We start from the raw sequence: 122,989 nt of genomic DNA on the forward strand, positions 1-122,989 counted from the left end.
TACTTAGAGACTGCAGAGTATGGCAGAACTACACCCGAATTTTCTTACCGTAACGGTATTGCACATCGACACCTGCAGGCTAGCCTATAAAGCGACGTGCCTATAGGCATGTTTCCCGTTTGAAGAAAGAAGGTTTACATCCCTTCTTGCGTTTTAGTATAAAAGCCGTTCCTTCCCTTCAAAATTCGTTGTCGTGAATTCAAAATTCGTGCGCCTACAAGTGCATACCGGATTGATTGGACTCTTGAGTGAAAAGTGTGACATCTATACGCACGAGACCTACTCTAACCCTATTTATAACAAACATAAAAAGAAAATTAGGTTATTTTAGCGCGAAATTATGATAGATAGAATGATAGATAGATAGATAGAATCGATCGAGATGAACAGTGAAGTTAATGCAGTTTTGCAGTTATTCCTTTATATTCACAAATCTGATTTTACGGTGTGAATAATTTCTGATAGGTAGTTGTCTTAGGAATGACTTGCATGCAAAGTAAAAGTGGCAACAATTGCAACTTAAGATTGATGCAGCAAGCAGTTCTTATTATGTCACAATAAAAAAGACTATACAGATATAGAGATGTGGATCTTGTATGAATAAAGTGTTTTGTGTGGCCGATAAGTAACAGATAAAATTAATGCGAACTTAAGTGTTTAAAAGGAATAATTTGCATTAAACAAGCCTAAAATAACTTGCCGTTGGTGTATTTTCACTGGTGAATGTAGATGCTAAGCTACAGCTCAGTCTTGCCTGTTGGTACCTGCTGTGAAAACAGTAATGCTTTTCCAGTTCATTTGCTGTCATCTGTGACATTCTTATGCTGAAAATAAACATTACCTGCTATCTAGGTATCTAGAGGATGGGCATTGTAGAGTAATTAGGTTTTCTAGAGTTTCGAATCCTATTCTAGAACTATTTTTCAAAATGTTGAAAACATGAAATTATAGCGTGCCATTGTACTTATTTATTTTATTTTGTACTTATTTAATGAAGCCGTGCCATATTAGGCATAAGTTCGAAATTTTTGAGCATCTTGACTGCTTTCACGACTAGCCTACATCGCAAAATACGTCTTCGCAGTAATTATTGATACTTTGTGAATGAAAGAATTAGTCATAAGCAAGGCACATAATCACAAAGCTTGTGATAAGTGAAGTATCATACCCCATCGCGCTTGACTGCTCGTGGCACACTAGGGTAAATGACACTGCTATACTCTCAAGAGTAAAAAAGAGACCAACAACTCGACACAGTTCTCAAGTTCAATAGTAACCATGTCGAAAGCAGTTAGTGTAAAAGAAATATTTGTGGCTGTTTTTGTTTGTTTCAGTTGTTTGATGATTGCGGTCATGCTGGTTCCAACTATTCGGAATACATTGTCGATTTGGATTCGAAAGAATTGAAGTTCCAAAATACCCTTCCTATCAAAGGCCCATGGAGACGCAACCTATCCTACCATACCTAATGCATACCCCAGTCATAAAGCACTATGTTTTTAGGTTGTGGTATCATAATCATGAAAGAGGCCAGATTTGTGGTTAAATTTTGGCAATATCTTCTTAACCACTACATATTACAATCACTGCTAATACCTTTTTCCAATATGTTTACAACTGCTATTTGGTTTAGGGCCAGCTTCTTTGTGCACTTACTCCTTTTAACCTTTTATCTTTGACACTTGAAATCAGGTTTAACCCTTTGCGGTCCAATTTATTTTTACCGTTTCGGTCAGTCTAGGTCCAATTTTTTTTTATTGCATTTTTGGGTAGTTTTTCATGTGTAGAGTACGGATGTGAAATTTTTTTGGCGAAATTTTTTTCAGTTTTTTTTTTTTTAGCGTTTTTAAAAGTGCTATTTTTCGCAGTTTTTTGCATTTTTTTCAATTTTTTGCATCATGTATTTTCTAGACAAAAGGTATCACATATTTCAAACAGTACTGACGTTTATTGAAACACAAATGCAGTTTGTTTACAAGTAAAATTAACACACTCTTATCACACTGTTGAAATTTTTTGGTGAACTCCTGTATGACGCCTGGACTTTGGTCAGTCTTTGTAGGTGACTTGGGTGTGATATTTTTTGAAGCATTCTCCTGGATGAAGATCAGGTTTTCTTTGGCATGTTTCACAAAAGAATAAGGTGGTTTTCCTTTGTTCTTTGGTGTTGCAAACCATGCAATTCTTTGTGTGACCTCTTGCTCCTTTTTTGATGAAATGTGGTGATTTGTTGAGGCGCTCAGCAGAATCGCTTTCACTTGGCCTTCCTCGTTTCGGTTTCCTGTTGCGGACGTCTCCTATTAGTTGCACAATCACCTTGTTTCTGTATTGTAGGTGTCTTGAATCTCTAAGGTGTTGCATCTCCTTGTAAACCAAGAATGAGTTAACCATGCATACTTCAACCAACCAGAAAAATAGCTTTCTCCACCACCGCAGCGTTTTTCGTGTGAAGGAGTATGATGCGCAGTAATGATCAGAACGATCAACTGCGCCCATGTTAGCTGTGTAATCACGGATTACATCAGGTTTCTCTACATCTTCCTGCCTCCCATTTCGCCAACGACTGTGGGGTGCAGTGTCCACATTGTGCCAGGTGCTGAGCATCAGTATCAAGCGTCTATCTTGCCATCCAAGTGTTAGAATATTTTCTGGATGACGGTATGCTTTCAACTGTAAATTTTTCAATCGCAAACGCTTTACTTCAGTGGGTAGTCCAACCCTATTCTTCTGGATAGTTCCAGTAAGGTGGATTTTATTCTGAAGCAGTTCTTTTGCTAGAGTGTAGCTTGTATAAAACCGGTCTGTATATATATGATAACCACTTGCTCTGACTTTTGACAGCAGCTTGCCAACTAAATGCATCACGATCCTCGATGTAAACGGCAGATCTTGACGCGACAAATTTTCTTTAATTCAGGCAAAGTTAAATCTTGCCAACCATACCATACAGAACTCTTTACAAATCTTTTTTTCTGTAGTCGTATTGTTGCATATGCATTTGTTGCCACCAAAATTTCCATAAATATTTCATCCGACATAAATTTTTGAAAATATTCCAATTCTGTTTCTGGGATCTTTTCCAAGTTTGGTCCCACATCAGTAGCTGTAAATGGGTGATGAGGAAAATCACTGTCATTATCATGCCATACTCTCCATCCATTAGAGTCTACAACATCATTAGAGGTAGATCCATCACTGTCTGAGTGCTCATCAGGATCAGAGCTCCCATCATAACTCATTTTCATATCTGAATCAGAAAAATCACTCTCTTCATCAACCTCCATGTCTGAATTATTTTCATCTTCAGAATCAAGCATTTCAAGTACATCATTAGCACTAAACCTTCTAGCAGCCATTTTACTATAAACAATCCAATACTATTTACTACAACTCTCGTCTGTAAGGTAGTAATAAAATACAATAACAAGCAAAATTCATTATAGCTGAGTGCAAGAAATGCCCTTGCCTAGCCCAGTTTTACTAACTGGTTTCCAGTTCCAAATTCACTTCAACTTAACAAAAGTCAGGGTAAAACCCTAATAAATACCATCTACTGTGTTCCAAAATCGATAATAAATGTTGTAACATTCTTAGAATGTAGGTAGACCCGTAAAAACCGCTGTACACAAAATTCATCCTAGGGATGTAGGTGGACAGCATTACATAATTTTGTTTATCATCCCAGGGATGTAGGTGGACCGCAAAGGGCTAACTTTGTCTTATCTTCACTTTTGTTTTAGCAGCTAATGATGAGTTTATGAGTTATTGGTTCTTTGATTGGGTAGTAAAACAAATTATAATTGAAATGATATGACCATGAATTGAAAAGACTTTCTTCTGGAAAGTTCAAAGGTAGGTTTTTTTTCAGGCTTTAGTTGTTATTGACATTAATGAATATTCATCGTCGGTTCAAGTTGTGCAATGACTTACCATAGTCCAAGAATGAAGATTGGAATACCATTTTCCATTATTTTTAGAAAACAATGTACAAATCAAGCAAACAACAAGAGAAAACAACAAGAAACAAACCACAAGCAAATGCCCGAAAACCACAACCAAATGTCCGAAAACCACAGCCAAATGTCCGAAAACCACAAATGAATGTCCAAAAACCGCAACCGAATGCCCGAAAACCTCAGCCGAATGCCCGAAAACCACAACCAAAGGAACATGGCTTTGCTAAAGTCACATACATGAAAATTGGAGCTGTTTTTTTGTTTGTTGCTGCTGGTATCGCTGCAGTTTTAGCTTTTACACTTTCAGGTAATTTGAATGGTTGCAGTAGAACTGTGGTTAAAGGCCACCCTGATAGCACAACCACTTAAACTCGGTGTAGATCTTCTTTTACTCTAATTAAATGTTCTTAACTCTGATCCACACATTCCTAGCTTTTTTAATCTCCAAGCATACACCCCTCAACAAATGCTGCGCAAAAATAAATGTATAATTTATCTCATACATCTAAAACTAAAAACGATTTTCCAAGAGCGAAATCAACCTAAGGGTTAATAATATATTGTTTTGTCTGTGTGACTTGTGTTCTTGTTTTTGGAAGATAATCTGAGAAATTTGTAGCTTCAATTCAAAAAAAATAACCCCAACCCCTATTCTTGTATTAGTATAACGTAGGTATATTTTTTTTATGACAGGTGTGGTAGAGTAAGAGAGAAAAAGGCTCATATATTCTCGATTATATTGACTTTGTGAGGTGTGATCATAGCCTTCTTGCCTAAATATGCTCTGTATATATTTATACAATTGTGGTCTACATAAATAGCTTTTTTGATGACTACGTGTAACTAAAATATAGAAAAAATAGTTTATAATTAACAAGTGTAGTGTGTAGCATGTTTTTTCACCAACACAAGGGCTAACACGACCATTTAACAACAATCTTGTGCATGGTTTGATTACTCGAGTCCTATATACACCCTTTATAGTTTTCAATGAATTACTCGAGTCCTATATACACCCTTTATAGTTTTCAATGAATTACTCGAGTCCTATATACACCCTTTATAGTTTTCAATGAATTACTCGAGTCCTATATACACCCTTTATAGTTTTCAATGAATTACTCGAGTTCTATATACACCCTTTATAGTTTTCAATGAATTACTCGAGTCCTATATACACCCTTTATAGTTTTCAATGAAACTGTATTAAAAATAAAAGCTAAATTGTGTATAATTTGTTTTTTGATCTTCCTTGCTGATAAACTTACGTCTTTAATGAGGGGGCACAAAAAATTTGGGTAATTTTGTTTACACAAGCCATTTTTACTCGATTTACTCGAAATATTTTTGCAGCAAATTAAGGTCACATGCAAGCATTTTAAGAATTATGTAGGATTGTGTCTGACAAAATAATCCAGTTTGTTTTCGTTTCCAAAATTTATTCCAAAACGCATATTTTCAAAACATTAGTGGAGAGATAAAGCCACCCCATAGGTCAGGATGATTTTGGCCCAATACTTATATGCAGCAATACACGACCAGTCCATAATGTCTTTATGTGAATGTAGTGGTTGCAGAAGTCTTGATAAGCCCCAATGCTTATCATGCATGCTACAATGACCATGAAAATGTGGTAATGTATGTTTTTCCTATTTCATCTGTTGCAAAACTGCTGAATTTAAAAACACGCATACGACGAATACTGACAGGTGTAATACAATGTAAATCTAAATACATTAAAGTATTTGGCCATCATTATGTGTTTCACCGATGTTGTATTAATAGAGAAAAGTATAGAGAAAAATTACTTCACAGTTCTTTGGGGTTTTGAGCCGGCATAGCAAACTCATGTAAAAATAAATGACAAAGTGTTCACCAAGCTTTAATTTATGAAATACTGACTTTGTCAAGACTCATGCCGCGTGCAAATGAAAATTTTTTGCATGTTTATGGTTAATTAAAACATCTTGTTTATTTCGAGTAAATTGATACCCTATGGGCCATAGCCACCCGGGTGTACTGTATAAAAGGTACTTTATGGTATTAAAGGACTTGTACAGGATTGTTATTAAACCCTAACGATAATGTCACTTTAATCTTTATTATCTTTTGTCATAACAGCTTGCTTAGTTTTGGCCGATTCCACAATGATGGATGTTCTTTATCATAGCAAAAACCGTAACTATGGGTTTAAAATTCTGTTTTAGTTTAATGGATTTATCTATAATATGTAGAGTTGAAACAATTTTCATGTATCATGTACTTGCTTAAGACAATAGCAATGTTTCTTACCACAAAAAAATAAATTATTTTGGTGCTACAGTGTTGTTGCACTAAACAATAACTTTCATCGCACTTAACATTACTGAGTAATGGAATCAGCCACAATCACACGTCAGATGTCTTGAGAAAATTTAACTACTTCATTGCCACAGGTCATGGGCAATTGAAATTGTTTGTTGCACCATGTACATTTTGCACTCCCTATCTTATGTGCTAATGAAATACCCTTTAAACAGAGCCAACTGATCCATGCGTAGAAATCAGAAGAAGCAGCACAGATGGTTTGGTTCTTAACACCTGTCCAGGTAATTTTTGCAAAACTTTATGATCTTGATCTTGTACTTATGCTATTGTTATTTATGATGTAATATTATCAAAATAAATCATCTTGAATTTATGTTAAGGTAGAGTCCAAGACCATTAGACTGACCAATAGTCAATAGAGAAATAGTTGCTAGCTATATTGGATTCAGGGTAATGGGTATCTTCCTATCTGTCCAATTTATTGCTTGGTTGTGGATTTACTAATAAGAAACTGGATATTAGTAGCTTTTTTAATACTTGTATTTGTAGGCTTAAAATATTTTGTGAAAAATTGCAACAATGATACAATAAACACAGCTTGAAAGGCAATATGTAGGAATTTGTTTGGCTAATTATCACAACTGATGTCTATAGAGTAGCCAGTGGTGTTTCACAATATCGTGTTATAAAGTTTAATATAAAGAAAACAACAGTTTTTGACCAATCTTCCCTCTATACTGCGCGCACTGCTGAGTGCTGACACGGTCTCTGCGCACGGAAAATTTGTGCTGCGCACAAGAAAAAAATCCAACCTGAATTGAAAATAAAATATACGCATAATTATGGCCACAGTGCGCACGTTTGATGTTGCTCACAGTGGTCCAAGGGACCACTCATGGAGTTGGTGCGTTTGTTCAGACTGGTGAAAAATTAGAGGGAACATTGTTTATGACATACATTAATTATTTGCATTGCAGTAATCCAGTAGCAATGTATAAACATATACATTTGGCTAGCAAGATATTAAAAACTGTTATCTTAAATTTCCAAGTCAACCACCATATTTGCCAAAATATTAAACACATCTTGTATGATCCCAATGTATCCAGGTTGCCCAATATCGTAGAACCTAGGTTTTTACAGCTCTATCCTCTGGTCAGTAATATTATATACTACAACATTTAAAGTTAGCTTAATGATTTTATTTTTTTGCTAGCGGTTGAGTGTGATTTTGATGTCTCGCTATGCTCCTTCCCCTGTCCATTTGGTTATGACATGGACAGAAATAGATGCCCAGTTAGCTGTGAATGTGCAGTAGATACCCACGCATTTCAGGGAGATATTCATATAGAGGAGACTCAACTATCACGATTTATGAGGGTAGGCTGCAAGAATTTTACTTATGTTGTACATACATTATCATATGGTGACATATTTTTGACAAAGCTTTAAGTATTACATGATTTTGCGTTGAATAACGAGTGGAGATGAACAGTTAAAAATTGAAGAATTGGAGATAAACTTGTTAAAATAAACAAGTAAAAAAATCCTTATATTTATTGGAACCTGCCAAAAGACTAGTGATGAAATTTCATTGTTGAGTGGCGAAGGTAGAAATTCTTTCCTCTACCTATGACTAAGCATTGATAGTGTTTTAGTTTAATGCAATTGGGTTGTTTCTTATGTTCTGTAATCTCACAGATGGTTGTTTCTTTGGGTGGTGTGAGAAGGATTGTTTGTGGCAAATTTTGCCTTGTTATGTAATTCTCGTGTGCCTTTGGACCAAATTTAAAGCTGCTAAAGGCATTTATAGGTGTTGTTGGTGTTCGTTTGGGCTGGATTCAGTCAAGTGTTTGAAACGTCTTTAGAAGCGAAGGCTGATGTTTGAAATGCACGGAAAGTTATTTGTAGATGTTGCCGTGTATCAAGAGGTGCATAAATTTTAGTTATGTTAAAATCAGTCTGAGCCCTGCCCACTTAGTCAAACCAATACACCGTTTTCCACAGAAGCCGCAAAGTAACACAATGCAACAAAGCTCAACGCTCCGGTAGATTTGAATTGTTTTCAACTTGAAAGTGAAAGTTTTGCACGATTTTGTAAACAACTCGAATACTTGAAAGTGTCTTATAATGTTAATTTTTTTACAAAAACACTTTTTCGGAAGCTGAGATTAAAACTGCTAGAACTTAAATGTCATGCATTTCAATGTTCAGATAGTCAGGCCTATATCTAGGTAAAGTATTAGCCTTGCTACATTACTGATGTACTGCGCTCTGACATACATTAACTTAACGTGTGGCATTTTTAACCAGCAAGTTAATAAAATAGCAAAAGGATTTTCAAAGTTTTATAGATCATGACCCAATTTAATCACCTCGACCCATATCAATCACACATTTTGTTTAAATTAAAAGATGGAAACACTTTTGTTCTTTTTTGGGTTGGTATGCAAATTTGTTGCTTTATATTGGGACAAATGAGCTTGTTTATTGTCTGGAAGCAGTTTGATACATGGTTCAGTGCTTTATATTATCATTTTGAAAACAAAAAATACCCTTCTGTCGTCTGTTCTCATATGTAAGTATAATCAGCAGATTACAAGCATCTGTAGCTGCATAGCAACCGCGCTTATCATCGTTTGATTAATGACTGTAGCATATATATATCGTCAACTTATGGGCAATTCGTCATAAACTTTTGTGTGCAAATGCAGCAAATTGTAATGTATCGCAACCTGTGTCGACCAGGCTTAATATTGCTCAGTTCAATGATAAAACATGTGATAAAAAATTTTTTTTTCAGGTTTATGGTTATGATGAAGATGACGAATATGAAGAGTTTTCGCTTCAGGTTGGGTCAGCACTTGTTGTTTCCAAACATGACACTGTTAATACTCGTTGGAACGACGACATTGAGAATCAGAAAGTTGTAATTTATTTCACGATGAAAGACAAAATTAGTAAGTCCTCCATAATCTCGTACTGAATGGTCTTGTCAGACTTTAGATGTTCGAGCAATTTATCATTCTAGAATCAAACCAAGCTGCTGTCAAAGCAATCGAAAGGGCACATGAGCATTTCGAGGCGTTCTCCTGTTTTCAATTTAAGCCTCACTTACCTACATCAAACTCTCCCTACATTAAATATGTTCAAGATGGTGGCTGTTGGTATGTTCTAAATTTGAATAATATGTAGTGTATGTAATATAATATGTAAAGTAATATGTAATGTAATAATCTGTAATGTATTGTTTATCTCACAACAGTTCTAAAAATAGTATCTATTTGCTACTTTTAAAAGAAGTATATACTGTATGTTTGTTTTTAGGTTTTTTCACGTGGTTACAACTTTGTGTGTAGCTTTTTTCAACTTATTCTGTGTCGGATGACCTTATTCATGAACCCTTATCGAATTGCGTTGCTTAACCTAATAAAATTGATGGGTACACCAATAAGCTAAGACGATGTTTTTTGCCTTTTTACCCAATTTATTGAAGTAGTAGAGAACACTGAAAATAATGAAAACAAGTGAGGTGTAACACTTCAGAAAAATGAGAGCACTTGAGAGTTAACACACTACACAAAAACAAAATACAGCACAACACCTGATAAAAAGGAAAAAAAGCATCAACAAATAATAAATAGCGCTAAGATTGCTGCAAAGCGTTGCAAACAAACAACAACACACGAGCTATTCACGTGAAAACCTTCGTTGCCAACTCTCGTCTATTTATAGACTTGACATAAAAAAATAAACATCGTGCTGCACTAATGAGGTTTGCCTTCTTAAGCGAGTTTTTTTGCTGCATAAACAAGTTTACCCAGTGTCTACCTGGCATATCTACCTTTTGCGTAAAATGCTTCCATTCATGTTCTAATTAGCTGCAATACTTCAGCAATTTCATTTTCCTTCAGAAATTTATCAACAGCATTTTTCATGTCCTGATCGGTCCACTGTGTTAGTTTTTTTTTTTGTAGAACCCTCCGGTATATTTCAGTTTAAACATTCACCGCTAAATTCTGAAATTGTCTGTCTGTGTATCCCCAAATCTTGATTAAGCCGTAAGTTCGTGATGATACTCCAATAACTTTTCTCTTTTTGCGTTCACCACGATTATGATATCATCTTTCGCATTCCAATCGGGAGAGCTTTTATTGCTCACCACGATGAAAGTGAAAATGATAAGGCTGTGTAATTTTGAAGTTATAAGGCAATAAGCGCTTTAATGCCCGCAGCAGAGTTGTTGTGTCTTTTAGTGACAAGTGCAATGTAGCTTTTCATCCACGTCTCGAAAGAAGCGACCCACTTTTCATGTCTTAAATGGTTAAAGGCTTTGCCACCCTATTTCCTAGTTTAGTAAGTCCACTGTATTAGGTCTTTGCAGTGGACATGGGTGGAAATAAACTGCTTTATAAAAGATATTTAACATATAAAATAAATATTTATGTCTTAAAAGACACCAAAGAAAAAAAGGGAAAAAACTTCAGTCACGCAAAGAGTCGTGTCAAGACCATTCAGGTGACCTGCATTTTTTTAATGTGAAAACCGCAAATACATGGTAAATTCAAGCACACAGAATTGCTTCTGACTCTGCCGAAGATTTAAAAATGTTTTACTTGTGGTCAAAGACTAATACCCTCTGTTAGTAAATGACAGGCAGATAAGAAAAAAGCCTAAAAACTTTTTCGAATTTTCCAACGTGGAACATGCCACAACAAACTTCAGACAGCCAATGCAAAACATGTTATTGACCTAAAATCAATAACCTCACAAAATACATTCAGATTACGAGGTCATACCACATGCCGTGAGTTTATCTTTCGCATATGGTTAGATGAAAGATTGGTCAACAAAAGTACATTGAAGACGATAATATATTTTTTGTTTGTTTTTTATAATGACCGGTGGGCATTTTTTGGGGACAAATCTGTTTGCGCACTCTTTAGGACGTTTGACCATACAATAGAATACAATTGAATTTTGCTGAATACAGTCATATCTCATTTATTCATACCACGAAAAAAAGAAATCTTTGCTATTTGTCATAAAACTGTTGATAGCAACTTATATATTTTTAATCAGGAAATCTCACTAAAACAGATATGGCAAATTTATAATAAAATTCCAATTTGGATTACGGCAACTAATATTATTTAGATTTCATTTGTTTCATGTTTGTCGCTAATCACTGCTTGTTTTAGTTCTTGCATTCGTTGACCAATTTTAAAACTTTTTTTAATTGTATTCTTCATTTTTGGTGCAGTTGAAAGTTTAATACTCTTCATTTTTTGAATCTTAATCTTGTTTAGTCTAAAACTCATTCTGACTCGCATAATGTGATTTCACTGTTAGATTCTATTTATTTGAGTGTTCAGATATGTCGCTTACCAGACACATATTTCAACGAGAAAGAGCAACATAGATTAACGAGTTTTTCTTTCAAATTGAATAAATTTCAGGGCTGACCTTGGAAAACAGTCCTGGGCTGCTGAAACTGGCCAAGAACTAAGCGTTGGGTATAGTTGTGAGTTTTGGTATACTATTGCCCATGAACTATTACACACCTTTGGTTTCGAACATGAACATTGTCGGCCAGATCGTGATGAATATATCAAAGTCAACTTGGACAATATCCGGGAAGGTTTGATGTCTCTATTCCTCACTTTATCATAATTACTTTGGATTGGTTAAAAAAGCTTGGATGTAATGGTGACAACTATGCATAGAAAACAGTTAAATGTTCCTGAAATAAATTGTGGAAGAAAACTTTGTATGTGCTCTTTTAATTAGGATGTTTTGTTCAAGGTTAACATGGTTTATTGCTAACTGGTCACATGCAGGCAAAGTTTTAAAGCTGAGCTGTGGAGTGAATACCAAAAACCTACTGATTTTTTGTGCCTTGGCTTAAACTTCAAATCCTTTTCATGCAATAACCAATCCAATTTTTTATCAGTCTTCACCAGCATGCCAAATAAGTAGAATATGCGGTCAATCATCTGTTGCTGCATCGGTTAAACCAGTCGTTGACAAGCACTGGCCAACAATTAAGCAATTGCTAACATTTCACTTTGCACTAGTATGTGAGACTTTTTCCCTGGCTAAAAGGTCTTTTAACAACTTCTGTAAAGGCATTATTACCCTTCTGGGACCACAACTAAAATGTTGAAATTATATGAAACTGTAGCAGTACCAGCAGCTTAGTTTGAGCATCATTTAATGATCATATATGTATATTATATGATCATGCAATAGCAATCATTTAACAAAATTTCAATGTAATCCTTTTGCAGATATTTTCACATAATAAACTATTGATCATGTAAGTTGTTTTGTGCAAGTATTGCATTTTGTATGCAACCATATTTTGGATACAGAGCGGTTTTGTTAGTTAAAAAAATACTATGCATTGCTATGAGAAGTTATTCCGAATCGTGTTTTAGCGGTTGTGACCAATTAACTATTGTTGCAGTCAGAGTCAGGATATTTTTACAGTCGCCCACACCACTGACCCAAAATTCTCTTCACTTCACAGCCCTGTGTTAATGTATTGCTATGTAATGACTAATGACACTCTTGTACATGTTATCTGGAATGTCTATACCTGTTTTTGATTTAATTTTTCCACTGCAATGTTTTTCAAGGGTCTGAGTTGCAATACCAAAAGATTCCACTCAAACATGCACTCGATTTGGGTTCTCCATATGACTTTGAGTCTCTCATGCATTACGGAAAATATCTATTTTCAAAAAATTTCAAACCAACAATGGAACCGTTGCCTAGTAAAGCATCTTTTATTGTGTGATAGGCTTGTACTATATCATTGCTAGCATTGCATAAGAATACGACAATTTTTGACATGACATTACAACTTGTCATTAAACACTATGTGACTTTTGTAAAATAATTTCCTCCGAATACTTTTGCATATGATTTCTGTTTTACTGAAATTTGATTTTAGACCATGAATCCAAAAACTGGCCAGACTTTACGAGAAGTTTATCGAAAGAGGATATCAACGAATTGAATACACTTTACTGCAAAAACATGAAACTAGGAGACGGCAAAGTAACTAGTGATGGTTCAACTGGCACTGGTACCATTGAATTTATTGGTGGTGGTTGGCTTGGTGGTGGTTCAACTGGCGGCGGCAGTAGTGGTTCAACTGGTGGTGGTTCATCTGGCGGCAGTGGCGGTTCAACTGGCGGCAGTGCTGGTTCAACCGGTGATGGTTCTACTAGTGGTGGTTCAACAGGTGATGGTTCAACTGGCGGCAGTGGTGGTTCAACAGGTGATGGTTCAACTGGCGGCAGTGGTGGTTCAACCGGTGATGGTTCTACTAGTGGTGGTTCAACTGGTGGTGGTTCAACTGGCGGCAGTGGTGGTTCCACCGGTGATGGTTCTACTAGTGGTGGTTCAACTGGTGGTGGTTCAACTGGCGGCAGTGGTGGTTCAACAGGTGATGGTTCAACCGGTGATGGTTCAACTGGCGGCGGTGGTAGCACAACTGGTAATGGTTAAACAGGTTTTATTTTAAACCCATTATTTTCTCAATATCATGCCTTTCTTATACAGATAGATGTGAAAAAATTTGATTTGTTGATCCGTTAATATTTGTCTCACAGTTTTATTTGATTAGAAATTTTTGTCAATTTATTTGTCTTCTTAAAATAATACATTACCGTATTTTACGAACCATAAGGCGCAATTAAAATCCTTCTTTTTCCTCATAAATTGATCGTGCGCCTTATAAGCCGGTGCGCCTAATGTATGGATCAAATAGTGCTTTATTGCCTACACTCAAAACCAGTACCGATACTATTATTATATAAATAAACCACCGACTTACACAATTAACTACGGTAAAAGCATCTAGCAACTGTGATATTCACTAGGCTCATTTTTTCTTTTGCTCATTGTACTAGTGTGACTTGCTTACATTTATTACGTAACAAGGTGAGCGGTGCGGTGCGTAAGGCGCAATTTAAATGCTTTTTTTCCTCATAAATTGATCGTGCGCCTTATGTATGAACAAAAAACTAATCAAAGCAATTTATTGACAGTGTGCCTTATAATCGGGTGCGCTTAATGGTCTGTAAAATACGGTAATTAAGTTTTTCAAACTGTAAATCTTGTTCAAAATTTTGACAATGTTAATTAAGTCTTTACAATACAGTTGTTCATCAGCTACACTATGTGCGTTTTTTGGAAAAAATATTTTCATTTTCTTGTTGAACCACTCAAATTTTACATTGCAAGTAATTTTTAGAAAAACCTTATTGTTTCTTAGGGTCGATGCGTTGGAGTGATTTTGGACCATATGGACAGTGCACATGTACAAGTGTATTTGCCTTTGCTAAGCGTACTTGCATTGGTGGAGCTTATACTGTAAGTACCTTTTTCATTTTGTCTGGAAAGAAATGTTCATTAACAAAGGCCCAGCTAAAAGAAAGACAATATGTTGAAACTGAAAGTTCTGCAAAGTGCTGAGTATGTTGTGCTATAGTGACGATGTTCCAGCACTCAGAGCAATGCTGTTAAACTGTAACAAAATTAAGCTCAAAAGAGTTGTGCGTTAAAACGTTGAGCATACGTTACCAGATGATGGTAAAAGATACAATACAATGACATGGTAAACAACTAAACATATATCAGTGGAAATAGATAAAAATGTAATGTACAATGATTGTTTCAACAGGTTATTCTGTTTATTGATAAATTAATATTATTCTGTAGCTACTAGTATGGTGTATATGCAGGAATGCACAAAAAAGTTTCCTGAGGCTGAGATATTCAGAAAGAAGAAATGCATTGCCAGCGATCGTCCAACAACTTGCACTTCAGCTCAGTGGGGACCCTGGGGCAGTTATGGACGATGTTCCAAAACTTGTGGAACTTATGCTTTTAAAATAAGGTTAAACCTCGTATAAATACATCCCTAAATTAAGTTTTGTTGTATTCGAGAGTGTTTAATATCTATTGTATTTTTAAATTACATAGACTGAGTATTGTGCAATGGTAAATTAGTTTCTACTACGTCAAGTTTTGTCTGAGTGGGAAGCAGCAGGTGTTAAAATATGTTGACCAAAAATTGCAATTATTGACAGAAATGTGTTGCAAAAACGCACATTTCCTGATCATTCTGGTGAAGGTGATGACAGTTATGGCATCACAATGTGAAATTTATACACCTAACACTGGTGTTTGGATCAGTTATAAATAGATTTGATTTAAACGTACTAAAGTACATGCCATTAAAAATCTTGCACTTGCTAGCTCGATAAGTAAGTACTCAATAGTTAATGTACTCATGTGTAGAACGGAAACATCACTTCTAACTAACTACTGTATTCCTTTGAGCTAGCCTACCACTATCACCAGGACCATTTTAAATGTTAAAATGCAGCAAATACTTAAACGTTAGCAACGGTTAGCTACTTGAATCAAAAAATCCCATGTGGCCATCTGTCATCGTTCCAACTATTCGCTTTGCTGGAATTTTAAGTGTTTTGCTCAATCCTTCACAACTGGGAAGTGGCACATTCAGCGGCTTGTGAGTGTGGGTCAGAGGAACAAATCGCAAACCACGTTATATCTTTTGTCCTCCTTAAATTGTCTGGCTTACAAGAGCATGAAAATAACAAGTTAAATTTTAGACTGGTAATATGTGCATGCTTTTTTTTTAGGGAGAGAGTTTGTCCTGCAGGTAATGGTAATTGCCATGGAGTCAGTTCTAGTACTGTACCCTGCACTATCCCGAGATGTACTTCTGGTGGTGGTACAACTGGTGGTGGTTCAACTGGTGGTGGTTCAACTGGTGGTGGCACAACTGGTGGTGGTTCAACTGGCGGCGGCTCAACTGGCAGCGGCTCAACTGGTGGTGGTTCAACTGGCGGCGGTTCAACTGGTGGCGGTTCAACGGGCGAGGGTTCAACTGGCGGCGGTTCAACTGGTGGTGGTTCAACTGGTGGCGGTTCAACTGGTGGCGGTTCAACTGGTGGTGATACAACTGGCGGCGGCGGTTCAACTGTTCATACCAGTATGACTATGTTTGCTTAGTATTGTACAGTATATGTTAAAGCGTCCATTATAGCTATTTTAAAGTAAAAAGTGTGACGTAACTGAAGAGCTTGGGTGTCGAGTCTGGGGTAAGGGGGCACTCCCAAAATTTTCTTCAGATCCATTCGGGTTCAAGTTGGACTTTTTCTTTTAGTTAACTTTTCCTACGTTGAAAATGAAATATAAAACTAAAACAACTATATTGTGCCAGAATAGTTCACCCATATCATTTAGAAGTGTTGCAAGTCATTCACACCTCAAGGTTTTTGACCTGTCTTAAAATACTTTATCTGCGTTTAATTTTTTATAATGTTTTTCTAATTGAAAATTTTTTGTGGTCCTTGTATCGTGACAATACAATTTCATGCTTCAATGCGAACATATACCAGTTCTTTTGTGTTTAAAAACTTTGCTTATTACTCTAAAAAAATATTACAACGTTTGCTTGGTTTGTTCATTTAACAGTTAAACTTTACTTGGCGCCTATTTCATATTTCTATGAGTTGTTGGTTCCAGTAGGAGTTAGTAATTTGAGTTTTCAATAAATTTTGTTTGATTGTTTATTCTTGTCTAGCATTCATTGCTACCTTCAATTTGTCAGGTAAATTTTGGTTATAAACCATAAATGCGTTGTAGGTAAACCTGTCGTAGAATTTAAATTACGTTTGTGTATAAATTGACCGAATGTCGCACTAAGTTATGGTGGTTTTGTCATTTTTTTAAAGCGAAGTTATTGGTGTTAACATTTTTCATGTCGTGACTTGATGGAATTTCATCGTTTTAACAATTGATGTGACTTGAATCATTTCTTTAAAATTGATGAAAAAATGATAACCAATTATTTCCCATCTTTGTAGTCCTTGGTATGTTCGAAAACTGCTTCTTTCTTGTTTCATCATTGAAAGACTGAGAATTTTTTTTTGTTAGAGCTCGTTCAATGGGGACCATGGGGACCATGGGGAACCTGTCAGTGTACTTCTGAGCATATGACTGCTCTCCGTAAATGTATTAATGGAACTGTTGCAGTAAGTGACATTTTTCTGTATGAAACGAAATAATCTTCAGGTGGTAAACTTACAAAGGTTTGCGAAATGTTAAAGTATGTGCCGTTGCAAAGATATAATTAATCTGCTTACATTACTCATAATGAAGTTGCAAAATTATTATCAGAAAAAAATGTAAATTATAAAATGCTATTCAATAAAACGTTAAAAATCAGGTAAACTAGTACTTTTATGACAAAGTCAGCATATTTAAATATTTTATTTAGAAATGTTTCCTAGACAATTGGGTTTCTTTCTACGAAAAGAATCCAAGATTTTTAACTTTTTATTACAATTACTAAATCGCAAAGTATGTGCAGCAATGCGAATATTACTATCCCAACACATTCTCACCTAAAAGAAAGAAATGCACTGATAGTGACCGTCCAAGTGGTTGTCCAACGCCATCTCAGTGGGGACCCTGGTCAGAATTTGGACAATGCAGCAGAACTTGTGGAGTTCAAATATACAAAATCAGGTGGAGGTTTCAAGTGCAATTACACTTGATTTTGTCCTTTATACTGGAAAGTCCTGCTGTCACGTGCTTGTTATTTCAGGGAGAGAACATGTCAAGGAGGTCGTTTTAAGTGCATTGGTTCGGAGCTGGACGGCATCGACTGCAATGTTCCGTTCTGTGAAGCCGGTATTTGATCTTACAAACCGCTGAAGCCACTCAAGTAGAAATATTGACTTGACTGTTTCCGCTCAACTGCCATCAACCTATCTCTTATTTATTCAGATCACCCGCTATGGTCTCCTTGGTTCGACAAAGTAAAATGCTCGAGAAGCTGTGGAGGTGGAAAGAGAACCAGAAAGCGATTGTGTCAAAAAACGAACCGTTATTCAGGCAGATATTTGACGTGGGACGCTAAACATTGTCCAGGTGGAAATCTTCAAAGTTCATTTCACAAAATTGAAGACTGCAACACTCAGCCGTGTGCATCTGGTAGAGTTGGGCTGTACAGCGAGGAGCCAAGTAATTGTTTATCTTTAGTACAACACAGAGCAGGATACTTGACAGATGGCACTCGTTGGTAAAAGTCCAACTTTTGCTACTTTTCATTCATTTAATAAATTAAATATATTTCTAGTGATCAAGATGTTCAGGAGAACGCCGATAAAACCGCTCAATAATCCCTGCCCGGCTTCTAAAACACTCCGGTGGGTGTTTGGCGATTTTAACGGCGACCTTAACCAGGATGCAATGTGTGGCGAGGACAGTGGCATTTTGTAAGTTTTCTTCTGACAACTACCTTGTCCTTTACAAAGATTTGTCTGATGTGCACGGTCATGTGTTAACAGCCACATTTTGTACGGGGATACATCTGGACGTTTTGCTGCACTCGGATGGTCTGGTTACATGCAGGACTGCAGTAGAGGGGCAAAATATTCAGCGGATTTTAATGGTGATGGCTTGGATGATTTGCTGTGTCAGGACAAAGATAAAAGGTAATGTCATTGCTTCATTGAAAATTTTTGTTACAGAGAAAAGTTTTTGCACATGCTTCGTTCACTGACTTGTTTTTTTTCCGGTGTAGAGTTTATGGACGTTTACTACTAACTTGCTTAGAAAATATTGTCAGATTACTGCAATATTTCTTCTTTTTCTACTTTTTCTACAGGTTGTTGTCAGTGAAGTTGTCAAAAAATGCAGTCTTTGACGCAGACGCGGTTTTCGAATCTTATTTCTGCACCGGCGCCAGTGATGAGGTCATTCTTCTCGACGCAAACGCCGATGGTAAAGCTGACATACTTTGCAACCATGGACGTTCAAGAATTGAGATTTTGCACAGTAAATAACGATTACTGAAGTGTAATTTTTGAAAAATAAAATTTTGCTAAGATATGCTTGCGATCTGGCGTTGGTATAGAAGCCGTTTGGACGAGGTCCATTGGTCTAATGATGTTAGGTTGTGAACTTGACGTAAATCTTTGATTAAACTGTGAAATAAAACAGCTAGAATATAAATAAAAACAATTAAAGTTTTTATGGCATTTTTTGGTGTTTGACGCCACCTGAAATTAGTAAACTCGGACCAATGGTAAATTTGCACCAGGTTAAGAACTGTTGTTATCATGTGACCGTATAATATCCATCCATTTATCGTCGGTTCAAGGATCTCTCAAGTTAAATCGCATGTTCGTTGTAATTGAGGTAGTGGGTTCGATTCCCACTGGAGTCGAACATCTACTACGCATTTAATCGGTAAACTCACTTCTCAAACAAGACAAAATTACCCTCAGTGGTAAAGTTGCGCCAGGTGAAGAACTGTTGTTATAATATGACTCTAAATTATCCCTTCATTTACCACCGGTCCAAAAGTCTCTTACGCTGAAGTGCTTGAACGTGGAGTTGAGGTAGGGGGTCCGATTCTCACTGGAGTCGGTCAGGACGGATGAAGATTGATCAGACTTAAAATCTGCTGATGATGGCAAGTATTTCTAAAATAATTAATCAGTACGCTTGCTATTTCGAGCTTTTTCTGACCCAAGGCTTGCAAATACTTCAGCAATCATTGAGTAAGCGCTTGTTGAAGTTCAAAGCAAGAAGAATGTGATCACACGAGCGCCACAGAAGAGGTTAAACTACAACTTAGATAGACGTTAATTCTAATACTTAAGTATATAAAAAGGTCTTCATATATTATTTGCCGACTTTGTAGTTTTTTCAAGCAAAATAAATTTTACTCGCCACTCCGCGCTTCGTGGCTCGACCGGCCGCTTCGCGGCTTTATCTACTTGGACTGGGCCCGATAGTGGTGGAGATTGTCTAAGCATCCAGCTGGTTTGAACCAGCAACCTATTGTTTGCGGTTCGTTGGCATTTCCACCAAGCCAGGGCACATTCCCACCCACCCCGGTATTTTTTCTTATATGAATCGAGAATAAACTCAAATTATATTTTTTTAAACATTGTTAAAGCTCTTTGTTGAGGTTTAGTTTATCCGTCGAGAATCAATGAGATCCAGAAGATCGGTTGGAAAGCAAGTTTTGGTGACATCTGGCCTGCACCACTGTGATAAGTGAACAAATTGTAACTAGAAGAGTGACAGGGATTTGGAGTTACTTCGCGTAGTCCCAGCGCACCAGTTGACATCATATAAACACGACAATCGCCCTAGTTAAAACTTCATGCTGACCAGACTCTGCAGAGACAGTAGAGATGATCTCACAGACAAACCCGATATAGCTCTGGTTTCATCGTCTTATTGCAAGCGGTGGGTTTCGAACCTGTAACCAGTGGCGTAGGAGCATATGCTGCCGCCCCTGGCTTTCGATGAAAATGCCGCCCTATGTAGACTGCAGCAAATTTTGAAGTATAGTTTCATGTTCACGCAATCTTTTCAATAAAAATAATTACAGATAATGTGCCGCGTCTCAGAAGTTCTATATTGCTTGAGAAAGAAGCCTCACTGTCTCAGCGTTAAGGCCTAAAATAAAAGACAAAAAATGGAGAACAAATGTATTAGGCAAATAAAAGATCAATAGCCGCCTCAAAATTGAACTTTTCGAGCTTTCGCCGAAGCAAAATCAGCGATGATATCTTCAAAATCAAATTTTTGAACGTATAATGTCTTTCTATAGAAAGAATCGATAGAGCTGATAGCCGATCATCATTCATGGTAGAACGTAAATAGGACTTTATCATTTTGTACTTTGAGAAACTCCTCTCACAACTCGCAGTTGAAACACCAATGTTTGAACTTTTGAAAGCGTTGGTGAATCCATTGTGACTTTCGCTTTGCAGCAGTGCGTGAGGATTCAAAAATCCAAACATCATTCAAGTGGTGTATGCCTGTAAACCTAGTTTCAGCTTCAAGTTTAAATCTGTCCAATGCTTGAAACATGCATCGTCTTACTTCTCCAACAACACTAAGGCCAGCATCTTCTGCGTGTTCGCCAGGCACTCTCTTTTTTCTGCGAACTCTCCGATCTTCAACTGGAATCTCTAGCTCTGTGCATTTTTTTATCGCTGCATGCACAGAACCTTTAACCAGATTGTCTCGTTCTTCCACTAAAAAGTTGACAAACGTTTTCATCTTGTTAGAGCATTGCGCTAACAGCAATCCTTTTTGCTGCAAGTAAGTTTAAGTATGATGAGATTCTCGCAGGATTACTTTCCAAAAACATAAGAAGAAAAAGAAAGAAAAGTTCTGAATCGCTTCTAGAATACTATGAGCGTCACCTCGTGTATTAAGATTTTCGTTTGGATTACATAGTTCCTCTAGAGCAGGGGTGTTCAAATAATTTCTGCCATGATCCACCACAACCAAACCTGACAACGTGGTGATCCACTAAATACGAATAGTAAACATATTGGACATGCTTTAATTTTAATGGTGCTTTATTTATGTAAATGTACCCTACATTGTAGGGCCTACAACATATTTATAACTTTGTAAAAGTCCAAAGTGAAGTGTGCTACAGCTGCAAGATTGTTTCAAGACTACATTGGAAGATCCAGACAAAAAGTTGAAAAGATCCGGATCCGGATCGAGATCCGCCATTTGAACACCCCCGCTCCAAAACCTGCGTGAAGGGCCTTTACAGCAGCGTGATGTGCGCTCCATCGCGTATCAATCACTCGCTTCAGCGCGAGTGGCACATACTTTAGAAGGACATCCCATCTATGAGTAGAGGCAGCAAAAAACATACAATCTTTGTAAAACAGGGAAAATCTGTCGCTTAAATGCGGCGATCCGACGGCATGAACAGTAAACACCTGCAAGATTCAGTGTGTGATTTCCACACGGTACGAGTAGTGCTTTTGGATTTATGTTTTTGATTTTTTGCTGAACTCCAGTATGAATTCCCGACATAGTAGATGCGTTGTCGTAGCCTTGTCCCTTACACATCATCACATCTAAGTTGTTTAGTTCAAGTTCATCTAGAATAGATTGAGAAATTTCAGCTGCCGTTTTTCCGCTCAACGGAAAGAAATTCAAAAACGATTCCTTCAGTTGGGCAATACTGTTTTTGATTATTACATATCTGACTATAAGAGTCATTTGATCAGTATGTGATACGTCCGGAGTACTGTCGCACATAATCGCAAAATATTTAGCTTCGCGCACACCTCTTGATGTTTTTGACTTTTTTACTGAGAAGCAAAATAAGCTCATTTTGAATAGTGGGAGAAAGATAAGTAGTTGTCATCTTCGTAGAAATACGAATATCAGAAAGGTATTTGATGATTACGGGACTATATTTTGCCAGAAGCTTCACGGTCTCTAAAAAATTCCCTTGGTTGTTGGATTCAAAAGCTTCACGATGTCCTCGAAAAGGAAGGTTTTGCTTACTTAGAAATAATATGACATCAACAACGCTTTCTAAAATTGCTTTCCACTTTTTTCGCTCTTCATCCATATAAATGGTGATCTATAACTTCAGGCCAAGAGGCCACATCATTGGGCAAATTGTTGACTACTGCAACTGTTTCGTCGTTATTTTGACCTTCGACGATCGTCTTCATCTATAACCGGCAATGCATAATTGATTTCATTGGTATTACTTTTGATAGACCCTTGCGTTTCTGCTGATAAGCTGATATTTTCAGTATCTCTCTGGAGCTCAGCGTTATTGTCTGGGTTTTCATTTGAATCGTTCTCTGGTAATGTTAAAAAAACATTTGAACCAGAAGAGGTTACAAATTTTAGCATAGCTCCCTTGTGCTTTTTCAATTCTGCTTCTCTTGCTTTATCTTCTTTTTAAAAAAAAGCTCCACTCTCTTTGACACGTTTCATTTTCGAGTCTAAATTAACACTTGTATAAATTTAACCACAACCTGTCATTTAAACGTGTACAATCAATAACAACTTAAAAGTTTACAAATAAACGTTTAAATGCCCAGGACTGGTTCACCTTCCACAGTTTTCTTGGTATGCGGGACCAAATTGTAACAAATTAGCTTGTTTACCGCTCCATTTTTTTAAAATTCTCGTGCTGTGTGCACTGTGCAGCCTCATTTTGCCGCCCCTTGCAGCCTGCCGCCCCTGGCGCAGAGCCAGAACCGCCAGGTGGCTGCTACGCCACTGCCTGTAACCTGTAGGTTAGTAAACTTCTTCCTTTCCACAACAGCAATTTTGGTTGGTAACATATCTCGATACATGATCATTAGGGCAATTATTTTTTGACTTGTCAAAAAAAGTTAAAATTTGGTCAAATTTTTAGCGTTAGGTCAAAATATGTCAAAATTGTTTACAAAGTCAAAATTTTTTACAAACTGCATTGCCGTGGTTTCGTAGAGGTTGCACTGTCATTGAACTTTTCATTTTACATTTTACACCTTGTAGCCTACTTTAAACTGTTGTAAATGGCCCATCGTCTACGTATTGTGAATCATAAACCATTAAGTGAAATAATTAGGTTGATATGGTGTGATGCTCAACACATCTCAAAACGTGTAAAATTTTTGCAAGGTCCTAAGTCATTTTGCGTCAGATGTAGGTTAGGTGCAGCTCTTGTTTCGGTTTTACTTTAGATACTTCATGTGTATCTTTAGTTTAGAGTAACTATATTATTGTGTAGGGCTGTGGCATTGTTAAGCAATAGGAGAGCTTGTCGCAAGTTTTCTAGCAAGAAGCTGGCACCTTTTTGCTTTGAGTCAACCTTGGAGCAAATTTCGTGCGTTTATTTAATCAGCTGAGGAATTTGCGCGAGATTTCTCGAATCTTCACTGCGCGTGTTCGTTCCATAATTTCATTCTTGTACCTCGTGCAGTTGAGGTGGTTGGTTGGTGGTTATGAGTGGTTTAGAATTTACAATAATATGGATGCAATACAATGGATTTACAATAAAGCGGAGTTCAGTTTGGTGTGACTGGTTTGAAGTAACAACTTGTCTATGCTGATTTGAAACGTCACTGCTTGGCTTAAGGCCCGTATTTGTTGGCCGATTTGTCTGACTTGTTTAATGACGATAAATTTTTGGTCAGGACTGCAAGTTGTATTTTGTTTGATGCTGAAACACAGCTCGCGCTTGTTGTTGAGTTTGGTATTTGTTTGACCTTTGTTGCATACTTCGATGTTCTTGTTGTTAACCTTTGTTCCTGCTTTGTTGCAACTGCTCTCTGCGCGCGCTTTAGCGTCTTGGTCTCGTTGCTGCGTTTCTGCGCTTTGGCGTTTGTACAGTTTGTGTTAAAGAGTATTTTTGGAGCCTGTAAATTGGTGATTTTTTTGGATTTTTTATAGAGTTTTTTTTTGTTGGCGTTCATTGATTTATTTTTTCCTGGCCATGCAGTGACCTTCAGTTTAAATATGTTCAGTTTCTCATGATTCTGTTCAAAAGTTGAGCTCGAGATATCTGGCATCTGGTGTTTCAGGAGAATTTGTACCCCCAAAGCTGATCTGAAATCTTCAAATCTGAACATTTCTTGCTGTGAACTGAACATGTCAAAATTTGTACCAGAACTACAGTATACGTAGGCAGCATAGAAACTTAGAAATCTGCTTTGGCTTTGTTCAGTTCAGTAAAATTGTGTTGGGGGTGTATTTTAAGCTTTATTTAACATTACGGTCACGTTGCCAAAAGTTTCCCTTTTTGAGATGACGCAAGTGGTGACTTAGGAATTTTTCTATTTCATAAAAGTTCCAGGGCCTTAATAATTGCCAACAATGCAATTATGATGTCATTGGAGCCCAAGTTTGATAATGATTGTGTCCTCCCCATCGCCCTTTTGTGGGTCGTCACCATCCTACGATAATTTATAGTTCAGGTGAGTTCGTTTTATTGCTGAAAATAAAACTTAAATGTTTTCATACTCGTTTCCCAAGATATTTCTTCCATCAGCTGAAGGTTCTACTTTGAAGTTCCAAGTTTTCTAGTCACTTTCATCTACTTCCGTACAACCAGTAACTAATAGTGGTTACGCCAATAGTAAGTGGAAATGTAATGTCTTCCTTGGGCCCGTATTTAATTCTCACCGTATTAAATATCGCTTTACCCGAGAATCGTGTTGATATTTGTTTATTTTCATTCCTGGTTTTAATTTCTGGCAGGTCATTTCCCTGATAGTTTCTTCACGTTTCACCATTCCCAAACATTGTGAAATCTTACACAAGCTTCAAGACATACATATACAAGACGTACAAGACTTCAAAACAGTAATGAAATTATTATACACATAGCTACGATTAAAAGCTACTTCAAAGTTTTAGCAAGTGTATTCGATCGTCAACTAATAATAACAATATTGTTTCAGACTCTTTCAACATTCAATTCCACTTCAATAACTTCGATAGCGTTTGTTCAATATCAAGAAGCTGGCGGTGCGGCCTCGACCCAGCTATAGCTCGCCATCGGTAGGTCTCGTTTGAGCAACTAGTTTAATGAAATAAACTAATGAATTGCTGGTGTCAAGCTATTAATCATGGGTGATGGTTTGGCTGTGTAAGCATGGGTTGACCCTTCTGTTACTTTTAAGGTCTCATGGAAGTCCAACCACCAACCAACCAACCAACCAACCAAAGCAATATTTAGTGGCAGGGCTTCATAACGTTAGGAGCGCGTTGGTAACCAACGAGGGACGATGAGAAGAAGTAGCGATGAGACAAACACGAAAGAGAGAGAAACCTTCCGACGACAAGTTGCCGGCGCGCCAGTGCATCGTAGGTTACGGTTCAGGCGGCATTACCATCGCACATTGCGCCCCTGGTGTAGAAATGTTAAACCATGTAGTGCAGCAAAAAGGGACATTATGTTATCAGACTAATATAACTTCTATAAGAATTCATTAAATTCACCTCTATGAAAGACAGAGACATTTCGTATTTTTGTGTGTTTTTCTACTTCCTTCCTTCCTTTTTTTCTATTATTTTTGTCGTCGGTAGAGGGCGTCAATGCAAATGCGATGGTAATTTTCTTTCAGGTAAGGTATATCCCAAATGTACCTGAAGTAGTAAAGTTTGGAAGATCCGAGGTAAATTTTCAAATATCTTGTTTGCTTAGGCCCTTTATATGTTGCATAGTTTACAATGATATTATTTTTGTTACAATAATTTTGTTAATAATTGTGGGTGTTAACATAATAGCAATAATAATATGGAGAAGATTAACTATTGCTTATTTTGATACCTGTTACATTTACATTTTACCATAAATGCAAAGATAATTTTAAACATTTTTTCAATAAAACTGTTTTGCGATTTAACCAAAGGACAGTTATCTAAAACCAGTAAGAAATTTACTGGGATTACCTTATATAGGCCTACAATAAGATAGTGGAGGTGCTGGAGTCGATGGCATAATGACTTTCTCTATCTCTTAAAATTGATGGGATTGTTGTTGTGTATTGTTTTATCGCTTGTATTATTCTCTCATAGTTTGAATCATTGAGTTCTTCTGTCTTATATTGTTGTGTGTTGACTGTTTTATCGTCTGGAGGGTGCAGGACCCGATGCAGCACTGGGTTCGCCAAGCCCAAAGCGATCCAGTGTCCCCGGCCCAAATAAAGAACATTTTGCCCTCGCGCCCCTATACTAGCCTGCACTTTCATAACCCTATCCTAGGGGGACAAAGTGCCGTGTAGAATAGGGTAGGGACCTCCGACATTTGACGCCTCCCCTAGATGGCGGCACTCAATATAACAAGTAGGTCCGACGGGGCATTAAGCCACAGACACAAACAATTCGACGCTTATGGGGTTTGTTGTGGGTCCTCAGATAAAATAGTGCTCCTAGGGTGTAGCTCGCTTAGGTTATCCAGCACTATTTTATTTCAATCTTGCGAATAAACTTTTAGGGTTTTTTGTTTTCGGAACCACACAATTCTATTTAGTTATTCCCATTGTGTCCATCGACTCCAGTGCTGTTATATTTCTATTTTTTATATCTACTGTATCTTATCTTAGGCATAAGACTCTATACTTTTCTTTATTCTGGCACTCCAACCTAATGCAGCGGTTGGATCGGTGCCTTAGCGCGCAACACAACCTAAAACAAACACATTAAAGATGATTCACATACTGTATGGCCGGTTTGAGTTACCGATGTTGGTTTCAACTATTTTTTTTCAGGTTTTCAAGTAAAGTATTACAAAGTATCCTAGGTAGAATATCCTAGTAAAACAATCCTAGGTTGACCGCACTTCGGTCTGGTTGACTAAATTTTCAGTCAAATATAATTAAAACAACAACAATAGGCCACAACATCTAACGCGACCATATGCCTTCTCTTATTGCCTTGTATAAAACTCTCACAACAAACCACACCGCGCGATACCGGCTAGGTCCCTCCAACATTTCTTAGATGAGGTAGGGTCATGACTTGTTTTGTTTTTGCCTTTTCCTCCATAGAAAACTTTTAAAAAATTTCTTCTTGGGTCCCCAAATGCTTGTCTGCCCAACCCCTTTGTTTCATTTTGCGCGATTGCGGCGGTTATTTACAGGTTACAGGTAATTATATGAAATGAAACAACGATCAACGGTTGGGCGGATTCCCCTTGTCTTTAAGAGAAGGAGGACGCATCGTAACGTACCAAATCCTATACTAAAAAAGTATAAAGTACTAAACATAATATTCGGTATTTTCGGTAGTTAAAAGAACAATTCGGTCTTGGTGTTTTTACAACGGTCTTTATCCTGCTTCTCTACACCCATCGGTAGCGAAGTGGGGGATTCTCCCCGTTCCCAAAGAACCGTTCCGACGACTGCCACCTTGACGCGGTGGAACGGCTTCAAAAACTAAGAGCAGTCGACTTTTTGGCAACATCGCCAAACGCACTCAATTTTAAGCTTTTACCAGCATTAACCGTTTTTTTGCAAATTTTTAACGTTGGCGTTATGGTTTGGTGACACTTAATCACGCGACGCTTAATCACCGACACATAATCACTAGGACATTTAATCATGCGACTCTTAATCACGCGACACATAATCACTAGGACATTTAATCACGCGACACATAATCACTAGGACATTTAATCACGCGACATTTAATCACACATTTACAGTATCGGCTACCGTACACACTAGGTAACAATGTCATGCATGGGAAACGTAAGCAACTGCACGAAGATAACTAAAATCTCGCTTGACAGATAACGGTCAACTTTGTCAACACGATGACTTTCATCGTGTTTGTGATATTTCTGGCTAAATATCAAAGAGTTTCTAGCTGGTGGAAGTCAACTTTAAACCAATGTTTTCTGAATTTGACGGTTTAATTTAAATTATCATTAGAATTGTCGCGATACCCATCTATGCGTATATGTGGTGTACTTCGCTTTTGCAAAACTTTGTTTTAAGAAAGGTAATAGGTAAAAAGTTTTTTCTTCACGTCAGAACCGTTTTGATGGTACTTTGATCAAGAGCTTCGGTGACAATAGAATAATGTTACATATTACATAGGTTATACGTAGTAATGCAAAATGACATGTTATTTCCTGATTGGCTAATGTGTTTGTATAAAAACTAAGGTTTGATTAAAATCTCCCCTTCTTGTCTCTACACATAATATCAGTTTTACCTTCTGCACTGTTCATTACTGAATTGGAGTTAGAGTTTTGTTTAAATGTGAAAAGATGATGAAAATGTTTCTATTGTGATACAACTTACTTCGGACAATATAACAATTAGACTCTATGAAGCTGGTGTTGATTTAAAGAAACATTATAGAGAAAGCCGGCGCAACGGAGTCAAAGACCATTGTCGGGGAGTTCTAAAAGAAAGACAAATAGCCTTTGGTTTTAGGCCAACCTTAAAAGCAATCATCGTCATCCCCACAGAGAGATGCACATGAGCTTGAATTACTGAATTTTCTTCACGCCTTTCCGACATCCAAGTGACTATGTGTCGCGTGATTAAATGTCCTAGTGATTATGTGTCGGTGATTAAGTGTCGGTACACCGGCGTTATAGCAGGCATACATCAACTTTAATTCTATGGCTTCGTACTTTTAATCAAGATTTTGTTCTATAACTTTATTTTTTTCAGCCAAAAGAAGTCGTCTTTTGATCCTGTGCCTAAGACGTACGCTCAAGCTTCTCTGATGAAACGACGACAACATAACTTTCTTTAAAAGTGTTCAATATTATCTATGCAATGTTTATACCGTTGCTGTGTTTTTAGTTCTCACATCATGTTACTGCATTGCACGTCGCACTGCATATTACGTCACAAATTCTTGCATGTTCCATTCTAAATGGTCTTAAATTCTGACTGATGGTCCGCGGCTCTTAACGGTTACAGGTTCTGGCTATCTTGTGGACTACCCTCGTTAACAGCGGTTAAAAGATCATAGATCAATTCTTACAATAAAATATACAAAAAAGAGATGTTCCATACAAAATTCTAGAAATAATGAACCATACAGCTGCATGATACATAATAAAATTGAAATCGTCAACAAATCGCAATCGAATTCGTCACACGGCTGATTGGTGACTGGAAAAAGGTCATTTCCAAAAATGTCTGCACAAAACAATATAAACAATATAAATAATTGGTTGGAATTAAATCACTGGAAAACATAGGTTTTTAACATTATTATTACAAAGTCTCATGATAACCTAATTCTTTTAATAAAATATATGACATACACAATGTTAATGCAATATAAATGAAACAAACAACATGATACATAACAAAGTAACACTTGTCACGTGCTAAAAACCGCAATCGAAACCAATTGCTGATTGGAAACAGATTGTAAATCTTTCCTGTGATAAAAATGTAATATGATAAAATAATAACTTATATTAACTCGTAAAAATACTCGTACGGTTAAGTGTTTCAGAACTTGTGGCCGCAAACAGTATCATTGGTTTAATATAATAAAATATAATGTAGCAAAATTCTCATATAGAATTGTGTAACAATTTAAATAACAAATCGATTTGTTGCGGTGGCAACAAAGTTCGTAGCGAATCGTTCGATTTTCGACCATGATTATTTGCTGGTATGCTGATGAAACTATGACTTGTGATTTGGCATTTTTGCTGAAACAAACATCTCGTCAACTTAACTTGCCCGCTATCGTCTGCAAAATAATACCATTATTCGTGCACGTTTTAAACTTATTAAATATATAATAAAATTGTAGTAACCGCCCATGATTGGCCGATAACGAGCTTTCATCAGTGACACTGCGCGTCACTTTGTGAGTAATGGTGGGATTGAAAAACATATCTATCGAAAATATATAAACAATATTTAGCGATTTGGGAGTATAACAGCTTAGTGGTGGAAGCTTTATTAATAAAACATTGGAACCCGCGTCTTTATAAATGGCACGGCTTATTAATAAGTTACAATTAAGTTTGTCATACTGTTTTCTGTTGTCATCATATTTATTTTGCATCTATTGCGCTTATTTCTGTTTCATTGTATTCAGTTTGACATTTACTGTGTACATTTTGTATGTTTTGTGTGTGGGTTATATTAATTGATAATGTTATGACTTGTGTATTTCGCTCTAAAATCAGTAAAGTTTCCAACTTGGTTGCTTAAAAAGTGAGAAATTTATTGTGAAGAATAAAACCTTGACACATGTATTTCATGACCATGAGACATGTATTGAAATTAACGGCATTGACAGAAGCCGGTTGGTAGCTCAGGCCTTAAACACCTCCTCGTCGTTCAATAGGTCACGAGTTCGATTCCTTGACAGTCATTTTTCCTTTTAATAGTTAGAATAATTCCTTTGAAAGTTTTAATATCATTAACGTGTAGGCTACCCATCAAGAGGTCGCATATGCCAGTAGTGTCTAATTGCTTGTAAGCGTATTTTTATTCTTCAAGAATGTAGCTGTGGGCTCATTTTACCATGAATGCACCATTAAAAATGTAATAGACACAATGTGATGTACCAAAACCAATGCCCTGATCCAATGATATAGATTATAGATTACAGACGGTCAGCTCATGGGTGAATAAAACGCAATGCAGGGAGGAGAATTCTGGTCAACTGCCCCAAGTCACCTACGTTTTTGGAACTGATGCTCCTGCTAGGACGGGTTCAATTGGGTTATGCCATATGTTATGGGGTGGTGCAGTAGGGAGAATTTTTTGGATCGTCTATTCCGAAACACACATGTTCGCAATAAGGCAAAACAAAAAGAATGAATCTATAGCAGGGTCGTACAAATTCTGCCTTCTTGCATCAAGACATACGATGTGGCCGAGTGTGCTAGTACTACCTTTTAAAAATGACGACTCTATGGCGCAACGGTAGCGCGACTGACTACAAATCAGAAAGTGGCGTGTTCAAATCTTAAGCGGGCACTTGATATTTTATCTCAGTTTTTTGGTACTGACGAACGGTTCCTGGACGACTCAACCTACAAGTCGTTGTTTACATCAGTGCAAATGTTCTGGAATCGATTTTTTAAAGTCTTGAACTTAATTTATTTTCAATCTTGTCACCTGGTGAAAATATGAGTGTTGATTAAGGACGCTCGTCAGACGATTTGTAGCTCACGATAGGAATTGCAGGATTCGGTGCGAAGGATTCTGGGTTCAGATCCCCCTGCAGTGGAATGGTTGTATCCTTTTTTTTGAACTGATGAATGTACATTGGTCACATTTGTTAAATCACATCGTTTACATGAGTTAATTCGTAGCTCATGTGACTCGACACTGCACTCGGTGCCGGAGGTTCCAGGTTCGATTCCCGGCGTTAAGTTCTTAAACCACTCATGCGTGAATAAAACATAAGCAGCCTGGTCCACGGTCACAAGTGTAACGTAATTCCGACTGATAATAACCTTCGACACTGGAACTGAGTCAGCAAAGTAAAAATATGTATTTAACATGATCGTATAAACTTAGCTTTATGACATCACGACATAATGTGTGTAATGATTACATGTATACCTTTACATCATTTATCTTGGTACAATGTTTTGTGAACATTATGACTCCGTGGCTAAGCAGTAGCGCGTCCGACTCCAGATGAGAAGAGTTCGTGTTCAAATCACGTCGGAGTCACTTATCATTTTCTATGATATTGATGAATGGTTTCAGGTGAATTCGATTTCTGTACAGTCGAGGAAGATACTAGAAGATCTAAAACAATTAAACTCAGGATGACCCAACCAACATGTGTGGATTGAAACCTTGCACTCAATTATCCTTGGTTTCATCTTACGTTGGTTGAGTTCCAGAGTTGAATCGACCTTGAGCTGAAATGAATGTTATCCTGACGAACAAAGGGTTAAACGCAGAGCAGGAGCAAGGCATACTACACAGAACTGATCGCGCCTTCCGTCATTGACATCGATGCAAAGGTTCTTGCTTTGATTTCTCAAAAACTTCAATTAATTTTTTTTAACTGATGTGATGATGGTATGTGTGCTAACAAATGTAGATTAGGCCAGACGCGTTGTAGCTTGCGACGTTTATCACAGAAATCGGAGCAAAAATTACCGAGTTCAGGTCTCTTTGGAGCCATATGACCTTTGCCTTTCCCTTTTCAAAATTAAACAACTGATGCATTGTCGTTGGTTATATTTGTTACACCACATCCTATACTTGTGCAACTTCATAGCTCGTGTGCTTGGACACTGCACTCGGTGCTAGAGGTTCCGGGTTCGATCCCCAGCTATGGTAGAAAAGAATGCAATACAGGGAGGTGTAAAACCACTTAACAGGATGTAGAACCGAAGGTCCTGCAAGAATGGGGAGGGAATTCGATTCAGTTGGTGTACAGCGCTTTTTCCTTTTTGAGTGTTTTCGAAAAATATATATTTGAAATTCTAAGCAAAATAAATTCCTGTGTATATCTCTTTTGGATAAAATTTGCCTGCTAGCATGGAGGTAGCGGGTTCGATACCCAGCTAGTGCAGTATATTTATTTATGGCGCCAAATGTTTAGGCGTCCACTGGATGGCCACCATACGAAACATATCCCGTCCAGCCGCCCTTAATCTAAAAGGTGCCTAGACCCTTAATCTAAAAGGTGCCTAAAATTAGACAACGATCCTGCGGATCCACCGATCACCGTTTCTACTGATGACGCTACGACCTTAATTGCATACGTCGGCAAAAAATAGCACGCCTGTAGGCTACATGTTTCTGAACCTATCTTGGCTGCCAGCACTGCCTTTTCCCCTCAACCTAAAATGTGTCCGTGTACTGGCCAGATAAAAAAGGACTAGTTGTTGACTGCCTAGCCCTAAAGTCTCAAACTAACTGGACCAGAGAAAACTTAAAAGCGCTACATCGATCGCAACACCACTGTGCAATGTACATTAATATCTCTTAACAGTAGAGTAGTGGAGGAGCATCGAGAAACAGACCAATGTCTGAGCACGACAAGAAGAAATCCGCAAAAGGTGTGACGTTGTTTTGCAAATAATTTTGAAATAACTACTGTGATGAAACGGAACAGTGGCAATTAATAATGAACAAATAAAAACATGCCAGAAGCAAAACACAAAGTTTTCCACCGATGCACGAGCTTAAACAATTGACAACTCTCGAGGAGCTGAAAAGTGCCGTGGCAACAACAGCTACTAGAACAGCTTGTGCCAAACGTAGAGATATCTCTTTGGTGAGCGTTTTGGCGAGGTTATTGCCAGAGTACGTTTGAACGTTTATAAATCTTAGCAGACAGTTTTTCTCCCGAATCATAAGGCGACTTTATAGAAACAGGTCATCAATTGACTTTATTTTCTCTATCCGACTAACCCAGAAAAGTATCGAGAACAAGGACGGCCCATCGTGCTCATTAGACCCTTAACTGACGGCACGAAAGTTTGTGTACAACTAAGGATACATTTTAGAAAACTTTGCTTAAGTGTACTAGCGGCCTTACACTCATGAATGATTTTGCAAACAAATGCGGGAGGTTCTCAATGGTCATCAGCACCAACACTGATGCGCAGCATCTGCCACAAAACCGTAATGAAAGCAAACAACCTAGTAAATGAGAAACATATGCGTGACAGAAGAGAAAGCTGAAGGCTTCAAGGTCGAACACCAAAAAATGCCATAAAATCTTTGTTTGTTTTATTATACAGTGAATTTACTAAAAGACTGTTTCTCGAAAAACCCTCCATGGGGCTCACTGAAATTTTGCATGTCAATTTAGTATTCTTTGAACTGCCATTCCACAAAATGCCATCAAAAAACCAAAATAACAGAAGCCCAAAATAAACACTAGAATTTTTGGTTTAAAAAACCCAATTTTAGCTACTTTCATGCAAAGTTTTAGCCAAATTTTGTTCGCGAGCTGAGATATTGAAGCACGCCAACTGCTAGGGTAATTCCCAGGCTAGAAAACAACACCAACCATGCTGCCTTCTGATTGGTCTAAACATTTTTTTAAAGCCCTACGTAGGACGTCCAACAAATTGAAAGAGATCTTAGATTTAGGTGTTTGACACCTTAATAGGCGCTGTCTGCGACGCAGTTAAGGAGTCACGCGGCGCACCAAGATCAGGAACAGCAGTGTGACCGAGCGCATTGGATGCAGCTCTCTAAGGCACCTAAGGCAAGGGGGCCGACGTCCCGATGTCGGAATTTCAAATGACATCTCTCACAGTGAAGTCATCTCTAGATCCAGGCCCATTGGTCGACCTCTCCTGCGTTTCAACCACAAGGTGAAGCAGGATACGAAGCAGCTCCAAAAAAACAACATGTACGACATCCAGGTCAGCAAACGGCAAGCTTGAAAAAAATTTGAACAGCGTTTTGTAGCGTGGCTAAACCTCGTAAACATGGAAAATTTCTTGAAAACTTCAAAACACTATTAGTATTGAGTGATTTGGTGTCCACTAGAGGCCCACCATATAATTCACACGGCTTGAACGTGTCTTTAATTTTGTTAAATGGACCGCAAAAAAAGTAACTGACTATTTCACTTTCAGCCGAACTCGAAATAGGTCACGCAGTCAGTCTTCGAAGCTGCTTTGAAATTACTGGGTATTTGATTTAGTCTAAAAAACATATATTGTTAGGTTTAGTTATCAACAGTATATGATAAAACATTGAAGTTTAGTTAACGTGAGGTATGGAAAGGTAATTATGAATGTACGATGTTTTCGTTGAAATAGCAACAGCTCAAAAATTAACACCAAAAGTAGTTGAAATTTCATGAATACATTATGATTGGAGAACTTCACTAACCACATGAACAAAGCTGATCCACTACAGAAAACAAAGTTTAATTATGTGAACTGTAATACACAATTCTAAAGTTTGCTACAGCCCCTTAATTATGAGAATTAACTGCATAAGAATGAAAATTTTGTTCCGCTGGAAGACAGAACATTTCTAGAAAGTGTACGTCATTGGCGGCTTGTTGATCCGATAATCACCGCTTGAACCTACAAACATAATGGCTTGATTGAAGATATCGTTTACGCTATTTTGAATCTAAAGTTTCCAAGTTAAAAACGTATTATATTTTACAACAAAAACTTAAGCCTATAATAGTAGATTACAAAATTTGATCAAAAATGTTGTCATATTGTTTACAAAAATATAACAAGCCAAAACCAGTTTGAAAGCTAACTTGTACTTATATAACCTAGCAAGCTATGAACCAGTTTAAATAACAGATATAAACGTCAACCGAAAATGTATTCAATAAACCAAAACTTCAAACTGACAGTCTCATAATCTTCAGCCATTTAGTCATAGCACAATAAAGAACATGCTCTCGTACAATTAACGAAAAGGAAAAAGTGGTAAAACTCGAACTTTTACAAACATGCAAGATGCCAACAATACAATTGTGCTACATCATATTAAGTTCAGACAAGCTAACAAGTTTGGACAAAATATACCACTATCATAAGCACGTTTATCGCTATCAAGAAAATACTGAATGTTCAACTCACCAAATGTACCGGAACAAGCTTTCACTCAACTCTGGAAATGTTGAACTGACCAAGCCAACGCACAAGTTCTTACAGCTGCGACCTTCTCAGCCACCGTCAAAATAAAATGACCACGAGTTTCTTTATTTGTTTGTGACGTCACCTGGCATTCGGCGCGGCGCGCGTTGATTAAAGTCTGGCTTCCTTCCAAAATTATCCGCGTAAAAAGCTGAGAAGTAATTTTGAGCTTAAACCCGCAATCTATGATGTCTGTAGAAATGAAATAAAAATCAACCAAATTGACGCAATAAACTTCAAAATACAAACATGGACGTAATTATTTTGTCGTACCGAAGGGACATTCTGCTATCGGACTAAATAGCTTCTATAAACGTAAGTTTTGTATTTTTGTGTGTTTTTCTACTTCTTTTTTCTTTTCTTTCATATTGTTTGTCGTCGGTAGAGGGCGTCAAAGCAAATGCGATGGTAAATTTGTTTCAGGTACCACGGGTATATATCAGTTGTACCTGAGGTGACATTTGGAAGATCCGAGGCGAACTATCGATTAGTTTGAACAAGCTTGGCCCCTCTAACATTTGCTAGATGAGGTAGGGTCATGAGTTGTTGTTTTGTTTTTGCCTTTTCGTCCATAGAAAAGATGTAAGAAATTTCTTCTTGGGTCCCCAAATGCTTGTCTGCCCAACTTCGTTGTTTCATTTTGCGCGATTGCGGCGGTTAGTGACTGGTTACAGGTAATTACATGAAATGAAACGATGGTCAACGGTTGGGCGGACTCAGGGAAGGTTTAGCTGTAACCTACCAAATCTTTAAGGCAACTTTACTTTTGTTTCAAGCAATACACTCTTCACTTTCAGTGCGTAAACACACACACGTCAGTCGCGCATATATTGCAACATGCTTTCAGCTACTAGCCGTACAGTTCTCACGCATTGTTTGATCATAAAATACAAATATGGTAGCGGCAACCGTAGGCCTTTGTGATGAAGATTGCGTAGCTTTAAACGTAACTGAGTGTGAAATGCAAAAATTGTGTTTAATATGAATATGCGTTTATTTACACACCGGGTAAATTTTCCTACTTTGTAATGAGAGTGTGCGGCCCGCCGGCTGCAACATTTTTTCTAATGCGGCCCTCAGTACAAAAAGTTTGCCCACCCCTGGTTTAGACAAATGTATTGAACAGTTTTTGTTGTGTCTTAGCTGCTGTGTTTTGGCAGTGATTTGTAATTAGCTCATTTCCATTTTCAGAATAGGCTAGGTCCGTGTTAAGATTTTGCTCTTCTGTTAGACTTTTGCACATTCTTTCGTTTTAGTTAGATTAGCCTACTGCCATATTTGGCTCCAATGTTGCCACTTATTTTGTATTCTGTCCTATTTCTATGTGTGTCTACTTCCTTACCCTGTTTTTCAACTTAACTATTTAGTCAGCAATTTTATTCGAGAATAACCAGGGTCTTGTTTTTCTTAAAAAGCTGCTAAATTTTCATAGCTGTTTGTGATTTTTCGAAATAAATACAATAAATTTTAACGTTTTGTACAATAAAGCGTAATTTAAGCACTTGAATTCTTCATATGTCAAAATTTGTCAAAAAAAAGTTTTTTAATGTCAAAATTTTTAGTTTTTTAGGTCAAAAAATAATTGCCCTAATGATCATATACGTCCAAGAGCCGGAAGTTTTGGTTGCCGTGTAGCGGCCATTATATATTTCAAATTTTTTCGCTAGTTGGCGCTCTTAAGCCGCCGCAGTAATTTCTATGAAATTATGTTTCTCCTTATTTCACGATTATAATGTTACTGAGCTAATAGGCTCACAAGGCCTTTATTTCTATAATATATGACCGACAGCTTTTGGCTTCAGATCTGCTTCTCTGCATACGACGTCACAACCAAAAAGTTTTACTTCTACTTTTCATTTAAACACTTTTCTTTTTCAACAAAAACTCTGAAATTTCACTTCCACGCTAAATTCCTGAAATGCTTGCGCGAGGCTGCCATCTCCCGGTGAGAAATGGTGGCACCTAGAACCATTTAAGTTATGAAAAGACACGGTTCTTTGAAACACTCGGAGAAAAGTTTGCGACATGTATGTTGAAAAATGATATTCACAAGCTGCAAATGACAGAATGTTTCTGTTAGAAAATATCCAGTTGATCAAAGAACACAAAAATGCAAATGAACTATTAATTATTATCAATACAACGAATGTAGGCAGCCAGGTTACGTGCAACCAACTTCAACTGAATGGAATTCAGCTACAACGTCTACACAAATTTATTTGCAGATTTTTATTACAGTCCACAAACAAACATCTTTATAATAGATTCTTTGTAATTACATGGAACAAAACAACACAATACGGTAAAAATAAACGCAAACATCACCAGGTTTTCATGAAATGGAACGAGAAAGGCTGATAAGATGAATGATTAATGAGGAAATTCAAATCTCTGACATATTGTATCCTGCTGTCGGCTTGCCACAAAAGTCACTTTGAACTGGATACGATCGAAAGTGTAGCGATGAAGCTATGGTAAGGTTCGAAGTCTGCCATTCCTTATGCTGTTCTATGTGTGTCACATTATGTGCATTCACTGATCAATTATCGTCACAAACTAGATCTACGTTTCAAGTGAATGTAGAAAAAAAGTGACGTTTTCATTAATTTAAAAAGAAGCATCAACAGCGTGGTGCGGCCGAAACCACAGAGAGGCGTCGCAGTGGTGCTCTGGTGACAGTGCAGCCCTGATTATATAGTGATGTGTGATCGCTGTCAATATGACTTTCATTTCGACCAAATTCTTACTTCCCATTAAAACAAAATCAACAGAAACGAGAAAATAACTTATCCAGGAATTCGAGATTGTTTCGTAACAATTCTTGACGGAATTTATTTGATTTCACTTTTCGAGATTTTCTCTCCATCCAACATCTTCTGCGCCATCAGGGCAGCTACCGGATCTGACATCATGGTTGCTACGGCAACCACATCATCGCCAGCGGTGTAATACGCACAGAACTTGCCTTCTGACACCTCCCCAGTGATTACGATGTCGTCATATCCGACTCCGTAACCTGATGATTGACGACAATGAAATACGTGCGAGCACGGAGCGGAAATAGTGTTGAAGTATTTATGGTGTCATAGAATTTTCAGAACTAAGGTAAATTCGCAAATTATCAGATCACTAACTTACATGATCAACAAACTTTTATCAATAATAACTAGCTCTAGACAACACAGCAACCATTTACCTGTGTATCGGAGACTTTTCCCGTACTGCTGAGTCCAGAAAAATGGAACTGAATGAACCGCTTGAAGATCAGACTTATCCACCACCATGTTGGTGCCAGCGGTCCTGCCATGTTTGTGCGCCATCTGCCAGTGCTGTACATTTGATGGTTGCCAGTTGCGCAACCTGTTTAAGAGCAGATGAATTGCTTCATGTATCATCAAGGCATACATATTGTGTGCATGATATGGCAACACAGTGCACCTGGATAAAGTGATCACTCCTAGGGAAATACCTCCAAACTACCCAATTATCTTTTGTGCATTCAAATGCAAAAAGGAAACACAGAAACTGGGTTCAAAATTGTTTAGAATGCCATCACTGAATTAGTCTCATGTTTACCAGGTAAAAATCTGAGTCTGCTGTTCTCGTTTTACGAGTTTATCAAACACAGAACTCCTAACACTTGGGGAGGGAGGAATATGTGGTCACTTTAATAGGGGTGTTACTGTAGTTACAACACCGAAGTCTTTAAACCCATTCAATATGCATTAATGGCTTAAAACTTGTCCAAAATTTCTGTTGTATATTATGAAAAATGCCTTTTGCTTTGTTCTAAAAGCATTATAAGACACAATGCTTTATTATAAACGCTCACTTTTGTGGGTACATCGCAATGTCACCAGCAGCGTAGATATTTTCAAACACATCTTTCCCATCGCTGTCTTTCTTCATACAACGCATGTATCGGTCGACGTTTACGAAGCCGTGGCTTGTCAATGATATGCCACTGTCACCAAGGAACTCAGTCGAAGGGATGACACCAACGCCAGCTATCACAAGATCTGCCTGATAACATAATTCAAAAATAGTTTACAGAAGCAAACAGCAATTATAGAGTTTGTCGATTATGTAAAATGTTTGTTGTACTTGCCGAGTTAACGAAACAAACTTTGTGAATAGCTACGTTCAATAAACACACAGCAGCAAATATATAAATAGGACATGCAAATAAGTTAAGGAACTAAAGCAATAACTTGGTAAAATCTTACTTGCAGCACAGATCCATCTTTGAGGATTGCTCTCTGCACTTCGCTGCCATCACTCTTCAATTCTACCATCGAAGCATTCATGTAAAATGTGACACCTTTTGACTCGTGGAGTCTTTGCAAATACAAACCAACCTATAAAATGTTAACAAGTCGTCATGGTCGTGCATGTGTTACTGTGTATACGAATGCATAAATGGATATGTTTGACTGCATATATGTCCTGATATGCAGCACTACATTAATTTCAGTGTGCCGATGAAAACATTGCACTACAAAATGCGGAATATGTGCACTTGAAAAATAAAATAAATATGCATTTTATTTAGTGATAGTCATAACTGAATATATAACAGCAAAATGCTACAAATGTTGGAGTGCAAAATAACTGCAGATGCTTTGCCCCTTACTGAAATTATTTTTTATCAATGGTGATGGTAACTTACAATGAAAGTCAAATTTCTGCTATGACTTATTAACTTGACTGCCATTCCAAACATCATGGACATGATATTAGTAAAAATGGTCGTTTAAATGATAAGAGCCAATTTTGCAGCTAACACTTACGACTGATTTGAGACAAGCTAGCATGCAACTTGAGACAAAACAGTTGTTCTAGAATGCGCAAGATTGTTAGCAAGGACAGGATATTTTAGAAGCATTTCCAGTCGAGTTATTTCAGCTTACCTCTTTCCCGAGCACACGTTCAAACGGGACGCTGAAGAACTCACAGACACTGACTGACTTTGCTTTTGAGACAAGTGACGACGCCACTTCCATGCCGATAAAAGAAGCGCCACAGATAACGACATTTTTGTCTTTTGCTGCAGCAGCGATAGCATTCGCATCATCAGGAGTCCGAAGAACAAAGACATTCTTCAAGTCCCACCCAGGGATGGGAAGCGTTCTAGGCCTGCCACCTACAATTATAGCAAAGATTGAGAAATGGGATTTGCTTTGTTAAGCATCGTGTAACATCAAATGAAACTGAGACTTATATATAGAAAGCTTTTCAATTATTTATGTGCAAAACAAGCAACATGCATAAATTATTTGCTATTATCGGTGGGAGAACACGACTTACATATATATTTCGTAGGCATAAATAATTCTACACTGCCAAGTATATGTTTGAGAATGCATGGGAAAGTAAAGATAAAGGTTATATATCCATGGCTTACCCACAAAATCCCAGGTTAACAACAGACAATGAATAAATGTTTTGCGGAGTAAAGACGGATAAAGAACCACCAACATAGAAACATTCTCAATTTATACAAAGTTGTACAACCTGTGGCAATCAAAAGTTTGTCGAACGGCATGTTGTCACCATCTTCGAATGTCACAGTTTGATCGAGTGAGTTGATGTTTTTTGCTCGCTTCCCAGTCAAAACACGAATGTTGACAGTATCAAAAAACTCTTGTGGTCGAAGATAAATGCTCTCTGGTTTTATATCCATTGCTTTACTTAACTTTGTCCTGAAATGTACAATGTTTCTGTAGTACAAGTCAGTTTATCGCGAACAGTGTTAGCATTATGATCCCACAACATTTTTAGAATTTATCTAGGCTAATACAGAACAACATTAAATAGCACTACGTTTTACATGCTGTAGGCCTACAGGAATTTCGTATGGCTGTTGTTTTACTAACCTAGCATACAGTAATACATCATTGTTGGACTATACAAGGCAAGTGATTGCAGGCACTGTTAATAACGATATTATGTAGCCTGTAATGTTATCAAACTACAGGTAGACTACCATGTACAGGGCAGTAAAATTCAAATAATGTCACACATTTCGTACCTGTCATATGGGAGATGTGTTTCCATTGTAGCAATTGTTACTGTCCCTTGGAAGGATTTTTGGCGCAGGGTTTCTGCGCAGGTTATGGCTGCAGGGCCAGATCCAATAATCAAAACATGGGGCCCATCATCGTTTTGGGTCTGAACCATGGGCTTGTACCGTTTATGGCTGGCTAAGGCTGATTTGGCAGCACGGATGACAACCTTGTCACCATCTTGAATTAAAACTTCATGTTTTGGAACACAGTCCAAGCCGGGAAAGTCTTCGATGTCACCAGTTTTCACGTTGAAGCACGCACCGTGCCAAGGGCATCTGACATGACCGTTTCTCAGGGCTCCTTTAACTAAGGGTGCACCGTAATGCGTACATTTTGGTCCGATTGCACTGTATTCACCTTTGTCTCGTACCAGCAAAGCTTTACCGTCGCCCACTGTTATTTCTCGCATTTCGCCATCTTTCATATCGCTAACTTTGCAGGCGAACACTTCTAACATTTCTTCTTTGGTTGCATTTCCACCCATTTTTCTTCGAATGTTATACACGGCAGATCTTTTGGCAAAACTGAAGCCAGAACTAGAAACTGCTGGTTTGAAATGTGGCGACGAATTGAAATAACAGAGCGTTCTAGTTTGGTTTAAGCTTCTGCAAAACAATCGCGGGCTGGCAAACAATAATGACTTGCAAAACGACATGCACTTCTATACTGGTGGCAATAGCGACACTAGTTCCTTTCAAACTCTCGCCGAATTTTTTCTCAACGTTTTCACAAAGCTAACACTCTGCTATTTTTTACAAACTTTCGTCACGTGTATTTTTCTACGTGCTCAATGGCGCGTGACTCATCGACTGTATTACGTAACGATTGGCTTAACCCACCTTTGCACGAGTAAATACCGTACTTATGTATGAAATTTACAAACGTTTTCTATTTTAAAACAACGTAAGCAAAACAAAGTAATTCTGTCAATAAGAAAATATCATAGGTTCCACAAACTTAATATTGTCGTGCTCAAAAGCTGTTACGTAAATGAGTCGACATCTATCGAGAGTCGAGATGTGAGTCGAGATGTGAGATAATGAGTCGAGATTTAATTAAATTTGTCTTCATTTTTTAGCTGAACTATTCTGATATATGTCAAGCAATTACTTATAAACTGCAAAAAACGTGACGCACCAATGCGCACAGATACAAAACACACAATTGTTCATGCGACTTCTATTTCCGGTGATGATTTGTGGCAATTTCTTTTCTGCAGGCAATTAATGAACCTTGCATGGTTTTAGATGTCACTGTACACTACACAGTCTATTGTAATGATTAGGCTACAGAAAAATTTATATCTGCAAGCCGACTTAAATCCAAATATAACTTATGACACTTAAATGTGTCTCTATGCTTTAATCTAAATTCTGTGTCAAGAAATTTAAAAATGGAGGTTAATCCGTTTAATATGAATCCTCAAATTATCAACAGACAAAATAATGAGAAAACTTTATTGGCAGAAATGAACAAGGTAAAGTTAATCGAACTGATATCAAAATGTGAATGCCATGCCGCGTGGATAAAAACCGCAACGCTTATAAGGTAATCAACGAAAGAATTTAAACTGCACAATAAAACGAAAAGGTAAAGTAATATGGCCCGGCCGTCACAACGCCTCCCTACTCATTGTTATAACCATACTTGTGGGCTCCACCTGATCCATTCCAACGCCAGATTAGTTAATCGAAGCCCGTACGTGACAACATCCTTAACTAGCAAATAGTCTCATTGCTTCGAGTTTTCTTTAATATACTGCTAATGCTAAAACTAGCCTAAATCAAGATCTTATTGTTTGGAAGCGTATAAATTGTCAAAAAAATTTAACTTTTTTTGCTATTTCTTGGGTAGATACATGCAGCCCAGAAATGTACAAACTACACATACAGCAAATACAAAAATTAAGCTAAGGAGGCCTATAGATTATATTGTTAAGTTTCTCGTGGTCAACAACTGAGGCTCACTTGAATTAGTTTCATTGACCGGCGACATGTACCTAAGCACAGACATAATTTGATATGAAAAGAAGCATCGAAGAGCGCCACCGTTTCTACAAAATGAAAGTCACCAAATATCAACTGCGAAAACACTGAAAACTGAAAAACAAATTGACCATTTTTTCGGAAATACACATGGTACCCTGTCGCCACCTAGCGGTAAAGAAGGGAAGCTCTTCACGCCAAAACAATGCCACTATATCATAAGAATGCAGTCAGCCTCACGCAATCGTGTCGGCGTCACCATAGCCAATCACGGCGTTTCATTGCTTGGTCCAAATTTCGACGTACCTGCTCATGATAATCTATTTGCAAACAATAGCTTCGGAGCTTTTGAATGGCATACTGTAAGTTATCTGTAGGTTGCAATATTACTCCTGTTCGATTTTGTACTAAAAACAGTGATATAAGCCTAAAGTTTAGGCCTATAGGCTAGAACTAGAATGCTGCAAATACAGGAAAACAAGTATCTTGAAAACGCTAAACTCAAGTCTTTGTGATGATGTTAAGAAACACGAAATACGCAGTTATGGCTGCTTTATCCACACGATTGCTGTTGAGAAATCAAAGTTGGAGGACCTATTAATTTCGCAATTTTGACAATCCCGCAGAGTATCCATTCAACTAAATTTAACTCATAAAATCTTCCAACGCTATCCAAAGATAATGTACTTTAAGGTCTTAATTCTGAACGATTCACAACAATATCTTATACATTTCGGCTCGAAGTTTACAAGATCAACAGAATTCTGAATAAACAACAACATATAGGCCTAGGCCATGCTCCATTTGACATCATTACAAATGCATAATAGCCTAATGTTAAACGAATGAAAGAACAACGGTCACTTTCTAAGCCGTCACGAGATGTCGAGTTTCTTAAACATCATTTTCTGATCCAATTTACAAAATCAAATTCAGAAAAAAATTTAATCCAATTCTAAGAAAAGGAAAAAATCGAAATTCCGATGACTTCGTATTGATTTTGTACATATCCTGGTCCAAATATAATTAATAGCGACACTCATTACGACAACGTTGACGACATCGAGCGAATACGGATTAAATCAGTGTGTTACCAATTCATAACTGAAAATTTAAGCTTCTGCATATCCAGGTCCTTTACACCAATATTTTTTATTCGAGGCGATTTTACGCGCCACGGGAGGTGACCGGACCACAACTGGAGGGAATTTCAGTTTCTTGGCTGGGGGCGAAGGAGATTTCTGCACATAAATGTGGTACAATTTTGGAATTAAACTTAAAAATGACACATTCCACTGATGTGGAAGCAAATTATTTGACCACCTCACAAGTCAAATCTTACACATGCATAATGCCGAGTGGTTTGAATTGTTTTTTAACGCGTTCTGCAAATTCAAGTAAACTTATGCGAGGAGTTGCGAATCGGTCTGTACTCAAAAATAAGCACGCAATTGAGAAAAATCACGTTTCTTAGATATAAGCACATGAATATTTTCTAAGGCATGGGTGGGCAAACTTTTTGTACTGAGGGCCGCATTAGAAAAAATGTTGCAGCCGGCGGGCCGCACACGCTCATTACAAAGTAGGAAAATTTACCCGGTGTGTAAATAAACGCGTATTCATATTAAACACAATTTTTGCATTTCACACTCAGTTACGTTTAAAGCTACGCAATCTTCATCACAAAGGCCTACGGTAGCCGCTACCGAATTTGTATTTTATGATCAAACAATGCGTGAGAAGTGTACGGCTAGTTGCTGAAAGCATGTTGAAATACATGCGCGACTGACGTGTGTGTGTTTACGCACTGAAAGTGAAGAGAAAAACACACTCGTAAAGGGAATAATATTTTGTCATGTAACCTGTTTAATTAAAACAATAAGTGATGAGTAGGAGTTTCTGCAAGTGCCGGCGGGCCGTAGTTTGCCCACCCCTGTTCTAAGGCATTGTACATTAAAATAAACATAAATATTAGAAATAAGCATGGAATGGTAGGTCCTGCTTATACGGCATTTGCGCTGGGCAAATTTTCTTTTTTCTAGGACATTGGTGTTTGCTATTGTGAAAATCTCTAGGTATAGGTCCTAGAGCCCACACCACTTCCATGCAAATTGTGTTGTATTATTGTATATATTTTTCAGTCAATCATTAAATAACGTAAATGTATAAAGTCTGAAAAAGTTGGCAAGCAGTAACCAATGGCTTAAAGTAATCTATGCTGCAATCTATAGGAACTCTTTTGCAGTGAACAATCTAAATTTAAAGTCTTTAAAAACGCACCAAAAATAATTATAATCATTGGAATAACTTTCAATAATTTTGACTTTTTTCAGTGAAATGTTTATTTACTGTGCCGAAGAAAAAAGGTATAAAAGACGAAGGCATGGCAGGAAGCTTTGAGGACTATGACTGAATTTCGCTTGGAGTTGAAGTCTGCAAGCCGATGCTGATTTTATAAAGCGTCAAACATGCGACATCATTTTCCTAGAAATGACAAACTGAGATTTTTTCAAGCCGTTTCGACAAGTCGTTCCATTCTTTAAATTCCAATAATTTTTTGCCTTCTTTGTTTTTAAACCCTTTGTAGTGCTGAGCTAATGGTTCGTCAAGTTTAATTATCATCTCATCTGGCATCCCCAATTTGTGACGTAGTAACCCCGTGATCCAAACGTCATCAACGTTCAGAAATGGTTCAGATATTTGGGATATTTCCCAAAGTTGCTTTGCAGTGCTGACACTGGTTGTGTACATTCCACCAAAACAAAACGCCGGCCAGTAAGGCCAACGGTACTTTTCCCTGGGAATGAAGTTCTTGTCTTTAGGCTTTCGAAGTGGCTTAACAGAATCTTCTCCAAACTTGTACGTACAAATGACGGGAAACTCAGGCCAGTTGCGTTCTCCTACCACGTTGTTGTATTCAGTTATCACTCCAACTAGTTTGAGCATGTCAATCCACATGTCGTCATCAGATGTGGAATAGAAGAAATTATAAGGAAGATTTTCTGAAGCCCATTTCATACTAGCCAGAGTTTTTACGCCAATGTATCTGTCGTTGTTAAAACATGTTTACAGGGAAACTATTACAAATTAATATATTACAAAACCAATGTAACATGCAGCAAGAAAATGTGACTTAAGCCTACCGGTAATCATCGAGTTGGGAAATTTGCAGAATGTCGTGAAAGTCTTCATGTTCATGATTTATCGCTAACTGAGATTTAGTATTTACTCCGACGACGAAAACTATGAAGAATCTTCTGCCTTCGATCAGTTTTATTGAACCCCATGTCTGGCGAATTAATTGACGGTGATCCCTGTTGGCTGCTGCCGACTTCACAAATATCACCATGTTCCACACAAGTTCTAAAAAACAAATTTTCTCTAACATACAAGCTTAATACAGTACTTCCTCGATTATCCGGTCAAGTTGGGTCAATATTTTCAAAAATCTGACCGGATAAGCAAAAAAAACGGATAATTGAATTTGTATTTTTACATCATAGAAATAGAAACAGAGAGAACAAATACAGTAATGTACAGAAAAATGTCATAACTCAGCACTTTTATGGTAAAAAACTGATCGAAATGTAGCAGTTAACAAAAAATTTACGCTTAATTTTCATTTGCAACAGCAAATCTACTAAAAAATGAATCAATCTTGGATTGTTTGCGGGAAGATTCACGTTTTTCGGCAGCTAACTCACGAAGTTGTACTAACGTGGAAGTGTTTGAAACTGTTGCTTCTGGCTGAAAACGTAGCCACGTCAGACACTGATCAAACATTCGCATTGCTTCTGCATGAGAAACAGGGCATTGTGCTCTTTTTGTTGCGTCTTCTGTATTAATGATCTGACTCCGTGGTTGCGTGCGGTCAGAATTCTCTAACCTAACGTTTTACTAGCCGAAAGCTCTTACGATATTACAGATATATACAGTTTATCAGAAACGGTCCTTTGTTGTAGGAACTGTACAGGTTCCGAATATGACACAATCACAAACTTAGCATTCACCATTTAAAACAAGTCTAACGAATTAGAATTAACACGACTAACGTAATACGTTCGTACGATTCTGTATCTCTGTCTGAGCGGTTACTCGTGCAAAAGTTTTAGCTTATAACAGCGTGGAGCGGTGTGAACGGAAATATCTGGCGTAAAATACACGAACATTGCAGAATGTGCGAACGATAAAATCGACAATTAAACGACGAGTTTGGGCACACCAATTATTGCTTGTGATGACATAATTGAAATGATTGTGTGATAGATTTTTCTTTTAGGTGGTATACAGGTCATTGATCAGTGTTGATCTAGTTTTGAACAATGAGCTACAAGTACAGTAAGATTTTTAATGAGAGTGGGCCTTAGTATTATAGCAGGACGGAGCTGCTCATAACTTTGCGGTTCATTTTACTACCGGTTCACAATGTGTTCACTGCAGTGGCTACAAGGAGAAAAGAACCAAGTAGAAAATTATTTTCTGATTTTTTCCTACCAGTTCAGTGAACACTGAACAGGTTGTCACCTCCCAAAGTCATTGATCATTCGGCCGGATAATCGAATGCCGGTTAAACGAGGGACGGATAATCGAGGAAGTACTGTACATATAAAGCTTAGGCATATAATAAAATACATATAATCAAAATTCATGTCTCTCAAGAACAAGTCAAACCCAGTTTCAAATGAACACTTTTCTGTGTTAAACTTATTTACGTTTTTGTTAACATGTGTGTAAACGTTTTTTGAAACATAAACCGTTAGTTTATTCATCACGCTCCAAACACAAAAATGATGTCTAACTAAAAGCTCTTGTCTGTTATTCTTATTTACTTTGAGTAACATCGCAAGTGTCGTTCTCGTTTTTCCTTCGAAGGACTTGGGAGTAGATGTCTGGTTCTTTCAAGAACTCGATATTTAAGTTTTCTCTGGTTGATTGATTAGAAGTAGTTTGCGTTTTAGACAGAAATTGTCCCTCATCACACTACAGACAAACAAAATTTAAAAAATAACGGAACACTACCAACTACTGACATTTACATGCATATGGAGAAAAAAAATTGTGCTAAAAGCTGGTTGTAGGTTTTGGGCTTATTGCCATTATACTTTAAGACAACCTGCAGACATCTTATATGCAAAAGTTTATGCATTATATTATTTATTATCTATATAAGCTTTAGAACAAGCTTTTGAACTTGTTGGATAGATAACACTGGTCAACAGCCAATTTGCTTCTGAAACAAATGAGGTCAATCTTGGCTAATTCGGGGTCGCTGATCACGAATATCAACTTTAAATTTGTTGATTAGCTCTAGTTTTTGAGATATGGCACCATGCCAAAATGTGCTTTACTTGCTGACGCGGAAAGATTAAGTGTGCGTTTATCTGTTATAGCTTGCATCTGCCAGATAGAGTTGGGCACTTAATATATTTGTTGGAAGGTAAATGACGTTTGTATTCATATTATTTTTATTTTGACATATGTTTGAGTTGGGTTGTTTGCTTGCTTCTTTTGTAAAAACTTCATGTGTTTAGTCTTGACTGCTTTTCCTGCAGATGCCTCGTAAATGCATAAAAAATGCAGACAATTTCTGCTACATTTGTGGTGAAATAACTTTTTCTTCAGAAAAGCGAAGTATAACGGCTGTGGTCAGGAAAGCAAACCTTGTATTCAACTTGTATTTTGGATGCAAAGTTGGTGATCAGGGCAAGAGTTTGGCCTCCCACATATGCTGTAACTCCTGTGGTGCAAATCTTCGGCAATGGCTAAACGGAAAAAGAAAATGTATGCCCTTTGCTCTTCCAATGGTTTGGAGAGAACCTATTGACCACATTAGCGATTGCTACTTTTGCATGATCCCCCAGGTTTGTAAAGGTTTGTCAAGAAAGAAGAAGCAGAGTATTCAATACACAAATATTCCATCAGCAATTCGTCCCGTACCGCATGGAGAATTACTTCCTGTTCCTGAGGCACCTAAAGAATTCACGTTACGTTGAAACATTATCTTCCAAAGAACCACACCTTATAACTCAAAATGAATTGCACGATCTTATCCGGGATTTGGAACTACCTAAAGTTAAATCAGAACTTTTTGGCTCTAGACTTCAGCTATGGAATCTTCTGGCAGAATCATCACCTTCGAAGACGGTGAATTTGATCAAGTGTCATTTGGCAAAGATAAAATTGCATGGGAAGCGTTTAAGTTGCTGGCCACAAAATTCTTGGGGAACAAAAGAGCTGACAACTACACAGAATTGGTGTCCAATCTCATTAAAGCATACAGATGCATGAAGTGCAATATGTCACTGAAGATACACTTTTTGGACTCGCACCTGGATTTTTTCCACCAAACTGTGGAGACGTTAGTGATGAGCATGGTGAGCGATTTCACCAATGCAGATCTACAATGGAAAAGAGGTACCAGGGAAAACAGAATCAATCAATGCTTGCTGACTTTTGCTGGATGATATCTAGGGATGCTCCATTAACCGTATTCAAGCGACAGGCCAAAAGGAGAAGAACAGATAAAATAGATTAGAAATTTATATTTGAAAAGTGGCAGTTATTTGTTGCATATGCTATGCTGAAATATAAACGCATGCAATTATTACACTGTTTGTAGATTGTTACTGTTGTGTTCAATAAAGTGCACCAAGGCTTGCCATATCTAGATCAACATACAAAAATGAAAAAAGTTTTTATCTTTTAAACTAGAGCTAATCAGCAATTTTAACCGACATTTTTGGATTCAGCGTCCAAAAATGCATAAGAATCAATTGTTTTCTTATCGGAAGCAAAAAATTTTTGAAAAATTGTTGACCAGTGTAATTAATTATAATTAATTCAGATAGTTCAGCAATTTTAGCTGCTTCTATTGAAAATGTAGACATGTTGTCAAACACTTTATACCAAATCATCTTTGTAGACTACACTACTATTAGTTTGGAATTTTACATAAATCACAGACGTCAATGGCAAACAGTACGTTTTGAAAAACTAGGAAAATAAACAACATACCCGACCTTCTGCTTATTTAGTTGCTGCTGAATAAGATTCAAACGCCAAAATGATGTCGTCGTAATACATAAAAGAACAAGCGACAAGAAACAAAAGAAAAACAGCTTTTGTTTCATTTTCATTTTTTCCAAACCTTACGACTATTTTTTCCACGAATGAACTAACCATCCAAAAAAGGATCTATTTTCAAGGACGACAGTGTCGTTAGAATACAGTAAAATAACCCTAAATTTAGTTAATAATCGAAAAGTTTATAACTTAATGCTTTTATATCAGTTATAGACAAGGCTGTTATTTAAAATATTTCATTACAGTCTTCAAGGTAAACTATAGCGTTTAGGTAAAGTATTTTATTTACGTTGTCTACAATATTCGCTACCATTATCCAACCATCAAATAAAGAAATTTATAGACAAACCTTGCACTAGAAAAACACTTTAAAAAAACATTTCCGAAAAACAATAATACAACCAGAAAATTAAAGTGTATAGTATATTGCAAACGTTTCATTTCTAATTTCAAACTTTGTCGATGCCCAAAACATTCCCATAATAACTATCTTCAACTATCTCGACACATTAAGTTCACAGTTCTGTTGTCGGCATGAATCCACTTTCTCCGACCCCGTTTGCAAACTGTAATGACGGTTTGGGTAATTGAGTACTTTTTATGCGTTGATAAGAATTACAGCTGCTGTCTTATGCCTTTGCCACATACAACGAAACTTTGTTATGAAAACATTCTACAACAATCCAATTTATCTTTCCACTGTCTCTATAATTTGATGTCATGCTTTGGTTGAGATTCTTTTCACTTCTTGTCAAATAAATGCTTATATAAAAGCAAAAACGGAAAGCTAAACCTGTCGAGTCATATATGGCCTATACTTATGTGGTCCATCTACAACTCAACACAAAGCAAATATCCTAATGCAAACTTCTCCACTATTGTTCATGTTTGTTCACTGTTTTTGAAATGAAGAAATACTTCTTTTTATCGGCATCTTTATCAGTGGAGTTTTTTCGCGCCAAGTAGTTTAGCATATTACAAAAGAGTGCAAATATACTGTACATTTACTGTTGATTTTGGACACACCGGTTAATTTTTTACTCCGGTTGACTCGTATATATTTACCAGGCAATGATATCTAATTCATTCCTTCCTCGAAAAAGTTCACTACGTCGGCTTCTATATCACTAAAGAATATCAATCCTGCAACCTTAATTTTGAATAGACAATCTTTTAACATAGCAAAATTGGGTTAACTGACTACGCGAGATAGTTGGTCCGCTGTGGATGTCTAGCCAGGCATGCTTTCAGGACTAAAACGATTTCCATACAATTATTTATCACAATACGTCAGAACAGAAATGCTAGTTATAGCTGTGCCTCAATGGAAGACTTGTAAATGTTATGACTAATGAGAGAAAATGTAACTTTGATCGGTTCAAAAGGCTAACTTAATAAAGTTGATTTGTGACGTCGCAGCTTTGATGATATAAAAGTTAGTTGGCAGCACGATTTCGACAAATAAGTGAGAAATGTTTTTAACCTCGTATAAGTTACTAAGCTTTAACTTAAATTAAAACGTTCTGAGTCGTACCGGTACTGAGCGGAGTAACAGAGTCGAGTCACTTTTTGCAAAGACTTGGTTTAAATCCCTTTCTAGAAAGTAACTTTGTTAACGGTATTTTTTAGTGCTGGTTCGAAAAGACCTGCAGTTAACTATAAGATTGTATTTCAAAACGGTAAAAACTAGGCACGTCTACACAGCAGTACTGGTCTCGGTAGAATGTCATCATCACTGGTAGCAACAGACAACGCGCAGTCAAATCGACAAGCGCTTCCGCCCGGAGGCAGACAAGACTGCGGAATGACAAATCAACATAGATATCCTATGAAACATGTTCATCAGATGTTTAAACAGTGAATACAGTACATTAAAATATAATCAAATATGCAGAAAAGTATTAAAAACAAATATTTCGGCGCAAATTCGTCACTTATTGTAGCGGTTTAATGTCAGTTGATATGAACAATTCTTCAAATCTATCTTTGACGTACAAAAGATCAATTCAATAAGCTTATAAGGCGACGCTGAGCGCAAAAAATCACTAACGAGTGGGCAATGTATGGGAATAATTGCTTGAGAAGGTTGTATGATATGACATAAACGAAAGAAGCAAAGCTTCGACCAACCTTTAAATTTCTGACTGGGAATTTAGAAACTATTTTTGCAATAATACAGCATATAGGTTATAGAAACAAAAATTTATGGACAACAAGAAAGTAAAAATACACAGAGTTTAAAATACAACAAAATGTACAGGAGACATTTTAATGAAACATAACCGTCACAGCAAGATGAATGCAGCTGGTAGCGGAAAGTTTTATTGACATTTTATTGAACAAGTTAACGATTAAACATCTGTCCACACATCAAACGTATTCACATTTTTTGTAGCGTTAGGCTAATGTTTGGATATGCAAATAGGCCTATGTGAAAAAATTATTTGTCTAAACGTGAGTGTGAACAAATATTGTGACAGCGGCCGAAAATATTCTACTTTAAAGTTTTCCCGCTCAACGGCAAAAGTAGAGGTTGCACACAAGCATTAATTAGCATAGAGGTAAGCTAAGAGACGGAAGGTTTTCGGTAACAAGTGTTTCCATTTTTCAAATTTTGTTTTCCATCTAGAAATGTTTGTTCACGTTTATGGGCATCCTTTTAATAGCCAGCCTACTTCTTTTTATTTTCTCGTCGTAAACTTGTTTGTCTTTTGGCACAAACATCGCTCTGAGATGGATTTCCTGCTTTAAACATGAACACGCTTCACTGTACTTGCTTTGCTTAAAATAGCAACAACCCAACAACCAATAACATCGACATAAAATGGCAACTGGTGTTTTTTGTTCTTTGCCAACTTTCAAAGCTTCGGTTAGGCAATTAATACCCAGGTCGAATTTACCTAAATGGAAGTAGCACCAGCCGATTTTGCTTAAGCATCCGACTTTCCGTAACTCCCTAAAAGGAACCTCAGGATGGGAGAAATATTGGAGGGCATCTTGAAACGCTACGAGAGCGTACGCATATTGTTTCAGCATAAACTTGCAGTCAGCGTTAATACCGATCAATCTTCTAAGCTGATCAGATTTCACAACCGACGAAGTACTCAAACTTTGAATGTGGGGTCTAACTTGGTTCGAAAATTGTTGCGCCTCTTTAAACTTTTCCATCTCGAGCAAACACAGTGCCGCGGCGATCTTTACTTCCCCTTCCAAAGCTGGATTGTTTATTGCCAGTTGATGTTGTTCAAACCAGGACAGCATTTCAATCGATTCCGAGTAGAGGCTTTTCCTCCGATAGGTCTCCGCCACGCACCACCTAATCCAAAGCTCATATGGTTTGAAGGAGAACTCTTCTTTGTGTTTCATCAAATGCAGCTTCCATTCTTGGAGGAGACGTTCATGAAAGTTGAGGTAGTAGAGCACCAGAAATTTGTTGGAAGGTTCCGGTGCCAAATATCGGTTAAGGTTTGCACGAAAATCTTCTTTGCGTATAGCCTGTTGCATTTGATAAGTGATGATGAAAAAGTCAATGATGCTCTTGCTGCCGACAATATCACCTAGCCTCACACCCAGCTCACTGTCGTCGATGTCGTAATGCATATCTTGGCCGAGCAAATCATCCTGATTTGCTTTTGAAGAATACACTTTCAGCCTCACGTGACAGGCTACGGCAACGGCGTAACAGAGCTTGTGGGCATTTATCTGGTCGATTATTTGCATTCTGTAAAGTTTCTGGACAATATCAAAACTAGAACAATCGTTGATTAAAAACAAGCGCCCTAAGGCAGAAATGAACAAACCAAGGCTTCTATACACGACTCGCTTTATATCACATCTACTCGTCGCTTGCAAGCCATACACGTACGCAAATGCATCAAAGTGTTTCAGGTTTTCGCTAATCTGAGACAAAACTTGCTGATGACTGCAATGGGAGTGGTCCTTTAGTTTCCGACGGATACGCTGCAAAAACTCATCGTATACTTCTCTGTCCCCGGATACAAAGCTTATTTTTGTAAGAAGATCTCCCAAGTTATATCCATTTTTAACATCTTCTTCTGCATCGAGATAACTCTCCATTTCACTGATTGGTTTTATGAGTTCCGTTGTCCAAGGTTTCTCGTTGGTGCGTTCAGTTCTTCCAAGAGGATTTTTGCACGAGTGTGGTGCGAATCCATCCGGGCAAACACCGCACGGCGTGTAGGCGTCGAAAAACCAGTCCGTTTTATCGTTTAAACAGGGTATGGCGAGAAACCGAAGCACTGTTTCTTTTAAGTTAATCAAGATAACCTGAAAAAGAACGGAAAACCAACGAAAATACTCAAGACATCTCTCTTGATTTCTTGTAAAATTTTGTCCTTCTTCCAAAACGATGGCACTTTCGAAATCTGAATACGGAGTGATTTCACGTCTAGCGATCGAGCCCATACCAAGCAAGGTAAATTTGCATGGTGGACATCCCATCATAATGACGCATTTCTGTGATATAAAATCCATAATTTCAGTGTACTTTTGTGTCACTGCATTTTGAACAGATTGAACTTCAGCAATTTTCCTACATTCCAGACTAAAAGTGTCTTCGGGATCGACGTCATGTGGTATTTTTATGAATTTCTCAACAGCGGCTGTTGTTTCGATTCGCAGCTTATGAAAGGCTTCAGCAACCGAAAGAGAAATATTTGTCAAACTTTCCCCAGCTATTTGTGCTCGAGCAAGGTTCAAGATTTTCCAGCATAGATCATCGAGATTTAACCTTGCTTGAGAGTTCAAAGGCTGGCGTACTAGAACTGCATTTAATAAGCCAGCACTTTGCAGCAAGCTCACTTTGTCTTTACGTTTTCCAAATAATAAACCAAGCTCATTTAAAATCGGTGATGTCCGCTCGGTGTTGATTTCTTTGCCATTTTCGTCGCATAATGCTTTCAGCTTTTCAGCAAGTAATTTAATACTTTCATTGCTCATACTGTATTCACTTTATTGTATTCCCCTATTACAACAGTAAGCCTCTGCAATACACTCTTTATTCGTTATGGCTATATTGTAAAACGACAGACAATATAAAAATATGTAAGCTGCCCTATATTGTAAGTCTCGATTGTAAAATTGATAAACCGATTGTAAAATTAATTTATAACACGGCTTACAATCGAATAAAAACGGCATTTACAAGACCTTAAAAAAGATTTACGTTCTTGCTAAACCCTTTCCAACCTATAAATGACAAACTACAACGATATCAGGCTATTAATTGGGACAGAAGGGGCGAAGTTGCAACTGGGGACGAAAGAAACGTGCCATGCTTGCAGCCAGCTGAAAATTAAGGCATTCATTATAGGCTGCTCAATTTGCTTTCTAGAATGAATATGCACATTTACTGTGATCAAGTAAAATACTTAAACTTCTAAGTTAACAGCAAATTTTCGCGCTTCAAAGCTAATTGCGAAAACGCGCTGGACATATAAACTCTATAAAATATTAATAAAAATGTTATTATTCCGAATCGAACTGGGCTTGCTGAGCCAACTGATTGCCTTACTACTGCACATTTAGCTTACTCCCTGCAGTACTTTCATTGTAACTTATTCATCTCGAACACCACTTGCAGTTCTTTAAGACTAGCACCCAACAAGAAATATTGTTTAGTATATTGGGCTGGAAATACAACACGAAACTTAAAGTCGTAACCAGTTGCAACTGTTTATAAGTTGAAGACAGGAACGTAGGAGCTTTGTAAAGCCAATTCGGCACTGCTGACTGCTGAACGATGGTTGTAGGCTACATTCTGTATTACAGAGAGCCGAGAGGCAATGTAGAACAATTCAAAAGCCGGCAATGTTTTGACATTTCCATATTTATTGTCGTGGTTATTTTGATTACGTAGTGTTAGTTGATCTTCAACGATCTTCAATGAAAGGAATCATGGCTTCGCTCGTTCAAATTGTGCTGATGAAATAACCGCCTTTTGTTAAAACGCGCAACACATCCTGAAAAAAAACAAGGGAATTTTATAAAACTGTTTAGCTTTCGCTGCATTGTATGTAAGCCACTCCAATTCATTTCGCACTTGAACCCATTCAATAACGACAGGGTCTTCACTGAACGTCCAAGCGCACACCAGCAAGTCATAGGTCGAATCTGACACTGGTATTGCTGACTCTGGTTTGACGCAGCGCAAGATTTGGGATCCACAATTGTTAATACCCTTAAAAACTATTCGGTGTCCAACGGTATTGAAATGCTGTCTATAGAAGTTTTGCATATAACAAAGGTATCAGATATGAGATATGAGATATCAGATATCCGATATGAGATATTACTCGAGTTACCGATAAACATTTGGTGGCTCATTAATTTTTTCAATAATACCTCGGGAGTAGTCTAATGCTGATGAAACATGCGCAGCGATGCTCAAAGCCAATTCAATAAACCAGCCGGAAGCTGGATACCAGTTATTTGGTTATATTTATGCAGTCACTGTTATTTATCGCTATTTGCCGGAGTTTAAGTGGTTTCCCCAAAAAATCACTCGCTGCCAGTTGTAGCCATGATTCAAAATAAAATTGAAAACTTGAAGATAAATTCCATCATTTGTATGTCCTTTAATGTTGTATGAGGCACGTCATTACTCTAGTTACTCGTCTCTATCGTTCTATGTAGCCTGCGACTATGCACGACAGAATATTGGAACATATAGAACCATGTCAGAATGGTTACGTTGCCGCTAAATCACAACACCATTCGGTTCAGTGTGTTGTTACCCGGTTACGCTATATAGTTTATTTACATATACAGAAACGTACAAGTATAACTGAATTCAGTGGTAGGCCTACAGTTACCAGGCTATACGATCACTCAAGATGCACACAAAATGCATATTTATAGCAATACATAGGAAATAAAATGTACAATGATATTAACCGCAGCCGCAAAGTACTGTAATTTGCAAATGTAGAAAATAACAATTTATTGTTTTAACTAAATTCATAAGGTCCGGTGGGCGGACGTGACGTTTATTCTGAAAATATTGGGCTCAGGGGGAGCAAAATATTTTTAAGTCAAGAAATCTTAAGCAAGTCTAATTAGGAAAAACTCATCACATTTAAGATGACATCAGGCAATAAGCAATTCTACCTTTAATTAATATTTTGTTACAAAGATAACCTGCAAAGACTTATCATACAAAGTATATCTAAATAGCGATGCTGTTTGGTACATTCTCCGGCAGGAGGAGAGTGTAAGGATGATGCAATCCTTGGTTCCTCTTCCGAATTTTCTCCGATTCTGCAGTCAGATCTTCCCTGTATTGCTCCATCATAGTGAGCACATTCTGCTCACAGAAGAGACGATCCGGATAATGTCCCAGATAGACCTGGCAAGTATTTCAATTTATAAACGTTGTACAAAATAAAATACCGTAAGCATGATTGGCAAATATTCACGTATGGTGACCCACGCATGTATTAGAATGATTACATCATATACTAATGTTTATGTTTATAACATACGATCTCCCTCGCTACAACGATGGAATTAGAACACGTTCAGGATGTTAACTTGACATGTGATGTCTATGCAAGTTTATAGCTCATACACTGGGTCTACGTGCCAGCAACTTCTTTATTTTACACCGATTTACAACTGATAACTAAATAAACTTACTTCGTCTGGGGAAAACGCCGACAAAGTAAAAGTAAGCGCAACCACCGTAATAGCCGAATCGGCTGAAGGGAGAGATTGAAGAACCAGTTCATCAGTCACCTGAATATAAACTGCTGTGTTAGTTCTGATGTTCATTTATTCCAGGACTGTTTTGGTTTTAACTCTCCTTTTGTCAATCAACTACGCCAGGTGATGAACGACCAATAATAAGCAAAATTAAAAAAGTAATCAAGAACATTAACTTCGAGGTTAATTTTGTATTGAAGATTGAGTTCAAATGACAAATCAATGATTTCTTGTAATATTGGATGAAACTTAAAGTCGGGTTCCAGCCGGTTTACATTCACCTCATCGTCCTTCTTCGGTGGAGGAAGTCTCATGTTTGATGGACTATTTGGGGCAAATTTGTAAGTTTCAAACTGACCAAAGTTGACTGCTGCGTGCTGGGCTGAACTTGAGAACATCAAAGTGACGCAGATTTCAATCTGGGAAGAGTTTTTCACATTTAATGTACACGTTTGCTACAGGGCTTTGTGTTAGAAAATATTTCCAGACTCCCGGTTTTCACTGGCTCACCAGTTGTTCTATGGAAGTGATTTCAGTGGGCATTCCCCTGGTGTTGTCATCTTGCCAAGCCAAACCTTGGTCCGTTACGTCCTTTGCCCAATTTTGCAGTTCATAATCTTCACAAATATCCTGGAAATTAGATCGCACTTTGTTGTTTAGAAATTCCTATGTCAGTGTCAGTATGATTGTGAACACAAACGTCACACTTGACATTGTCGCACTAACAAGCTTAGCAATGTTGGCATATTGTATTACTCCACAGAGGGACTTATCTAAACGAAATAACTTACAGCATCAGACTTGTAGTAATAACGAAGCACAGATCCAACAAATTTTTCCATGATCTTTCACAAAGCCAGGGCGTCATCACGATAGTAATTATTGGGAAGCAAGTTTGGATCGTCAATTCCTTATACACAACGTAAAATAAAGGTCAAAATGGTCGTTTCATTTTAAAATGAAAATGCCAATAGTTGCCTTGGCCAGAGTTTTACAACTCATCAGGCCTGTTTAATTAAACTGAACATGTCAAAGGTCAACCATACCTTGCTTTTGAAAACGCTTTGGAATTACAAGATCTTCAAACGTAAATTTTTCAAATGTTTTCCGTGCTAAAGCTGTAGCAGCTGTATATTAACAAACGCCAATTATTTTCCTTAAGTCAATTAAACCGATTCATGGCTTATTTTCAACATTATTACTAACTTTTATTAGTAAATAAAATGACTGACACCTACACACAGCCATGACTTGATTGGCCAGACTATTCGGTCCGATGAGGCCATCTCTGGCGTCTGTGTTAATGGCGCTCACTGTCTGAAGATGAGGCCTCAACAACTTATAGACCGGATGAGCGAGAGGAAGACACCGGAAAAAAGCGACAGCGAACGGTTCCATCAATATATGAGTTAAGAGGAAATGATACACCCACTAAAAACAAGTTAGGGCATATTTTATACATAGAAATATATCTATATTTTGGAATCATTTTTATGAAAGATGTACGGCGACAGTATAATATTTCCAATAGTTTGACACTAACCTCATGTTCAGAAGTTCCAGAGCAACGAAAATACATTTTCGCCAACAACCATCTATTGTTGTCTTCAGGCGTGAAAAGATAACCACGATCTCCTGGTACTAACTGGATTGCAATTGGTAAAAATTTACCCTCGTCGTTGACATGAAATAAACCAACCGCATCAGGGCAGTAGAGTTCCTTTCCCTTCACAACATTGCGTTCAACACCTCCCAAAGCTTCTTTGTAATCGCTGATGTAAATCTTTCCTGCCTTGAAAGAATTATGCAAAAATATGTGTTTTTTAGCAATTATGTGCAACTATGTGCAAGCACCATTGCTAGCTGCGCTGATAGGGACGCTAAATGCAATAGAGACACTGATAACTACTTTTCAACTTATTTTCCGATTATGATTAAAATAAGACTAAATACCTTCATTTCTTCTTCCAAGCTTTTAGAGAGATATTTACTAACATCTTCGTTGGTTACGTTGAAATAGTCCGGAAGTGACGTACACCTCGACACCATAAGGGGGCTGATGCCGGTGAGCACTTGTCTGCCCATGCCCTCGTCTGTATCCCAGCTAAAGGTCAAAGGGTAAAGTTCATTAAGGGCGGTATCGTTTTATTATTATCATAAAAATTTATCTATCATGCATTTTATTGACAGTAATGTAGCATTTCTTTATATTTCGTGAGCAGTGATTTGAGTTTTTATTACTCTCTGAGTACATAGCGCTATTTATATTAAGCGTTTTATTTGCATCTTAAGTAATGTCCTTTGGAAATACTCCTTCGTTCAACATTTGCTGAGAGGAAATCTGCGGATGAAGATTCAAACCAAGGACGCTTAGATGTCATTATGTCAAAGTCGTCTCAGTAAAAAAAATTGGAGGTTAACTTTAATATGTGTGAAACATGTTGTGTTTTTAATAAACAATACTTTTTTCATTTCTGTAAAGTCGATTTTAAATTTTGAAGTAAATTTTAATTACTCTTGAATTTATAAATTTTATTTAAATCATGAATGTCAAGTTATTCTAGTAATTCTTCAAGTATTAAGTATTAAGTATTAAGTATTTCAAGTATTTAGGTGTTGCCCTATTAATTTTTATCTTTTTTTGTACAGTGGTGGAATTGTAAAAAAAGTTTTTTATGTGGTTGGTGTCGCCTTTTAACATCTCTTTTTATTCCTGCTGTTTGTTTGACTACACTATAATTGACTATAGAAAATGTTTAGTTGTAATAAAAGTATCTACGTTTAAAGAAGTTGTTGAAAAAAGTTAATTGGCAAAAATGTTGTCGCAATTACTGTTTATTTTAATTACTTTCGTCTGGAAGAATAGTTTTAACTATTCCTTACCCATCTAAAAAGTTAGAAGTCTGCCTCTTAAGAGAATGATTTTTATAAAAGCGATTGTATGCATCCAAACTCTTAACTTGTCTTGGAAGTTCTGTAAAACAATTTCGATAAAGTCTAAAAAATATTACGGAAAAACAATAGGCTGTTTTATTACTGCAACTTAAGCAAAACGTCGAAACGGAGCGCATTTTTTAGTTGTGAATTATGAGTATTTAAGACCTTTACGTGGTTTTAAAAAAACTTTTAGAAATATAAAAATTGATCACTCGGTTTTAATACCTTGAATTTTTGAAACCAACAGTTTGGCAATAGAAGCCACCTTATCGCCCGTCATATTCTCTTCCTTCACAGCATTTCTTTTAAATAATGGCGGGAGTTCTTGATACGAGTTGGCATTCACGTATCGGGGAAATCCCCAACCAATATCTTCAGGTTCTGGCATAGGCAACCATTGGTAGAGGGCTTTATTGTTCTGTATTTCCTTCCTCCGAAGGTCTTTTATGTAGCGATTGGTCACTTTCTGAGGCAAAACGCCTGAAAAAATACCAAACGCATCAAGTTAGGAAGCGGAAGTATACAAGCATTCTAAGCTGGTTTGAAAAGAAATTTCATTCATTATGACAAGGATGTTCTCTTGTAAATGATATTTGACCATCTAGAAAGACAGAAGTGATACGACTGCATGGGAACATCGTACCTTCTCCTCTTACGACCTGCATATCCTTTTGAAACCAGTTGTAGACAGGAAACGTTGCTTTGTCTCCATTTGCGGCGATTGTGACTGTGATGTAATCACAACACCACTCATCCGTTGTCAAACCACTTGCAAGTTCTGTGAGAAATATTCAAAATAGCCGTGGTAATTAATCAGGCGTTAATGTTTAGAAACCGTTATAAGCTTGTATTGACTATGTTGCAAAATACTAGCATAGGTTTGCGTTTCAACGTTTTAACACGTAACCTACGTATAGCATAGCAGGAGTTGTACAATGTTGCACATCAGTAGGCCCATGTTAGGAAAGTTTTTTAACAGCACTAAACTTTGATTTTGCTGCAGTTATGCTTTTAATAATTGTTGAGCTGTGAAAAATTTACTTTCCTGGTCTCTATATGTAATAACATTATTGTTGCTTAATAAACCTACTTATTCGAACTATAGTTGGCATTCCAACATCTTTTGCCGTGACTTTGAATTTCTGCTTTTTTCCTTTTCCAAAATCTTTTTGAAGAAAGTTGTCAAGTTTTAAAAATCCAGTCGACTGAGTTCCGTCTTTTCCCACAAGATCAACGTAAACTGAAGAATCGGTGCCAGCATTGTGATAAGCATCTGAAGTCTGCAAATTAAAACTTTAAGTTTGGTTTTAGGTTGATCTGAGTTTATTAGGTTGCACTGCTGTATGTGTTAAATATTTTAGCAAATTAAAAGTTACAAAATTTATTTAGACACGTTTGTTGTTATAAATGCTAATATCAACATCACGTATACCCCACCTGGACTGTTATTTTGTAGATTATTTTTGGGGATTCCTGATCTTTTTGACGACCCATAATTTAAAGTAATAAACACTCGAAGTTTTGACTCTTAAAACTTTTAAACTAAGTTAAGCAGCTATCAGACACTTTTAAAGAATATGAAAAAAGCCAAAAATTAATTGTTTTTCCATTGTTAGCCTAAATTGTTTTGACACCGACAATAAACACATTTCAGCAAACCTATCATTTCTTAACACTATCCACTGCAAACAATTAATTTTTCGTTCTGTCTTAATGTTGTCTTAGCCGTTATTCTTTCCCTTCTATTTAAAATGAACGAAGATGACGAGACCTTTTAAAGCTCTCTTCTCATGGTTGTACGTTAATCTTGGTTTGCAAGAAGTGATTTGGTTGCTTTGGCCACAGGTCCTTTTATTCGGCGGCCAAGCTAAAAAAACGATTTCGAAAGCAGCAAAGTTTAAAAATAGCGGTTTCGGTTTTTAACCGCTTTGTACGACCTCAGCAAAAAATGTTTGAAGAGGAAACCGGTTTCGGCTGCAATACATTAACGGAATTTCTTCCTAATTATTGCGCCCACACGAAACTTTTTGTATGTAACATTGTGTGAGTGTAAAATAATTTTAATGGCACTCTTGTCCTTTCTTTCGATTAAATTTATCGTATTTTTTTTACAAGCCCGGTAAAATATTGACATAACTTTATTCACGATTCGAACATACGTTTTTGTTGTTGTTAAAAAGTTGCCTTAAATCTGCTCGCCTGTTCAAAGCGTCTATCGCAAACTATTAGCGGTCTAACTAAAATATGAAGAAAAGATAGAACTATTTTCGAATAATTGAGCGGCTGTAGGTTTTATGAAGAGTGGCAAGTTTACGAGTTTTCGCGTCTTTTCGGGCCATCGCGCTACCCGAAACTGAGCTAAAGAGTCTCTGTTTAGTTTCGATGTTTGGTTGCTTAATGCATGCTGACTGGGTTTAACACAACAAAATATTTGAGGAGGAAACCAGTTGAAACCAGTTGAAACCAGTTAAAACCGGTTACGGCTGCAATGCACTCACGGAATTTCTTCCTAAGAATTGCACCCGATGAAGCTGAACCCACAAGAAATGTTTGGTATAATCAGCGCTTTTTAAGGTTTAATTCGGGACTGAAACTATCTTTGGAATTTCTCGGAGGCCTCTCAAAATTTAGAGTTCAGTAACTACAACAAAAAATTATCAGTTATATGGCCTTTAAAGCGATCTCTTTAAAATGTCTTAGCGGTCGCCAAACTCAAACCTAAACACAGTGCGCATATAATGTAGCCTACAGTGTGTAGGTAAAACATTATAATGAGCTCGACGCTTTTTCAGTCAAATTTTGCAAAATTTACGAACCCGAACAAATATTGGCGTATTCCTGGGTTACGCATAAACATGAAGTAAATAAAATATTTTCCGAAATTCTTTAAGATTTCCAACAAGTTTAACTTGTATGAGTGATGCTGTCCGCTCCAACACGCCTGAAGTTTACTGCCAGAAAATCTCATTATTGCGTCACTATTGCTTAGTATTTTGTCGCGTGTTCCTTCGCTACGGTCGTACCGAAACTGACAAATATTTTCCCAACATAGCTTTTTGCCTCTAAAAAACAGCACATCTGAAAGATGGTGTGAAATTCTAAAGCTGTCTCCGTAACTTTGCGCGGTTATCTTGGTTTTGACAGAGCTTACTGTACGTAACCGTATTTACCTGATTGTAAGCCGCACGTGGTTGTACATTAAGGGTTGTTCTTCACGACAATTTTGGTTTCGCATAAAAGAAAATAAGGCGCACTCGATTCTAAGTCGCCTTATGGTATTCCGTGAGCTGCCTCATTAGTCATAAAACATCGTAAAGTTGTCGTGGTACACCGAAAACATTCTAGTAGATAAGTAGACAGAATGACCTGGAACAGTCGGTCAGCCACAACGCAACTGTATTCGTCCAAGAATATAAGTGATCGTTTTGAGTATAAAGACATGTCTCTGAAAACGAGGTTGCAGGAGTCCTCGCCGCATTTTACTCAAAACGTGTTCAACCAACCATGAACAGTTACTGCGTCATCAAGCTAATCAATCTCTTCGCTTACTTGATACTTTTTGCTCTCAGATTATTGTTTACTGTCTTGCAAATCTACTGTACTGCAACCGTTAGCTGTGATATCGGAGCTTGCTTACCGTGCACAGTAAATTAGCTGCACTTCCTTCAATAAAATTCCAGAAGGTATGCAAAGTATAAACTTAAATGTTTCGCCATTTAGAGTGAATTTCTGGACGTATTTTCAGTTTCTTACGCGCTCAGCTCAAACAAATCACGAAACATTGTTCTATTCCTAACCTTATGTCATGAAATTTTAACCTCTGCAGCAGATTTGAAATTCTTTATATTATCATCGCTTGTATTCAATATATTGCCTTAAATATAGGACTAATAGTATTTGAGTTAGCTGCCACCTGCTATAACTCTGTCCAGATTTATGCAGCAAAATGTACACCGTCCTATAGACACCGAAATTCTTGTACTGTTTAAAGTGACTGTGAAAAGAAGTGTAAAGTGCGCTACAACGACACAACAACTGAAATATAGAACAATATGACCGGCCACAACGCATTGTCGTATCAATCGGGAATGTGTAAAATAATATCTGTTTAAAGTCTTTGGAAAACCACTTGGTCAGTTTTCAAGAAAAAAACAGTCAGGGAAACTCCCGCTTGTGAAACTAACGTTTCTGATGCCGCAACACCAACATAAGCGTGTAAAATATACAACATGCATATAGTGGCATAGATACATTTACTTAAAGATTTACAAGCTACTGTACTAAGAACGCAAGGATATTGGCTATAGAAGTTATAGACAAAACATCAGACGATAAAGTAGTTAAGAAAAATGACACCCACCAAATGTTACTTTGAGGTGAAAAGAAGCAAGAAAGTTATGTAATTCGGAAATGTTAGGCTTCACTTTGACTTCGTGCGAATGAAAAATTCAGGAAGTCTCATCCGTTTTATCACCCAGCATGTTTTCAATCTCTTGTTCCCACATCTCATCCTTTCCATCTTCTTGGACAACCTCGTAGTCCTACGTTTTCATACCAACCATCACTATCTGAGCGAATTTAGTCTACAAACCACAAAGGGGAATTACCTGCAATTCCTTTTGTAATTCTTGTTCCCATTCCGGGATACCCCCTTCCCCGTTACCATCGTCCATTCCAAGTTCACGCATTTCACGTTCAAGGTCGTCCGGGTTCAAAGTTGAGGGGTCAAATGCGTCCGACACAAACTCGGCTTGCGGCAAGTCCTGGATGAGAGAAATGCTGACTAATAATCCAGCTAATTCCTCACTTGTAGGGCATCTACCCTTTCACACTCAGGGGCCCACAAACAACAAATTGCCACAAACCAAGGCAACAATTACAACAACATGACTAAAATATTTTAATGCAATCATGAACCAAGAAATTCACCCCACATACGAACACAATTTTCAAATTTACTAATAAAAAACCGTTGCCCCTCTCTTACATTACGTGGTCATAACTTACGTCAGTTTCTTCCGACAAATCTGGGGACACTGGGTCACCAGGGTTGCCAGTTGCACCATCCGGCTCTGACCTGTGAGTTACAATTACATCATTTTTTGTCAGTTTAATGAATAATATTTGGTTTAACGACATGCACTAGTCTTGTGCTTGTTGCATGTCATGCAAAATTAATTCTGCTGCAACTTCACAGCAATCTAAGCTTGTTAACAATTATCACTGATACAAACATCACTGGTAATACCAATGGAAAATATTATATCATTTGATAATACGGATAAAGCAGAATAAGCACGAAACCGACTTGCTGATCGATTTCAAATTTTCTTGCAATGTTTTGCTATAACAAAGCGAGCACCAATTTTTTCCCTACCACATATAAATATGTCCATGGCAAAAATAAAACAAATAAATAAAATTAATTTGCAGAAATCTCACAGTACAAAAACAATTGTCATTGAAAGTTGGCTTATCACTCATGGAAGATAGTACAATATATGGTAAAACACTACTAAAGAGAATCAACATAGAACCAACTTGCTGATTGACTTGTCGCTGTTTGATCTGCTCAGAGTGCCAGTCGCTGTGCTTCCGACCATGACGATGGATGATGTCGAGGAGTCGGATGCTGTGTTCTCGCTTTTCTGTAACTCGGACAACGTGGCCAGCTGAGCCGACTGCTTGATGAGGGAGACTCGGTAGAAATAATTACGCCAGAATGTCTCCTCCTTGACCCTGGACGAGAAAAATTGAAAAATTTTTTCCATAAAGGGATGAAATTAGAACGCCATGCACTGATAATGGTGTAAATTTTATCTAACATGTGTACAAGAAAAATACTTTTTTCCCAAAATTTGAAGACTTACACAAGTATTTAACCATATTCTGTGTGTATGTTCCTCATACAACTTACAAATCCATACCAGTAAGTACGAGTGTAACTTCTACAATTAATACGTTAACCTAAACAAGTGGAGCTCTACCGCAGTTAAACCTAAATAAGGGCTCTGTTGCGTTTACATGAAACAATAGAATAGTTGGTACATGGCATTTTCCATACAACACAACAGACACATAAGTAGTAGTGTTAAGTGGAGCTGTCCTGTACACTATGACAGTTTCCTTAATCAACCAGCTGAAACAATCGTACATATACTTTGCCTACTTTGTTGGTACGAGATGGAATCTCATTTTGTTTAAGTTTTCGTCTTCCTTTAGCGTTGCCATAGCAACCGGAAACATCTGCTCAAATTCAAACTGGAACTGAACACCAGAGGGCGGACTACGCAAAAAGTTTCTTGTGTCCTGAAAAAAACAATAAGGTGATGTTGAGGGCAGATAATATCAGTGCTACGAAACACAAACAGGATTTCCCAGCTATTAGATGTTTAAAAATTTCCTCTATAGCTTTGAAGTTACCAGATGGTGCGTCGATTTTAAATTACAAAGGCGTCCCAAACTAGCATCCACTTAACCTTCACCACCAGTAATGAATATTACAGTAAAATAGTTTTTGTACTAGATGTTGATCTACATATCCCTCGAAGTTCAGTCTTGAAAGCATGGGCATTTTTATGTGTTAGTTAGGCCTATGTGACATTATAACTACCACGATACACATAATAAAGAGGTTGGTCACGACTGGGTGTCAGCTACACAAGTTCCATCTAGCTAGGGCTAGGCTAGCTAAAGTATCACATTAAATAACGATTTGTGAAAGTTTTGTTATGCTGCGTGTCATTTGATTCTTTTTGGGTAGATTAATGCGTCAGGAGTTCAGATAAGTTGGAAACCACTGCTCTATGCAATAAGGTTTTTTGGTTTAAAATCTGAAGCATTAAGAGACTATTTTTAACGTATATGTTATATCAGGTGTCAGGAAACTTTTTTCACAAATGACCTAACAAGCGTGGGAGCTGACAGTTGCGGGCTTGATGTCCACTTTGTTCAATACACTACCGTACAATAAACTCATCTATGGCAAAGTGAGGCGGGCCGGGCAATCGTGAGCCCAGGTTTGGTACCGAGGTTTGGTTACCAGGTTTGGTACCCCATCATATATAAGATCAAGTAAAGTAGATCAACAAAATTCTCAGTAGCATGGAAGAAAACACTCGACCAAACTGCCGACTCACGGTTGACAACGCAAGAATTTGCTGCTTCATCATTTCTTCCTCTTGGTACCCAACCCATGGTGGGACAGCGCCGTCACCTTCGTAAATATTGTAATGATTATTGTTATTATAAAGTAATTAAATTCATATAGATCATGTATTGTATTATTACAAAACAACGTTGATCTAACTTCTACGATTCCGATGTGCAAAATTTCACACTCACTAACGATCTACATTAATGGCATCAGCTTATTATCACCCTAAATCGGTGAATACCAAATTTTACCTTGTCTCTCTCGTTTCTTCTCAATGAAGTCTTTTTGTTCTCGATTCAAGTCGCCGAGAATGGTCTGCAAGTATCAATAGAACCCTTTTAAACGTGGCCACCTCATGACAAACACCAAGCATTAACAAACTTCATTTATTTTAAAATAGAAATCATGAAAGGCAGCTGTATACACAGCACGACAAACATAATGCGATAAGGACCTGAAATAAGCACACGGGATACTTGTAACTTTTCTAATTCATAAATTAATTAACCTTTTCCTCCATCGTCTTTTTCAAGGTGGTTGCTGTCTCGTTTACAGTTTCCGAGACTTTCTTTGAAGCTTCTGTCGCGACTCCGAAAAGATAAGCTGGAAAATTATCAAAGTTTGAGTCGTTGATTTTAAAATAAATGCACATCATAAACAAAGGGGGACGAAATTCAACCAAGCAATTTTAAGTTATTTATTTATAACGCTGAACACTGTGGCTTCAACATGATTGGTGGTGAGCATTAAAACTGTGGTTAAGCACAGCTCACTTTCAACTAGTGATGAACTGGGAAAGACTAAACTACTGTTAACTAATCAATGTTACTTCCGAAAGATTTGGCAGAGGTCATCATCTTCTGGGTTTCCTCGGTCAATTTCTTCTGCATTTCCTCGGTGTTGATGTCTAGCACTGACGAGCTTGACTGGCTTGCACCTGCATAGGATCCAGAGAAAACAAGTGATGACTAGAATTTCATGTTTACTTAAAGCACAATTGCAACCAACATTGGGTGTAAAATTGAACAAAGTTTTAAGAAGATTATTGTTTACAGGGAATTTTCCCCAATATGATCAATGTCAGCCTTGATTCATGCGTCCTAATAATCCCATCAAAATCCTACAGCACTTTTGTATCAGACATTGTAGACATGTGGGGTTTATAAACGTTAATCAAACCAAATTAATTCGTTTGTTAAATATTTAATGATTACAACGAGCAGTGTGTAAGATGAGAAATTCCGGGTCAAGTAGCCCACAAATGCACAACCCAATCAAGATCAAGGGATAATTACATCATAATCCTTTCTATCTAGGCCATTATTGGAACAATTGAACGAACATTTGTGTAGCCTACTTGACCTAAAACTTCCACCAACTAGAACTAGTCGAGAATGTAACAAATGTTTTCATATGTCGTCAAAAGTAGAAAGTTCGGTTTCTTCATCTCAGCATGCAGATTCACAAAAATATCAGTTGCAGTCATTTCTCCTCCTGAACATACCAGGCTTGTCTGAAGCTGTTTCGTCATTTTGGGAGCTTTCATTTTCTTCTTTTGGTTCAACTTCTTCTGCTTTTTCAGCCTCATCTGGTCCTTTCTCTGCGTTTTGTGTATCCTGGATGAAAAGCAAGTATGAATGTGCATTCAACATCGGTGTTTATAAACTCAAACCTAACAAACTAGTCTTTGTGGTACTTACATCATAATTTTCCATTTCCCAAACTAAAATTTTAATATAGGTACTACTACTACACTTAAGCTGTCAACCTAGCTGCATTTATCACGCAACGAACACTACAATAATGATTGCCACATATTCAGTTTACACCTGTTACCTCAGTTTGAAACGCACAATACCTATTCATTTCCTGTTATACAATTACAAAACAAAGGCTAGCATTTAAAAGGTTTGGCACCACAAATGGATAGATTGCAACAACACTACACATACAATTACAACAGGCGGCCATTTGCTAACATAGAAAATATATAACACAACTTATTCGATGACAAACAGTTTGAATAAGCTTGGTTACCAGAGCGTTGGAGTTGTCTTCACTGTTAGAATTCTCCCCTTCCCCTTCGCCCGGCTTGGGTTGAAAAGTGTTTGTGAACCATCCAGATATACTCGAGGTTAAATTTGAATTAAAGAGAGACATACTGTGGCACCTTACTAACTTCACTTGATCTACAAGAATGCAAGTAAAAAATTATTTGCTAAGATTGCAAATTGCAATGATTTCAGAGCATACAGCAATAGTAATCCAGAACCAATTGCAAATTAAATTCTTATTGATCAATTTGTGCGTATTGTGCAGGCGTTAAATATTGCATCAGTTACACAGGATTATGCTAATAGTCACAAATATGCGAAATAGGCAGAAAGGTAAAAATTGAAGCAAATGAAGCAAGAAAATTTTTTTCGCTGTTTACAAGTGTGAAAATATATATAGAAGAAGACAGTGGAGTTTCAATACCTATAAAAGTGTATCTTATTATATTTAATCTTTGCTTTCTAAAATTTTACTGCTCATCTGGGCACTGATGAAAGATCAGCAAGCACAAAGCAACATAAATGTCATATAGACGTGAAATGGTGAAATCCTCTGCTGTTTTACAAAACTAAGTCAAACAAGTGAAAGTGAGCTTACACATATACATATTACACTAAGGGCAGACAATTAACAGAAATATCAAAATTGTATATGTTGCTTTATAAGAACCAAACATTTGAAATTCACAACTGTTGTTAGCTGTCAAAAGACAGAAATGATTCCTATTCTAGACGCAGTGGGAGGTTGCGAAGGTGGTAGAGAGACAAGTGCTGCACACTGATGATATATTAGTATACTGAATTTTCTAGAAAAGTGTGCAAATTGCAGCTCAACCCTGATTGATCTATGATCACAATAAAAATACAGTTAATAAAACTAAGCAATGTAGTAAAAACAATGCACGTAACAAAGATAAAAAGCTTTAAAATTCATGTATAAACTAAATACTAATTAATAGCTTAGTATTCATAGGCAGAAATTTTTTTTTAATATTGCCGCATTCGCAGAAACCTACTCCACTGCAGACCAAAAACATTTGACAAATGATCGACTTGGATCTGTTTTTCAAAGTTGAAGCATTTATGATGAAAGAATGACAGCTATAAAAGCATGATGACGTTACGAGATAAGAATCATGTGAAAGCATAACCGTAACTTCCCAGCCGAACGGCCTTCAGTAGCTTTTCTTCCAAGACGTCATAACTTTGATACAGTGGAAGTTTCAGCATATTCATGCAGGTGCTAGCCGTGGGAAGTTGCTCCTCATTCCCGGCGCTTTCAGTGATCATGAATTTTAAATCCCTGTGAGCAAGAACAAGCGAAGGCAAACGTGATCGACCAGTCACAAAGCGCACCAACAGGCATCTGTCTGCGTTGTTCATGTTTGCAACACAAGACCAAAACCAAACTATCACATCGTGATCTGAACTGTAGCAACCCGAGTAATTCGTGATGCTCTTCCAGTCTTCTATGTTTATCTCAGGGGAGCCAGACAGAAGAAGATCGAGTTCACTTTCAGTGAAGATCTGGATGAGGCTGTGCGGGATTATTTCTTCGAAACCTTTCAGAAAGGCGTTGATCTGTGGCTCTATCGCTCTGGTCATACGAAGCTCCGTAACCAACTGTACGTAATCTTCCTTATTTTCTTGAGTTACCGAGATATTTGAACCATTCGGTTTAAGATCTATCTCTTCCATGGCACCGAAGACGTCTGTTTCGACGGCAAACGTCAGCTCAAGACCAAGGTCCGTGACATCGTTGTCTAAAATCCATTGGAGATTTTTAGCATACTCTGGATCTATCGAAGCCACATCCTTATAGTTGACTTTGGTGCCGAGAAGATGTTTGTAAAACGATAGTGTGAAGCTGGCGTTTATGAGCTGTCTATGGAAGAGAGCGAGACCTAATATACGACCGGCAAATTTAAAGTAACTTAAGTGGTCAGGGTTGATGGCAGACTTACTACAAGGTTGAAAGGTGCAACCATCAGATGATTGGGTGAAAAGGCAATACTGAGGATTGAGAATCTCGTTTGATAACAGACTGAACCACTCACGTAAGACACCGTCTCCTATGCCCTCCTCATTAACAAACTGAATGCTTATACTCTGCTTTAATTTGTCTGTGTTGAAGTTTTCCATTAGTGCACAGCTATCCTCAAAGACAGAATTACGATGAACTTGCAGTGTGTTGGGTTCGGCTGAAACTTGCATTTCTTTGTCAAGGTGATCATAGAACCATTTGTACCTTTTCTCAAATGGCTGTTGCTTAATGGTGTCTATAAATTCTGACATTAAACTTGAATCGTTGAATAAGAACTTGAAGTGCTCAAATATGATGGTTGGTTGCAAGTTCACAATGCTGCCCAACACTGACTTATGTCGTTTGATGAAATCTGAAAATCTTTGTGGAGTCACTACCATGCCTTCAACACACATTATACTGTCATAAAAAACAGAAACCAAAGCACCTAGTCGATCAGACATCTTCTTAAGCATTGAGTTATCTGCATTCCCAAAGCTTTGTTCACTTTCTTGTGACTCACAGTTGCTTGCATCTGGATCGCAGGGATTTTCTTCACATTCAGCATCTTCTCGAAGTAAAATGAGCCAATCATCAACAGATTTCCACAACTGTTCCAGATCGTCAAACACAACCATGATATGACCACCATTGCTGCTTTCCGCTGTGCTACACAGGGTAACCAGTAAAGTGAATGATCTTTTCAAACTGGGAAGCAAGCGCTGGCAATCCGTGGACAGACTGAGAAGTTGGAATCCTATGTCTGTGGCAATATCTACAAGCTTTTCGGCAACAAGTCTTTTCAGTGGTCTTGTCGCAATGTATTTTATACATTGGATCACTCTGGAATTATCCAAATCAACGTCGTAAACAGCTTTGTGGACAAACGCATTAAGACCTTTGTTAGAATGTTCAAGAAGAAGTTCAGCGGCAACACCGTAACCGCCGAGAAGACACAAGTCGAGTGGAGTTTGACCTTTAGCATCCACAGTTGTACTAGCACCCTTAGATAGTAGTAATGATATGGCGTGACGCTGGCCATTGCTACAAGCAGAATGTAAGGGCGTTATTCCTTGACTGTTTGAATAATTTAAGTCGGCACCAGCGTCGATAAGACATTCCATCGCTGTTTTATGTCCGTTACGAGCGGCGGCGTGAAGTGCAGTATGACCCTGGCCATCTTCTAAGTTCACTTGCGATGTGTACTCCAACATTACCTTCAAAATTTCGTGGCGCCCATTTACTGCGAGCCAGTGAATTGCCGTGGCACCATCGTTACCGGGTACATCAGGATCAGCGTGGCACTCTAGTAACTTTTCGACGCATCTTTTCTGCCCATTCCTAGCAGCCAAGTGAAGAGCAACGGTGCCAGAAATGTCGTGCAAATTTGGATCGCAACCTCGCTTGAGTAACACAGTCAGACATTCATAATGTCCGCAATTTGCTGCAATGTGAAGTAGTGTTTTCTGTACGCGGCCAAAAGCATAATTAACGTCAAATGAGGAACCTGAAAGATATTCTTCAAGTGATGTGTACTGATTAGCAATTACCAAAGGCAACAATATATTAAATGCAGCCTTGTTATCCTTGGGAAGTTCGACGCTCCTGGCGCTTCTCAATGAACGTGTAAGCTGTAGCAGTTTCTGCTTTGGGCTCCACATTGTAAGGTATTTAATTACCTAGGATGACATGTTCTGTTTGAAATACTTACGAGTTTAATATACAGCACACTGACATAGTGGATTTATTCTATTATCTGTGACGTTACAACGATGCAAAGGTTAGCACGACCACCCAAGGCTATAGGTAAAATCACCCTTAAATTTATCGAAATTTTCCAAGCTATTTTTTGCACCAAGACGATGGCTGATAACCCAGTATGAAATGTAAGTTTTTGTGTACCAGATAGCGTAATTTTCAAAGACTGGTGTGCACCAGTAGACAACAAAGAATGTGCATCGGCATGCTCGAGTGTGCACCAGATGTCCTTGTTTGCGAAATACTTAGCTTACAAAGTAGCTTTTTGACCCATTTTGTGCGTCAGACAGCTACACTGTGCGCCGGACATGCTGTTCTTCCATAAAGGTTAATAACTTCCTCTACCAGCCTAAGATATGACTACAGTGACCTTTGTTTCCGTAGCTCGTAACCTATCTCTTTGTTTTGATTTTCTTCAACTTCGTGGGCAACAGTATATGACGGAATGTGAAAGGTCCCTTACCTTTCACATTCCGTCAGAGGAATTACAGCATATTGTTTATGGTTTGCGTTGGCAAAGCCTGCAAGGCAGACGTAAAAACTTATTATAAACTGTTACATAGAATAAAAATTTTATAAGCCATAACTTAAAACAATTAGGTAAGACAGAAATGAATTGGTTTATGACATACAAAGTTAAAGCATAGATACATAATACATGGTTTTTCTCACTCTACGATTATGACTACATACATAGCGGAAATAAAATCCATAAACAAACGCAAAACGTTGCTCTCGCGTTCGTTCTACTACAAAAAAAAATAAATGCGCTCATTTTACCACTAACGCACCCGCTCTTTTAGCAATTAAAAAATATTTCCACTCTGGCGCATTTTCGAAAACAAATAGCATTCGTATGATCCCTTTTTGCATTGTAAAATCTGTATCTAACAGTTACATAATAATTGCCTATGATCAATTGTTCTAAATGTTAGGAAACTTTACGAAATCCGATGATGAAGAGTTTTTCAAAAAAGCTTTCAAACAGCCTAAAGGGCCTGTAGTACCAGTTAAGCCAGTTACCAGTTTTAAGCAGTTTGAAACGGCAACACGTCGATTGTGACGAAGGTCTTATGCAAAACGTCACTTTAGAAAAAGTGTAAATGGATCCGGTCCAGTGCGCATGTGACGTTAATTTGTGATGGTTTGTTGTTGTTATGGCGTTTGCTGAGTGTAGGTCGAGACTAAAGTTGACATTTTGTGTTGGTTCAAAGTTAAGACTTTTTGGCTGCTTTTTTGGAAAAATGTAAAGACAAAAGTTATTTAAAGGTTTAAGCATTTGGTGTCAGAATTCCAGATACGAGAATTTGCTCAAAACACTGCATAAAGTCTTTTTATCCTACATATATATAGGCCTACATATATATCCTTATAGGCTATGCCGCTATAACCTCTTAAATTCGAACCAACACAAAATGTCAACATTAGCCTACAGTAGCCCCCACACTTAGCAGACATCATAACAACAACATCCCATTACAAAGTAACCTCGCGTGAGCGCTGGATTGGAATTGTTACTACTTTCTGTCTTGCAACAGACATTCTTCACAATCGCCGCCCTGTTGCCCCTTCAAAACTAGGGTTAAAATCGTTTGACAGCAAATCTCTAAGACGGAACGGCGTTAAGGTGGCAAAAAATTGACGTTTTCTATAGCTCCATTATCGTGCAGTCTTCATTTTGAAATTTTAACCAAAGAGCAGCTTAGGCTACTTTGTGGTTTGATCTGTTTCCAATGAATAACTTATTCTGATAAAACTTTATTCCAAATTGTTCTGAAGAAATTCAAGCGATTTACTGCGACCGAGCGAAAGAACCTTAACTTAACAGATGGCGCAGTTTATGAAAGAACTTTTATTACAGTCAAAGGTCAACAGACGGAGATAAAAACAAATAAAACACCATCACAAGTCACTGATAAATTATTGCAAGCGAAATAATTAATCAAAACGACGATTGCTAAAATATCAACACAAAATGTGACCAAAGATGAATTGTTTCAATAAAATTGCACAAAACTGAACCACTGCATTTTGTTATACGTTAAATGTAAACGTGATCGCGCTCCATACTGGCGGATTCAAAAGAACGGTTTAGAAGTTGTTCATCCCAAGGTCGCTCGCTCCGTGGGCGTAGTGACGTAATGCAGCGGAATGGGGAATTCCTCTGAGTCACCTAAAATCAAGTTATTGTTTCAATCAGTTCAATAAACTTAGTTATAAACATAAACAAACACTGTTGTCGTAATTTTGAAATGATAATCAGAGAACGACGGTTTCGGTACGATTCCGGCTTCCACCAGAGACCAAAATGTCGTTTGCGCGGGGACGCGATGGTCATCGAACGGGGATGAGAATTTCTGGGGTCGAGAAGTAGATAGTGCTGGCCCCTCAACCAATGTGCCTGGAAAACACAAAACAATGACATCATTAGAGTGCGACAAAAACTTTCGATCGTTTTCGTCTAAACTTGACGTTTGACCGAAACGAGTAGAATTATGACGTTACAATTGCTCTCTTGCGAAAGACAAAGAATATCTTCATACCCACGACAACTTACATACGAAAAGAGACGAAGTCGGTCGATGATCCATGATTCTGCGTGGATCAATCTCATCTAATGAAGACATGGCAATGAAGACATGGCTGGTTTTATACCAAATCGACGACGTATGATAAGAACGCGCGAGCTGCAGTGAGTAAATACGATAAGCGATAAATTTTCGCTAATCTCGCGACCTCACACTTTTAAGCGATTTTATATCTACTACCTAGCACTGGGCAAATGATCAAGTATTTGTGCTTCTATTATTCTATTTGCCTTCTAGACTCAGATTTAACAAGTAAATCCGTTTTATGTTAACGTTTAAACAAAGCAGTTTTCTTATCGAACTTGTTTGGAAGCTTGTGTGAGAAAAACTGTTCTTAGCTGCTTCCAACAAAGCGAAATGCGCGCTGCAATTTTTGATGCAGAGTTGTTTACAGTATTGCTTGATCAAGGTAGGTTTGCTCTATTATAAGGTTGGGAAAAGGGAATTGGGGAAGATATTTTAGCAACCGGTTTGGAGAGTGTGTGCGAATGGTCCATTTAAAATCCTAACGTATTCTATAACAAATTAAAAATAAAACGGTTACTGCTTATGGTAATACCGTTATAGCTTATCAAGCATTATAGTTTAGCGCATTGAACTAATATACATAAACATAACTAATGTGATCGTGACCCTGTACTTTGTTGACTCTATTCGGCGTCTTTTGGAAACTGATTGTTATGATTTAATAACCAATTCGAAAAGAAACTTTTGAAATAATGCAATTATTTCGTATTGCTCTACTGACTATGACTCAAACCAGTCTACAAACCAGATTGACTAACGCGATGTTTAAGTAAGCGGGAAAAGTGTCGGTAAGCTAACCTAAAAACCAAGCCGAAAGCTCATGAAATATTAAGGGGTCATGTCCCAATTCAAAGAGATAGGCTTTTCAATGCAAAGTACATTAAATCAAGAAGCTACCAACGCATATATAACGCTATAACTAGAGTACTAGAGTACTAGAGTACTTTACTTTAACGCAGTCGGACTTACAATCTCGCAAGAAAAGCAGGAGGTGGGTGGACAAGGTTTTGAACCTGCAAACTCTGCGAGGATGTTCGCCAACTTACAACCAGAGCAGTATTAACCGGTGTTGATATCTTGTTATTATGCAATACCTAAATTATTCCAACATCAGTAGTTGTTACGGCTGTTAAACTTTAGTTACTGTACATTGCTTTCGTCAACCAGAATATGTTGCAAATTACCCGCTCTGCCTTCAGTCAGGCCAATGGCGCAGCATCCTGATGCACATTAGGTAGAGAGGAAAGTTTAGCGAATAACAATCCAAAGGTTCCCGGTTCAAACCCAGGACCTTGCAAGTCCGTTTCGGCGTATAAACTTGAATTCTAAGTGTTTTTATTGGTTTTTTAAAAAAATACACCACAACTGTGCTTAATGTTCAATGCAAATAGATAAAATCGCACCTTTCGCAAATCACTTATGGAAGCGTGATTCCAATTCCGCGTTGTCGGCAGGATTCGAACCTAAGCGGGCAGAGCCCAGCGGATTTCTAGTCTGTCGCCTTAACCACTCGGCCACGACAACTGTGCTTAATGCATAGATGAAATAGTTAATATACCACATTTCCGAATATGCATATGAAATTGCAAAAGTAATATCGGCGTTGTCGGCAGGATTCGAACCTACGCGGGCTGGGCCCAACAGATTTCGAGCCTGTCGCCTTAACCACTCGACCACGACAACTGGGCTTAAGCAGCATAAGCTGCGGCCGCAAACCCATCAGAAATATTTTTTCGCATGTTAGCGTCTTTTACAATAGATATTTTGAATGTACCGGCTATAGCTGCATTACCATAACATTGCTGTATATTTCAATACTTAAGTATGAATTTTTGGCTAAATGACTCCAAATTATCTTTAAGCATTACGCATTTGGAAAGGTTAGTTCACAAACAGTTGCTTTAGAATAATTTCACTTACGAAACCTGCTCTCTCTTATGGTTTGTTAACTGTTTATTCATTACAACAATTTGTTGCCATGTAATGCTACACCTATATATGAAATAGCAGGAAACGCGTCAAACACATACATTCACATTTACTAACCGGGCGCTCGGCTTTCGGTATCTTAAATTTTATAAAACATAGATTTTATATCGAACGTTTCTTGTCAAGTTTTTCAGTTTTTCAAGACACGAATTTGTTTTAAATCAAGGTTTACTGCGCGGAAAGTCAAACTAGAAAACCAGATTGTCTCGTAATAATTGGAAAAAACCTTAAATATGAGCTGGTCCAATACAAAGGATGCTACAGTGTTTACTGTAGCTTTTTGAAAAAAGGGGCTTATGCAGTTTTTAAAGAGTTTCTTATAGAAAGATCAGTGTATCGTGATACACTATATAGGGTGGCGATGTAATGTAACCAACATAAAGTTCTTTATCCATACCAGCAACTAATAAAAGGCAACTGCCACAAAGCAATGAATAAATGAAAAGTTTAGTTGGGAAAGTTAGCTTCGATAACTAGCTTTGTGGAGCTACTATTCCGTAGGCCAATGTCAAAAAATTTGGGATAAAATGCAAGAAAAACTTTGCTCGGAAATTCTCATCTCTTATGACAGCTATGGTTTATGTGTGTAGCCCCTAGTCCTTTGAAGTCTCAGCTTTTTAGCAAAGTGTCAACAGTTAGGCAGGAGGTAAAACACTTTATAATTGGTAATAAACAAACGGCATCAAAATGAAAAAAACATTTCATGTTGGCAACTGATGTCATAGATTTAACCATTAGCGAAGCGTGATAGTTGTGATTCGAGACACCACCGACGTAATTCCTAAATACTTTTTCATGATCTCACATGATCACATGACCCATGGTCACAAATGTTTCCGAAATATTCAGTTTCAAATATTTTATCGGGCATTTTAACCGCTTTTCTCCTTTGCTCTGCTTAACATTGAGAATAAGCATAGATATAACCTCGTTATTACTGGTAGGCTCTGTGCTATCAAAACATTAGCTAATTAGCTATTAACAAAAATACCTCATGTTAATACCGGTTTCATTGTCTCTGGTTTGAAGTGGTCTTTATAACTAAATATCTAAGTTTAAAAGGTTGTTCATCAGGAAAAGCAAACAAGCAAACTCGTCAATCAGGCTCCAAAGGTGCGGATTGAGTTTGCAATGAATCTTAAGATAAATAATTCAACGCTATATTAAGCAATAGCATTATCAGCGTTGACTCAGTACTTTGAAAGTTATCAAACATGATGTAAACAATGCGCTCTATCATTTAAAAACCAGCAGCATGCAGAGTAAACTTACTTAACTTTATATGTTTATGACTTGTTGCTCCACTGAAGATTAGATCATATAAACCGCAGAAATAATAAAAACATGGAGGATTTATTTATTCATGTCAAATATTCCGGAATATCTTTTGCTGCATTTGTTATGCTCAAGTACTGGGTTAAACGCAAAGGACTGATTGCAAAAAGTGTGCGCCAGGAACGAACAGCTCTGTGGTACAACGTCGTATGTTCCTTGACCCACTCAGTTGCTTGTTCAATCTTATGTACACTTTGCTTTTATCTAAATCCGAAACTAGCCCATCCATCTCAACTTCAAGATCGTGGAATGCCTCTAAACCGATTCACTTCTGGATTTTCACTCGGATACTTTTTATACGATTTTTTCGACACTTTGATTTCCTTGTCAGTCGCTAATTCCTGGGCAGTTCTTCTTCACCATGTAGTGGTACTTGCAGGCTTTGGTGTGTACGCGATTAGTTGGAATTATTACAATCAAGTAATAGTTGCTGCGCTTTGCGAAGTCAACAGTGTATTCTTGCATGTTCGCCAACTTCTACATTTATCAGGAATTTCTCGCTCGTCGAGAATTTATCGAGTCAACAGCGTCATCAACCTCATGACTCATCTTCTCTTTCGATTTGGATCCTTCGCTTGGTTGACGATATTTTTTCTAATCGACATTGATGTTATGAAGGACAAAATGACTATGACAGCTTTGTTGATAAACATTTTCATCAATATCCTCAATGTTGTTCTTTTTTATCAATTGCTTAGAACAGATTTTTTAAAACCTTCAAATTCGCGTAAAATTGAATAATGTTGATTTCTTTTACTTTATTCTATTGTAAGATTGTACAGTATTAAACTTGTATAGGTAATTTTGTCCGCAGATAAACGTTCCAATTAACTATTATTTACCATATAAAATTATTACACTGATTGTGGTGACTGTGGTTTGCCAGCCAGTAGTGAAAAATGTCGATGTGTTAGGCATATGACTTCTAGCATATGCTCTCAGAAAGTGCTGTTATAAAACCAGACAGATCTATCATAACACATAATATTGTACAAACCAACCATTATACCCGAAAAGTCTTGCGTGTATTATAGCAGATGTAGCTTGTATTTCGTCTACGTTATTGCGAGTGTTAGTTTCAAAACTCTTATTACAGCAGCTTGTCATTTTGTATTCGTGATTAATAAAAAGTGTTTTACTCAAAAATTTGATTTACGATATAAATAATACTTCATGCTTCAGTATTTTATGTCGGTAAACAATTTTATGTATGTGAACTTTTTGTCCAACACCTTACCGTTCATGATTCCCAGTTCGCTGCCGTACATATGTACATATGCACTTAACGTACTTGCGATATTTCACACATTATCGCTGCGATAGCACGAAGGTATCAGAGATTGCAGCAGGTTATTCCGTTATAATATTTTCCTGTCACTCTTACTCGTCAGTCGTCACGTTTGCCGTTATTTGATCAGTGATGGCTTCTTTGGTTGTTTCCAGAGTCTTGTAGTGAGTCACTTCCCTTTTACGAAGACAATTTTAAGTGGGCAACACTGTGCTTGTGACGAAGTCGCATTTTAAACATTTTAAACGGGATTTGACATCGCATTTTGAATTCAGCGAGAAACATGCGTTCAGCATCTTTTCATCTTGACGAAAACAACAATATTCAATGCGATAACTTCACTATTTTAAAAGTTTCTTTTTCAATTGGTTGTTAAATCAAAGCCATCATAGCTTTCAAAAGACGCCAAATAGGTTCAACGAGGCGATATATGTCACGATCACACCAGATATGTGTTGAGTGCTGAACCATATGCGACAATATCTCATATCATTTCTAAACTACGGTGGAAGAGGTTTTCCATTTAAAATGGGACATTCATATGTCATACAGACGTCACAATCTGGTTTCTAAAATATTTTCTCCAAAATTTATCTTGTAATAGAGCTAACCTACCTTGATCAAGCAATACTGTAAACAACTCTGCATCAAAAATTGCAGCGCGCATTTCGCTTTGTTGGAAGCAGCTAAGAACAGTTTTTCTCGCACAAGCTTCCAAACAAGTTCGATAAGCAAACTGCTTTGTTTAAACGTTAACATAAAACGGGTTTACTTGTTAAATCTGAATCTAGAAGGCAAATAGAATAATAGAAGCACAAATACTTTATCATTTGCCCAATGCTAGGTCGTAGATGTAAAATCACTTAAAAGTGCGAGGTCGAAAGATTAGCAAAAATTTATCACTTATCGTATTTACCAACTGCAGCTCGCGAGTTCTTATCGTACGTCGTCGATTTGGTATAAAACTAGCCATGTCTTCATTGCCAAACCATTAGATGAGATTGAACCACGCAGAATCATGGATCATCGATGTAAGTTGTCGTTTGTCTGAAGATATTCTTCGTCTTTTGCAAGAGTGCAATTGTATCGTCATAGTTCTGCTTGTTTCGGTCAAACGTCAAGTTTTAATGAAAGCGACCGAAAGTTTTTGTCGCACTCTAATGATGTCATTGTTTTATGCTTTCCAGGCACATCGGTTGAGGAGCAAGCACTTCCTACTTCTCGACCGCGGAAAGTCTCATCGCCGTTCGATGACCATCGCGTCCCGGCGCAAACGACATTTTGGTCTCTGGTGGAAGCCGGAATCGAACCAAAACCGTCGTTCTCTGTTTATGACGCACACAAGAGCAGACTATGTCCTAAGTAAGTGGTTATGATCTCATAGTTGCTTAAAAATTTTAGGACCGTTATGTCAGATCATACGAACTGTGAATGACGTAGCTAATATCAGGTAGTGACGTAAATGTGTTTGTAAAACAGGTATCACGACGAAGGTCTATGCGAGCTCGGACTGGACTGTCCACTGGTCCACGAAGAAAAGACCCATTACGTCTCCTCGCTTGACCCCAACGCCCCCGAGTTCTTTCCCCGCTCTACTCGAAAATGTCTTACGACATCTGGAAGCTTCAAACCGTCCGGAAGTTTTTCTGGAGTGCATATCCTTGGACGTGACCTTACATTTCCTTCAATACGTCACAGTTACTCTGGTAAACTCTCTAACTCTCTAAGCGACTGACTGTCAATTTAACTAACTCAGTTTAATAATCGACCAAGATTTATATTTTTGAGAGTTAAACTTAGTAATAACCCCATTTAATCGTAGTTTATTTTAGAAAAAAATATTGATTGTTTTTTTGCATATCCAGACTTCGGCGAACGAAGAGAAAAATTCAAATCTAGACCTTGTAAGTTTTTTCAAGCTACCGGGAGATGTCGGTATGGAGCAAAGTGTTCTTTTGCTCACAACGAAAAAGAAAAACGAGTTGATATTTCCAAAGTATACAAGTACAAGACGGAGATATGTCAAAGGTAAGTAAAGTTTTGTGTTCAAAACGATGATGCGATCGATCGACGAAACGATGATGAACGATGATGACGCGATGACCATCGCGTCCCCGCGCAAACGACATTTTGGTCTCTGGTGGAAGCCGGAATCGAACCAAAACCGTCGTTCTCTTATTATCATTTCAAAATTACGACAACAGTGTTTGTTTATGTTTATAACTAAGTTTATTGAACTGATTGAAAGAATAACTTGATTTAAGGTGGCTCAGAAGAATCCCCCATTCCGCTGCATTATGTCACTACGCACACGGAGCGAGCGAGCTTCAACCGAATTTCGATCTACCTCCGTTTCTTCCCTAGAACTCCAACTTTTGACACCGTTTTTTTTAGTCAGTATGGAGCGAGATCGTGTTTACATTTAACGTATAACAAAATGCAGTGGTTCAGTTTTGTGCAATTTTATTGAAACAATTCACATTTGGCCACATTTTGTGTTGATATTTTAGCAATCGCGGTTCTGGATTATTAATTCGCTTGCAATAATTTAATTTGCAAGTCTCGCCATAGACTTTGCAATCTTGTTGGCCCGTAAGATAAATATTATTGTAGTTATTGGTGACTGGTGGTGCTTTTTTATTTGTTTATATTTCAACATTCCGTCTGTTGACGCTTTACTGGAATAAAATCTATCTTTATCTGCTAAGATGTATTTCAAAGATCTTAAAAGTTACTTGTCATCACCTGCCTAGTTACCGGGAGAAGTGGGGGCGAGGGAAGGGGCTAGATCATCTATCTGCTGGGGTATATTTTAAAGATATTGAAAGCAATGTCGTCCTGGTTGTGCTATCTGTCAAACGCTTCCATCAATCAATCAATCAATCAATCAATCAATCAATCAACTGTCAAACAAATATTCGAAACAATTTCCAAATATCCAAACGATATTTGACTTGCTTTGTAAATCTCGGAGATGATCAAAATATTCAAGATGAGTTCTATAGACTAATACGAGACAAATACTTACTTTTTTCTCAAGTCAAAACCATTTATGGTAACCTTGAGTCTGTTGGGTACAAGGAGTGTGCGCGATTGCGTATGGTCAAGGGGGGGTGGTAAAGTTATTTAAAAGGTCTGGATTGCTTTTACGTAGTGTGGACTGTGGAGATTCTATAATTAAAGGATCCATGAATACACTTCGATAAATTTTCCAAGGAGAACTGTTGATTTTCTATAACACATTTGAGTCTGGTTTTCCATATGTGGTGATTCTTCGTTGTGATTAAGATAGTGAGGACTTTGTCGGTGTTCGACTCAAGTCCCGAGTCGTACCTTAGGACGCAAAGATCCTCGACATTTTCTTTATTTAGGTTTAGGTTTAAAGTTTTTTCGGCGAGTTTTATTGTTCGTTTCCATTGGATCAGGGTTTGGGGGCATTTGTAAAATAGAAAATGGGCAGAAGCGGAATCTGGTCCAATTTTACAAAAACGGCAGCTATTCCTTGTTGTTGGTGCGTATACGGTTAAGTCGGTGTTGAAAGGTAGCAAATTTCTTGCAAACTTAAAGTTAAAAGTTCGTAGGTGGCTTGAAAGCTCAAGGGAGTGCATGGATTCTTTCCCATTTTTTCGGTCTATTTGAGTGGTTCCGGATTGGATTCTTATTTTATTTATTATCCGTTTGTAGGTTTGTAATGATTAATGCAACGCTCCTCGCAGCCCCTAATCAACGCCCCTTGCAGCTTAGTCGCATACCTCGCAATCACGCCAATGATGTTCTCCGTTCAGCTCCCCAGTTCTTTTCAGTTGCGTGATTACGATTTACCAGCCTAAGAATACCAGTTTCCTTTTTATGCTTTTGTCTAAATTTACTTGTTGTGTTGCAGCTTAGTTTAGTTCTTGTTTATTAAAGCTGAATAATTAAAGGATACAATTATTTATAATTGTCTGTTCTGTTCAAGGATTTCTTTAACTTTCCACCAATAAGGTCAGTTTTGGTTAAATCGTATTTTTTGATAATTTAAATTATTTTTTCATAATATGGGGATCGGGTGTCGATGTGAAGAAGGTATTTCAGACATACAACTTCTAAGGTACGGGCAATCGCATGACCAATCTGATATTAAATATAACTATTGTGGACGTTGAGGGTCTCGTTTAAAACTCTGGCGAGACAGTATTTTCGGACAGATTTCAGATATGTTAGATCCGCGTAGATTTCAAAATTTGGGAGGTTTAGGCCGTCGTCAAGTTTCGAGAGCTGGAGTGTTGGAATTTTTTATGTTCGCGTAAGAGGTTTTCCCTACTGCCTAGTTTTTTACTTTTTCGTTTATTAAATTGATTTTGTTCGCAGGGGGAGGGTACGTTTGCGCGGCATTGTTGCTGATTGCTAATAGCTTCGATTGGATTAAGATTTCCTTGGCGTCGAGCGTGGCGTTTTCTTTTTTCTTGACGTTTTCTTGATTTCTTCTATTTTGTTTTTCACTTTTTGTGTTTCTTGCCAATAACGGTTCAGATGTTGGTTGCCAATGGTTGTACCTAACAGGTTTAGTTCCGTTTTGCCCCATTTTATGTCTGGGTTGTCTAGGAACGTTGGTTGTCGCCGATAAATTATTATCAGTCCTTGGGTTATTTTTATATTTAGTCTGAGTCCCGAAGCGGGTTTAAAATTGTCGACGAGAGTCAGCGCCTTGTCAACCGAGGAAATGTTTCTCAGTGTTAGGGTCACATCAACTCACTCTTAATTTCTCGTCTTTCTCGTCTATTGGATTCCTTTTATATCTGTGGTTTGACGTAGTTTTTCGGATAAACATTCGGTTACGGTAAGAAATAAATGAAAGCTCAGTGAGTCTTCTTGTCTTAAGCCTATTTCTAATTTAAGTTCCGCAGATCGGTGGCCGTTTACCACAATTTGGCGGCACTGTCTTCGTAGAGGTTTTCGATACTTTCATGTTGGTAGACAGATTCAGCGCTCACGAGGTTTTGTTTAACCAATTTGTTCCTATTGAGTCAAACGCTTTTTCGAAATCGAGTAATATAAAAAATCGCCTTGAGCCCTCTCTTTGAGCTCTGTTCGAATAAGTCTCTAAAAAAGGTAGTTCCCCCTTTTTCCTACCGTTGCGAATTGGGATTCCCCGATCAATTTTGGCAGACATTCTTTCAATATGTTTGTCAGAACTTTGCTATATATTCTGTACATTCTAGCTTATAACTTCGTAAAACACAATTTTTAATGTGAGTATATTTAAATGGCGATGCTGTTTGGTACTCTATCCGGCAGGAGGAAAGTGTAAGGATGATGTAATCCCTCGTTCCTCTTCCGAATTCTGTCGGATTCTGCAGACAGATCTTCTCTGTATTGCTCCATCATCGTCAGTACATCCTGCTCACAGAAAAGACGATCCGGGTAATGTCCCAGATAGACCTGGCAAGTATAGATCGGATTTAGAGCTGAGTTAGAAACGTTTTAAAGCTAAAAACAAAGTGCTAAAACAATAATCGCAAGATTAGATTTCCAGCCGTTTGTTGTACTTATTGGCGTTGCGGCGTAGAGTTAAATGCGCAAGTTTACAATTGTAAGGTTTTGCTCACTTCGTTGGGTGAGAATGCAGACAGAGCATAGGTAAGTGCGACCACTTTAATTGACGAATCTGCCGAGGGTAACGATCGAAGAACCAGCTCATCAGACACCTGCAAATAAAGTTTTATGTCGGTTTGTAGCAGACAGCCTAAAGCAGGGGGAGCGAAGATTTGTTTGACATCGAATGCGGATTTATAACTAAACAAAACCTCAAAGCTTTCCATCCAAAGTATTTGAAATGAAGCAAAGATACCGACGTCATAATGCCGTCACTTGTATCAAAAAACTACTCAAACTAGTTTTATGTCTTTCGACATTTCACATCCCAAATCCTCCAAGAACCAGATTTACCTCATCGTCCTTCTTCGGTGGAGGAAGTCTCATGTTTGATGGACAGTTGGGGGCAAATTTGTAAGTTTCAAACTGACCAAAGTTGACCGCTGCGTGCTGGGCTGAACTTGAGAACATCAAAGTGACGCAGATTTCAATCTGGGAAGAGGTTTAATGCTCATAACTTTAAATGGCTGTAACTTTCTTCACTCGTTTCTACACTGTATTAACGGAAACTATATCCTACAGATCCAATACATTTCTTCACACAATTGGAACTTGGCAATGACCCCTATACCGCTTGAACCTCGGTTATTGGGATAGCTTGTGTGTCTTTTTCTACAGGTGCATTTTCGTTTGTGTTTATTAAACGTAGCTTTTGCGGGTTTTCTATGTAGTTAGCGGAAAATTGTTATTACGTTTCATCTGACAGCCAGTTTTCTTACCAGTTCATCTATGGTAACGATTTCGGTGGGCATTCCCCTGGTGTTGCCATCTTGCCAAGCCAAGCCTCGTTTCGCCACATCTTCGGCCCAGTTTTGAAGTTCATAATCTTCACAGATATCCTGGGAATTGCATATTAAGTTGCTTTTCAATACTCACACAATTTGTATTACTTTCTCAACTAAATAATGCGGTAGCTGTTTATATTAATTTGAACAAGCCAAGTGCAATTAAAAAAGAAGAAAAAAAGTTGAAATAAAATCATTTGGAAATAGACGAGCATGGTGTATATAAATTTCACAACTTTCAGCTATACGAGTTGTTGTTGCATCTTAAACTCACAGTATCAGACTTGTAGTAATAACGAAGCAAAGATCCAACAAATTTTTCCATGATCTTCCACAAAGCCAGGGCGTCATCACGATAGTAATTATTGGGAAGCAAGTTTGGTTCGTCGATGCCTGATGACATAAATAGAATAATAGTCGATTTTTCGACGGTATCAAAACATAATAATGCTTCACATACAATTGCGCTTGCAAATAGATTGAAAACTAATAGGCAAAAATAATTATTTTCGAGCTGTTTGGAAGAGCAAAGCACATACCTTGTTTTTTTAAACGCTTAGGAATGACGAGGTCTTCCAGTGTGAATGTTTCAAAAGCTTTCCGGGATAAGGCCGTAGCAGCTGTATATTTAAACACGAATCAATTACAACAGCAACGTTTGCCATCATGCAAAGAATTAATTTTTCTGTTTACATTTTTTCTGCTTATTTCAAGTATAGAATTATAAAATCAAAGCTTTACAAAGAACGTCTCTTACACACGGCTATGGCTTGGTTCGCAAGGCTGTTTGGTTCAATCAATTGGGTCCTTGCGTCTGTGTTAATGGCGCTCACTGTCTGAAGATGAGGTCTTAGCAATTTATAGACCGGATGAGCGCGGGACAGACACCGGAAAAGAGCAACAGCGAAAGGTTCCACAATATTGTGAGTAAGTAAAAAATGATACACCCACTGAAATACAACATAAGTAATTAACAATGTTGAAAATTTTAACAAGGTTAGTAGACCATAATGTTAGGAAAATTACACTTACTTCATGTTCAGAAGTTCCAGCGCAACGAAAATACATTTTCGCCAACAACCATCTATTGTTGTTTTCAGGCGTGAAAAGATAATCACGATCTCCTGGTACTAACTGGATTGCAATTGGCAAGAATTTGTCCTCGTCATTGACATGAAATAATCCAACCGCATCAGGGCAGTAGAGTTCCTTTCCCTTCACAACATTGCGTTCAACTCCTCCCAAAGCTGCTTTGTAATCGCTGATGTAAATCTTTCCCGCCTTAAAAAATTTTGTGAAAACGTTTTTGTTAAATTACTTTAATCTGCTTAAGATACGACTAAAGTTAGAATTTTCGAAGAATTTTTCGCAATTTTCTGAACAATGCAAATAAATTGCTTAAATCAACTTAACATCTTTCAATATGTTTATATGAATGCAATACTAAATACCTCCATTTCTTCTTCGAGCGTTCGGTTTCCTGAAAGAAATTTACAAACGTCGTCATTGGTTACGTTGAAATAGTCCGGTAGTGACGTACACCTCGACACCATAAGGGGGCTGATGCCGGTGAGCACTTGTCTGCCCATGCCCTCGTCTGTATCCCAGCTAAAGGTCAAAGGGTAAAGTTCATTAAGGGCGGTATCGTTTAATTTTTGCATAACATTTTGTCTATCATACATTTTCTTCAAAGGTCTAAGGTTGGTGCCACGATTGGTATCTGTAGCAAGGCATTCATTGATAGATGAACGTTTAAATAATGTATTAGCCTACTTTTTACACAATAGCGTGCACGTTTAAAATACACTTTAAGTCGCGCATACTCGTCTAGAAAGTTTGGAGTTTGTTGTTGAAGATGACAAGCATCAGCAAAGCGATGATAAGTATCCAGACTCTTGACTGGGCTAATGCGTGCTACAACAATGAAAAAAATTGAACAAAAAAAGTTGGCAATAATAACTTAATCCTAAAAGCCATGTTCTACGTATTAAAGCTTAGTCAGTAAAAGTTTGGCAAATAATAGCTTATTCCGCAAACTTGCTGCAGCCATATGCAGCCATATCAGTCACATCTACCTTTAACAAATGAAAGCGCTGCTTCCACCGCAGCTGAAAATCTGTTTCCCTCGACGTCTTTTTCCCGGATTGCAGTTCTTTTAAATAATGGCGGGAGCTCTTGGTACTTGTTAGCATTCACGTATCGGGGAAATCCCCAACCGATATCTTCCGGTGTTGGTGTCTGCACCCATTCGTACAAAGACAGATTTTCTTCTACCTCTCTTTCGCGGAGGGCTTTTATGTAGCGATTGGACTCTTTTTGAGGCAAAACACCTAAAGTGCGGATTAGACCAGTTACATGTTGATAAATCGCTGTCAACCGTACTAACCTATGCAAAATTGCTCGTTAACTTTCAACAACTTGCTCATTAAGAGGCGTTATTATGCGACAAATAAAAATTCGCCCAAGTTATTTACCTTCCCCTCTGACCACTTCAATGCCGTTTACCACCCAGTCGTAGATGGGAAACGTCGCTTTGTCCCCGTTTTCGCATATTGTGATCGTGACGTATTCGCAGAACCATTCGTCGTCTTTGTGAAGATTTTCAAGTTCTAAGGCAACAAGATTGAACAATACAGCACATGGCATTACCACTGCTTACATGTTTTGGTGGTTTATTCAGAAAAACAAACGTAAAATTAGAAAAGCTGAAAGATTAGTCGCAGTGACATATTAGATTAGATTTTCCATTGGGAGGAGGATACCGTAACATTTTGTATAAGGCATTCATTCGCCACAAATAGTTACTCACTTATTCGCAAAATAATCGGCAATCCAACATCTTTGGCAGTTATACTGAAATGTTCCTTCTGACCCTTTTCAAAGTCATGCTTCAAGATATGACGGAGCCTTAAAAATCCAGTCGACTCATTCCCGTTTTGCCCCAAAAGTTCAACGTGGACTGAAGAGTCAGTTCCAGAGTGGCAGTAGGCGTCGGAAGTCTGAAAGATTCGAAATTGAGAACATGAGATGATTATGACTGAAGATGGGATGTCACGCCACCCATTGTTAAATTTCAGGAAGGACATGCCAAAGCTGGTCTTAGTTACAGTATAAATTGAGGTTAGACTAAGATTAAAATACAGATAGACTTGGATTTATGGAAGAATACTTTCTAATACTTTTACGGAAGTAACTTTTCAGTTAGGTTGGCAAAGAACCAGAAACATATTTTTGCATGGACGCTGGACAGTCTTTGTGCTACAGTAAAACTGTGACGGCCTCATAAAATGCCACTTTTTGTATGTAAAACTGTTCTCGGAGCCTGAGTTGTCAATTTAAGATAACGAACTTTTATCACATAACTTTGTGAACATGCAAGATATCGTAAGATTTGAATAACTAACCCGTTAACTAAACTTGCTTTTAGTTAATATTTTATTAGTAGATATTCATCACCTTGACAGTTATATTGTAGGAAATCTTTTTTTCCGATACTTGATGATCTTTGCCGCAAGTACAGCCCATCTTAGTCGCTAACTACAGCGCGTAGATAATTTTGGAGAAAGTTCTAAAATTATAAATCTTTTGATTATATCATGAGAAAACTTTTTAACTTTTTTACCAATATCTTTTACACTGTTCCTCATCTCCCATGTATATCATGCACTTGTCTACAATTGTGTTATGATATAAAATCCGACACAAACGGCTTCTGTAAGTAACTATTTCCTACAAAAACAATCCTTTATGTGCCTAGGAGGGCATAGTAACCAAACAACAACAAAAAATATAGAGCTTTATAATTGTGGCTGCTGATTCATTGCGATGATTAGGAAGATACGACATGAATGTTTTGTTTTATGATTATGGCGTTTCATGTAAACAACCTCCAACCATTTCTAGGAAATTGTGCCTGAAGAAAGCAGGCATAGTGTGTTGTAGGTTATGCGAGATTGATACATTGTGAGCTACATCACCCGAATTAGGCCTAATATGCAAAACAGCAATGATTATACAAACGTTTCTGGGTTTTGAAAAGGTGTAGGTCGACAAAGCTGTATAAGGTCATAAGGGCGATACCAGGATACCAAACCGTGTTTCAATAACTTACGAAAACAATTCAATACGAGTTTTGGAAGACCATTGACGGCGGTGGCGTAAAAACGGTAACGAAACGCAACATAGCAACATGTGTTGACGATGAAAGACGTTCTTGATGCTGCGGAAATTGAGAAGCATTAGTAACCGCAATTTCCTGTAGTGTCGTTACCGTAACTATTACACCTTATTCAATCAATGCAACATCACACTCGGTGTACCTCACACAATAACCACCTTTATCCGGTTGAATTATTTGCACGAATAATACAGTCCTGCACGCAAGTAGCGAAGACACTAAACATCACCATATGGTTTATCACAATTTTACTTAGTTAAATGAACGAAACATTAAGTGGAACGTGCTTAAAAGTATGATAAATGCCCTAAAAACTTCGAAAGACTTCGAGTTAAATGTTAAACAGACTCACAACATTCCTCACATTTAAGTTATACAGTCGTATGACGTATACCCACAGCCGTAAATCTCAGGCAAAGCGTCAGTTGAAAACAGCAAACTTTTAAAGGAGCCAAAACCACTATAGTGAAACCAAACGTGTAGGTTTGGTCACCCAACCTTTTTAGCTTGCGGACCGGTAAAATGTCAAAACCAATTTTGCGGACCCGTGAACCTTTCAAAAACCAATCCAACATGTAATTATGACACAAGTATGCAACTCAAAAGAAAAGAAACTTCAATTTAATGAGAAGTTTGCTGTTGTCTTTTTGATATCATACGTGTTATACGTGGTTCTATTCAAGTTTCTGCAAGGCAAAGTACAGAGTTCACTTCAACACGATTTCTTGTTTGGTCTTGATGAGAGATAACGATGTAAAGCTTTTCTCAGATAGGTAAGTTATACAAAAAATCAACAGTTATTTCATGGCTATTTTACCACACACTGCTGCAAATTACGGAGCTGGCGAAGTTCTAAATCAGTTTAAAAATTTTATTTTTTATTTCTTTAATTAATGGACAAGCCTTCAACATCTTGCATTTTGCAATCGAGATATAAAATTGTAATATATTTGGACAGCAGGAAAGTTGACGCGTGCAGTCCGCGGACCGGCGGTCTAGAACCACTGGTTAATATAGTAGTCTTAAATGGTACCTCAGTTGTAGGCTAGACAACAATTGATGTTGCCTGGAATGTCATATGAGAGTTTCACAAGTAATTTGTCTCTTTTGTTTAATCCTTTTCGAAACTATCTGTTTTCAATTCTTTTCATTTTTTTGTCATTTATCTAAACCTTTTGGATCTTTATTTTTATACCGATCTGGAATTTACCTGCATTCAAACGTTTAGTTTTGTTGACTTCAAATCATTTGACTTTTAGTTTTATCTAACTCACTTGAATTTTAGTTGAGCAACGATTTTTTGATCTTTTATTCTTTTTGCAACATGTATCTAACACAATACATATGAAGCTATAACAGCTATATAGCAAGCCATAAAAGCGAAAAGCTATATAATACTATGGAAACCGGAACTACATCCAGTGATTTGGAACCTTTATTGATGTAAAAAACTGTTAAGTTTTTGTTATTCCTATAAAGTTTTGAGATTGGAGATGCAGTATTTTTAACGAGCTTCGTTCATTTCCCACAGAGACAGTCACAGTAAAACCTGTGCATTATCACGTCGACTATCTTTCCAAAACCTATTTATAACACCAAATTAAAGAACGAATTCGCATAAATAAAATCCTCCAGGTGGTGGTAGTGGTGGTGGTTTGTAGGTTCCGGGAAATAAACACGGCAATGGATAATCAAGACCTCGAGTTTTTAGGCGTGCTTCAATGTACATGGTGTGGTAACCACGGAAAAACGCAAAAACATGGTCATGAAAACGACTTCAAGCCGGTCACCGACCGGGGTCATCCATCTTCTTCAGTCTCTCAGTCGCCAAGATTTTGATATTTACGCAGCCATACACATGCCACTGATGCAAGACCAGTTACGTGACTCACACGAAGAACAGTTTTTCCTGCAGATGGAACGCGAAAATAGATGGCTTCCGAAAGAAAAAAAAACAAAAAATATCAAGATGACAAAGCCGCCCTGAGAAGCCATTCGTGTACTACTGTACTTATCATAATAGCTTTCTCATAAATAAACCGGTCATAGAAGAATGGTGCAAGTTGACGTCCTTAGAACAAATTCAAAGAAGGTGGCTGGACTTTGCCAGATGTAATTGTGTGAGTTATTCACATGCCGACATAAACATACTACAAATTATTATTGACGTCGCGTGCCAATGATTTGACATTTATGTTACTCGTAGTGCTGGTGCACTGGCTTCGTCATCGTGGTAACGAGCTGTGTGTCCGATAGGAAAGCTGTTCGCCCTGTTTATATGTTTTGTATATTTTCTATTTCAGCAGTAAAAATTTATATTTTTTCCTGTTAGCTTTCTTAGTCCCGTGTGCCTATATCAACTAAACGCGAGTAGATGCCGTAGCCACATAAAGAACATAGATCAAAGATCAAAGATCAAGGAATCTTTGCTCAACAAAAATTCAAATGAGCTAGATAAAACCAAAAGTCAAATGATTTGAAGTCAACAAAAGTTTAGAAGGTTTGAATGCAGGTAAATTCCAGATCGGTATAAAAATACCGATCCAAAAGATTTAGATAAATGACCAACAATGAAAAAAATTGAAAACAGATAGTTTCGAAAAGGACAAAAACAAAAGAGACAAGCTGGTTGCGAAACTCTCACAGAACGTTCCAAACAACATCACATGATATCTTGCCTATAACGGAGGTACCATTTAAGATTATTATATCGACTATCTGCACCTCATACCTACACGTTTGGTTTCACTATACTGATTTGGGCTCCTTTAAAAGTTTGCTGCTTTTAACTGACGCTTTGCTTGATATATAGGGCTGTGGGTATACGTCATACGACTGTATAACTTAAATGTGAGGAATGTTGTGAGTCTGTTTAACATTTAACTCGAAGTCTTTCGAAGTTTTTAGGGCATTTATCATACTTTTAAGCACGTTCCACTTAATGTTTCGTTCATTTAAGTAAGTAAAATTGTGATAAACCACATGGTGATGTTTAGTGTCTTCGCTACTTGCGTGCGAGACTGTATTATTCGTGCAAATAATTCAACCGGATAAAGGTGGTTATTGCGTGAGGTACACCGAGTGTGATGTTGCATCGATTGAATAAGGTGTAATAGTTACGGTAACGACACTACAGGAAATTGCGGTTACTAATGCTTCTCAATTTCCGTAGCATCAAGACCGTCTTTCACTGTCAACAAGTGTTGCTATGTTGCGTTTCGTTGCCGTTTTTACGCCACCGCCGTCAATGGTCTTCCAAAACTCGTATTGAATTGTTTTCGTAACTTGTTAAAACACGGTTTGGTATCCTATTACCACCCTTATAACCTCACAGGGCTTTGTCGACATACACATTTTCAAAACCCAGAAACATTTGTATAATCATCGCTGTTTAACACATTAGGCCTAATTCGGGTGATGTAGCTCATAATGTATCTATCTCGCATACCCTACAACACACTATGTCTGCTTTCTTCAGGCACAGTTTCCGAAAAATTGATTGTTTACATGAAACGCCATAATCATCAAGCAAAACATTCATGTCGTATCTTCCTAATCATTTCAATGAACCGGTAGCCACGATCATAAACCTCTGTGTTTTTCGTTGTTGTTTGGTAACTATGCCCACCTGGGCATATAAAGGATTGTTTTTGTAGGAAATAGTTACTTACAGCAGCCGTTTGTGTCAGATTTTATATCAAAGCACAATTGTAGACAAATGCATGATGTACATGGGAGATGGGGAACAGTGTAAAATATATGGGTAAAAATTTTCACTTGATATAATTAAAAGATTTATAATTTTAGAACTTTCTCCAAAATTGTCTAGGCGCTGTAGTTAGCGAATAAGATGGGGGGCGGTTGCAGCAAAGATGTTCAAGTATCGGAAAAAAAGATTTCCTACCATATAACTGTCAAGGTGATGAAAAACTCTTAAAATATTAACTAAAAGCAAGTTTAGTTAACGGGTTAATTATTCAAATCTTACGATATCTTGCATGCTCACAAAGATATGTGATGAAAGTTCGTTATTTTAAATTGACAACTCATGCTTCTAGAACAGGTAGATATAAAAAGTGCTATTTTATGAGTCCGTCACAGTTTTACTGTAGCACAAAGACTGTCCAGCGTCCATGCAAAGATATGTCAGATTCTTTGCCAACCGTCACACTTTTAACCTAACTGAAAAGTTATTTCCGTTAAAGTATAAGAAAGTATTCTTCCGTAAACCCAAGTCTATCTGTGTTTTAATCTTAGTCTAACCTCGATTTATACTGTAACTAAGACCAGCTTTGGCATGTCCTTCCTGAAATTTAACAATGGGTGGCGTGACATTGCGGCTTCAGTTATAATCATCTCATATTTCCAATTTCGCATCTTTCAGACGTCCGACGCCTACCGCAACGCCGGAACTGACTCTTCAGTCCACGTTGAACTTTTGGGGCAAAACGGAAATGAGTCGACTGGATTTTTAGAGCTTCGTCATATCCTGAAAAATGACTTTGAAAAGGGTCAGAAGGAACATTTCAGTATAACTGCCAAAGATGTTGGAATGCCGATTATTTTGCGAATAAGTGAGCAACTAATAGTGGCAAATGAATGCTTTGTACAAAATGGCACAAATTCTCTAATTTTGTCGTTTCAAAAATTTTGTTATGGTATCCTCCTCCCTATGGAAAATCTAATCTAATGTCACTGCGACTAATCTTTCAGCTTTTCTAATTTTACGTTTGTTTTTCTGAATAAACCACCAAAACATGTAAGCAGTTGCAATTCCATGTGCTGTATTGTTCAATCTTGTTGCCTTAGAACTTGAAAATCTTCACAAAGACGACGAATGGTTCTGCGAATACATCACGATCACAATATGCGAAAACGGGGACAAAGCGACCTTTCCCATCTACGACTGGGTGGTAAACGGCATTGAAGTGGTCAGAGGGGAAGGTAAATAACTTGGGCGAAGTTTTATTTGTCGCATAACTCCTCTTTTAATGAGCAAGTTGAGGGAAGTTAATGAGCAATTTTGCATAGGTTAATACGGGTGATAGCGATTTATCAATATGTAACTGGTCTAATCCGCACTTTAGGTGTTTTGCCTCAAAACGTGTCCAATCGCTACATAAAAGCCCTCCGCGAAAGAGAGATAGAAGAAAATCTGTATTTGTACGAATGGGTGCAGACACCAACACCGGAAGATATCGGTTGGGGATTTCCCCGATACGTGAATGCCAGCAAGTACCAAGAGCTCCCGCCATTATTTAAAAGAACTGCAATCCGGGAAAAGGACGTCGACGGAAACAGATTTTCAGCCGCGGTGAAAGCAGCGCTTTCATTTGTTGAAGGTATGGCTGCATATTGCTGCATATGGCTGCAGCAAGTTTGCGGAATATGTGATTACCTTGCCAAACGTTTACTGACTAAGCTTTAATATACGTAGTACATGGCATTTAGGATTAAGTTAGTATTGCCAACTTAATTTGTTCAAGTTTTTTCATTGTTGTAGCAAGCATTAGCCCAGTCAAGAGTCTGGATACTTATCATCGCTTTGCTGATGCCTTTCATCTTGAACAACAAACTCCAAACTTTCTAAACGAGTATGCGCGACTTAAAGTGTATTTTAAACGTGCACGCTATTGTGTAAAACGTAGGCTAATACATTATTTAAACGTTCATTTATCAGTGAATGCCTTGCTACAGATACCAATCGTGGCACTAACCTTAGACCTTTGCAGAAAATCTGCGATAAACAAATGTTTATGATAATAATAAAACGATACCGCTCTTATTAAACTTTATCCTTTGACCTTTAGCTGGGATACAGACGAGGGCATGGGCAGACAAGTGCTCACCGGCATCAGCCCGCTTATGGTGTCGAGGTGTACGTCACTTCCGGACTATTTCAACGTAACCAATGACGACGTTTGTAAATTTCTTTCAGGAAACCAAACGCTCGAAGAAGAAATCAAGGTATTTAGTCTTGCATTCATATAAACATATGGAAAGATGCTAAGTTGATTTGGCCAATTTTTTTTTCGCTTTGTTCGGAAAGTTGCGAAAAATTCTTCGAAAATTCTAAACTTATTGGTATTTTAAGCAGATTGAAGTAATTTAACAAAAACTGTTTCGTAAAATTTTTTAAGGCTGGAAAGACTTACATCAGCGATTACAAAGCAGCTTTGGGAGGAGTTGAACGCAATGTTGTGAAGGGAAAGGAACTCTACTGCCCTGATGCGGTTGGATTATTTCATGTCAACGACGAGGGTAAATTCTTGCCAATTGCAATCCAGTTAGTACCAGGAGATCGTGATTATCTTTTCACGCCTGAAGACAACAATAGATGGTTGTTGGCAAAAATGTATTTTCGTTGCGCTGGAACTTCTGAACATGAAGTAAGTGTAATTTTCCTAACATTATGGTCTACTATCCTAGTTAGAACATTGTTAATTGCTTATGTTGTATTTCAGTGGGTGTATCACTTTTTACTTACTCACAATATTGTGGAACCTTTCGCTGTTGCTCTTTTCCGGTGTCTGTCTCGCGCTCATCCGGTCTATAAATTGCTAAGACCCCATCTTCAGACAGTGAGCGCCATTAACACAGACGCAAGGACCCAATTGATTGAACCAAACAGCCTTGCGAACCAAGCCATAGCCGTGTGTAAGAGACTTTTTTTGTAAAGCTTTGATTTTATAATTCTGTACTTGAAATAAGCAGAAAAATGTAAACGGAAAAATTAACTCTTTGCGTGATGTCAAGCGTTTTTATTGTTAATGATTCGTGTTTAAATATACAGCTGCTACGGCCTTATCCCGGAAAGCTTTTGAAACATTCACGCTGGAAGACCTCGTCATTCCTAAGCGTTTAAAAAAACAAGGTATGTGCTTTGCTCTTCCAAACAGCTCGAAAATAATTATTTTTGCCTGTTAGTTTTCAATGTATTTGCAAGCGCAATTGTATGTGAAGCATTATTATGGTTTGATACCATCGACAAATCGACTATTTTTCTATTTATGTCATCAGGCATCGACGAACCAAACTTGCTTCCCAATAATTACTATCGTGATGACATCCTGGCTTTGTGGAAGATCATGGAAAAGTTTGTTGGATCTGTGCTTCGTTATTACTACAAGTGTGATGCTGTGAGTTTAAGATGCAACAACAACTCGTATAGCTGAAAGTTGTGAAATTTATACACCATGCTCGTCTATTTCCATATGATTTTATTTCGGCTTTTCTTCTTCTTTTTTAATTGAACTTGGCTTGTTCAAATTAATATAAACAGCTACCGCATTATTTAGTTGAAAAAGCAATACAAATTGTGTGAATATTGAAAAGCAACTTGATATGCAATTTCCAGGATATCTGTGAAGATTATGAACTTCAAAATTGGGCCGAGGATGCGGCGAAACGAGGCTTGGCTTGGCAAGATGACAACACCAGGGGAATGCCAACTGAAATCACTTCCATAGAACAACTGGTAAGAAAACCGGTACCCAGATGAAACTTGATAACAATTTTCTGCTAACTACATAGAAAACCAGCAAAACCTACAGTTAATAAACACAAACAAAAATGCACCCGTAGGAAAAGACACACAAGCTATCCCAATAACCGAGGTTCAAGCGGTATAGGGGTCATTGCCAAGTTCCAATTGTGTGAAGAAGTGTATTGGATCTGTAGGATATAGTTTCCGTTAATACAGTGTAGGACGAGTGAAGAAAGTTACAGCCATTTAAAGTTATGAGCATTAAACTTCTTCACAGATTGAAATCTGCGTCACTTTGATGTTTACAAGTTCAGCCCAGCACGCAGCGGTCAACTTTGGTCAGTTTGAAACTTACAAATTTGCCCCCAACTGTCCATCAAACATGAGACTTCCTCCACCGAAGAAGGACGATGAGGTAAGTCTGGTACTTGGAGGATTTGGGATGTGAAATGTCGAAAGATATAAAGTTAGTTTGAGTACTTTTTGATACAAGTGCCAGCATTATGACGTCGGTATCTTTGCTTTATTTCAAATACTTTGGATAGAAAACTTTGAGGTTTTGTTTAGTTATAAATCCGCACTTGATGTCAAACAAATCTTCGCTCCTCATGCTTTAGGCAGTCTCCTACGAACTGACATAAACCTTTATTTGCAGGTGTCTGATGAGCTGGTTCTTCGATCGTTACCCTCGGCAGATTCGTCAATTAAAGTGGTCGCACTTACCTATGCTCTGTCAGCATTCTCACCCAACGAAGTGAGCAAAACCTTACAATTGTAAACTTGTGAATTTAACTCTACGCCGCAACTCCAATATGTACAACAAACGGCTGGAAATCTAATCTTGCGATTATTGTTTTAGCACTTTGTTCTTAACTTTGAAACTTTTCTAACTCAGCTCTAAACTGATCTATACTTGTCAGGTCTATCTGGGTCATTACCCGGATCGTCTCTTCTGTGAGCAGGATGTGCTCACTATGATGGAACAATACAGGGAAGATCTGTCTGCAGAATCGGATAGAATTCGGAAGAGGAACCAAGGATTGCATCATCCTTACACTTTCCTCCTGCCGGATAGAGTACCAAACAGCATCGCCATCTAAATATACTCGCATTAAAAAGTAGTACACTTATAGTAGTATACTTCATAGTCTTTGAACTGAGATGACATCATTGGCCCATATGAACACATTGCAATCATACAGCCATATCGCAAATGCTCGAAGTAATAGTTTTAAATGTGTAGACTTATTGTTAAAGTATGACAAACATTTGAACTATCTTGTACAATTGGCTTAACTATGCTCTCTTGACATTGCGTAGCGCCAAGCGGTAATTTTGCATTTTGCCTTTACAGTGAATTTTAGGTAGGGAATTTCCCTATTTAAGTTAATGATGAGTACATTTCATTCATTAAAAATCTCATTTTTCAAGAATTTTTTAGATGACGAGTTGAAGTTAAGTATAATTCTGTAACATAGATCAGCATAAGTCGGATCTAACTTCAACTACCATTTAATTTGGTATGTATTAAAAGTTAAAGTCATCTTAGTTAACATTGTAAGGATGTAGCCAAACTAGCAGTCTTACGTGTAAGAGCATGCTCTCAAAACCAGACAAAAAATATAGCAGCACTGAAAGTTTTTTTGGTATAAGTTGTAAACCTACAATATAAAGAAACAATTTTCTTCAACAATCATCAAAAAAGTTCAAATGATCAGAAAAGCAAAATGATGACGCCAATAAACGTTTCTGTCGCGTCAGAATAATAGATTGTTTACACTGAAATGCAAAGCAACCGTTATGAATATGAAATCTGTATAAAATGAAGATACTAGTATAAGAGGTTCCAGGTCGATTCAACCCACGGACGATTCAACCCCGGCCGATTCAACCCACGGACGATTCAACCCAGGACGATTCAACCCCGGACGATTCAACCCACGGACGATTCAACCCGCGGACGATTCAACCCGCGGACCATTCAACCCGCGGACGATTCAACCCGCGGACGATTCAACCCGCGGACGATTCAACCCGCGGACGATTCAACCCACGGACCTTTCAACCCACGGACGATTCAACCCAGGACGATTCAACCCCGGACTATTCAACCCGCGGACGATTCAACCCACGGACGATTCAACCCCGGACGATTCAACCCAGGACGATTCAACCCACGGACCTTTCAACCCACGGACGATTCAACCCAGGACGATTCAACCCACGGACCTTTCAACCCACTGACGATTCAACCCAGGACGATTCAACCCAGGACGATTCAACCCAGGACGATTCAACCCGCGGACCTTTCACGTACTATTGGCTTAGGTTATCACCAAGTTACTTTGTAGCCAATATTATGTAAGCTAAATAAAGCTAATATATAGGCCTAAGCTAATATAAAGTTTCAAATGCAATGCCTTCACATCGTGACGTCACCAGACGCGCTGAAAGGCCTTCCCTCTCTTGGTGGCTTTGGTTCTATGTAGGCCTCTAATTTGGGGCACTGGAATTGTTTGCGGTACAAGAAAAGAGAAAAACGGAAGAATAATATTACAAAATTACAAGTTTAATAGATTTTGACCTAAAAGACACAATTGACCGTATCTTGACCTAACGAAACAATTGACTTTATATTGGCCTAATAACTTCTGTACTACACGTCGCACAAGACTGAAATTTGTTTTGTGATAGCATTCTGAGCAAGTTAAAAAAAATTGACCATATTGATTGACCAAATTGACACATTGACTGCGTAGACGTTTTATAAACGGGTTGAATCGTCCGTGGGTTGAATCGTCCGTGGGTTGAATCGTCCGTGGGTTGAATCGTCCGTGGGTTGAATAGTCCGGGGTTGAATCGTCCTGGGTTGAATCGTCCGTGGGTTGAAAGGTCCGTGGGTTGAATCGTCCGGGGTTGAATCGTCCTGGGTTGAATCGTCCGTGGGTTGAAAGGTCCGTGGGTTGAATCGTCCGGGGTTGAATCGTCCTGGGTTGAATCGTCCGTGGGTTGAATCGTCCGTGGGTTGAAAGGTCCGTGGGTTGAATCGTCCGTGGGTTGAATCGTCCGCGGGTTGAATCGTCCGCGGGTTGAATGGTCCGCGGGTTGAATCGTCCGTGGGTTGAATTGTCCGGGGTTGAATCATCCGTGGGTTGAATCGTCCGACCACCAGTATAAGAACCTCACCTTCCATAAACGAAATATACGGAAGCGATGAGCTCACAAGAACTGCTCGCCGCGCTATTTATTTTATTGCTACGCTTATTTTGTTTACCAAGGCGTAGGTTTAAACGCATTTGTAACAAATGACATAGCCTAAAGTCGTTTTTCAAGTCGCCTAGAACTCGATAATCTTGTAGGCTACTTTTGATGTCAATCATTCGCTAAAAACGATTTTCATATTTGACATTCTCTGCAGGCATCGGCCTAATTTACTTTTATAATTTGGCAAAGAGTGACAGGAAATTTTCAAGTAGGCTACAACCATGGGAATAATTTTCAGTAGAAGATCAGAATTTGAAGAAGTAGATGTTGGTAAAACCTGGTACAGGATAACAACTCAGGTGATGTTGGTTAAAAGCGATGCAAGTTGTGTTACATAGAAATCAAAAAATATTTGACCAAGTTCGAAAAGGCCATGCCAGCAGCATGAAGCACACAACTAACGCAACCCATTAAACACCGTTTGATACAGACATCACATGCGTACAGTAAGGCTGGAACTAAAAGCAAAGTGTCCGTAAATTTACTTGGGAAGAATGGTATCAAATCGACGGGATACTTCGAGCTCGGAAACAACAACAAGTTTCAGGCAGGAAAGTTGGAGCATTTTGATGTACTGGTTGATGACGTCGGACTGCCTGTCATTGTTAAGATACGTAAGCAACCAATTTTAGGCTTGCTATAACTCCCTAGTTTTTGTATAGGAAGGCTATACGCAAACACCAGAAGGTTAAAGGTCATTAACTTATTAACGTCATTCCGATGTCATGATACAAAATTGTTTCTAACTGATTGTAACGTCATCTTGTAATCTTGTAAATTTTCGTTTAGAACTGGCTGACCAAAGCAAGGTGGACGAATGGTTCTGCGACCAGATCACTGTAAATTTGATCGCCAATGGGCTCCAGGCCAACTTTCCCGTCCACGACTGGGTGTTAAACGGAACGGAAGTTACAAGGGGTGACGGTAAGTGTGGTTAAAATTACAGCACACCTCAACTGTGTTGTTTATGTGTACAATTAGCTTTGTGAGACGACGGAAATTGCGTGCAGGGAATACGCTCACAAAACAATTGTCGAAATTATGTAAATGTTTCAGTAAAATGAACAAAATTTATAATTTTATAGCAAAAAAATATTGCGTGTTTTATTCTGATGCGGTATTTTTGGAAACAGCGGTTTTGCCACAGAAAATAACAGACCCTTACGTACAATCACTCCGCAAGAGGGAGATAGAGAACAATTTGTCTCTCTTTCAGTGGATTGCCAGACCCAATTCGGGTGATTCATTGTGGGGATTACCCCGTTTTGTGGATTCGTCTCGCCTAGACACATTGCCACTTCTGTTTAAAAGGATGACAGCTCGCCAGATACAGAGAGACAAGAATTACAGGTCAATTGGGGTTCAGCTGCTGCTCAATAAGATTATAAGTAAGTGACGGCCTGACGCTGCTTAGTCATGCAATTAAAATACACTTGCAAATTCACACTTAGAAGAAATCAAAGTTGCCGTTAACCACATGGTAAAGATTGAAATTGACTTCGCTTCTTTGGTACCAATCATGGTTGTAGTGGAAAGGTATTTAGGCTTACTTTATAACGGTCGATGCGTTTTCGTTTTATTTATCACTAATTTCATGAATGAAAACCGATTAGTTTGTAGAGTTAGCTTGTCATCAAAATGACGTCATGATACGTTGTCAAATTTACCTTCTAGTTCGAGCAAATTCATTCATAATAGTTGCGCGAAAGTTATACTTTTGAGCACTTTCTTGTTTGCAGCTTGCACGTGTCCGATGAACAGTTTGCAAAGTTACCACAAGATGGCAGAAGGTTACCATCTGGAAAGACAAAACCTAAACTACCTCGACGAGTAAAAACCCATATTTATACTCTTTTTATAATTGTTTAAATTATGACTAAGCTTGATTAGTTTGTATTTTCAATAAAGTTTTCTGTAACTTCTACAAACGATGTTGCAATATTTTTAAAATGTTTAATTATGTGGAGTTTGGGCGAGAGATTACAAATCATCATCTGTAAACTCGATGGATTAGATCAAAATCTTACCTTAAACTTTTCTTCAAAACATCAAGCTCTATCGTGCTTTTAGCGACAAAGTAAAGCTTGATCAGCGGTAAATGAGATTTACATTTGTTTGTTTGTTTGACCTTTAGCTGGGATACAGATGAGGGCATGGGCAGACAAGTGCTCACCGGCATCAACCCGCTTATGGTGTCGAGATGCACGTCACTTCCGGACTATTTTAACGTAACCAATGACGACGTTAAAGGATTTCTTAGTTCAAATCGAATGTTGGAAGAAGAAATTCAGGTGTTCATGAATTGTGTTATTAGGTACAGCGTCGGCACCTTCAAGCTATCATGCTGTGGTATTGGTGTTATGTTATGTTAGTGCTATTTTGGCTATTGGTGTTATTGTTGGTTATTGGAGTTATGATATGTTGATATTTAATGTTATGGCAATTGCTTCTTTCAACGTTATTCTTTCATAACGACTACATTCTTGGAAAACAATGCAACACTCCAAGTTATAACTTAAATTTTATAAGATGTTTACTTTCTTTTGCTATGGAACATAGCCGGTCATATTCATGACTTTGTTTCAAGGCGGGAAAGATTTACATCAGTGACTACAAGGAATTACTAGAAGGTGTTGAACGCAATGTTGTCAATGGAAAGGAACTCTACTGCCCTGATGCGGTTGGATTATTTTACGTCAACGACGAGGGTAAATTCTTGCCAATTGCAATCCAGTTAGTACCAGGAGATCGTGGTTATCTTTTCACGCCTGAAGACAACAATAGATGGTTGTTGGCGAAAATGTATTTTCGTTGCGCCGGAAGTTCTCAGCATTTGGTAAACAATCTTTAAAGAAAATTGTTGGTACTCTAACTTTGGTGTAGGTTATTTGCTTCCAATTCGTTTCGATTTTCGAATGAAGCATTAGATTTGTAGTTTAAGCAGAGTACGGGTTTCAGCGCGTTTCAGGCGATCAACAATAATGGAAAGATTCAAAATAGGAAGTTATTAGTAGATTTCTATGATTTACTCCAGCTACTTCTTCTATTGCAGCGAATATCCGTTTTGCTTTGCAGCTATTTATTAGCGGGTTAGCCCATATGCCGAGCTATTGCAAAGAAAAAGTTCTGTTTAGAAAGATAACATTTTTATGTCAAAGCTGGGCAATGATTCTTCACGAAATAGCCAACATCCTCTGCTAAAACTACCCATGTTATCTGTTTTGCTTGTTTGGAGAAGTTTTTGCTCATTTTTTGGTTTTAACTATAGTGGATATTCTATTCAGCACGAGAGCTAATAGAAGAATAGACTAATAAATATAGAAGTACTAATAGAAAACTTTGTCCTACACCTTGAAACTTGTGCAAAAGTGAGCTCTATTAGTATCATAAATGATAAATTGTTCTCATTGAATGAGCTAAAAATTGAAATTTTGAAAAAATTCTAACTTGAAAACCTTTTTGATTAAACAATATAACGACATCAACGCTTGGTTTAGTGGGTAAATCACTTTCTTGTTACTCATGGAGTCATGGAACCTTTCTCTGTTGCTATTTTCCGCTGCCTGCCCCGCCCTCATCCAGTCTATAAGCTTGTAATGAAATGCTTGTTATCGTTCCTTAGACCGTAAGGACGACCACTTCAATTACAATGTTTGTCTGTAGAATTGCTTAATGTCCTCGAAGTGAAATGAGTCTCAGGTCGTTGTTTCGCTTCTCTTAATCTTAGAATCAATTGTACACCTCGACAACTGTATAATCTGGTTATATTGAAGTTTCATTGAACGAATAAATCAAGATAGAACATTGTGACAGCAACAGCATAAAGACATGTTGCGGCGTTGAACGTAGAAACCAAAAAAGACTGAATGAATCAAAATGCACGCACAGTAAGAGGGAAGCATCGATTACGTCACGCAGTGTTATGCTTCGCTGATTCGATAGACGAGAATTCTATGTCGTACACAATTTTATATTATATTAAGTGATATATTTATCACAAGCTGTTAAGACCTCATCTCCAGACAGTGAGCGCCATCAACCACGAAGCAAGAGAAATCTTGATCCGTCCTGAAAGTCCCGGAAATCAAATCATTTCCGTTTGTAAGATTTATATCTCGTTTTTTTGGGTTTGTGCCTTGTTCCAATCATAAGTTAAATTTTTATTTTATCTGAGAGATGGTAATTTTCAGGTGCATCTGCCTTGGTAAGAAAAACATTTGAAACATTGACGTTGGATGATCTGCACATTCCAAACCGTTTGAAAAAACAAGGTAAGTAGCCTAGCTACCCTGTTATATAGGAAAATCGTTTTCCCCACAGTAGGCTATAGGTATGTGAACTGACCCCAGGAAATATCAAGGTAAAGCTAGCCCGATTATTTCCAGCCTGATTTCTCTGCTTATGTGATGACGCCTATTAGGCTACTTGTGGCGTCTACAAAAGCAGGTAAATCAATGATGTACAATGAAAAAACAAGAAATTAATGAGCTGATGCTAACAAAAATGTCAGAATCGAAATATTTGCAAAATAGCATAATTTACTTATAGCCTGCCCTAGTTATAACTTACAATACTGACCGAGTGGTTGCAAAGTTGCAGCAAAGGAAATCTACGTAAAGCAACTTTTCACATAACGTACTGAAATATTACTAACATAATCTTATTTTGCTAACATTCTATTTTTTGTAAATATTCAAAATTTGCTGATATTGTTTGTATTTTACACATGAAAAATATCAATTAACGAACTCATATTTTGGTCAATGTTATCAAGCGCTACCAGTGGTGGGCTAAGTGATTCTAGTGTCGAAATAAAGCATAAGATTTTGCTAGGGGGCGGTTATACTTATAATTGCACAATCTTTCATGAAGAAATTACAAAGATTTCCTGAAAAAACATTTTTTATTTCAAAGGTGATGTAGCATAATTTGACACACCGGCCACAAACTTCTGAAGATTTTAAATTACACACCAGCGTAAAATTTTTCGGATGATAGAACAAAGCCACAAATCATTGAGTAACTGCTACTAATGCCTAATACTAATTACAAGAAAAATCAGAAAACTAGAAACAAAATGTGTGATTTTGATCCATAATAAGCAAAAATAAGAAAGCAGTGGTGTGTGTGCTTATGCTTCAGATAAGGAAAATTTTTAAAGGTTTTAGTTGAAAACTGGTTTGTGCAAACTCATGACTTGTGTGACCGTATGAGTGTGACGTGCTTGATAGCAAATTTCAACCAGGGAGCCAACTCACTTGTTAGTGGTCACCAAGTACCAGTCGCATGGAAAAATGTTTTCACAAGTTTTTATGTCAGGAAGCGAATCCACTTACAATAAACTAAACTGTGGATATTAAACTGGACCTAATAACGATGTATGTTAATAACATAAAGTCGAACTAGTAGTTTGCAACAGATATGTTTAACAGTGACTGCCATTTGAAAATATGTAGAAATAGGTCTGTTGTGTAAATTGTATAAATTGTTTTCGTGCGGTAACAATATGCCCAGTACAAAAAGAAGCAAGTTCGCAACAGTGGCGGTGGTGCTGCCTTAAGATAGTCACACAGACTGCTGTAAAGTAAAAAATACCATTGAAATATACGTAATTAGATTTTGAGTTGTTTGCAAGCTGCAACGTTATGTAGATCGTTTGTGTATAATACCATTTAAATGTATTCTATTTATGTTCTTATCAAGGAATCGATGATCCAAGCTTACTACCCAATAACTACTACCGTGATGACGCCCTGGCTTTGTGGAAGATCATGGACAAGTTTGTTGGATCTGTGCTTCGTTATTACTACAAGTCTGATGCTGTGAGTTGAATTCATCGTTTTGATCATTTGTGTAGGAAGTTAAAGAGCCCGAACCATTTAAAAGGAACCGTATGTTTTATGTCAAACTTTTTATTTTTTATTATGTTATTGTTATTAAACGTTTTATTAAATATTAGTTCCCTTGTCTTGCCATTAACAAAAAGTTACTTTGCACTTTACAGGATGTCTATGAGGACCACGAATTACAAACATGGGCTGAGGATGTTGCAAAATCTGGATTGGGTTGGCATGACGATAACACGAGGGGAATGCCCACAAGAATAACCACCGTCGATAAACTGGTAACTGTAATATTTGGTCTTTTGATGACATCTCGTGTAGCTTCTTAAGCCTTTCAACAGTTTGTATTAATTCCTAAATTAACCCTGTGATGAAAGCTGGGAGTAAAGTTTGGTCTTGGACTTCTGCATTAAACCGCAAAAATTTGATCCTGTTTTTCATCCCATGCTGATGTTAATCATGTAACTAAATCTGCTTCCGTCTAAAAATTATACTAAAACAGTGATGCCATGATGTGGTAATTGTTGTGTGTGTCTTTAGATAGGAGTAAGCAAGGATAGGTATTCAAAAACTTTGATGAACTTTCTGTGTTTGGGGTGATTCTATAAGTTAAGTGGCAGACTTAGGTATAAAGAAATGGGTATAAGTCAATAAAGCAGTGTAAGATTGCACTACTTTGGTCATATTGTGAGAAGTCTTTGGCTTGAAAATAGTTTGCTAACGCGAACACTGCAAAAGACACAAAGAAGAAACAAGGATCGTGTCCACAAAAATGATCAAACCTATCTTCCTATGCTTTGCCACAGCAAAAGTTTGTCATGAAAACAGGAAGATTGTAAGAGAGCTAACTTTTGCTTCTGATCAAACTTGAAGTTATTTCTTTTCTTTTTTATAGAAAAATATTTTCTATTATAAGTATATACACTGTAAAAGCTACAGAAAATTTTAACTTATTACTGTTTTGTCAAGAGACATTGAAAAGAGACTTGATAAAAATTTCAAAAAAATATTTAATTTCAGGTCGAAATCTGCCTCATTCTGATGTTTACAAGTTCAGTTCAGCACGCAGCGGTGAACTTTGGTCAGTTTCAAAACTACAAGTTTGTCCCAAACAGTCCATCAAGTATGAGACTACCCCCACCAAAGAAAACTGAGGTGAATATGAGTACTCAAGCGTAAAAAGCTTGTGCAGTGTTTATCTGCAACTTGTAACTGATATAGCTTTGCTTTCTGCAATAAAAGGTTTATGCTTTCGTGTTAAATTGATCACATTGTTTTGTGTCAGCTCATGGTCATAGTCCAAGTCCAAGTGATTTTAAGTAATTTATCTTTTATTTAGACGGTGACTGATGAACTTATCATGGAGAGTCTGCCTGGTGCTAATGTCGCCATGAAAGCAGCTGCTTTCACATTCGCTTTGTCGGCATTCTATCCAGATGAAGTGAGCAATTTGTGGTGGCTAGTGTAAAAAAACCACAAATAATTCCTAAATACGTAAAAAAGCAAACTGTACAACTCTATCACACGTGCACTTAAACTTATTTTTAGCTGGTATTGCTAAATGTCTTGATATAGATTTATCTGGGTCAATATCCCGATCGCCTGTTCAACGACATTGCTGTGCTAGAGATGATGGAAGAATACCGACAAGCTCTTGCAGAGGTTTCACGGAAGATTCGAAAGAGAAACGAGAGTTTGAAGCATCCCTATACTTTCCTCCTGCCAGAGTTTGTGCCCAATAACATCGCTATTTAGGGTTGGGTTTTCCAATATTTATTATTATTTGGTCTTGCGCAAGAATTTTTGAAGGCATCTGTCTACAAAGATTGCTGCCTGACATAGTTGTTACTCTGCTACACTCACGAAACTGCATTTTTTGAGTTAATGGAAGCAACATATTTTATGATGTTTGCTCTGTAATATATATTCAGACAGAGTTTTTTCACATCTTAAAATGTGAAAAAACGCAAAATAATATTTATTTTCATACACTGCATTATTCTTTGAAATTATTATATTCTAATTATTCTTTGTGAAACATTTCCTGTATGATAATTTGATAAAGCTTCCCCCACTGTGCGATTGACAGTGATTGATAACTTATTGTACGTAGAGGAAGGGTAAAAACAGAGAAGAGGTTAATTGATTAAGAATGAATTGTTCTTGTGGGGCGTTAGAATCATTGCTTTATGCACACAGTTGGTTCAGGGCAGCATATTCTACACCGAGATATTTTAAAGCAGGTCACGAGAGATTTTGGAAAAGAAAACTTAACAAAGGTGAAATTAAATCTCAATTCTCTCATATCATTTGAAGCAAACAATCAATCATTGTTTTGGTGTAAGGGAGCCCTTTTTTGTGGTTTTAAAGTATTCCACACAGTCCAATGTGACAATATTGGCAGAATGTCATTGTTTTTCAATGACTGCCGACTGTGACTAAACCAGTTATGATTAGAAATAGATGGTTGCCTAAAATGAAATAGACGACTGAATCAATAACAAGAAAATAAATGACTCCATAAATCGCGGTATGAAAGAGGAATAAAAGTTTGTCTAAACCTGGATCTGAAAACTTTAGTGTCAGCTCGTAAATAACAAGCGATCGATGGATCGACTAAATTGCACTGGCAGGATTAGAGTATATATAATTAACACCAGAGTCATAATACCATTATAAAAGCCACAGCAAACAAATAACAAAAACAAATAGTTCTTATAAATATCACGCTTCAATAACAGTGGTGCTGAAAATCGTCAGAGTCATTAATATCCCCGTCTACGTTGTAACATTCATAATTATCATTGTTTACACTGTTGAATAAACTAGATACTGTTTCTTACAGTGGCTGAAAGGTAATTTTTTGAAAGGACGTTGCCTCCTGTTAACTCAGAGCAACAATTTTAGTGGAATTCGTAAAAGTCACCATTTGTTCATTCATTTTATTTTTCGTCTTCAATGTGGGGGACGAAACAATTGTGTTGACACAGGTGGTCGCAAACATATTAGCATTTAATGACAAAAATTTCCACAAATTGGACAGGCAAATGTGACAAGGCCTCGAGGGCGAAAACGTGCATTACGGACCATAAAGAGAATATAAAAAGTTGTTAGCGTCAGCACGGCCACCAAACCAAAACTACAAAAACATTATGTAAGCAATTTAACACAAAAGCACGCAATTTAAACACCTTTAATATAAAACCAACTGATATTGTGTGTCACAATGTGCAGTGGATCACCAATGCAGTGGTTTTAGCCCAAATTTCTGAGCGTCTGTTAAAACTACTTTAGAGAGTTTACAGGAACAATGCAACGGTAATGCATTCTTCGCAACATCAGGTTTAATTTGAATGAAATATCTCGTATGAGTTGGATATGAAGGAACCAAATATATAACATTTACTGTTCTATATAACTCTATGATATAACACATACTTAAGTAATACACATTAAAAATCTGGAGTAAACCTTTGAATTAAAATCTTCCAGAACATTGAGTGAAAGTTGCATTGGAAAGTAAACTGAGGTAGTTAAATTGTGTTTTATTTACAGGACTTCCAGCTCACATTGGTTCATTTTGTCTTACTTTTTTGGGATCTGATTTGATCTAACTGAACTTCTTGTGACCATGGGAGATATTTTCAGTAAAAGTCTGGAAATCACAGATCTTGAATCTGGAAAAGTCTGGTATAAGATTGCGGTCGAGGCAAGTTATAGTACGAGTCATCAAGTTACAGTTACAGTACAACTCATGCAGCTGGTCAAGACTTCATTATAAAATTTGTTTCTGGAATTTTCTTATTACACATTGAATTTTAGACCTCACTTCACACACGCTTATCGAAAAGCCGGCACTGTTTCTCTGGTTTCGATCAATCTTATTGGGAAAAGAGAACAACAGTCAACTGGATATTTGATGCTCGGAGATTGTCACAAATTTCAACTGGGACAAGTAGAGCAGTTTAACATATTGGCTGATGACGTTGGGTTACCAACCATCATTGACATAAGTTAGTGCTCACCATGAGATGGCAAATTAATGCATTGCACAGAATAGAATTGTTTAAAATAGCAATTGATGTAATGGTTTATTGTTTGAGTGTCTATAATATCCTTGTTCAATTTTTTACGCTTTATTTGGCAGCATTTGCTCGTGAATGCACCATGATATCATATCATGAGCTATCATCATAGCTTGAGTTTTCTTCAGAGCTTAGTAACCAAAGCAAGGTGGACGAATGGTTCTGCGACCAGATCACTGTAACTTTAATTGCCAATGGGCTCCTAGCCAACTTTCCGGACCACGACTGGGTGTTAAACGAAACGGAAGTTACAAGGGGGGACGGGAAGTAACAGAACTCTGCAACCTAGTGGTGCAGTAAGTCCTCGGCAGAAACTCTCTCTGGTTGAGATCATAGCCGTGTAACAACAGAATATTTCTTTTCAGATCGAAATATGCATGATTCTTATATTCACAGGCACTGCCCAGCATGCAGCAGTCAACTTTGGTCAATTTCAAACCTACAAGTTTGCCCCAAACAGTCCGTCTTGTATGAGACTACCTCCGCCAAAGAATACCGAGGTAAGTAAATGCTAAACTTCATTATTCCAAAAATTAGTTCATTGTTCTTACTAATCATTTCAAGCAGAGTGTGTTTCTCGTATTTACCTTGCATTGAAGGTAGTTTCTGTGTATTCAGGAGGTGAAAATTGAAAGCATTCTGCAAAGTCTGCCCACGGAAGAAACTGCGTCAAAAGTTATTAGGCTGACATTCACACTTTCAAGTTTCTCGCCTAATGAGGTAAGTTTTGTATTTGCTATCACTTTTGTTTTTGAAAATTTTAATGCAGCGCTTCCCAAATCTGCTAAACACTCCACAAGCTGCCTTATGAACGTTTTATATATTGTGTGTGACAGATGAGCAACTGACGTCATAACAAGCTTGCTTCACAAATCATCACAGTATACACCAGCTTATGCTGAACTTATGTAACCCCCTCACTCTTTTTTAGGTTTATCTGGGTCAATACCCAGACCCTTTGTTCCAGGAAGAAGCTGTACTAGAGATGATGGAAGAATACAGACAAGATCTTGTGAGGATTTCAGAGGAGAAAAAAGAAACAAACAATTAAAACATCCCTACATTAAAACTACCTTCTGCCGGAAGAGTACCAAACTCCATAGCTATTTAAGCTAAATGCTAAGCAATGAACAATCTAATTTTCTGTGTTATGTTTGAGCAATTTATTCCAGATTTTTATGATCAATCACGTACGATGAAAACATCACAACTGTTTATACTGTTGCTATTGGCACAACTGTGTACAAATAAAATCAATTAAATATGTTGTAAAAATCAATAGCATTCTTCAGTTGTTGGAGATGACTTGAAGTTTTGCTTAGTTTTAAAACCTATGCACTTATGCATGATAGTGCTATGATGATATTGGCGCTTCACACGATATAAATAATAAAGGTACAAATTCCTGGATCAAAAGTGGCATGCCAAACACAGAAATATTGATCAACAAATGTTCATGTCTAGCCAGCATTTCAATCAGAAACACAGCAAGAAAAATGCAATCTCCACCCATTAACGATAAGACCAAAGCCTCCTTGTAACTCAAGTGTAGTAGGCTGGCTTTTTCACTTTAATCCCTTTCTCAGCAAGAACAGGTGTTAAATCTTCCATAGTCAGTACCATTCTAAATTATAAAGACAAAGAAAATATCAGTTTTTTGTGAGTGCTGGGCTACAACGAGTAGAGCACACTTGATTTATAGTTGACCAATACATGGAAAGAATAATTTAATGGCATCGAAAGAGTTATCATGTAACCTTATGTCAGACTTTGCAGTATGCAGTTAATGTCCAACAGTTGTGGCGTAATTATGACTTACTTTTTTTCCTTCGATTTACTGGACCTCGCAGTTTGTGCCGAACCTTTCATTTTACTCAGCTGGTAGGTGTCGTTGACGATGTCAGCGATAAATTTTTGGGCGGCAAGAGATATTAACCTTGTGCTATAACACAATTCAACATGTTATTCTATACATATATATTGTGAGGCTTAAAATGGTTCACATAATGTATAATATCACTAAAATTCTTTCTCATTACTCGATTTAACGACTGAAAATTATAGTTTAGCAACTTACACTCTGTTGTCGTCATTATTCACACCAGCTTTGTTGAGAAAATGCTCCGTGACAGCATCAGGAATCTAGATCAAGTAAACCAAAATCAGCCTCAGTACGATTGAACAGAAAATTTTATGATAGGCTACAATAGAATTTTTATGTAAGTGACAATGTGAACCAAACCTATAACAAAAAGCGACCGTTTTATTTTGTAATAAAAGTAACAACTTCACCGAATTTGTTTGGGATAGAAAGTACATTTAAATAAAGATTATAGATTAACAATTGAGTTAACTTTTAAAGGTGATAAACCAAGTTTAGTTATCACTTATCAGTACATGCTATGTTGTCAAGTTGTTTCAGGTTAGGATGGGCAAATAGTAAAAACAATAAACACTCAGGTACTATTTCAACTTTTTCCAGCGAAATTAACAGAATTACTGGTCTAATTTACTTTTCCAATAAAAATTTTTGTTAGCCTAGGTTATTGCACGCACGACTTGAAAGTACAGAAGTTTTTGACAAAACGTGTAAAGAGGCAAATTTTGGCGTGCACCAGATCCGCAAATTTTTGTTAATTTATCATAAATCAGCGTTCAATCAACCAGCTTTTTTGTTATAAATCGATCTACAAATAAAATATCCGGCGTACACGTTGATGAATCTCTTGCGTGCAGCTGTTACACTTTCCACTATGGTCAATTTGTCTTGTTTGTAGCCTGTAGGCTTTAATGAACACACAAAATCGAGAAAAGCAAAACTATAACTATGGCCAAAACCAACAATGATCTTATGTAAGCAGATTACCGTGGGTGTGTAATTCTCCATTTGCTGCAAGACATTATTGAAGACATTGATTTGGGATTCTTCTTCTTGTTCTTCAACCATTGGTTCTTCCTTAATAAAAGCTGTTTGGTCATTTTTTTCAGTTTTAATTCCATTCATGGCGCCACAAATGTTTTCAAAATCAATCAATTGCTTTCAAATAGCTGACACAAATTTATTGCTGCAATTAAACCAGTTTTCCATTCATTCTTGGAATGTAGGCCTAGCCCTAGATTGAACTGAATAATGTTCCTATTTTGTTGGAAATCCCCTAAAGTGACTTGACTGGCTAAAGAAATCCGAAATACACGTCATTATAACATTTCTTGAATTAACTTACGGATAATCCGTCTTTCCAGCTACACTGATGCATTAAAGATTGCAATTAACAGAATAGAATACACCAGAGTTGGATCAATTGTAATTTGTAATTGAGCTGAATGTAATTAATTACATTTTTCATGTAATTGTAATTGTAATTGTAATTGAAGCATTTTTATTTTGTGTAATTGTAATTGTAATTGTAATTTGATAAAAATTTTACCTAATTACAATTTCAATTACATTGTTATTGAGACCTGGTGTGCTGTATGTGTAACGTCCAAATTAGCATTGTTGTCTATTCCAATTATATGATTTAACTGATAATGATTTATATGATTTGGGTCGCCCAAAACTCCAAATAGCTTTGTCATTGTGTATCTAGCCTCATGTTTCTTTGCCTTGAATTCCTTTCATTAGAGACGATGAGCCATGCTTGCGTCCAGTTTCGTTGTGTCATATCTAGTCGCGCATCAGCTTTAATCCCAGCCAATTTGGTACATGTATTGCAGTTGTTATTCAGCAAGTGGAAGAAGAGATGAGACGTGAACTTGCACGTTTGTCAAATGTTTACTTGACAATTGATCTCTGGACTGACCGCAACATGGCAAGTTTCTTGGGCATCACTATGCATTTTGTTGATGCAGAATGGAAGCTACGCAGCTTTGTCCTGGCAGTGGACTCATTTTTAGGGCGGCATACAGCTGAAAACATTGCTGAGGCTTATGACAACGTAATAGAAAAGTTTAGACTTACAACAAAAGTAAAAAAGGTTGTGTCAGACAATGCTTCCTCCATGATAAAAGCATTTCAGGTTTCCCTTCCTGATTTCACATAAAAACTGGTATATAACTGGCATAAAACTGGTGAAGAAATCAATGAGGACAATGAGAAGCAGTTGACTCCTGATCCTGAACAAGAAATGATCGAGGAAGGTGCTCATTTACACGCTCTTCTCAATTACTTAACAGAAAGAGTAAGCTGTTTTGCTCATACACAACTACTTTGTATTAAGGATTGTCTGCAAAATTCGGAGTTTGCTAAGTCTGGGAAGCAGCTGGGAAAGGTGGCCAAAATTGTAAATTCAGTAAGAAAATCTGTAAATGCTACCTCTTATTTGCAACGTAAAAAAAGAACGTTAAGAGCACAGAATGTGACAAGATGGAATTCGCAGCTTGTTATGTTGCAAAGTGTCTTAAAGGATCACGAAGAAGTTAACGCGGCTCTCACCTTGATCCAGTCACGGGAAAAAATAACAAATCAAGACTATTTGGCATTGAGTGAGCTCGTGAGTGTGCTACTGCCTTTCAAGGAAGCAATGCAGCAAGTTGAAGGAGAAAATATTGTAACATCCTCTTGCATTTGTCCGGTAGTGCTTGGCTTACTGAAAGCAATGGAACAACTAAAAAACTCAAATTTCCACTATTGCCAGAAACTGGCAGCTAATCTTAAAGACTCTCTTTCTAAAAGATTGTTGCCATATATAAATTCTCCGGACAACAGACTTGCATCTCTTCTTGATCCACGATTTAAAAACAGCTGGATTGAAGATGACGTTGAAAAAGAAGAAGCAATAGGTTTGCTAAAAACTCATGTGGCAAGGATTACGAAGAGAGTTGTAGCACAGAGGATGAAAACCCTGCAAAAAAGCCAAAGCTATTTAACTTCATGGCGGAAGGCTTAAAAAAGAAAAGACCAAGAAATTCAATAAGTGAAGTCGACAGCTATTTGGGGGTAGAAACCATGCATTTCGATGAAGACCCACTAATGTATTGGAAGAAGAAGTCAGAAGAACTTCCCACGCTTGCTACTTTAGCCAAGGATTATTTGGGACTAACAGCAACATCAGCCCCGTCAGAAAGAATATCTTCAATTGCGGGTAACGCAAGAAGAAATTTACTGGGGTCAGAAACTTTACGCACCCTAATGTTCATCAAATGCAATCCAACAGTTTTTGAGCAAGTGAAAATGTAAATGCAAACCAAAATTTTGCAATTTGTAGTTATCAGGAGCTTCTTTCCTTTTGCATTTATTTTAATTTTACACTCCTTATCGCTATCATCCTTATCGCTGTCGTCTTACCGCTATCAGCTTGGTGTATTCGTTTGATTACATTTCATTGCCTGTCTTGTAGCCTATTCGTTGTTAGTCGTTGCCTGTCGCTCAAACTTTTGGTTGTTAACAGTCACTTAAAAAAATTTTCTGTGTTTGTATTTTTCAGTACTCATGATTAGGAATAGTTGAAATATTCGAAAACATTGGAATTTTTTTTAATTAAAGGGTATTCTACGTATCATGAATGAAACATGAATAGTTTGTGATTGTTGCTAATTACGTAATGTAATTGTAATTGTAATTGTAATTGTAATTGTAATTGTAATTGTAATTGTAATTGTAATTTGATATTTTTAGCACGGAGTAATTGTAATTGTAATGTAATTGAAACATGTAAGGGAGTAATTGTAATTGTAATTGTAATTGAACTGAATTAATGTAATTGATCCAACTCTGGAATACACCATAGTTTTCACAACGGGCATGTTGATTTACCACAGTGTTCCCTGTTCATAGATAACAAGGGTGGAATTACAAACCCTATAATGTTACATCCCTATGTTTTGACCGAAGTGTGATGAAAAATGATTTATATGGGGTGTCGTTTTTAAAAAATGATTTAGCAATACGTGCAGCTTACGCACAAGTTTGGTTGACTTTGGTCCACTTGCTACTTTTACTGTAGGTTGGCACGGTTTAGCGGCTAGAGATCTGGCTTCAAGGCATGAAGCATAAATGGCACTTGGTTCTGTGCAGTGGTCCTAATGACTAATGTACATTTTCAAATTTGGGCAATAGCCTACCATACTGTATGACTATAAAAGAATTCCAAACAAGCAAATAAAAAATGCATGGCCACTGTTCATTGAACACTACCGGAACGATCGTACGGTGAGGAATTATCACCAAGTTTAAGTCGTGAAAAGGTTTTCCTCAGTCCGAAGATATATATTGTGATACCACCAGTGCTGTAACCAAGTCATTTTTGTATGACTCGAGATAAGCCAAACTATTTGGTAAGTTGACTTAAGTCAAATCGAGTCCAATTACTAATTGGATCAAGTCAAATCAAGTCATGTCATTCGTTGTATCTTTAACTGATTGTTCGCAGCGAAATCAAATGTTTGTAATTCAGTTGGTCAATAAATTAACAACTAAGACTTAATGAGTTGCGTCAAGTTACTTTCCGAGACTTGAGTCAAATCAAGTCATTTCAAGCATTGACTTGAGTCAAGTCAAACAATTTAAAAACGTGACTCGAGTCAAGTCATTGACTCAAGTTATTACAACACTGGTTACCACACGTTATGACTTTTGTCAGTTTTGTTTTTCTGGCTTGAACTTTCACAACTTGGCCAAGTCTCTGCTGAAACTTTTTTAGCGTCCCAAAAAATATTTTTCAATAAAATGATTAATTTTGAAACTAAGAATATATTTCTTTTGTTGTTTGTGGCATGTCATTTCTTTGTACTGACCATCTGTACTCGAAATGTGTAAGGGATGTCTCTGTTGGCTGAATATGCTTCACTTGTCTATGACGTCACAATCTAATAGAGCAATTGCGTTTTTACTGTATGGTGTTGGCTTTGGCTGATGGCTCCCTTGGCTGTCGAGTTTGCAGTGCCACTGTCAGAGCCAAGTGGAGTTAAGTTTTTTGCTAGGCCTAGCATTTTTTCTACTTATTTCTACTAGCCTAAATTGTAAGGCGTGGAATGTTGTGGTGATTTATTATGGAAATTTTGGGAAAGTATGACTAAATAATTCCTCAATACTCGTTCCTGATAGGCTTAAGCCAGTGGTTCTTAACCTTTTATAGTTCGTAGCCTCCTTACAGTGACCGTCAAAATCTGCGGCCCCCGTCTCATCAATAAAAAATGTAGGTTGTTGATTGAAAAACTCTTTTTACTTCGCTGCTGCATTGTGCAGTAGCCTTCGCGATGCTAATTTTGCCTAGCAAGCACCAAAACGTAAGAAACTTGTGTACCGCTTTGCCCCGTCGTCCCCTACTAGCCTACTAGCCTACACTAGGCCTATAGCTCACTAGTGAAGCATCTGTTTGTAGCCCCCGGAAAACGCTCTCTTGGCTCTCGGTTTAGAAACCCTGGCCTAAGCTATAGCCTAGGACTGATAAAAGTGGAAAAGTAGAACAGACCCATTCTGCCATTAATCCTCAGACTGATGAAAGTATTTGCAGGACTTAAACTCCGCGAAGATTTTTCATTGCTTGAACCCTGATTAGCGAGCATGTTTATGCGCATGTTTCGATAATGAACATGCATTTATTCTGTACTTTTTTGTTTTTTATGTTGTACAGTACCTTTATTAGCCAGATTAGGAACTGTTCTTCTGGATCACCCCGACTGGAAAGTACCGCAATCTTAAACAATAAGATAAATTGTTTCCCTTTATCTTTATAACTTCATTCTAAGTTTCGCTTTATTTATTTTTACTTTTCAAGATTTTCTCAGATTATTTTGGCGACCAAACCTATGTGTGCCAATTATACTTTAATATGTGGTAGTGCTTTGCTGGCAACTAGTGGCAATATTAATGCCACTAATTAATGGCAATGTGAGAATTTTTATCAGATCACAAACAAGTCTCAGAAATGTTGAAAAGAAACGTTGATTATAACTGCTGTTGGTAAGGATTTTTGAAAATGTGTCAGTATCAGTTGTAAAATATGCAGATATGGCACATATTTTTAAATTGAAATCACAGATAAAGTATACCAGCTGCATGTGTTAGGAAATATGCATCATGTGCGTGCAGATAGACAAATTTCTCTCCATAATGTATGAATATGGTTGTGGGTGTAGTTAAAATGAATGGTTGATGAATCAGCTGCAGATTGCTTACTTTCCATTGTGTTAAGCAGGGAGAAATGGACTTCATAATGCAGTATATTATAATCAAAAGTATAGAAATTTGGTATGCAATCTAGTGTAGCCTATACAGCTCGTAGGAAAGGCAAATGTTTTCTCATTTAATTATTATAAACAGTCCTTCTTGTGTAAAAGCCTCCTTTGCAAAACAGGTCTATTACAAGCTTGAGTTTATTACAAACTGGATTGTGGATAGATAAATTTCTTCATAAACATCACAGTTATTTCCCATTTCTTATTCTGGTACCAATCATTTATATTATGCTTTGTCATTCAGGTTCAGGTCAGCAGCACCTGTAATATATATAGACTCCTTCGTTGTATGTTTGATATTTTATAGTACTTAATAATATGAGCTAAATGACTTGTAAAATTTCAAACATTATATATAGATGGAATTATTATCTCTTATATGTTAGATGTGGAGTGCAAATCAACTTGCTGTTCAGTGATCAGAAAAAATTGAAAACCGGAAGGATTGTCAATTGCAGTTAGCATTGGATATTTTTAGTGAAATGTCTAAGTTGCTTTTTGCCAAGCCATATTATTTTTAAGTTCTTTCCTTGCAACTCTGTGATGTGTTTTTTGCAAAGCCTATTTCTTCCTGGTATAACTTGATGCAATAACTACTGTACATCAATTAGTTCTCAAGGCTAAGTATTAAAGATCTGTAGCTTATGGGCTTTTTTCTCCAACAATATATTTGCCTCAGATACTGTAGATAATATTGATTACTGTTGGTAGATTTTATTACATGAAGTCTGTCGGCAGTTAATTACTTCAACTGGCATGTGCTAGTGAAAAGGCAGATTAGTCAAGAAACCCAGAAATACTTTAAGCTGATTAGTGTAGTTGTGCCTCATAATTATTGCCAAAGAAGTATGTGGCATATATGATGTTCATTGATAGTGATGTGGAAAGCAGCAATTTTGACCTCATAGGGGAATATGATGCTGCGTGACACTAGTACTATATGCTTTCAGTATACAGGAGTCATTTGCTGATTCAATTGGATTTGAAAATGAGAGGTGCTATGGATGTAATACAGCAACTCTGCAAACAACAGTTGTAGAGAAGATTGCAAAATTAACATTTAACATTCATGGCCAATAACAACCCGTTGATGAAGCAAATTACCACGGTGTTTATGTTACATCGTATGAGTTTGACTATTTTCAAGATAACAGTCACAAGTTATGCCCCGGGGCCAAAAAAAATCTATGAGTTAACCAAACTGTTAACCAACAAAGTTACAAATCCACTCCAAGCTCTGAGTTGTTATCATAGTTATTTACATGCAATTGAATGGGTGATTTGCCTTAACTTTTGAAGTTACTTTAAGTTATTGGAAATTTGGAA

General features: G+C 37.5%; 12 protein-coding genes and 3 long non-coding RNA genes across 22 annotated transcripts; 6 read left to right on the top strand and 9 right to left on the bottom strand.

Moving 5' to 3' along the window:
• The first annotated feature begins 3,738 nt into the window (after window positions 1-3,738).
• LOC143471085 (uncharacterized) lies at window positions 3,739-19,208 on the top strand. 3 transcript variants are annotated; one of them, XM_076969434.1, is made up of 20 exons: window positions 3,739-3,852; window positions 3,978-4,263; window positions 6,476-6,544; window positions 7,480-7,643; window positions 9,067-9,223; window positions 9,295-9,430; window positions 11,723-11,904; window positions 12,905-13,042; window positions 13,222-13,515; window positions 13,720-13,770; window positions 14,551-14,648; window positions 15,020-15,174; window positions 15,947-16,299; window positions 17,247-17,344; window positions 17,683-17,840; window positions 17,920-18,005; window positions 18,102-18,338; window positions 18,454-18,592; window positions 18,665-18,811; window positions 18,985-19,208. In XM_076969434.1, exons 2-20 carry the CDS (start codon window positions 3,984-3,986, stop codon window positions 19,160-19,162), a joined length of 3,120 nt encoding a protein of 1,039 aa, XP_076825549.1. In that variant the 5' UTR covers window positions 3,739-3,852; window positions 3,978-3,983; the 3' UTR covers window positions 19,163-19,208. The 3 variants fall into 3 exon arrangements, with proteins under 3 accessions (XP_076825549.1, XP_076825548.1, XP_076825550.1); XM_076969433.1 differs by having other exon boundaries at window positions 13,222-13,770; XM_076969435.1 differs by lacking the exons at window positions 18,454-18,592; window positions 18,665-18,811; window positions 18,985-19,208 and having other exon boundaries at window positions 13,222-13,770; window positions 17,920-18,039; window positions 18,102-18,240.
• A 6,150-nt stretch (window positions 19,209-25,358) lies between these two features.
• Window positions 25,359-26,034, top strand: LOC143471336 (uncharacterized). The gene is made up of 3 exons (XR_013119536.1): window positions 25,359-25,463; window positions 25,562-25,661; window positions 25,784-26,034. It is a non-coding gene; the product is annotated as an uncharacterized LOC143471336 (long non-coding RNA).
• Window positions 26,035-33,595: 7,561 nt separating this feature from the next.
• On the bottom strand, window positions 33,596-36,373 carry LOC143470774 (uncharacterized). 3 transcript variants are annotated; one of them, XR_013119402.1, is made up of 3 exons: window positions 36,142-36,373; window positions 35,485-35,625; window positions 33,596-35,235 (listed from the first exon to the last, which is right to left on the bottom strand). It is a non-coding gene; the product is annotated as an uncharacterized LOC143470774 (long non-coding RNA). The 3 variants fall into 3 exon arrangements; XR_013119401.1 differs by having other exon boundaries at window positions 33,596-34,966; window positions 35,153-35,625; XR_013119400.1 differs by having other exon boundaries at window positions 33,596-34,966; window positions 35,086-35,625.
• Window positions 36,374-38,210: 1,837 nt separating this feature from the next.
• On the bottom strand, window positions 38,211-43,163 carry LOC143470870 (apoptosis-inducing factor 3-like). The gene is made up of 7 exons (XM_076969157.1): window positions 42,230-43,163; window positions 41,713-41,900; window positions 41,109-41,341; window positions 40,425-40,556; window positions 40,031-40,221; window positions 39,395-39,558; window positions 38,211-39,214 (listed from the first exon to the last, which is right to left on the bottom strand). The coding sequence occupies exons 1-7, from the start codon at window positions 42,919-42,921 to the stop codon at window positions 39,030-39,032; spliced, it is 1,785 nt and encodes a 594-aa protein (XP_076825272.1). The 5' UTR covers window positions 42,922-43,163; the 3' UTR covers window positions 38,211-39,029.
• Window positions 43,164-45,766: 2,603 nt separating this feature from the next.
• Window positions 45,767-51,474, bottom strand: LOC143471136 (beta-1,3-galactosyltransferase 5-like). Its single transcript, XM_076969514.1, has 4 exons — window positions 51,271-51,474; window positions 49,081-49,231; window positions 47,395-47,614; window positions 45,767-47,297 (listed from the first exon to the last, which is right to left on the bottom strand). The coding sequence occupies exons 1-4, from the start codon at window positions 51,385-51,387 to the stop codon at window positions 46,736-46,738; spliced, it is 1,050 nt and encodes a 349-aa protein (XP_076825629.1). The 5' UTR covers window positions 51,388-51,474; the 3' UTR covers window positions 45,767-46,735.
• A 5,487-nt stretch (window positions 51,475-56,961) lies between these two features.
• LOC143471221 (uncharacterized) lies at window positions 56,962-57,525 on the bottom strand. The gene is made up of 2 exons (XR_013119504.1): window positions 57,396-57,525; window positions 56,962-57,315 (listed from the first exon to the last, which is right to left on the bottom strand). It is a non-coding gene; the product is annotated as an uncharacterized LOC143471221 (long non-coding RNA).
• An 861-nt stretch (window positions 57,526-58,386) lies between these two features.
• On the bottom strand, window positions 58,387-92,218 carry LOC143471195 (allene oxide synthase-lipoxygenase protein-like). 2 transcript variants are annotated; one of them, XM_076969589.1, is made up of 14 exons: window positions 92,087-92,218; window positions 91,440-91,629; window positions 91,105-91,239; window positions 90,706-90,960; window positions 90,454-90,544; window positions 90,082-90,238; window positions 89,663-89,911; window positions 89,388-89,580; window positions 89,170-89,250; window positions 88,905-89,023; window positions 88,565-88,684; window positions 88,140-88,277; window positions 87,800-87,898; window positions 58,387-58,700 (listed from the first exon to the last, which is right to left on the bottom strand). In XM_076969589.1, exons 1-14 carry the CDS (start codon window positions 92,153-92,155, stop codon window positions 58,521-58,523), a joined length of 2,076 nt encoding a protein of 691 aa, XP_076825704.1. In that variant the 5' UTR covers window positions 92,156-92,218; the 3' UTR covers window positions 58,387-58,520. The 2 variants fall into 2 exon arrangements, with proteins under 2 accessions (XP_076825704.1, XP_076825703.1); XM_076969588.1 differs by lacking the exon at window positions 58,387-58,700 and adding an exon at window positions 87,376-87,632.
• Window positions 58,964-63,560, bottom strand: LOC143470652 (allene oxide synthase-lipoxygenase protein-like). The gene is made up of 12 exons (XM_076968910.1): window positions 63,431-63,560; window positions 63,084-63,273; window positions 62,637-62,771; window positions 62,219-62,473; window positions 61,940-62,030; window positions 61,010-61,160; window positions 60,600-60,848; window positions 60,299-60,487; window positions 59,848-59,901; window positions 59,567-59,686; window positions 59,338-59,475; window positions 58,964-59,089 (listed from the first exon to the last, which is right to left on the bottom strand). Exons 1-12 carry the CDS (start codon window positions 63,485-63,487, stop codon window positions 58,964-58,966), a joined length of 1,755 nt encoding a protein of 584 aa, XP_076825025.1. The 5' UTR covers window positions 63,488-63,560.
• On the bottom strand, window positions 65,953-71,371 carry LOC143470410 (synapse-associated protein 1-like). 2 transcript variants are annotated; one of them, XM_076968524.1, is made up of 11 exons: window positions 71,187-71,371; window positions 70,654-70,765; window positions 69,979-70,086; window positions 69,658-69,752; window positions 69,401-69,464; window positions 69,133-69,209; window positions 68,163-68,302; window positions 67,535-67,732; window positions 67,001-67,070; window positions 66,601-66,756; window positions 65,953-66,534 (listed from the first exon to the last, which is right to left on the bottom strand). In XM_076968524.1, the coding sequence occupies exons 1-11, from the start codon at window positions 71,307-71,309 to the stop codon at window positions 66,442-66,444; spliced, it is 1,236 nt and encodes a 411-aa protein (XP_076824639.1). In that variant the 5' UTR covers window positions 71,310-71,371; the 3' UTR covers window positions 65,953-66,441. The 2 variants fall into 2 exon arrangements, with proteins under 2 accessions (XP_076824639.1, XP_076824640.1); XM_076968525.1 differs by lacking the exon at window positions 71,187-71,371 and adding an exon at window positions 70,850-70,988.
• Window positions 71,491-75,465, bottom strand: LOC143470409 (E3 ubiquitin-protein ligase HACE1-like). The gene has a single exon (XM_076968523.1). The coding sequence runs from the start codon at window positions 74,885-74,887 to the stop codon at window positions 72,338-72,340; it is 2,550 nt and encodes an 849-aa protein (XP_076824638.1). The 5' UTR covers window positions 74,888-75,465; the 3' UTR covers window positions 71,491-72,337.
• Window positions 83,207-84,832, top strand: LOC143470654 (uncharacterized). Its single transcript, XM_076968912.1, has 5 exons — window positions 83,207-83,242; window positions 83,356-83,573; window positions 83,691-83,917; window positions 84,077-84,239; window positions 84,476-84,832. The coding sequence occupies exons 1-5, from the start codon at window positions 83,207-83,209 to the stop codon at window positions 84,573-84,575; spliced, it is 744 nt and encodes a 247-aa protein (XP_076825027.1). The 3' UTR covers window positions 84,576-84,832.
• A 4,355-nt stretch (window positions 92,219-96,573) lies between the features above and the next one.
• Window positions 96,574-101,919, top strand: LOC143470741 (allene oxide synthase-lipoxygenase protein-like). The gene is made up of 14 exons (XM_076969014.1): window positions 96,574-96,726; window positions 97,192-97,381; window positions 97,617-97,751; window positions 97,895-98,149; window positions 98,311-98,401; window positions 98,618-98,774; window positions 98,948-99,196; window positions 99,272-99,464; window positions 99,601-99,681; window positions 99,828-99,946; window positions 100,165-100,284; window positions 100,571-100,708; window positions 100,949-101,047; window positions 101,214-101,919. Exons 1-14 carry the CDS (start codon window positions 96,658-96,660, stop codon window positions 101,391-101,393), a joined length of 2,076 nt encoding a protein of 691 aa, XP_076825129.1. The 5' UTR covers window positions 96,574-96,657; the 3' UTR covers window positions 101,394-101,919.
• Window positions 101,920-103,173: 1,254 nt separating this feature from the next.
• Window positions 103,174-111,482, top strand: LOC143470740 (allene oxide synthase-lipoxygenase protein-like). The gene is made up of 15 exons (XM_076969013.1): window positions 103,174-103,856; window positions 103,988-104,171; window positions 104,347-104,481; window positions 104,691-104,945; window positions 105,297-105,387; window positions 105,692-105,848; window positions 106,145-106,393; window positions 107,055-107,144; window positions 107,556-107,658; window positions 107,748-107,828; window positions 109,261-109,379; window positions 109,562-109,681; window positions 110,421-110,555; window positions 110,740-110,841; window positions 110,976-111,482. Exons 1-15 carry the CDS (start codon window positions 103,779-103,781, stop codon window positions 111,153-111,155), a joined length of 2,079 nt encoding a protein of 692 aa, XP_076825128.1. The 5' UTR covers window positions 103,174-103,778; the 3' UTR covers window positions 111,156-111,482.
• A 59-nt stretch (window positions 111,483-111,541) lies between these two features.
• On the top strand, window positions 111,542-114,632 carry LOC143470743 (polyunsaturated fatty acid 5-lipoxygenase-like). 2 transcript variants are annotated; one of them, XM_076969016.1, is made up of 7 exons: window positions 111,542-111,679; window positions 112,956-113,109; window positions 113,223-113,413; window positions 113,614-113,781; window positions 113,851-113,985; window positions 114,104-114,205; window positions 114,417-114,632. In XM_076969016.1, exons 5-7 carry the CDS (start codon window positions 113,863-113,865, stop codon window positions 114,534-114,536), a joined length of 345 nt encoding a protein of 114 aa, XP_076825131.1. In that variant the 5' UTR covers window positions 111,542-111,679; window positions 112,956-113,109; window positions 113,223-113,413; window positions 113,614-113,781; window positions 113,851-113,862; the 3' UTR covers window positions 114,537-114,632. The 2 variants fall into 2 exon arrangements, with proteins under 2 accessions (XP_076825131.1, XP_076825132.1); XM_076969017.1 differs by having other exon boundaries at window positions 113,882-113,985.
• A 192-nt stretch (window positions 114,633-114,824) lies between these two features.
• On the bottom strand, window positions 114,825-116,639 carry LOC143470742 (transcription initiation factor TFIID subunit 10-like). The gene is made up of 4 exons (XM_076969015.1): window positions 116,352-116,639; window positions 115,563-115,627; window positions 115,305-115,427; window positions 114,825-115,109 (listed from the first exon to the last, which is right to left on the bottom strand). Exons 1-4 carry the CDS (start codon window positions 116,487-116,489, stop codon window positions 115,028-115,030), a joined length of 408 nt encoding a protein of 135 aa, XP_076825130.1. The 5' UTR covers window positions 116,490-116,639; the 3' UTR covers window positions 114,825-115,027.
• Between the last annotated feature and the right edge of the window lie 6,350 nt (window positions 116,640-122,989).

Source organism: Clavelina lepadiformis, chromosome 9 (genome assembly GCF_947623445.1).
Source record: "Clavelina lepadiformis chromosome 9, kaClaLepa1.1, whole genome shotgun sequence".
Lineage (NCBI taxonomy): Eukaryota > Metazoa > Chordata > Ascidiacea > Aplousobranchia > Clavelinidae > Clavelina > Clavelina lepadiformis.

What these genes read in the sequence shown, in the direction of transcription:
- LOC143470741 (XM_076969014.1), top strand. Translation starts at nt 96,658, where the DNA reads ATGGGGGGCGGTTGCAGCAAAGATGTTCAAGTATCGGAAAAAAAGATT. An exon ending in ACTCCAAACTTTCTAAACGA is followed by an intron (nt 98,402 to 98,617) that starts GTATGCGCGACT and finishes TTTGACCTTTAG; the next exon opens with CTGGGATACAGACGAGGGCA. An exon ending in GAACCAAGCCATAGCCGTGT is followed by an intron (nt 99,465 to 99,600) that starts GTAAGAGACTTT and finishes TTAAATATACAG; the next exon opens with CTGCTACGGCCTTATCCCGG.
- LOC143471195 (XM_076969589.1), bottom strand. Translation starts at nt 92,155, where the DNA reads ATGGGCTGTACTTGCGGCAAAGATCATCAAGTATCGGAAAAAAAGATT. An exon ending in TGAAGTGGTCAGAGGGGAAG is followed by an intron (nt 90,961 to 91,104) that starts GTAAATAACTTG and finishes TCCGCACTTTAG; the next exon opens with GTGTTTTGCCTCAAAAAGAG. An exon ending in TAAGCGTTTAAAAAAACAAG is followed by an intron (nt 89,024 to 89,169) that starts GTATGTGCTTTG and finishes TTATGTCATCAG; the next exon opens with GCATCGACGAACCAAACTTG.
- LOC143470410 (XM_076968524.1), bottom strand. Translation starts at nt 71,309, where the DNA reads ATGTCTCTCTTTAATTCAAATTTAACCTCGAGTATATCTGGATGGTTC. An exon ending in AAGACAACTCCAACGCTCTG is followed by an intron (nt 70,766 to 71,186) that starts GTAACCAAGCTT and finishes CTTTTCATCCAG; the next exon opens with GATACACAAAACGCAGAGAA. An exon ending in ATTTGTCGGAAGAAACTGAC is followed by an intron (nt 66,757 to 67,000) that starts GTAAGTTATGAC and finishes TCTCTCATCCAG; the next exon opens with GACTTGCCGCAAGCCGAGTT.
- LOC143470743 (XM_076969016.1), top strand. Translation starts at nt 113,863, where the DNA reads ATGATTCTTATATTCACAGGCACTGCCCAGCATGCAGCAGTCAACTTT. An exon ending in CTCCGCCAAAGAATACCGAG is followed by an intron (nt 113,986 to 114,103) that starts GTAAGTAAATGC and finishes CTGTGTATTCAG; the next exon opens with GAGGTGAAAATTGAAAGCAT. An exon ending in CAAGTTTCTCGCCTAATGAG is followed by an intron (nt 114,206 to 114,416) that starts GTAAGTTTTGTA and finishes ACTCTTTTTTAG; the next exon opens with GTTTATCTGGGTCAATACCC.
- LOC143470742 (XM_076969015.1), bottom strand. Translation starts at nt 116,489, where the DNA reads ATGAATGGAATTAAAACTGAAAAAAATGACCAAACAGCTTTTATTAAG. An exon ending in TGGAGAATTACACACCCACG is followed by an intron (nt 115,628 to 116,351) that starts GTAATCTGCTTA and finishes TACTTGATCTAG; the next exon opens with ATTCCTGATGCTGTCACGGA. An exon ending in AGTAAATCGAAGGAAAAAAA is followed by an intron (nt 115,110 to 115,304) that starts GTAAGTCATAAT and finishes TTTATAATTTAG; the next exon opens with AATGGTACTGACTATGGAAG.
- LOC143470740 (XM_076969013.1), top strand. Translation starts at nt 103,779, where the DNA reads ATGGGAATAATTTTCAGTAGAAGATCAGAATTTGAAGAAGTAGATGTT. An exon ending in AACCTAAACTACCTCGACGA is followed by an intron (nt 105,388 to 105,691) that starts GTAAAAACCCAT and finishes TTTGACCTTTAG; the next exon opens with CTGGGATACAGATGAGGGCA. An exon ending in CCCGCCCTCATCCAGTCTAT is followed by an intron (nt 107,145 to 107,555) that starts AAGCTTGTAATG and finishes TATATTTATCAC; the next exon opens with AAGCTGTTAAGACCTCATCT.
- LOC143470409 (XM_076968523.1), bottom strand. Translation starts at nt 74,887, where the DNA reads ATGTGGAGCCCAAAGCAGAAACTGCTACAGCTTACACGTTCATTGAGA.
- LOC143470654 (XM_076968912.1), top strand. Translation starts at nt 83,207, where the DNA reads ATGAGATTGAACCACGCAGAATCATGGATCATCGAT. An exon ending in AAGAGCAGACTATGTCCTAA is followed by an intron (nt 83,574 to 83,690) that starts GTAAGTGGTTAT and finishes TTTGTAAAACAG; the next exon opens with GTATCACGACGAAGGTCTAT. An exon ending in AATACGTCACAGTTACTCTG is followed by an intron (nt 83,918 to 84,076) that starts GTAAACTCTCTA and finishes TTGCATATCCAG; the next exon opens with ACTTCGGCGAACGAAGAGAA.
- LOC143470870 (XM_076969157.1), bottom strand. Translation starts at nt 42,921, where the DNA reads ATGTCGTTTTGCAAGTCATTATTGTTTGCCAGCCCGCGATTGTTTTGC. An exon ending in CAAACTTTTGATTGCCACAG is followed by an intron (nt 41,342 to 41,712) that starts GTTGTACAACTT and finishes CTATAATTGTAG; the next exon opens with GTGGCAGGCCTAGAACGCTT. An exon ending in AAGATGGATCTGTGCTGCAA is followed by an intron (nt 40,222 to 40,424) that starts GTAAGATTTTAC and finishes TTATGTTATCAG; the next exon opens with GCAGATCTTGTGATAGCTGG.
- LOC143471085 (XM_076969433.1), top strand. Translation starts at nt 3,984, where the DNA reads ATGTACAAATCAAGCAAACAACAAGAGAAAACAACAAGAAACAAACCA. An exon ending in CACGATGAAAGACAAAATTA is followed by an intron (nt 9,224 to 9,294) that starts GTAAGTCCTCCA and finishes TTATCATTCTAG; the next exon opens with AATCAAACCAAGCTGCTGTC. An exon ending in GCATTGGTGGAGCTTATACT is followed by an intron (nt 14,649 to 15,019) that starts GTAAGTACCTTT and finishes GTGTATATGCAG; the next exon opens with GAATGCACAAAAAAGTTTCC.
- LOC143471136 (XM_076969514.1), bottom strand. Translation starts at nt 51,387, where the DNA reads ATGAAAATGAAACAAAAGCTGTTTTTCTTTTGTTTCTTGTCGCTTGTT. An exon ending in AGCAACTAAATAAGCAGAAG is followed by an intron (nt 49,232 to 51,270) that starts GTCGGGTATGTT and finishes GTTTGTCTGTAG; the next exon opens with TGTGATGAGGGACAATTTCT. An exon ending in TCCCAACTCGATGATTACCG is followed by an intron (nt 47,298 to 47,394) that starts GTAGGCTTAAGT and finishes TAACAACGACAG; the next exon opens with ATACATTGGCGTAAAAACTC.
- LOC143470652 (XM_076968910.1), bottom strand. Translation starts at nt 63,487, where the DNA reads ATGGGTCGTCAAAAAGATCAGGAATCCCCAAAAATAATCTACAAAATA. An exon ending in GTTGGTTTCAAAAATTCAAG is followed by an intron (nt 62,031 to 62,218) that starts GTATTAAAACCG and finishes ATTGTTTTACAG; the next exon opens with AACTTCCAAGACAAGTTAAG. An exon ending in GCTTGGAAGAAGAAATGAAG is followed by an intron (nt 60,849 to 61,009) that starts GTATTTAGTCTT and finishes AATTCTTTCAAG; the next exon opens with GCAGGAAAGATTTACATCAG.